The sequence below is a fragment of the Sorex fumeus genome, unplaced genomic scaffold (genome assembly GCF_029834395.1).
Source record: "Sorex fumeus unplaced genomic scaffold, SorFum_2.1 ptg000072l, whole genome shotgun sequence".
Taxonomy (NCBI): Eukaryota; Metazoa; Chordata; class Mammalia; order Eulipotyphla; family Soricidae; genus Sorex; species Sorex fumeus.
Genome location: NW_026606129.1, coordinates 11,791,595 through 11,907,533, shown reverse-complemented (window position 1 = coordinate 11,907,533; position 115,939 = coordinate 11,791,595). Strand labels below are relative to the sequence as shown.

The 115,939-nt window shown below is 61.8% G+C and overlaps 2 protein-coding genes across 4 annotated transcripts in view; both read left to right on the top strand.

Annotated features, from left to right (window-relative positions):
* Positions 1-3,163, top strand: part of HDAC11 (histone deacetylase 11) — a 12,013-nt gene extending 8,850 nt beyond the window's left edge. The window contains exons 7-10 of the mRNA XM_056129723.1: positions 649-711; positions 1,237-1,333; positions 2,667-2,845; positions 2,941-3,163. Of these exons, the coding sequence (XP_055985698.1) occupies positions 649-711; positions 1,237-1,333; positions 2,667-2,845; positions 2,941-3,156 (555 nt within the window). The 3' untranslated portion in view covers positions 3,157-3,163. The remainder of the gene's footprint in view (positions 1-648; positions 712-1,236; positions 1,334-2,666; positions 2,846-2,940) is intronic.
* Positions 3,164-41,290: 38,127 nt separating this feature from the next.
* Positions 41,291-100,601, top strand: FBLN2 (fibulin 2). Of its 3 annotated transcripts, none has more exons than XM_056129359.1 (18): positions 41,291-41,334; positions 63,744-65,055; positions 75,207-75,318; positions 77,375-77,504; positions 80,268-80,448; positions 81,426-81,644; positions 82,563-82,676; positions 82,774-82,875; positions 84,281-84,421; positions 88,630-88,764; positions 90,247-90,384; positions 93,800-93,943; positions 94,020-94,148; positions 94,520-94,645; positions 96,257-96,373; positions 96,764-96,892; positions 98,020-98,143; positions 99,862-100,601. In XM_056129359.1, the coding sequence occupies exons 2-18, from the start codon at positions 63,780-63,782 to the stop codon at positions 100,214-100,216; spliced, it is 3,672 nt and encodes a 1,223-aa protein (XP_055985334.1). In that variant the 5' UTR covers positions 41,291-41,334; positions 63,744-63,779; the 3' UTR covers positions 100,217-100,601. The 3 variants fall into 3 exon arrangements, with proteins under 3 accessions (XP_055985334.1, XP_055985333.1, XP_055985335.1); XM_056129358.1 differs by lacking the exon at positions 41,291-41,334 and adding an exon at positions 42,221-42,313; XM_056129360.1 differs by lacking the exons at positions 41,291-41,334; positions 84,281-84,421 and adding an exon at positions 42,221-42,313.
* Positions 100,602-115,939: the final 15,338 nt, after the last annotated feature.

Genomic DNA, 115,939 nt, shown 5'->3' with positions numbered 1-115,939 from the left:
CATCCACCAGGACCCCGTGCTCAGTGAGCAGGGAGGAGCCAAGGGTCTCATGCTGTAATAATGGGATGTGGTGGCACTGTAGTGCCTGCGGGGTGCCCGGTGTCACTTTTCCCTTCTCTGTGGCCGCCCTCTCTGATACCTGCTTGTCACAGAACAGGAAACTGAGGCCAGAGCTGGCACTGGCCCCTGCACAGGGGCCTCCAGTGCGCCCCCAAACTCCCTGCGGCTCGGGCGAGGCATCAGGGTGGGACGTGGTGCCTGGTGTCAGCCCCTGCAGAGAGTCAGGGGCTTGGCCAGGGGGAGTGCAGGGAAGACTGGCTTCCTGGAAGAGGAGGCATTAGGACATGGCCTTATAGCGGGGGCGGAGGTGGGGAAATGTGGAGCGGTGCCCACCCCACGCCCACATTCCCTCAGGAACCCCAGACTGAGCCTTGGTCTCTGATTGTCCCAGTAACCATGAAACCTCATCCTTCAAGGCCCCAGCTTGTACTGCCTCCTCCAGGGAGCCTTCCCTGACCAGCACCTCCTCTAGGTATTCACTGTCCACCTGGTGGCTTGAGTACCCTCAGGCCTGTGTGACCTCGTGCCTCCCAGTCCCCCAGGGGCCACTGGTCTGGGGATGCTCATATCTCCCCTCTCCTTGGGCAGTTCCTGTTTGAGCGTGTGGAGGGCATCTCCCGAGCCACCATTGTTGACCTCGATGCCCACCAGGTGAGTGTCCATGGGAGCCCGGGGTCAGGCAGAGCGAGGGTGCAGCTCCTGGCCCCAGGGACACCCTCTGGCCCAGCTGCCACCTCCTCACTCCTGGGAGCCTCAGGTGTCCAGCTCTGTCCCCTTCTGTCCCCCTCAGCCGGGTCTGCTCTCTGCTGCGTCACATCTGGGTTCACCCCCATCCCTCCCGGCCACCCCGCATCCATGGACACGCCCTCTGCCCCCGCCAGGGCAGCCGTGGGGTGCAGGGCTGTCCCCTCCTCGGAACTCAAGCCCCAGTGAAGGGGCAGCCCCTCCTACGGGGGTTGGGGGTTACTCCCTGAGGTCACATGACCCTGAGTGACCCCGAGTGACCCTCAGTGGCTCTCAGTGACCCTCAGTGACCCTGGTCAGGCAGTTTCCCAGCACATCCCTGGGTGCCCTGTGATGCGGGCCGGCCCCTGCCTGGCTCCTCCATGAGAGATGAGTAGAAAGGGCTGCAGGGTCCCGGGTGGGCCCCGGCCAGCACAGCTGCTCTGACCACAGGGCAACGGGCACGAGCGGGACTTCATGGGCGACAAGCGCGTGTACATCATGGACGTCTACAACCGCCACATCTACCCTGGGGACAGCTTCGCCAAGCGTAAGGCGGGCGCGGGCACTCTGGGGGCGGGCACAGGTGCTCTGGGGGTGGCATGCCTGCCCCGGCTCCTGGGAGGCACAGGGGTTGGGGGGTGGGGGCTGGGGGGGTCTCCGTGCTCAGAGTCCAGAGCCGTCTCTGCCACGCCATGCTAGGGGGTGCAGGGTCCCGACCCAAGTGGTTCCCGACCAAAACTGCTCCCTGGCTCTCGGCTCTCTGCCAGGGTGGGCGCTTTCCACTTTGGGGACCGTCCGTCACCCCTCGGGGAGGCAGCATGTGGCTTGCATGGTGGAGCCAGGTCTGGCAGTGCAGGGCTTCAGGTTCTGTCCACGGCACGGCCAGGTGTGCCCAGTGGGCCTTGCTGCAGCGCTGCCCAGGGGGAAACCAGAAAGGGGACAGAGATAAGATAGGTCAAGGCAGAGTCTGCCTTTCCCCACATGCCCCCCACCCCGCCCCAGGCTCCCTGGGGCACCATGCGCTCCCCTGAGCCCCGAAGCATCATCAGGGCTTCGAGGGGCCTCACACTCCAGAGCCTCGCCCTGCAGGGCCTGAGCAGCCCCTGTGGTTGGCACCTGCTGGCCAAGTATCACAGAAGTAGCCCCGGGGCCTCCTGACCCCCAGACCCTCACTTGTCCCCCTCCCTGTGTGACCTGCGCAGATAGGGACGCTGTGATGGGCACAGCCACCACTGCTGCTGCCCCCCTGGAACAGGAAAGGGCAGAATAGCAACATGACAGCGTGTGGGAAGCGGACCCCACTCCCGCAGGCCGGCATGGAATATGCAGAAGGCCCAGCTGCCCGCCAAAAAGGCAGAGATGTGTGGGAGGGGTGCAGGGGTAAGGGGCCCGCCGTGCAGGGAGGTGCGGGGGGAAGGGGTCAGCTTGCGTGAGGGGCCACCCGGGTCCCCCTCCAGCACCCCATGGTCCCAGGCATCGGGCTGAGACACAGGAGGCCTGCGATCATCGCCTGGCCCCAGGAGCACCACTTGGGTGTCCTGGAAATAAAAAAAAAAAGCAAAGGCAGGAACTCCGAGGAGTGGAGGGTGCAGACCTGCTGGTGGCATCAGGGTCCCACAGGCCGCCTGGCCCCTGGCAGGCTGGAAGCTGATGTGTCCGAGGGGCTTGCTGTGGGCCCGGGGCAAAGTGCTTCCTCCTCAGCCTCCTCCCCACCCCCTGCCCCCTGCCACCCTGGGGAGCTCCCGTCTGGCTCTGTGTTGGGGAGGGGAGAGTCAGGCCAGGGTCACGTGGGCCCGTCCCGCTGGGTTGCTGACCCGAAGTGGGCAGGGCGCCCGTCCCCCCAGCCTCTCTTTCCTGTCTGCCGGCCGCTGTCCCCTCAGAGGCCATCCAGAGGAAGGTGGAGCTGGAGTGGGGCACGGAGGACTCGGAGTACCTGAGGCGGGTGGAGAGGAACCTGCAGAGGGCGCTGCAGGAGTCCGCGCCCGACGTGGTGGTGTACAACGCGGGCACCGACGTCCTGGAGGGTGACCGACTCGGGGGGCTGGCCATCAGCCCGCAGGTGAGGCTTGAGGTAGGGGGCTGGGTGGGAGCCTGGGGTGGGGTCGGAGGAGCAGCAGGACTTCCGGACCCCCTGACCCCCCCCACCCCCCACAGGGTGTAGTGAAGCGGGATGAGCTGGTGTTCCGGGTGGTCCGCGGGCAGCAGGTGCCCATCCTTATGGTGACGTCAGGCGGGTACCAGAAGTGCACGGCCCGCATCATCGCTGACTCCATCCTCAACCTGCACAACCTGGGGCTCATCGGGCCCGAGTCCCAGAACCTGTCCTCGCAGAGCTCCGATACGCCTCTGCTGTCCCCCCAGACGCCCTGAGCCCGCCGGACTGGGACTGCTGGCACCTCCCTGGGCCCGGTGCCCCTGCCCGCTTCTCTCCCGCAGAGCGTGGGCCATGGGGGCGGCAGCCTGGGGAGCCCAGGGAGGGGGGCGCTCCCTGCCTGAGAGCCGCCCCCGAGGGCTGGTTCTGTCCCCTGTGCGGGATGCAAAGGCTCTTCCATCCCAGTCCAGGAAGCCCCTCAGGGAGCCCTGGGCCTGCTCAGGCCCCTCAGAGGGAGGGCAGACCCGGGTCCGAGCCGCAGGGAGGCCTGCGGGGTTCTGGCTCGCCCAGAACGTTGAGTGGAGGAAGCTCCTGGCTCCCTGGTCTTCAGGGAGACCCTCAAGGCCTGGCTTACAGGGCACACGGCCTGGGCAGCAGTGCTGCATTCTGGCCAGCAGGGGGAGCTCCGGGCCCGGATGGCCCCTCAGAAATAATGACTCTAGGGTCCGCAGGGGTTGGCCAGGGTCCCAGGTGGTGAGAAGGGAGGAAGGCCAGCAGTGGTCTCCCCTATTTAGGAAGAAGGTGGAGGGGGTCAGTGAGATGCCCCAGGGGCCCTCTGACCCCTGGGGAGAGGGCAGGGGAAGGCAGGCCAGTGGGGGGCGGTGGAGGAGAGGGGTGCCCAGAAGGACCCACCCACAGTGGGGCCAGGTGGGGTGCTCCGAGCAGAGACCCCCATCTTGACGAGGTTGGCAGCCCGGGGACGGGTGGCGCTGTCCACCCTGCCCCTGTCCATCTCATGTCCAGGTCCCCAGTGGTTCTGGCCTTCGACAGACCCAGACGGTGACCCTGTCATCAGCTCTGTTCTGAAGGGGACATTCCGGGACACTGTCAGGCTGGGCAGAGGGAGTGTCCACCCCTGATTGCCCAGAGGTGTTCCAGGACAGTGGCTGATGTGGTGGGACAGGTGGGCGTTACTCTGTGCTTCACTCTTGGACCATTCCCACAGGGGGGCGCTGTCCCCCAGGCTCCGGACAGTCGGGCTGGACAGGGGCTCTAGGAGCGCCCTGAGCTGGGCCCTGACCACACCTTAGACCCCGTCTCCGGGGCCCCATGAGCATCTGTGCAGTTCTGGTCAGTGCCACTGTCCTCGGAGAAGCTTCAGGCCCGCTTGAGGATGGGAGGAAATAAAAGTTTCTATCTGCACATCGTGAGCTCCGTGTCCTGGTGTTGGCACTGCCCCGCGGGCCCCCGACTCCCCTCAGCAGACCCCCAGGTCACTCCGTGACCATTCCTGTCCCCCAGCACTCCCAGGGGGCCACAGCTCCCAGCCCCTCCCACTGGCCGGGGTGGGGGCTCCTCTCCGAGGCAAGGGTCCCTGGGGGCCGGGGACCTGGAAGCAGGTCTGGGGGACAGTGGGGGTCCGGAGGGTGTGGTAAAGGGAGCACCAGGCTCTGTTCAGCTGTCCAGTGCTGCGCTGGGCCCAGTATGCAGGTGAGGGGCCGGGTCCTTCTGGGCGAGGCACAAGGCACTGGCACCCATGCAGTGAGGGGCCACGCGGGATCTGGGTGCATGCGCATTGTGACCACCTGTGAGCGCCCAAGGGTGCTGCAGCTCTGTGGCGTGTCCACAGGGTGGACAGTGGCAGCTGCAAGCAGGGCAGCTGTTGGAACTTGGGGCAGCAACAGGCTGGTGAGAGCACTTGGGGACCCCCTGCCTGGGGGGTGAGGTTCCGAGCCCCCGGGAGACCTAGGTCAGGAGCAGATATGTGACCCGGGGGTCTCTGAACTTGGGGGTCTCTGAATCTTTGGGGTTCTCTGATCCGGGGAGGGTCTCTGACCTGGGGAAGTCTCTGACCTGGGGGTCCCTAAATCAGGAATCTCTGACTCAGAGAGGGTCTCTGACCTGGGTGGAAGTCTCTGACCTGAGTGGGGGTGGGGTCTGACCTGGGAGGTCCCTAAACTGGGGGTCTCTGGGGGAGTCTGACCTGGGAGGTCTCTGACCTTGTGGGGGTCTCAGACTCAGGGGGGTCTCTGACCTGGGGGGTTCTCTGACCTGGGGGTCCCTAATCTGTGGATCTCTGACCTGGGGGGTTCTCTGACCCTGTGGGGGTCTCTGACTCGGGGTCTCTGACCTGGGGGCATTCTCTGACCTGGGGGTGTCTCTGACCTGAGTGGGGGGGTCTCTGACCTGGGGGTCTCTAACCTGGGGATGTCTCTGACCTGGGGGTCTCTGACCTGGGGGGTCTCTGACCTGGGGGGGTGTCTCTGACTCAGCCCAACCTCTGTCCGGTGAGCTGGTTCTGCCTACACCAGCTGTGGGCCTCCGGCCTGCAACAGGCTCCCTGGTGGGTGGGTGGGCGCTGGGCCTGGGGGCTGGACAGGTGTCTCGGGTGCTGCATGGGAGCCAGCGAAGGGGCCCAGCTGGCCGCCTCTGCTGCCCCCAGGCCCTGGCACCGAGGAAAGAGGACACCCCCCCCCCCCCAGCTCAGATGCTCAGAGGACACTGGAAACAGCTGTGCCAGCCCCACAGGGAGCACAGGCGAGGCCCCACCGGCGAGGTGAGGTGGACACGGTGGGGGCAGTGGCAGGATGGCCGTGACAGTAACTGTCCCGGGGGTGGCTCGAGGTGAGCACAGCACCCGCCAGCCCCTCCCCGACCACCCTGGGCTGCCTTTGCTCGTCTGGAAATGGGGTGCGAGTACCTCGCCGGGGTCTGACAAGCCGTCTACCTTCCGTTTGGCTTTGGAACCACACCTGGCGGGGCTCTGGGCTGACTCTGGGCTTGTGCTTAGGGATCACTCCGGGTGGGCTCGGGAGACCCTCTGGGGTGCTGGGGTGGAACCCAGGGCAGCTGTGTGCAGGGCCAGTGCCCTCCCCGCTGTCCTGTGGCTCTGGCCTTTTTCAGATGCTAACGTGGCCCCCAGCCAGCCCCGTGCGGGCCCTCCCTCCTGGGCGACCCTCTCATTGTAGCTCCCCCCTCAGGCGAAGTGACAGACCCGAGCCTTCAGGCAGCCCTGAGACCCCCCCCCAGCCAAGATGGGGAGGGCTCCAGCCTCACCCCACTCAGCCCACCCCAGCCTCCCGGAGGTCTCAGCGCAGGGTGATGAGCGGGTGAAGCAGCCTCACACCCACCTCTTGGGGGACTCCCACCCAGCACCCCTGGTCACACCTGCTGCTCTGAGATGGACAGGGGCAGCACACAGGCCTGGGAGTCCCCAGCCCTCCCTTGTACGGGTGGGAGCAGTCGAGCCTCAGTTTACCCACGTGTGAAATGGGCCCAGGCTTGAGCAGGTTTCATACTACAGAGCTTCCCAGAGTTCCCAGTGGCTCCTCAGATCCCACCCTCCAGAGTCTGGGAAACAGAATTCGGGACCCCCCTCCCCCCCTCAGGACTGGCCTGGGTTCCTGCTGGGCCCTGGGCAGGGCCACTGACTGTGTCTCCTCGCCTGCCGGACCCCAAGAGTTCTCAGGGCAGGACCCAAGCCCGCTGCCCCTCTGGACAATCAGGGGTCAAGTGTGGGCACCCCTTGGCACTCACTGCCTAGCACCCCTGCACAGGTCAGGAATCAGTTGCCCCGAGAGGGGCCTCGCTCAGCAGGGAGGGGTCCAGGGGCTTCTGGGGAGGTCGATAATTGCCAGTGGCTAGCTCCTGTCACATCGTTCAGTGGGTTCGTGGGGGGTGGGGGGCCTTACAGGAGCTGCTGAGGGCAGGGCCAAGCATAGCACCCCCCTCAAGGAAAGAGGGCCTCGGGGTCCGTCCTCGCCTGTGGGGGAATCAGGAGGGGGTAGGGGGTCAGGGGAGCATCTGGCCAGGCATTTGGGGGACTCCTTCCCACTTTCCAGCCCTGGTGGGAGATTCCCTGAGCTGGTCTGGGAGCACAGGGGATGGTGCTCCCGGGGGTGGGGTGAGGGGCGGCCCTGCGGGGGCCCCACCAGGCCCCACGCAGCTCCGGGACCCTCCGGGCCAGCGAGCTGTGGTGTTTAGTAACGGGCCCCAGCCAGGGTATGGAGTGTGGCTGGCTCTGTCTCGCCCGCTCTCTCCGGAGACCCCGGGGCCCATCTGGTCCTAGTTACCACGATGCTGTTGTCTCTTCAGACAAGGGAGCACTTTTATTTCCTTTCAGAGCTCAGGAATGTGCTTTAAACACGACTGGGCTGGAGCCGCGCCCAGCCCCCGCCCGTCAAACCCTGCAGCCTGTTAAAGGACCGTTGCTCCCCCCTGGGGCTCCCCCTGCACCCACGGACCCTGGGGGTACCCTGGACAGGGGAGGGGGCAAGGGGGGCTTTGGGGGTGCTGCCCCTCTGCAGCAGGACAAGGAGGCGGAGCTCTGAGAAGTGAACCTGGCGGGTGCTCAGAGAACCGTTGAATTCCAAGGCGCTTTGGCCGTGCCAGCAGCGGGCAGCAGACAGGGGTGGGGGTGGTTGATCACCCTTATTCACCCGGCACTCTGCACCCCCCAGGGTGTCCCCCGGCACATGATCAGACACACGCAGGAGCACTGCCTCTGAGCCCACCCGAGACGTGACGACCTGCCTGCGCTGCCTCTTATGGGGACGTGTGGCGCTCCCGGGGGCTGTAGCCTGGCCCCTTGGAGCTGCCTTCCCGCCCACCACAATCTGGGCTCCCGGCCGTGAGTGCTCCCAGATTCCAGCCCAGGCCAGAGCAGCCACGGCCTCTGTCCCCCTCTGCCCCGGCCAGCGTGGTCCAGCCTCCCCTCTCGTCCTGTGGCCCAGACTGTGGCCGTACTCCGTGGCCTCTGTGCGTGTCTACACGGGAAGCCTCCCGGAGCACATTCCTCTCTGCCTCCAGCCGAGCACTTTGTGAGGGCAGCTGTGAGTCTGGGTGTCAGTCAGTCACCCCCAGGGAAACGGTGTCTGCGGGGGTGATGGGTCCTCAGGGTGCGTCAGACACATCACTGTGATTCAGGGATGGAGGCTCAGGGCTTGTTACAGCAGCAGAGTCTGCCCCGTCCTGACATTCCACGTCCCCTTTCCTGTCTGGGGGCGGCTCAGTCACGCCTGGAGACTCTCCCTGCATCAGGGCCCTGGCCCAGACCCCGACACTGGAGCGGGAGTGGAAGGAACCTGTCCCAGGGGTGAGATCGCAGCTGTATTTTTGACGGCAAAGATGAAGCCTGTATGACTTGGAAGAGTGAGGTGGAGGGAGGAAGAGATCAGACAGGACGGAAACGGAGCCGGTGGCAAGACTGGGCCACCCTGAACAGCTGTTTGGGTTGTGCACTGCAGAAATCTCCTACCAGGTGCGGTTCCCGTCCTGAGCTCAGAGCTTTGCGGCTGCGTTGGGCCAGTCTTCCAGCAGAGGGCAGTAGAGTGTCCCAGGGAAGCAGCCCCTTCCTCTTGGCACAAAACTGCTCGCGGGACACCAAGCATCCAGGAGTGCGTCTCTGGTTTCCGGCCGGGAGTCCCCGGGCTCCCTGGGGTTGGATGGCGCTTGGCAGGGCTGTGCTTGCGACGAGACTTCCCTGTCGCTCGTGAGCTCAGGGCTGAGCTGTTGACAATCCCAGACTCCGTCACGTGCATCAAACATGCTCCCCGCTGTCCCGACCTCGCCTGAGACGCCAGAGACGCAGAAGGAGGAAGACACAAGAATCAGAAGCAGAGACGGAGCTAACGCGTCCCTGCGCGGCCCCCGGCTCCCCGGCTCCCTGCCCGCCCCTCCCCAGCCCTCCCCAGATTCCCCTGCCCTCCCTCCCCTCCCCTGCAGGAGGCCTGGTGGCCCTGGTGGTGGTGGGGGCTTAGGTGCTCAGCGCTGGTGCCGACTTGGGCTGACTCTCGTGTCTGTGCTCAGGGGTCCCTCCTGGCGGGCGGCGACCCTGCAGGTGGTGCCGGACCCCACAGGTCCAGCTGCATGTCACCAAGAACCTTAACTCCTGCAACATCTCTCCGGCCCTTTCTCGCCTTTGCGGATGTTTTCTGCTCTCATGTTGGGGGCCCGCCTGGTGGTGCTCAGGGCTGCTCCTGGCCGTGTGCTCAGTCAGGGCCCTGTGGTGCTGGAGCTTGAACCTGGGCCTCCCTCGTGTCCTGGCCATGCGCCCTACAGTCTTCCCGCACCCCCGCACCCCATCCCCCTCCCTTTCCTCTGTGGTGGTGGAGATGGGGGGTGCTTACACCAGTCGAGGTGCTGTGCACACCTGAGGCTGAGTGCTGAGGCTGCAGTGCTCCCGGGGCACTCACGGACCCCAGTTGTGAGGCTCACCCCGGTGCCGGGGACCCAAACAACTACGTGGCTGCATGTGGGCGGTGCCAGGGATCGAACCCAGGGCCTCCCGCCTGCAAGGCAAAGGCGCTACCATTGAGCTATCTCATTGACCCCAGTTCCATTTGTTCGTTTGGGGAGGACTCCCAACCAGTGCTCAGGGGCCTTCTGGGTGACTCTTGGCCAACTCAGTTGGACAGTTGAATGCTGGGTCTTGGCTGTGGTGCTCCTTATGCCCTGCGGTGCTGGGGGTCCCCAGTGATGCGTGAGGACCATGTGGTGCTGGGGGTCAAATTGGGGTCAGGTGCACTCAAGACATGTGCTCTAACCACTGCACTCTCTTCCTGGCCCACTTCCTTTACCCTGTGTGGCTCGATTATAATTGTTGCTTAAAAGAAGAGACCAGGGGCCAGAGCCATAATCCACTGGGTAGGATGCTTGCCTTCCACACAGCCAACCTGGGTTCAGTCCCTGGCATCCCATATGGTCCCCCGAGCCTGCCAGGAGTGATCCCTGAGCGCAGAGCCAGGAGTAAAGCCCTGAGTACAGCCAGGTGTGGCCCAAAAACAAACAAAAAAGACCAGAGGGGGCCAGAGAAATAGTACAGTGGGTAGGGCACTGCCCAATCTAGGTTCAATCCCTGGCATCCCATATGGTCCCCGACCCACGCCAGGAGTAATTCCTGAGCTCAGAGCCAGGAGTAAGCCCTGACCACCGCCGGGTGTGGCCCCAAAACAAACTTTAAAAAAGGAGTTAACAGACCAGAACGGCCTTGCTCGGCAGATGAATGATGGTCCCTGTCAGAGAGGGTGGGGTTGGCTGACACCCAGCCCCCCGCTGTCCCCTGGCTGGGCCCTGACCCCGCGCTGCCCTGACCCCAATGCCGCCGAGCCCCTGGGTGTGGACCTGCCTCTCTCTGGCTCAAGGACGAACGCACCCCACTTCGAGGGGAATGGGGGGCCCGCCCTGGGGGCCAGCACAGGGAGGGGCAGCTGCTCAGCCTCTGGGCGCTGCCCCCACGGGCCCACCCCACAGCAGGGCCTCAGTTTCCCGCTCTGTCCAACCGCTGTCCCAGGAGGCACCGCTTGTGTCCTGGCCGTTGGCATGGGGGCATCGCTTGTGCCCACCAGGAGCCTGCGGGCTCCCCACACACGGGATGGTTGCCCGCTCGCTGCTGCCTCTTTGCCAGGCTGTGGGGGGTGGCAGGAGGCGGCAGAGGCGGCTCCCTCAACCCACCTGGGCCCCGTGCCCGTGCCCAGCGCCCCCTGTCGCAGGCAGGGGGCCCCGGGCCAGTCCCACAATTGTTTTTCCACCTGGACCGTCCAAGAATCTGCTGGCAGCCAGGCTGGGGGCTGAGGGAGGGGCCGCAGGCATAGGGGGGCGTCTCCCCGTCCCTGCTCAGAGAGGAGCAGGGGATACTGCGGCTGGCACTGGTTGGGGTCTCCACATGCTTTGTTTTTTTTTTTTAAATTTATTTATTTATTTTAAATTATTTTTTATTAGTGAAACACCATGAGGTACAGTTGTAGACTTACAAATTTTTGTGCTTGGGTTTCGACTATACAATGATCGAGTATCCATCCCTCCACCAGTGCCCATCCTCCACCACCAATGATCACCACAGGTCCCAGCATCCCTCCCACCCCCCCCCCCCGTCCCCCCACCCCACCCTGCCTCTGTGGCAGGGCATTCCCTTTTGTTCTCTCCTTTTGGGTGCTGTGGTTTGCAAAAGAGGCATTGAGTGGCATTCATGTTCGGTCTATCGTCCACTTTCATCATGCTTCTCCCATCCTGGGAGGATCCTCCCAACACCCTTTATTTGGTGCTCCCTTCTCTGTCTGAGCTTAGTCACTCAGCTGGTCCACATGCTTTGGACCGGCTGAGTGACTAATGTCCTTGGGCCCTGGCCCTCACCTGGAAGTGGGAGTGACGTCAGCCCCTCTTCTCAGTGTGCCGTGGGGAGGGACTTAATGCCCAGACCTGGCCCCGAGCATGCGTCCCCAAGGTGAGTGTCACTTAGAGCTGTCACACCGGCTGGGAACACGTCGGTTTTGTGTTTGATTGGGGGAAGGGGCGTTCAGGGTCACACTTGGTTCTAGGTTTGGTCCAGGCCCTGTGCTCCGGAGTCCCTCCTGAGCAGGAGGGTCGGCCAGGGATCAAGCCTGGGTCAGCGCATGCGAGGTTCACCCCCTTACTGTCTCTCCAGTCCTTAATTTTTCAGGAGGGTGACTTGTAAGCTGTGCTCAGGGAACCCAGGGCCCTCTTGGGGGTCCTCAGGCACCTAGGCCTGATGGTTCCCTGCCTGGGCCCTAGGACGTGGGGTCCCCGGTGCTGGTTGGGAACCCCCAAGACCATCCCAGCAGTACTCAGGGGCCGTGTGGTATTGGGCTTCAAAATTGGGTTCTGTCCATGCAATGCATGTGCCCTAACCATTGAGCCATCCCTCTGGCCCCACAAGGCAGGTGAGTGATAGCATGTTTGCTCTGAAGTCCATGGCACTGACGCAGCTTTCCTACCTTGGTGCCTCAGTTTACCAAGTGTTCCAGTGAACCAGGAATGTGTGGGCACAGGGGAGCCCCAAGAGATGAAGGCACCCCTGTCTGGCTGCTCCTCTCCAGCCCGGGGGCGCCCTCCTAACCCCTGACCACGGGGAGCCCCTCCAGCTGCCTGGGCCACGAGCCGCCACCTCAGGCCACACTACCGAGACAGCCAGTCTCATTGGGTCTGTTTTGACAGCCCGAGAGTCCCAGGTCTGCATGGGGCGGGGCAGTCCAGCAGATGTTGGGTCCAGCAGAGCTGAGGTGTGGCCAGCAGGATCCCTGGGGCCCAGCTGTTGGGAACACGCTGTCCGGCCCGCCTGGCCGCCGCTGTCCTTGTTGTTTGGACAGCAGCACTGTGGCCGGCTCCTGGCCTGGGTATCTAGGGGAGGCAGTACCTTGAGGAACCTGCATCAGCCCTGACATCGGGTGCCCATCCTTCATCCCTCACCCTCAGGACTTGCTCAGCCCCTCTGACCCTGGTGGCATCTGGGCACAGGCTTCGCAGGTGGGCAGCTGACTCGGGGGTGTCTCCCAACTGAGCCCTCTTCTCACCCCAGGCCTCTGGCCGGGAGCCCCAGGAGGAGGAGGCAGTCCTGGGCTCCGGAAGGGACCAGGGGCAGAGCCTGTGGAGTCACTTGGAAGTTGGGGGACACGGGCATCATGGGCCTGGGGGAGCTTGGCAGTCAAGTGGGGTCTGGTAAAGGCCCACGGCCGTGAGCTGGACATGAGGGCAGCCATCTGGGTACAAGGGGAAACTGAGTCAGGGGTCCAACTGTGGAGCCTGAGGGGGCAGTGGCCTGGTGGTCCCTCAGGCCCAGTGCCCAGACTGCGGCCCCCTCCAGCCCTTCCTGCCTCTCTGCCAGCGGTGCCAGGCCCCAGGGAGGCAGAGGCGACTCTGGGCACTGGAGACAGGGTCCCTGTCCCGGCGCCCACCCTGCTTCCTCTGTGACCGTGGGCAAAGCCTTGTTTTTCCATTTCGCGGCCCTCACCTGCCCCAGCCGGGACGCCGAGCCAGCCAGGCCCGTGGGCAGCGCTCACGCCTCATCCCCTCCACCTCTTCTCTCCGTCCAGGGACCCGAGGGAGCTGGCACAGCTGTGTTTGCTCTGGCACTGGGGTCCCGAGCTGGCGTCCTGCAGGCCTGGCCCGGCTGCCTCTCCCTGCGGTGCCAGCCCAGGGATAGTCTCTGCCCACGGAGCCTGTCCCAGGAACATGCTTTAGACGGCGGCGGTGGGGGCAGAGCAGGGCCCAGCCAGGCCTTGCCGAGGGCTCCTGGGCCCATGATGCAGAGTGGGCGCTGCCAGCTGAGAGTCAGGATGGGAACAGGCGTGGGGAAGCAAAGCCCCCCCCAAAGGATTCTGGGAGCCTCGCTGATGCAGGGAGCTACCGGAGTAACGAGGAGGCCTGGGGGTGGGGCATCCAGACCCCGAGCAGGGACCCGCATCCAGGCCCGAGCTCCTTCCCCGGGGCGGGCAAGGGGAGCCAGGAAGACACAAGGGTCCGACTCTGGCCCTGCAGGGGACTCTGGAGGGTAAGATAGGAGCTCTTGTGTCATGGTCACCAACCCACGGCCACCTTGGAGCAGGCTGCTCCTTCCGGGGGCGGGGGAGATCCCAGACCCTTCCTAAGTGAACCCCAAGTCCCTTCCTCCTTTCGAGCTTGGGCTTCCTTCTCCGGAAATCTCCGGGGAGGGCAATGACCAGCTCCCATCCTCCGTGGGTTCAAGCGAAGGCCATGTGCCTCCCCGTCTCATCACCCAGGCTTGGGGGGCCTGGCCTAGGGGGCACCTCTCCTGCCCGCCCCCTGGGTGGGGCCCGACTGAGGGTCCTGCTTCCCTCAGCCTTCAGGAGTCCTTAGAATTCTTGGACACGTGATCACCCTTTGCACCCCCCAGCTTCTGATTGGCTGGGGGCGGGGGGGGGGGGTTCAAGGCAGCAGCAGGGGAACGATGCCTCCCCCCAAGACCCTCAGGCTCCCCAGAGTTCTGAGGTCCCACATGGAACGTAGTTACTGAAAGTCACCGAATAAATCTGTGTCCACGGCATTGGAGAGTGTCCTGGCCACGGCCCCTGTGGGACAGTGAGCTGAAGCCCGTGACTGACCATCCGGGTGTTGAAAAAGAGGCAGCTGAGCTTCCGTGGGTCGGGGCTGGGGTCTCAGAGGGGCTGGGGCTGCTGCCGGAAGCAGATGGGGTGCAGGGCGTTCATGGGGGCGGGGACACACGTGAGGCTCACGCAGATGTTCTCCAAGCGGGGGCCGCAGCCCCCAGGACTCGCTTAGAAGAGTCGGGAAGCCCAGGGACCCTTCGCAGCGATCCTGGATCAGCGTTCGCCCTTCGCCTTGCACGGATGCCGGACTCGGAGATGGAAGAGATGAGCCATGACGGTGCATGCGACCTGCACCCCCAGTTCCCAGGGTGGTGGGGGGCTCCGAACAGGGGTGACCGGGCGGGTGCCCTCTCCCGGCCCTTTGGACGGGGTGCTGAACCCTGTGTTTTTGATTGCTTTATTCTGGGGCCACCCTGGGCAGAGCTGAGGCTCACTCCTGGCTCTGAGCTCAGGGATCGCTCCTGGAGGGCTCAGGGGACCTTATGGGGTGCCGGGGATGGAACTCGGGTCAGTTGTGTGCAAGGCAAACACCTTACCTGCTGTACTGTCTCTTTGGCCTCCGGACCCTGGGTTTTGTTGGTTTGCTTGATTTTTGTTTTCTGAATCATAACTGGTAATACTCCTCCCCCTACTCCTTTTCTTTTCTTTCTCCTCTTTTCCTTTCTTTCTCTTCTTCTTCTTCTTCTTCTTCTTCTTCTTCTTCTTCTTCTTCTTCTTCTTCTTCTTCTTCTTCTTCTTCTTCTTCTCCTCCTTCTCCTCCTCCTCCTCCTGCTCCTCCTCCTCCTCTTCCTCCTCCTCCTCCTCTTCTTCATCCTCTTCCTCTTCTTCCTCCTCCTGCTCTTCCTCCTCCTCCTCTTCCTCTTCCTCCTCCTCCTCCTGCTCTTCCTCCTCCTCTTTCTCTTCCTCCTGCTCTTCTTCCTCCTCCTCTTCCTCTTCCTCCTCCTCCACCACCTCCTCCTCCTCCTCTTCTTCTTCTTCTTTTTCTTCTTCTTCTTCTTCTTCTTCTTCTTCTTCTTCTTCTTCATCTTCCTCTTCTTCCTCTTCTTCTTCTTCTTCTTCCTCCTCCTCCTCTTCCTCTTCCTCCTCCTCTTCCTCCTCCTCCTCCTCCTCTTCTCTCCTCTTCTCTCTCCTCTCCTCTCTTCTCTCTCCTCTCCTCCTCCTCTTCATCCTCCTCCTCCCTCTTCATCCTCCTCCTTCTCCTCCTCCTCTTCATCCTCCTCCTCCTCCTCTTCGTACTCCTCCTCCTCCTCCTCCTCTTCATCCTCCTCCTTCTCCTCCTCCTCCTCTTCATCCTCCTCCTCCTCCCTCTTCCTCCTCCTCCTCCTCCACCATGTCCTGGGGCTGTTCCTCCTGCATTCGAAGCTTGTGTGGCAGCCTGCTGAGCCAGCTCCCCAGCCCGGGACCCCTGAGAGCGTCTGTTGAAAGACCAACGGGAAACCAGTTACTCCGAACTGGGAATTTGGCAGCGTTCTCGAGAGCGTGCAGGGACTTCACTGGAACTTCAAGGGGGACGACTGATAGTTGAGCAGTGGGACAAGACTCACTTTCCTGTGAAAACGGGGATCTTAGGAAACCTACGTGGAGGCCAGGCAGGGCCGGAGCGTGTGACGGGAACTGCATGAGGTCAGCAAGCGGGTGCGGCCGCCCGATGATGAAATCTGCCGCCATCTGGAAGATCACTTCCCAGGGAGCCAGGCACATGGTTACAAAATCTTGCAGGGATAGAGTCATTCCGAGGACAAGATAGGGGGCCAGGCAGTGGTTCAAAGGACGGGAGCGCATGCATCGCATGTGGGGGGCCCAGATTCGATCCCCGGCCTGGTGGGGAACTGAGCCCCCAGTGCTGGGCCAGGAATAACATCCAGGCACTGCCAGCTATGGCCCAAACCTCCTGCCCCCGGCCCAAAAAGTCGCTTTCAAAGCACAAGCACCATCAATTCTTCTGCAACCAAGTACGAAAATGTTCCTCTGCACATTTTCAGATTCCTCACAGCAACCGAAGTTCAAGAAATTACCACTTGTTGAGTTTTTGTGTGACAGTGAAGAAAACAATTCACAGTGATCTGAGAAGACTGTTAAAATTCTCCTCCCTTCTCTGACAGCCTACGTGTGTGATGCCAGAGTTTCTTCACAGAGTCCAACCACAAACCCATGGCACGGAAAGCTAGACACACCCACCCATGAGAAAAACCCACCGCAGTCGATGAAACCAGATAATAGGGAGACCGCAGACAAGCAAAAACCTCAGCATTCTGCTCATCAATTTTTTTGTTTTGAAAATTGAGAGGCAAAAAAGTATAGTCAAAGTGACATCTGCACTTGTTTGTTCATTGCAGCACTCTTTACAATAGCCAGAATCTGGAAAAAAACTGAGTGCCCGAGAACAGATGACTGGTTAAAGAAACTTTGGTACATCTACACAATGGAGTACTATGTAGCTGTTAGAAAAGATGAAGTCATGAAATTTACATACAAGTGGTACTACATGGAAAGTATCATGTTAAGCGAAATGAGTCAGAAAGAGAGGGACAGACATAGAAAGATTGCATTCATCTGGGGAACATAAAGTAACAAAATAGGTGACTAACACCCAAAAGTGGCCGGGATTGGTACCAGGAATTTTGCTCCATGGCTTGGAGGCCAGCCACAAGTGCTAGGGGAAAAGGGAGCTCAGATAGAGAGGGGAGCACCAAATAAAGGCTGTTGGGAGGATCCTCTCATGATGGGAGAAGTATGCTGAAAGTAGACTATAGACCGAACATGATTGCCATTCAATGTCTCTTTTGCAAACCACAGCACCCAAAAGGAGAGAGAGAACAAAGGGAATGCCCGGCCACAGAGGCAAGGTGGGACGGGGGGATGGGGGGGTGGGAGGGATACTGGGATCCATGGTGATGGAAAATGAACACTGGTGGAGGGATGGGTACTCGATCATTGTATAACTGAAACCCAAACACAAAAATTTGTAAGTCTACAACTGTACCTCATGGTGTCTCACTAATAAAAATTTAAAAAAAAAAAGAAAGAAAATTGTCACTTAAAAAAAATTAAGTGATGGGCCCAGAGTGATAGGACAGCAGGTGGGCGTTTGCCTTGCACACAGATGACCCAGATTCAATCCCCGGCATCCCATATAGTCCCCAAGCACCGCCAGGAGTAATTCCTGAGTGTTGAGCCAGGAGTAACCCCTGAGCATCTCTGGGTGTGACCCAAAAAGAAAAAAAAATTAGGTTCCAACAGCCACCCCGTCATTCGTGAACAACTCCCACCACCAATGTCTATAGTTTCCTTCTCTCCTCACCCCTCACCTCTATGGCAGGCACTTTTCTTCGGTGTGTGTGTCTGTGTGTGTCTCTGTGTGTGTGTATATATATATATATATTACATAATAAATATTGCATATAATTGGAGCACTATATGACTGAAACCAATCACAAACAACTTTGTAATTGTGCATCTCACTGTGATTCAATTAAAAAATATAAAAATAATTGTAAAAGAATAAAGATTTTGTTTAAAAGATCTTGGGGGGAGCTGTGGAAGGGTGCTTGTTCTCCTCTTGGCCAACCCGGATTTGATTCCTGGCTCTCTGTACGTTTTCCTTGGGCACAGAGCCTGGAGCACTGCTGGGCATGGACCCCAAACCTAAATGCACTGGCTTTTGGGCCATACCTGGAGGTGCTCGGGAGCTAATTTCAATGCAGTGAGATCTGCCAAGAGATGACTCTTGGCAGAGTTTAGGGTTACCTACGGTGCCAGGGTGAACCCAGGGCTCTTGCATACAAAACATGTGCTCTAGATCCCCTGAACTGTCAGACAGACCTGGAGCAATATTTCATTGTTCTTTTTTTCAATTTTGGTTTCTAATCAGCCAAAATAGCTATTGATTTATTTATATTTTGAGGGTATTTGGGGCTACATCTGTGATATTAGGAAATAACTCCTGCTCCAGGCTCTGGGGTCATTTCTGGAGGTGCTTGGGGGACTGTATCATCCTGGGGGCCTGCCCAGAGCCAGTCATGCTTTAACCCCGGTACTATTGCACCAGTCCAACATCACTGTTTATCAAGGGCCTCGATGATGTTAAATAATGTTTAATTTCTGGGCCTCCCCAGCAGTGCTCAGAGGTCCCAGAGGTGCGCTCTGGCCCCCGGGCCGGACTCTTCAGTGCTCAGGCCTGGAGCTGCCGCCTGGGCTCAGAGATGCCCAAGAGTCTCCTCAGCGACACCTGGGAGCCACTTAGCGCCAGGGAGCGAACTCGGACCCGTGCCCTGGTCTGTTTCCCAGGTTCCTCTTAATAGTTTTTGTTTGTTTTTGGGCCACACCTGGTGGTGCTCAGGGATGACTCCTGGCTCTGTGCTCAAGGACCTCTCCTGGTGGGGCTCAGGAGACCCTGGGCGGTGCCAGGGATTCAAACCTGGGTCAGCACCGTGAACAGTAAGCACCCTGCCCACTGTACTACCTCTGGCCACAGCCCGGGAAATGCTTGAACAGATTGAAGGGCTGGAGTGTGAGCTGTTTTCTTTGCAATTGTTGGTTTTGGACCACACGGGGCTTTCTCCTGGCTCTGCACTCAGGAATTATTCCTGGCAGTGCTCAGGGGACCATTGGGGATGCCGGGGATCAAACCCAGGTCAGCCGTGTGCAAGGCAAGCACACTTCCCACTCTTTATCACTGCGTGCTCTCTTCTGGGGACGGGGGCACCCCCGTAGAGGTGGGATTTGAACCAGGTTGAGGTCCCAGCCACAATATAGGCTCCTTCACTTTTTTTTTCCATTTTATTGAATCCCCATGAGATAGTTACAAGCTTTCATGTTGGGTCACAATCACACAATGATCAAACACCCATCGCTCCAGCAGCGAACTTTCCCCACCACCCATATCCCTGGTATACCCCCCCTTACCCACCCTCCCCCTGCCTCCAGGGCAGACATGATTCCCCATAAACTCTCTCTACTTTTGGGCATTATGGCTTGCAATACAGACTCTGAGAGGTTGCCATGTTTGGTCCTTTATCCACTTTCTGCACACATCTCCCATCCCGACCGATTCCTCCAGCCATCTTTTTCTTAGTGACCCCTTCTCTATTCCAGCTGCCTTCTCCCCTTTGCTCACGAGGCTGCCTTCCAGCTAGGGAGCAATCTACCTGCCCCGTGTATCTACTATCCTTGGGTGTCAGCCTCATGCTCTGTTGTTCGATACTCCACAACTGAGTGCCGTCCTTCTATGTCTGTCCCTCCCTTTCTGACTCATTTCACTGAGCGTGATACTCTCCATGTCTATCCATTTATAAGCAAAGTTCATGACTTCATCTCTCCTGACAGCTGCATAGTATTCCACTGTGTAGATGTACCAAAGTTTCTTTAACCAGTCATCTCCTCTAGGGCACTTGGGTTGTTTCCAGAATTTGGCTACTGTGAACAGTGCTGCAATGAACATATAGGTACAGATGTCATTTCTATTGTTCTTTTTTGTATTCTCGGGATATATACCCAGAAGTGGTATTATGGGGTCATATTGAAGCTCAATTTCTAGTTTTTCAAGGACTGTTCATATAGTTTTCCAGAAAGGCTGGACTAGTGGGCATTCCCACCAACAGTTAGAGAGTGTCCCTTTTCCCCATATCCACGCCAGCACTGGTTGCTTTTTTTTTGTTCTTTTGAATGTGTGCCAGTCCCTGCGGTGTGAGATGATATCTCATTGTTGTTTTGATTTGCATCTCCCTGATGGCTAGCAATGTGGAGCATTTTTTCATGTTGAGCTCCTTCACTTTTGTGAGATCTCTCGGGCTCAGTACCTGCCAAGAATGTCAAGATTAGGACTGGAGTGTTTCCCTGCCATGCAGCCGACCCTAGTTCAAAGCCCAGCACCAAACACGGCCAGGAGTGGTCCCTGAGCACCGAGGTAAGAATAAGCCCTGAGCACTGCTGGGTGTGGTCCCAAACCAAAAAACAAACAAAGAAGCCCAACAACAACAAGAATAATAATACTTGGAGTCTAAACTATCGTAAAAATTAGAAATTTAAAAAATTGTGTACTTGGGGGCTGGAGAGATAGCATAATGGGTAGGGTGTTTGCCTTGCACACAGCCGACCCGGGTCCGATTCCCAGCATCACATATGGTCCCCTAAGCACCGCCAGGAGTAACTCCTGAGTGCAGAGCCAGGAGCAACCCCTGTGCATCGCTAGGCGTGACCCAAAAAGCAAATAAATAAATAAATAAATAAATAAAGTGTACTTGATGCCGAAGCGATAGCACAACGGGTAGGGCGTTTGCCTTACACGCAGCCGACCCGGGTTCGATCCCTGGCATCCCATATGATCCCCCCAAGCACCGCCAGGCATGATTCCTGAGTGCAGAGCCAGGAGTGACCCCTGAGCATCGCTGGGTGTGACCCAAAAGGCAAAATAAATAAATAAAAAATAAAAATAAAAAATTGTGTACTGCAGTCAGAGCAATATACTGCGGGTGTAGGGTGCTTGCCTTGCACGCAACCAACCCGGGTTCGATCTCCAGCATCTCATATGATTCCCTGAGCACCGCCAGGAGTGATTCCTGAGTGCAGAGCCAGTAGGAACCTCTGAGCATCACTGGGTGTAACCCAAAAAAGCAAGAAATTCTTTTAAAAAATGCCAAGAATGCAAAAGTGTAAGCTCACAGATAAAGCATGTGGCTGATGCAGCATTTGGGACCCACTTACACTGAAAGAACGGTTGTTTCTCACACGTCCGAGTTGACTGGGCGTTTTGATTCACATACGAACCTTGACGAGTCAAATAAAGCTTCTGGGAAAGACAGGCAGGAAACGCCACAAGGGAAAGGGATGGGGAGGGGTTGGGGGGGGCAGGGGGGTTGATCCTGCTCCGAGTAACCAGGGATGTGAGACATGGCAGGACAGGGAGGGGTTGCGGCCTCGGAGGGAGGCCCACGGGAGCCACACGATGGGAAGAACCTTGGGTGGGTTGCAGACTCCAAGGACGGAGGACACGCGGTCTCCTGTGTGACCGGCAGATCTGTTGGGTGGGGATAGAACATCTCTTTGTTTCAGAAATGAGGCTCAGGAACCGGCCCCCTTGCACGGACAGGACCACCCGTGTCTGAGCCCCCGAACACCTTCCTGGGTGCTGGACAAGGGAGGTCAGCCCACAGCCTGCGGCAGTGGGAGCTGGACCGGAAATCTAACTTCCGTCCCACTCACTGGCGGTGGGGTCCGGCTGCCGTGGAGGGGCTGGGGGCGAGGCACCCAAGAACAAGGGTCTTTTGTGAGGGAGGCCTTTGGGCCTGGACAGGGGGTCGGGGGCTGCTCTCGGCAGGACGGTCCCAGGGATGACCTCTCTGCCGGGTGTCCGGCTGCGTCTCTGCAGTGGTGGGAGCTCATGACCATCGGGGCTGGGAAAGTGAGACCGAACCCTGACAAGGGCCAGCATTGAGCCCATCCCCAGGCTGCCGCCTGGGGTGACCCTCAGCTGGAGGAGGCGGGGGATCGGGTGTCCAGTGGGTGGGCTGGGACCACAAGACAGAACCCCCGCCAGAAGGGGCGGCAGATGCAGCTAACGGGGCTGGAGGTGGTCCTTGCTGGGGGTAACCCCTGAGCCCTCGGCGTCAAAGTCACCCACACAGCCACTCCCAGCTGTCCCGCCGCTCACTGGCCCCAGCCCAGAAAATTCTACAGACTGTGCGGTGATCATATTGTCCTTGGTGTCCTCAGGAAGTGTTGGCCATCACTGTCCATGCTGAGCGCATTTCCAACACTCTACTCTGGCTGTTTGACGAGACCCCTTCTGCACGTGGGGCCCAGCCAGGGGTCACTTTTCAAACTCACAATTCACTCTCTAACCACCCCCTCCCTCCATTATTTCCATGTGAGCCTCCCCCAAAAGGGAAAAAATGGAACGTATGCTACGTAGAAGAATTAAAAAAAAAAAGGGTCAGGTACCCAGGAAAGGGCTGGAGTGATAGCACAGTGGGTAGGGCGTTTGCCTTGCACGCAGCCAACATGGCCGACCCGAGTTCGATTCCTCCGCCCCTCTCGGAGAGCCCGGCAAGCTACCGAGAGTTTCTCATCCGCACAGCAAAGCCCGGCAAGCTACCAAGAGTGTCTCGCCCTCACATCAGAGCCTGGCAAGCTCCCCGTGACGTATTCCATATGCCAAACACAGTAACAACAAAGTCTCAAAAAATGGAGACGTTACTGGACCCGCTCGAGCAAATCGATGAACAGCAGGAGGACAGTGACAGTGACCCAGGAAAAGCACTGCGCCCCACTTTTTTGTTTGTGTTTTTGCTTTTTGGGTCACACCTGGTGATGCTCAGGGCTTACTCCTGACTCTGCACTCAGGAGTTAGTCCTGGCGGTGCTCAGGGGACCATATGGGATGCTGGGGACTGAACCTGGGTTGGCTGCGTGCAAGGCAAACGCCCTCCCTGCTGTGCTATCGCTCCAGCCCTGCAGTTTGGGGTTTTAAGCTCTGGTGAGCACCATGTGGGCCCATGGGAGGAACACAGGCAACTTCTGTTCTCCGTCTTCCTGTGGTGGGCGCCTTCCCGGCTACCTCGAAGACAACGCCTGGACACTGCGGGTGCAATTGGTGGGCCTCAGGCCCCAACCTCGCTGCAGCCCTGCAGTTCATGAGATGAATTTACTCCAACACACGTAAGAGTCAGGCGCCCGGGACTGTCCCTGCTGCTTCTTCATCCTCATCCTCACCTCGCTCTCCCCTGCGGTGAGCTCACAGTCCTGGGTGCAGGCGGGAGGGAGAGGGACCCGCGGGTGACCGTGGCCGTCGCTCTGCAGGTGGGGGCGGTAGAGATCTGGGAGACCCGGGGTCCCGGCTCTCCCAAGGGGGTCCCCATGGGCTCCAGCCAGGGCTCCCTTATTTGTCCCCCGTCCCTGCAGGAAATCAGCCCACGCCAGCCCCCGGCTTTTGGAGAGAAGCAGCATTAGACCCTGACTGGGAAACTGCACTCCTGGGCGGATGGGGGTGCACAGTGGGCTTCTGTCTGGGCCGGGTCACGGGCCGGGTCACGGGGGTGACGACAGGGGTGCGGCCGTCCCGACCTGTGCCAGTGGCACCCGGCTCTGTCCTTTTGTGGCTACCCACCTCCTCCTGAGTCCCAGAGTCGAGGCAGGGGTCTGTGGTGCTGGCATGAACCCCAAATCACGGAACTCGCCTTCCTGAAGGCCGGAAGGAGGAAGCCGGCCAGGTGCCTGTGTAGGGGGGGCTGAATTTGTACTATGGGGTCCCGGATGGGGGCATCGCTTTACTCAGAAAAACGAGCCAAGCCGGAAGGGACAAGCACTGGGAGTCTGGCAGATTTCGGGCACAGAGAGGATGGGTGGGGATGGAGGGGGTGAGAGGGGGGCAGTTGATGGTTAAGGGGTGCTGGGTTCCAGCTTTGCGACAGAAAGAGGCTCTGGGGGCGGAAGGGGACGGTGGGTGCCCCCAACCTGAGTGGATGAGGGTCTCAGGGTTGGACTCTTGATGGCTCAGACAGGTGTGTCGACCTAAAGCTTAAAGGGGTCCCTCCTGGCTCTGCACTCGGCCCCGCGAGGGGTCCTTGTGAGGCGCCGGGAACACGGCCCGAGCCCAGGAACACAGGAAAAGCAAGTTGGGGTGAAGTGAGGCGGTGCACGTGCTCAGTTTGGAAGGTGCTGTCTCGTCTGATGTCTGCAGACGAGCAGTCTGTGTGTGTGTGTGTCTGTGTCTGTGTGTGTGTCTATCTGTCTATGTGTGTGTCTGTGTGTGTGTCTGTGTGTCTGTGTGTGTGTCTGTGTGTGTCTGTGTGTCTGTCTGTGTGTCTGTGTGTGTCTGTCTGTGTGTGTGTGTGTGTCTCTCTGTCTGTGCAGACTCCCGCACCTGCGCATGGCCAGGTTAGGAGGAGCGGAATGAGTGAAGGTGGGAAAACCACCAAGCCTGAGTCCAGCCGGGCGGAGCTGAGGGTGGCCTGGGCTGTTGTGTCTTTGCTTTTCTGTGTCACCCCGTGGGCCAGGCCAGTCTTCAATCCTCCTGCCTCCCGCGATTCAGTTTCTGGGCTCCCCGTCTGCCCCCCCGCCGTCCCCCATCCAGGTGGTGCTCACCAGGCCAGCCGTCACAGATGCTGGGGGAACCCCAGATGGAGGGAGGGCAGGGGTGGGGGCGGGGGAGTAGGCAGAGCTCCTGGCCCTGGCGGTGACATCCCACCTGGGGCCTGCAGGGGTGGTCAGTGATGTGTGTGGCTGGTGACTGCCAAAGGCCAGTGAAGTCTCCAGGGCGGGCGCAGAGGCAGGTGTGGCTGGCTGGTCCTGGGGGTGGGTCCTGAGGAGGGACCACAGCCTGACCCCTTCTTCGGGTCCCCACCCAGCCTCCGCCCTTCCTTCATAGCCCCCAACCCTGGTGCCTTCTCTGAGCAGTGAGATGCCCAGGCAGGACACAGGGGGACCTTCCCTCCCCTTCTCCCCCCTCCCCTCCTTCACCTTTCCTCCCCCTCCCTCCCCCTCCCTTTCTCTTCACTTCCTCCCTGCCTCTTCCCTCCCTTCCTCTCTCCTTCCCTCCTTCCCTTCCCTCCCTCCCCACCTCTCCCCTCCTCTTCTTCCCCCTCCCTCCCCCTCCCTCCCCCTCCCTCCCCCTCCCTTTCTCTTCCCTCCCTCCCCACCTCTCCCCATCCCTTCTCTCCCTTCCCTTCCCTTCCCTTCCCTTCCCTTCCCTTCCCTTCCCTTCCCTTCCCTTCCCTTCCCTTCCCTTCCCTCCCTTCCCACCTCTACCCTCCCTTCTCTTCCCTCCCCTCCCCTCTCTCCTCTTCCCTTCCCTGAAACCCATCCCTGCTGTGTGCTCCTCCCTCCTTCCCCCCCCCCCCCCCCCCCCGCCCTGGTTTGGACCTGGACTGTGACCCTGCAGTGCAGAAAGCTGTGACCCCTGTCCTCACTTCCAGCCACTCTGCTCTGCCTCTGGCCAGCAGGGGAGGTGCGGGAGGAGCCAAGGCTGTGTCTGGCTGGCTGCTGTCCGTGCTGTGGCCGGGTCCCTCCCTGTAGCCTGGGCTCCCTCCCTCCATCTCTTGGGAACCGTGGCAAAGGCAGCCCCCGGAAGCCTGGCTTCCCTCTGATCCTGGGCAGGCAGGGACTGTCCCCACGGACGTCTCTGTCTTGGCCGTGCTCTCTCCTGCTCTCTCAGCCCTAGGCTGGACACTGGCCGGTGGGGGGTGCAGGCAGGGACGCCCATCCTCCTCCCTCCCCACCCCCATTCCCTGCAGCCTCCTGGCCTCCTGGAGGTCTCCTCTTCCCCAGCTCCGCCCAACCTCCTGGCCTGCAGCCCCAGTGCCCAGACTGGGGGTGACCACTGGGATCCCGGGCGGAGTGGCTGGGGTCTGGGCCTCTGCTGACCTGGGCTGTTAGAATTCGGCTCTGACCCCAGCTGGGGTCCTGACCTCTGCTTCTGGCCAAAGCCAAAGTCTCTCCCAACAGTCTGGGTGTCCGGTGACAGGCCCCAGGCACAGGGTGACAGCCCCAAGCAGGTACTGGTGGTCTGGGGAACCGACCCCCATGTGGCTCTGACTTCCTGCCCCAGCTGTCCTTGTGTCGGGGTGGTTGGGAGCACAACAGAAGAGGGGGTGAGGGTAGTGGTGGAGTTTATTTGGGAGGGGACCCCAAAAATCCCAGGGTAGGGTGAGGCTGAGGCAGGAGGGGAGACAGTAAGGGGGCTCTGAGGAAACTCTGGCATTGAGGTCAGCAGGGCCGAGGGACCGTGTGATGCACCCCACAATCACCCAGAGAGACCCCAGGAAGTGGGAGGTGCCTGTCCCCAGCCACACCCTCTCAGGGGTGCTGAACTGGGAGGTGGCAGGGATCCCCTCACCCTGCCCCCCTCTCACTCCACCCCTGCGAGGTCAGTGAGCAAGAACCTTGGGGTGGGGTGCGTGGGACACCCCCCCCAGTCCCACCTCTGATTAGCAGCTCACGCCCCTATTGGCTGGGTCGGCTCAAACCAAACATTCGCATGAAACTGGGACCCGAACCAGGACACAGAATCCTGAGCTGGGGGTAATCCGGAGCAGCGGACAGATGGGGCTCTTGCTTCGCACGCGCGGATCCGGCGTTCCTGCACCCCATATGGTCCCCTAAGCCCTGCCGGGGTGAGCCCCGGACACCACCGCGTGTGGCCCAAACACAAAAGAAGAAAAAGACAAGAACCCAGAAACACAACCCAGAGAGTCCCCCAGCCCTGACCCTCATACACACCGCGACGGGAGCAGAACCAGGAAGCTCACATCTGCCGGGTGCCTGTGGCCGCCAGCCCCCAGGGTGGCGCGTGGGTGTGGGCTGTCTGCACCCTGCCCTCCGCGGGGAGCTGTGCCCACCAGGCTCGCAGCTGCCTCCTGGGTGCGGGGAGGTCGTCGGCGTGGCCAGGAGAGAGCCCCGGGCGGGCGTGGGGCGTGACGGGTCCACGGCACCCAACAGGCACCTGACCCTGTTCTGAACCGCGCCCCCGGGATGGGCAGCCCAGCTGCTGCCCGCGCTGTGACTCTCTCTGTGGTTCCAGACGTTTCCTTCTGCACTCTGACAGGGTGGGTGGGGGACACAGCCAGAGTCGCCTCCAAAGGCCCGTGGGGGGACGCAGATGCCCGGACGCGAGGCCTGAGCTGGCCGGGCTTCTCCTGGGAGCTGATGACCGCCCCTCTAACCTGCTGCGGGGAAGGGTCTGCACCCCCCTCTTCTGGGGCAGGTGAGGGAGGCCCTCGCGAGAGTCTGGGGTCCCCGGGGCGGTGTCGAGGCGCAAGTTGAGGGCCCACGGGTGCTGGCTGTCGGGGGACCGGGTGCCTGCGGGTGCTGGCTGTCAGGGGACTGGGCACCAGTGGGAGGGAGAAGGGAGCACAGAGGGAGCCCCGTTTCCTGTCCCCACCCCCCCAGCCCCCGGGAGACTCTGCCGAGGGGAGGTCCTGGCGGGGGCGGGGGGCGCCCTCCCAGCCTGTGGCATCTGGCGCGTGGGCGGGGCAGGACGTGGGGGGGTACTGGGATGCCGCCCGCCCCCGCCCTCCTCCCACGGGCTGGCATCTGGTTTTGTTCAGCTGGAGCCAGGCTGGGGGGCGAGGCGGGGAGGACGTTCCTCCCGAGCACGGGAACAAGGCCTCTTTGTCTGCCCTGCCCGCACCAGCGCCTGCCCCGGAACTGCAGGTCAGACCCCTACCCAGTCCGCCGGGCACTGCCCACAGCCGGAGGGTGGCTGGGGAAGGGGGAAACCGAGGCGGGGAGCACCGGAGACTCGTCTGGAGCGCTCGGTCTGTGTGCCCTGGGGCGCCAGGTGGAGCTCAGGGCCCTGACTCCCTATACAGTGCTCCCCACCCCACGTGTCCAGCACCAGACTCTCTGTCCAGTGCTCCTTCACCCCCAGTGCTTCCCAGCAGCTCTGGGGCCATCCCTGAGTCCCCCCGGGGCCTCCCCTGGGGCCAGGTTGGTGTAGACGCTTCTCCTGAGGAGCCCCGTGCAGCTCCTGCCCCCCTCCCTCCCTCTTCACTGTCTGGGGGGTTGGGATTCCCGGTTGCTTTGGGATTACAATTGGTGCAAGACAGTCCTGCCTTTGGCCTACAGGGTGTCAGCTGTCCAGAGACAAAGACTGAGTTACTTGTTGATAATTACGGTCCAGGCACCATGCCGTGAGACAGAGCACACGTCAGTCTGGGTGGGTGGGTATGGGGAGAACCTAGGAGGGCTCCCCGGAGGAAGTAATTTTTTTTTAACCTTAGACCCAGCTAGGCTTAGTGTCCGGTGCAGAGGGGCAGGGTGTTCCTGGCAGGGGAAGACATGAGAGTGTCAGAATGTGGATTGTATCGAGGATGGAGCTGACACTGGAGCCAACGCTCCAGAGCGCTGCCGGCCAGGGGCGGTCGGGCGGGCGCGGGCGTGTGCTTCCCTCCAGGTCCTCCGGGAGCCCAGGCCGGGCTTACAGGCAGGGAATCACGTGGCCGGCCACGCAGTTGGAAATTGCAAAGGCCAAGAAGAAAACAATGTTTCCTTGCGCCAGGAGCAGAAATGTCGCAAAGGAGAAAGCGCAGATGGTCCGGCCAGATGTCCGAGGCTCATCCTCCTTAGCCCTAGGAAGTGGACACTCACCCCCTTCACACCCACCCCAGGGGCCGAGGAGGGCGAGGGCTCGGGGGGGGGGGGCGCCCTGATCGCCAGCAGCCGGCTGTGTGCCGTTCCGAACAGCTTACCGAGGGGCTGGGGTGCTTGACCACGAGTGTGCCACGGAACCAACGAGCTTCCATGGCGACCCCCGGGAGGGCAACCACGAGGGATGACGGGCAGAGGACGACCGAGCAGATACTCACAGACCAGAATGTCTCAGCGCATGCATCATGGTGGAATATTTCACAGCCCAGAAAAGAGAATATTGCACACGCCCACTCCCCCCACCTCCCCACCCCCGTGCAGACAGAGCATCTGTGGACACCCGCTTCCTGGGACAATAGCAGCGGACCCCAGGAGAGGATCTCGGGGATCGAGAGTCCTGGCTGCCCACTCACGTCTCTCCTGGTGTTTACCCACGGCTGGAGTCAGCCTCTGGGCTGCCTAACATTCCCCCCTGCTAGTTCACATTTCTTCGATGGGTGTGACCTGCTTCTTTCATTATTAGTCACCGGCCTCGGCGATGTTCCTACCAGACCCAGAGCCCGCCACGGGCTGTGCCTGGCCCTCCAGCCCCTGGCAAGAGCAAGTCGATGTCCCCGCGATCCAGGAGTCTCTCGTCGGCTGGCCTGGCCAGCAACTGCCGCTCTCTGGGCATAAGTCGCCAATGACCCTGATGATCCCCTGGGGCTTGGGGACTTTATAGAAAACATCCTTGAAAACGCGAACCACTGGGGCCAGAGAGATGGCCCAGTGGGCTGCGCGCACGCTTTGCCTGGATGAGACCTGAGTCTGATCCCTGAGGCCTCATGGCTCCCTGAGCACTTCTGGGACCGAGCCCTGAGCACAGAGCTGGGAGTAGGCCCTGAGCATCGCCAGCCATGCCTCCCATTCCCCGCTATGATACCAGATAATGCATGTTCTCATCGGATGTGTTTCAGCCTCTGGGACTATTCATTTAAATCCCTCTCCAGCGGCTGGTGGCCGGTGTGCAGAAGGTGGTGTTTCTGATACCGCCTTCAGAAAGAGTGTGTGACGGGCCGAGCCAGTCAGCAGGGCCCGTTCTCCTGGCAACAGTGATGGGTCCCCTCTGATTACTAGGGACCTGAAGGCCAGGCCCTAGGGACTGTGGGTGGGGCTCAGGGATTGAGCACTTGCCTTGCCGGTGAGAGGCGCTGGGTTTGATTCCCAGCACCCCAAAACTAACTCTCCCACAGAAAAAATAAGCAAGAGGTTCATACATTTAAGCCAGGGGTTCATTTTGTCTAGACCTGAAGGGTTGTGGGCAGGAGCTGCCAGGGATTCGGGTCTCTGGAAATGGCAAAGAAGGGACCACGGGGGCAGGGGATGTTTGCTCTTTTTTTTTCTTTTTTTTTTTTTTACTTTTGGGGTCACGCCCAGCAATGCTCAGGGGTTACTCCTGGCTCTGCACTCAGGAGTTACTCCTGGCAGTGCTCAGGGGACCATATGGGATGCTGGGAATCGAACCCAGTTGGCTGCGTGCAAGACAAATGCCCTACCCGCTGTGCTATCACTCCAGCCCCTATTCTTGGTCACATTTAAGCACCTAGATCCAGCTGTGCTTGAAATCCACCCGCACTCCCAATTATTCATTATGGCATTCAATCATTCCCTTTTGGGGGATCAACCCTCTGGGAGACTTGTAGGGAAACTCCAGATGGACGCCTGTCCCCAAACCATCAGGGACGCCTCCCGAGCCAGAAACCAGGAGCCTCTGCTGCCTCTTTCTCTCCCTGGCTCCCCTCATCAACCTCCCTCCAGCCATCCCACCCCCACACCAGCCCCTTATCTGCATTCTGGGGGCGCCCTTCAAAGCCTCGAGAAGCACCGAATCCTTCCCATGGCTCACAGGGCCCGCGTGACACACAGATCTCTCTTCCGAGGACCCCCCAATCCCACTGCCTCCTCGCCAGCCCCCCACTAGCGACTTTCCTGGGTCCCCTCGTGTCTGCAAACACACCTGCCCCCATGGCTCACCTGCCCCGCAGAACCCCAAGACACGCTCTCCAGTCCCTGAGGAGAGAGGAGGTGGGGACCCTGCACCCTCGAGTGCCTCTGCACCCCACCTCCAGGGCACTGTCTCCGTGGGAGCTGCAGTTCCCAAACTCATCCAGGCAACTCTCTCCTCTGCAGAAACCAAATCCCACAGTGGCCCCGGAATGTCTCTGTGAACAGACAGAGACACCCCCAAGCCCCACCGCGGCACTGTTGGACACCCAAGGAGGCACCACTGGGTAAACACTGCTCTAGGCTCGTGAATCTTCTCTTCGTTTCCTTCCTGGGGACCCCCTCCGACCGTCACCCCCCCTCCACTCAATGCCCCCACCTATGTGATCTTCACCTGTGCCCCCCTGGAATATCCTGGGGGTCTACAGGGGACCATGTGACCCTCAGTGGGGCAATAACGCTTGGGAGTGTAGACCGTGCACTGGCCGGACCTCTGATGCCAGCGACACCCATGGCGCCTGTCTGCGCGCTGCCCTCCTGAGTGGGCGACCTGGACCTCGGTGTCCAGGGGATGGGCTGAGAACAGCCTTTGTTGCAGGCGGGGTGGCTCTGCCCAAGGTGCTCGGCTGGGCAGCAGTCCGTTGGTGCTGAGAACCATGGGGTCACTTCCAGATGGGCAGAGGGATGGACAGGACATCAGGGAATGGGGCCAAGAGCCCGCCCTGAGTGAGCGGACAGTGGTGAGAGCAGGTATTGGAGGATGGACACCCCGGCACTGGGCCTGCGCTACTCCTGGGCTGTGGGCGGCTATCTGGGGGGCTCCGGAGGGTGGGGTCCCCGTCTGGTTTACGGGGCCTTGGCGAGGAGGCACTTGGCAGAGGGGCCGCCTGCCCTCGCGGCCGTGTCCATCTGGGCAAGCCAGGAACAAGGGTGCGGGAGTTGGGACATGGACGGTCGTGCCCACCCCATACGTGGCCCCCACAGGGGATTGCCCTAGATAGTGCAGACCCCTAGAGCCTGTGGGAGGGGGGCATGGGGATGGGCGTGGGAACCAGCTCCCTCGGGTCAGTGACAGAGAAGGAACCGGAAGGCGGGAGGAACCAGGGGGCAGGGCCACGGCTGTGGAGGAGGCAGCTGTCACTTGCCCAGCCCCAGAGCTGCTGGGAACATCACTCCAGGGACTCCTTCCACACCTATGCCTGGTGTGCCTGTGCCCAGAGGGTCTGCGGGTGCCCAGAGCTGCTGGACTGAGGGCGTGGAGGGCGGTAGAACTGGCTGCCTCAGCCCAGCCTCAGTCTTCTCATCTGTACAATGGGAGCATTGGCAGGTTGAGGGCACCACACACGGCACCCGCGCAACCATCCTGTGCCGCTGCTTGTGTCCACACGTGCTGGGCTGCCAGGATGCTCTGGGGCCTTCCAGCTGCATCCAGGAGGTATTGGTTGGGGAGGGAGGAGGAGAGGGGACAGGGAGACTCAAGGACGGAGACACAGACAGAGCCAGAATCTCGGAACGTGGTTCCAGAAAGCTCCAGGCAGGAGGAAGGGGCCCCGGCTCTGGGACCCGGCCCTGCACCGGGAGAGCTCAGCCAGGGCACCCCCAGAGCCTGGGGCAGCTTTGATACTGGCCTTCTTGGCCGTGGCCCCAGAGCCCTCAGCACCCCGCAAAGGCCTGGGAGGGCCCCGCCAGGTGCTGCGGCCGGTTTGGAGCCGCTGAGGTTTGCTGTTCAAACAGAGACGTGTTTTCCTTCCCACATTCCTAGAAGGGAAGGCTTCCAAGAATTACTGAAAATTCCTGCCCCACGACAAGACAGCGCGCCGGAGGCCGGGGCTGCAGGGGCAGCCAGGGGCCAGGCGACAGTGGAGAGCCGTGCTGAATGAATGAAGGTAGGCAGATGAATGAATGAATGAATGAATGAATGAATGAAAACAGAGGCCGGCAGAGGCTACGGTCAGCTCCGTGGATCTGCCTGAGGGTGGGGAAAACCTTCCCAGCACACGGAGATATTCGACAGCAAATGAGACAAATTCCTTTATTTATTTTTTATTTTAACCCATAAGTTATCAAGTTGTGCAAACAAAAGACAAACAAACACTGTCCTCCCCTTGTTCATCAATTTGCTCGAGCGGGCCCAGTAACGTCTCCATTGGAGACTTTGTTGTTACTGTGTCTGGCATATCGAATACGTCACGGGGAGCTTGCCAGGCTCTGCCGTGCGGGCGAGATACTCTCGGTAACTTGCCGGGCTGTCCGAGAGGGGCGGAGGAATTGAACCCGGCTCGGCCTGGCTGGCTGCATGCAAGGCAAATGCCCAAGTTGTGCATCATACAGTTATCGCAGGTATTCAGTGTCCCAACTCCAAACCCACGCCCGGGCCCCGAATCCCCTCCTCCGACCCCAGGCTCCCACCCGCCTCCCCGTCTGCCCCTTCCAGGCAGAGATCAACTTAACTTCCTATTGCTTGTTACATACAAAGGCAAATGAAATTATAAAAAAAATAAAAATAGATCATCGTAAGCCAATCGGTGATCATCATTTCATTTCATTTTATTTTTAAAATTGAGTCGCTGTGGGAGACACAGTTGCAAAGTTGCTTCGGGTTTCAGTCATAGAATGTTCCAACACCCGTCCCTCCACCAGGGCACATTTCCCACCACCAGGGTCCCCAGTTTCCCTCCCACACCCTCCCCCCTGCAGTTTCTGATCATTATTAGCTCTCTTACTGGTGTGGCTAACAGCATGGTCTGAGGGCCTGGGGTGGGGGGCGATCTGGTTCTGGCAGCGCCCTCTGTGCTATTGTTCAGGTTCAACGGGGGGGCCCACCACACCCCACCACACCCCCGTCCCGGGCTTCGATGCAACTTTCCCACCAGTGTCTGCAAACGTGACAAAAGTCCCAAACCAAGGTGGACACAGAGGAGTCTGCAAGTCAATGCAGTGGACCAAGAGACAACTTGTCACAGAGGATTCTAAAAGGACCAGGAGAGACAGTTTTGGGGCGGGGGAGGGAGGCACTTGCCTGGCTTGTGGTCACCCCAGCGCCACCCCCAGCACCACATATGGGCCTTTGAGTACAGCCAGGAGGGACCCCTGGACACAGCCAGGCGTGGCTCCCAAACCCAAAGAAGAATTGCTAAACTGGTGGGGTGAGGGGGAGACCATGGGAATAAGGTGAAAGAGAGGAGGGTGGGGGAAGTGGGAGGAAGGAGGAAGGAACGTCTGGACAGAAGGTGAGGAATTGAGAGAGAGAGAAAGAGAAGAGAGAAAGAGAGAGAGAGAGAAAGGCAATGAGGGGGGAGGAGGGAGACAGCCGGGTGGGATGGAGCGTGCAGGAGTGCCAGGTTGGGTCCCTGGCACCCAGAGGTTCCCCCCCAGCACTCTCGGGTGGGGTCCAGGATTGTGTGAAAGTGAATTATTAAGCTGCAGTCAATAGCGAGAATGAAAACGATACGGGCGTAAACTTCGGGAAGAAACTCCGGAGGTGAGGGAGGTCTCCAAGTTGCCGGGAAATGAGGCAGGTGTGGGATTTGCACAACATCGGGGCCCAGAAGCGTCGGTCGCCATGTGTGCCCGCAGCCCAGAGGGTGACCGAGGTCCCCCGGGAAAGATTCAAGGGGGGGGCGGTTCTTCAGGTGAGGTTTTTTTTGTTTTGTTTTGCTTTTTGGGTCACACCTGGTGATGCTCAGGGGTTACTTCTGGATCATGCACTCAGGAGTCACCCCTGGCGGTGCTGGGGAGACCATATGGGATGCTGGAATTGAACCCGGGTCGGCTGTATGCAAGGCAAATGCCCTGCCTGCTGGGCTATCGCTCTAGTCCCCTTCAGATGAATTTTCTGAATGAAAAGAGTTGGAAAATGACCAGTGGCGGGTCAGACGGATGGTGATGGGGAACCGGATGCAGGCAGTGGGCCAGGAGACGAAACCAGACGAAGAGCGTGAGGCTACATTCGTGATGAAAAGGACTCGCGTCTCTTACATCAAGTGCCCAGCTGTGGGGCCAGAGCGATAGCACAGCGGGACTGGCCTTTGCCTTGCACGTGGCCAACCTGGGTTCGATCCCCGGCATCCCATATGGTTCCCTGAGTACCGCCAGGAGTAATTCCTGAGTGCAGAGTCAGGAGTCACCCCTGAGCATCGATGGATGTGACCCCCCCCAAAAAAAAGCTAAATAAATAAATAAATAAATAAAATGTCCAGCTGAGGGCCAGGGAGATGGCTCAGTGATGCGGCCCACAGCTCGTGTGTGTGTGTGTGTGTGTGTGTCCCCAAGTTTGATCCCCAGCACTGGAGGGTGTCGACCTAGTGGCCTCAGCACCACCAGCCCACGCTGGCCCAGTGTCCAAGAGAAGAACAACTGTCGAAAGCGTCTATTAGAACGTGACTGTGGGCAGGGCTGGTACGTGCAGACATTCACATGCAGACGCACACGTGGGCCCCAGACTGAGATGGCGGGAAGAGGCTTTGTGGGGCGCCCGGAGATGTCCTGGAGTCGGTGTTTTATCTGTATTTCTGAACTTCACTGAAATCAGAGTCCACCTCACCCGCTTCACAGATGGGAAGACCGAGGCTCATGGCCGTTGAGAGACTCTCCAGCTTCACCCACCTGGTCTCTGCTACTCTGGGAACCTCTCGGCTGAAGGGCATGACCTGTCCCTCTCTGGCCTGCTCTAGAGGGTCAGAGGTGCCAGGACCCCTCACATTCCTCTTCCGCCCTCGTGGGGCATTCCCAGTCTCTGCGCCCCCAAAAGCCCCCCCTTCTGCCCCCAGTCAGATCTGGCCTCAACAGCAAGGCCGGGCCCTGCCTTGTCCAGCCTGAGCGGGGGTGCCAGGAACTCGCTCCCGCCAGGCAGACGGCTGGGTGTGCTGAGTCACACACAGTGGGCCGGGGGTGGGGGCGGTGGGGGGGGTCTGGGGGGCCACTCCCAGACGGGAGGCGTCAGGCTGGGCAGCTTTCCTGGAAGCAGCAGACAGCTTGGGAAAGTCAGAGAAACCCCAGAACGGAAGGAAAACGCTAAGGCCTCCTCTCCCCACTCTCTCCCTGCCTGGGTCCTCCAGACCCAGCTTGACGGCTCCGAGAACTGGGAACCCCCCCCCCCACACACACACCTCACTTCCTTCCTTGCGAAAGGACCCCCAAAGCGTGCAGCCTGTGCAGGGGCCTGGCAGCTCTGGGCTGGGCCTGGCTGTGTGGTCACACCCCCGTTTCCTCGTCTGTGAAATGTGGTCATAAGAATGGGCACCTTTGGAAGGGGGGTTGAGGGTCAAATGAAGTGATCAATGTCAGATGCCTGTTGATTTTACTTTATTTGGGGGCCCCTAGGTGGTTTTCAGGGGACCCCTGCCCAGCAAGTTCTTGGCTAACTGGAGGTTCAGTGCAAAGACCCACGAACACAGGGCCAGAGATGACCCAGGCTGTCCACACGGTGCTCAAGTTGCCGTGGCAATGCTGGACACAGTGACCACATGGCACTGAGACTGGAACGGGGTCAGCTGCGTGCAGGTCACATACCCTGACCCCCAGACTATCTCCCCAGCCCCACACACTACTATTGAAATGCTTGGCACACAGTCTGATACACACCCGTGAGCTCAAGCTGCGTGTCCACCATCGACCTCCCCTCCCCGAAAGTCGGGCCCCCTTAGGGTGACCCCAACTGTTCTGGAAAGCTGAGTCCAGGGGCTGGGGCGTGGCTTAGGGATGAGATGTCTGCTGGTATGTGTCAGGCCTGGGGTCTGAGCCCCAGGACGACGGAAAGAAAACACGGGCCGGAGAAGCAGCACAGGGGGTGAAGGTTAGTGCAGGGGCTAGGGGCTTGCATGCATGCAGCTGACCCCGTACCCCACAGGGCCCCTGCACCCTGCATGGAGAGATCCCTGAGTACAGTGCCAGGAGTAGCCCTGAGCACCACTGAGTGTGGCCCCAAACCAGAGCAAAACCACACACACACACACACACACACACACACACACACACACACACACAGAGCCCGATCCTGCAGGAGCACACCGGGGTTCAGGACAGGCCTGGCGGCCCGGCAGGGCAGGCGCTGGGCTCGGCCGTAACGTGTTCAGTCGGTGAAATAATCGCCTCTTAACCAAGAGGCTCCGTGTGCGGCGCGAAGCCCGGCTCAGACGGGCCCCTGAAACTGAGAACTCCGAGGGCGGCTGGCCCCGGCCCAGCCCTGGCCCGGCCTCTGCTCTTCCCACCCTCCTCTGAGCCGTCCTCACCCGCAGAGGCGGCGGCAGCGGCCAGCCCTGGCTCACACCCGCACGGGACCCCTCTGTGTGCTGGCTTCCCAGAGGTGGGGAGACCCTCCCCTGCTCCCAGCCGGGCCCCCGCCCAGGCGGGGAAGATCCTGGCCCTGGAGACCGGGCAGTGGGGGACAGCTGCGGGTGGGACGGCCGTGAGCCCCAGAACTGTGAGGGGCAGAGCTGCAGGGGGCGCACCCCGAGCTCTGTGCCGACGGGTACCCTGCCCCTGTAGCCACTGGGTGATCGGGTTGGGAGGGGCAGAGCCAGGGCTCAGGTTTGGCTGCTTGAACTAGAGACCAGAGAGACCCGAGAAGCTGCTCATCCTTCACATGAGACTCTAGACCCCACGGGGCTCGGGGGCATCACCTGCTGGGGGGGGTGCCGGCCACCTCCTTCCAGACCACATCCCCCACCCAGGGGTCTCGCTCCTGCCTCCAGGAGGCAAACGGGGAAGCCCTTCCCCTTCGTGATTTTTTTTTCTTTTTGGGTCACATCCAGCAATGCACAGGGGTTACTCCTGGCTCTGCACTCAGGAGTTACTCCTGGCGGTGCTCGGGGGACCATATGGGATGCTGGGAATCAAACCCGTGTCGGCTGCGTGCAAGGCAAACGCCCTACCCGCTGTACTATCTCTCCAGCCCCCCCTTAGTGATTTTTATTATTTTATTTTATTATTATGTTTTTGTTTTGGGTTTTTTTTTTTTTTTGCTTTTTTGGGTCACACCCGGCGATGCTCAACGGTTACTCCTGGCTCTGCACTGAGGAATTACTTCTGGTGGTGCTTGGGGGACCCTTTGGGATGCTGGGTATCGAACCCAGGTTGGCCATATGCAAGGCAAACTCCTTCCCCGCCGTGCTATCGCTCTGGCCGGATTTTTATTATTTTAGTTTGGTTTTAGGTCAGACCTGGCAGTGCTCAGGGCTTATTCCTGGCTCTGTGCTCACGGTTCACTCCTGGCAGGATTCGGGGACAATAGCTGGTGCCAGGGACCTGCCTGCTGTCCCTTCCCAAGACTCCTTTCCTTTAAAGGGCACATGTCACGTGGCCCTCGCTCCTGGCACCGGCCCCCATGCCCCTGGGGTGGCTGCCTAGACCTGGGCGTTCCGATAGTTTCTTAAATGGGGGTGGGGATGGTTAGCCGTCTCTGCACTGTGTGGAACAGCATGCACTGAGGATGGAAGGGCAGGAGGTGCTTGGGGACTCACTCAGTGACCGGGGCTACTCCAGGCTCAGTGCTCAGGTTGCTCCTGGCAGTGCTCGGGGGAACATGCAGTGCCAGGGATCAAACCATAGGCTACAAGCCACGTGTCAGAGTCAGGACCCCGGCTGTGTCAGCGTCACACTGGGGCTAAGAGGAGAAAAAAAACAGGGTATAAGCACAGGGGTGTGGCGGCGGGACAGAGGGGTGGAGACGGGAGGCAGGTCGGTCCCGCGTGAGCTGGTCTGATCCGGGTGACAAGAGGTGCCCTTGGCTGAGCTCAGGCCAGCACTGCCCTCAGGCTGGGTGTGAGGGGCTCTCCTGGGGCAGGGGCTGAGGGCCAGAGGGAGTGCTGCGGGGGGGGGGGGGCGTTGGGAGGCATCCTGGGGCGGGGAGTGGGGGGGTGTCCTCCCTCAGCCTCAGCGACTCCCCGCCCCCGGGTGGGGGGGATGCAGGTAGAAGCAATCCCTCAAATTCTGGAAAATGTGGTCTGGGCGGTGCTGTGGAGGCCCCTGGGTGGGCCCCAGAGACCCCCTGAGTGTAGAGGGCCTCCAGCGCCGGCCCCGGCATCTCTGACCTTCTGTCCCCTATCTGTGGAAGCTTCCAGAATCTGGCTAGGCCCGAGCCTGTCTGTCCCCTGGGCACCTGGGGTGCCTCTGCCAGAGATGCTGGACAAGAAGGCCCGGAGGAGGCCCCTTCACTCCCTCTTCACTGTGTTCTTGGGGGGAAGAGCATCCCCTGGGGACAGCAGCAGCAGCAGAGGTTCCGGATGGGGCTGGGCCAGGGTTGGCGAGGGGCTCTGACGCCCCAGTCCACTCCAGGAGACCAGGTCCCCTGCTTGATCTAGTACCGATCTGCCAAACGGTTAAGGCCCGCGGGTTCCACTGGGCAATGAAGGCCAGGAGCAAAGGTTTTGCGGCGGCCCGGCCCCTCCCACAGTCCCGGGGGGGGGGGGGGGCTTCTCCTACAAGCCTGGGGAGCAGGCTTGCTTGCTTCTTTCAGGGGGCTGGCAATGCGCGGGACTGACTCCCGGCTCTGCACTCAGGGATCAGGCCTAGTGGGACTTTGGGGACCCGATGGGACGCCAGGGACGGAACCTGGGTTGGCCGTGTGCAAGGCCAGCCCGCTCCCCACTGCAGTCGGTCTCAGGCGCCCTCCCGGTCCCCCCAGAAACGTTTGTCTCTGCGAGGCTGCGAGGGCTCAGAAACCACCTAGTGAATGTCGCCAGGGGGCTGAGTCTGGTTAAACCGAAGCCACGGCAGTGACAGGCCCAGCTGCGTGTTGCCGTGTTCGCACTTCTCAGCCGGCAGAAGCGGCCCAGCGAACGTTCCAGGGCACCCCAGAGAGGGGCTCCCCCCCCATGATCCCTTCCTGGGCTCCGGGGGTGGGGGACGCACACAGGTGAGCCCCCCTGCCTGCCTGCCTGCCTGCCCTCCAGCCCGCCCGCCTGTCTGGCGCCTGGAGGCCAGCAGATGGACATCACCTCGCTGGACGCAGGGAGCTTTTCTGTTGGAACTTTATCAGCCTGCAACTTCCTCCGCCAAAGTCTGGGCCGGGGCCCCGGGCTCCAGATTCCTGGGGGGTGATGTGTGAGGTCCCTGATAACAGTCCCGCTGGGCTCCTACGGACGGCCGCTTGGCCGAGCTCCGGCTCAGATAACGGGGCTGAGTGAGCGTCTGCTTTATCTCCAGAAAGCGGGCCAGGCCTTGGGCTCGCGGGCGGCGGGGCGGGCTGGGGAACGAGGCCGGAAGTCCAAAAAATCACCATCTCTCCTCCTGGCCCGGCACCTGGGAGGGGGTGGGGATCAGACCCCCAGAGCCCCGAAGCACAGCCCCAGCAGCAACTCCAGCACCCCGGGGAGCCACTCCCGCACGGACACGGGAAGGATTCGGCCTGAGTCTCGCTCACGCTTTCGTTCATGCTCTGGGGTCTGCTGAGCACGGTCAGGCCGGGTCCATCTGGAGCACTTTCATCCTCTTCTCATCTCTGATCCCCCCCTTCCTTCTAGCACCCTTCACTGTCTTTATGGTGACAGGGGTGACCCTTGCACACTTGGGGTGAGGGTCTGGCACATCTGCTGTGGGGCTGGCGAGGGGGGCGTGTCACATGGTCCGTCATGGGACTCGTCCACTCCCCTGGGTGGCCGGTTGGGGGCTGTGGCCGCCAGGGTCTCCGGCTCACGTGTCCACCGGGGGTCCCACTTGCAGGTCGCGGGGCTCATGGGCCCTTTGGTTCTGGTGCTCTTAAGCTACTCCTGGCTCTGTGCTCAGAGGTCACTCCCGGAGGTGCTCAGGGAGCCTCTGTGAGGTGGGCAGCGTTGCGTAAGGCAAGTAGGCAAGTGGCTTAACTACTGTAGTTCTCGGCCTTCCCTTGCCCACCTGTAGCCCCAACCCCTCCCTCCAACCCCCACCCTGCAACTGCTTTAACATTTAAATTAAGCCTCCCTGCGTTAGGTTCACTTTATCATGGAGTCAGTCCAGGCCCAGAGAGGTAAAGTAACTTGATCCAGACCACACAGCTGGTAAACATGGAACTGTGTTTATGTTTTTGTTTTGGGACCACCCTCCAGGATTGTTTCTGCAAGTTCTCAGGGGACCACATGCAGTGCAGGGGATTGAACCAGGGTCCCCTGCCCGCTAAGCATGCACCCCAGCCTTCGGAGAGAGCTTGTGCGCGCTCTCTGTCTCTCTGTCTCTCTGTCTCTCTCTCTCTCTCGATGGAGAGTGGGCTATCCAGGTATGAGTACTCAAAGTATGAAAGGCATGAGTTGCTGCCAGTTTCTGCGTTGGGGTGTGGGTGGGTGAGGGTAGTAAAGCCTTGTAAGGTGCTAAGCCGGGTTTGATATTCCCCCCCCCCCCCCCCCCCCCCCCCCAGCACCACCAGGAGTGATCCCGGAGCACAGACCAGGAGTACCGGGAACAGAACAAAAAAATCAGAAAAGTGACCCTGGCTCCCTAGGCTCTCAGGAGAACTCGTAGGCTGTGGGGGGCGGGGGGGGGCGGGGGGGGGGGACGACTACACGACGTTTACTGTGGTTCCATTGTCCGGCTGAACACCGTCCGGGGCACCCTTTCCCTCGTCCCCAGGCCAAGCTTGATCAGTCACAGGGGTGGGCTGCGGGACCCCAAAGCCCCTGCCCAGGGCTGCTGGGCTGGCTTCTCTGGGGGGCACAGCACCCCTTACCCCGAAGGAAGGGAAGAGCTTGTTGTCCAGCTTGGGTGGGGGGCCCAGCGCGGGTGCTGGGCCAAGAGAGGGCAGGGACCAGGATGCCGGGCGGGATCTGGGCGCCGGCGGGGGTCTGGGCGCCCGCAGGGGTCCGGGCACGGGTAGGGGTGGGGCGCGGGCAGGGGTCCCGGAACGGGCTCCTGGCGCTGGGAGGGGTCCGGGAACGAGGTCCTGGCGCGGGGAGGGGTCCGGGAACCGGGTCCTGGAGCGGGGGAGGGGTCGGGGCGCGGGCAGGGGTTCGGGAACGGAGTCCGGGCGCGGGGAGGGGTCCGGGCGCTGGGAGGGGTCCGGGCGCGGGCAGGGGTCCGGGCGCCGAGAGGGGACGGGGCGCGGGCAGGGGGTCCGGGCGCGGGCAGGGGTCCGGGCGCCGAGAGGGGACGGGGCGCGGGCAGGGGTCCGGGCGGGGGCCCGCGAGCCGCGGGCGGGCTGGCGGCGGGCTGGGCCTGGGTTCGCGGGGCTCGACCGAGACCCCGCCCCGGGGCGGAGGCAGTGGAGGGGGCCGGGGCCGGGGCCGGGTTGGGGGCGCCCCTCCCCGCGCCTCCGCCCCGCCCCGCGCCGCGCACCGCCGGGGGCGGCCGGGCTGGACGCGCCGACGGTCGGACGGACGCGCGGACGGACGCGGAGCGCAGCGCGGTGAGTGCGGGGCCCCGGCCGCCCCGGGGTGCCCCTGCCGGGCCGGCGCCGCCCTCGCTGGGCCCCGGGGCGCTCGGACGCCCCGACGGGGCGGCGGCCCTGGGCAGCGCCCGCGCGCCGCGGGTGTCCACGCCCCCGGCCCCCCGCGGCCCCGCTGCGCCCGTCCCGGCTGCGGGAGGCCACCGAGCGCCCCGCACGGCGCCCGCCGGGGACCCCACCCCGGGCCGGCAGGGAGCGGGGCCGCGGCCCGTCCCCCATCCGCCCACCGAGGCCCTCCGCGGCCGCGCGACCCCCACCCGCACCCCGCGGCGCCCCGGGGTCCCCAGCCCCAGCCTCGGGGCGCTTGGGCTGGCAGCCACCCCACCCCACCTCCTTGTCCTCAGCATCCCCCCAGTCCCGCCTGCGCACCCCCACCCACCATCCCCCCAGCCTCAGCCCCCGCCCCCATCGCGCGAGTGGGGGGCGCCTCGCTCCCATCCCTTGCACGCTCATGATTCTGGCACATGTGCTGCTTCCACGCCCCTCCCCCCTCAGACACTTGTCTGTGAGCCGGGGTGCCCACCGAAGCGTGTCCAGCCGAGCGGGTCACCTGTGGCGCCCTCGCTGCACTGGGCCTCCAAGCCCCAGTGACCTGCAAGCCCCCAGCGCCCCTCCTGCCCTGGTGAGGCCTGAATCTATTTGCTCCAAGAAGTCGGGGTGCAGCCTCCCCCATCCCCCCCACATTTCATCACCCCTCCACAGCCGCTCTGGCAAAGGGGGGTGCCCGCCTCTCTGTGGTCACACGTTCTAGCCCAGTCTCAGCTGGTGACAGCTGTGGGCTGGGCTGGGCTGGGCAGGCTGTTGGGAGCCAGAGCAGGGACTGCCACAGGCCCCAGGACAACAGACGTGGCCTCTGCGCGGTCCCCAGAGCTGCTTGCGTGGGGTCCTTCCAGGGCCAGCCAGGGAAGGCCTGGCCAGGAGTGGGTGTCCAAGGATAAAGGTAGGGGCTCTGCCTCCCTCCCTGTGCATATGGGGGTGGACAGTCCAGCCAGGAGGAAGGGAGGCCCAGGAACCATTGCCTGGGGTGGGTGACTGGGCCAGGCCAGTGTGAGGGGTGGTGGGATCCAGGGTCTCCTGGGGCACAGACCCACCAGCCCCTACCCGCCCTGCCCCCCCACCTCCACCCCCACTACCCCGCAGGGGGTGTCGGGCCCCTGCCGTGTAGCTGTGATGTTGGGGTTGAAGAAGCTGCCAGCATCTGCGCACGGGAGAGGTTCACAGACAGCCCAGGGTTCTGTCCTCTCCCAAAGAACCGCACATGGGGTAGCCCAGGACCCCTCCTAACGGCCACTGGCTGCCGCCTGCCAGGGGACAGGAGAGTCACTGCTCCACACTCCCCACCTAGCCAGCTTGCCCACTCTCGGCTCCTTCCAGGCCCGTGAGGCCTCGGCTGGCCGCCCTGCTCTGGGCATGGGCTGAGCTGCAGAATTGCCGGCTTCACCGTGACCAGGCTGGTCACCTGCACCCACCCCCTGGTCGCACTCGCTACCATGTATGCTCGGGGCTGGGGGGCAGCTGGCCTGCTCTCCACAGTGGGTGGGGTGGGGGGACGGGCAGGAAGTAGGGATGTCAGAGCCAGATTCGTGGCCCAGCGCCGTGGACTGGCCTCCCACCCCTCCTGCTCACGGGGGAAACAGTGCCCGTGTCTCTGGGCCAGATGGGACCCAACCCGCTTCATTCAACCTTCAACCGAGCTATTTGTCCATCTGTCACCGAAACCCTGAGCTGGAGGATGTGACGTCAGGGGCGCCCTGAGCCACGGAAGGCCGGTCACGGCGCCCAGACCAAGCCGTGGCCTTTGCAGGGACCCAGGAGTGAGACTCGGGGGATGCTGTCATGCGCTCGGGTCACTCGGCGGTGGTGGCCAGCTCTGCTCCTGAGGGTGACCGGGACTGTGGCCCCTGGTGCAGATGGCAAGAGTCCCCATCTTTGCAGGCTGCAGAGTGGGGAGGCTGACACCGGGGGTCTCTGGGATGGTGGACTCCGTGTTGGCCTGCCCGCGGGGCCTGGCTGTGTATGCCGCCTTCACCTCGGCCCTGCAAGCAGGGACTCAGGCAGAGACAGGGGGCCCCCATGCCCCGGCCCGCACTTCCTTGGGTGGCCGCTCTGTGGGTGGCATTGGGGTGGGACTGTCCTTCACTGTCCCCCGGCTACTTCCTGTGACTCTGTTTAGGCTCTTCATTGTTGTTCGTTTGGGGGCCACACCCAGTGATGCTCAGGGCTGCCTCTCGGCTCTGCACTCAGCGATTATTCGTGACGGGGCTTGGGGAAGCCCTTTGGGGTCCCAGAGGAATTGAACCTGGGGTCACCTGCAAGGCGAGTGTCCCGCCACCTGCTGCGTGCTGTGTCTCTGGCCCTGGTTTGTGCTTCTGTTGTGTGTGTGTGTGTGTGTGTGTGTGTAGCCAAGTGTCCTGTAAGGTGTGGCCCCGGACCCCGGAGGAAGCAGAATGGATGAGTCCAACCCTCTCGGTGCTTCGAAGCCTCTCAGCCTCTGCCTCTGGCAGCCTGCAGGACTTCCTTCCTGTGGAGTGCTGCGGGCCTCAGTCTTCCCCTCTCCATAGTGGGTGCTCTCTGGTGCTTTCCCCCTGAGCCTTGGTCCTGCCATGGAGGAGGGTGTTGGGGTGTCCTGGGCCTCCCCGGAGGCTGTTTGGAAGAAGCTCCTGGGGAGCCCCCACCCCAGTTCCTGTCTAGGCCGGGAGGCGCTGTGCTGTGCCGACCAGCCTCATTCTGCCAGACAGTTGCTGGGATACACGCGGGGTCTCCCGGGCTGGCCTTCCTGGAGGGGGCCCGGTGAGGAGCGGACAGTGGGCGTGGACACTGCCCTTCCTGCCCTGCAGTCTCTGTGCTGGAGCGTGACCCCATGCCTGCAGCTCTGCAGAGACCCCTGTGGCCCGGGGCCGGAGAGGCCGAGGGGCAGGCCAGGGGAGGACAGGGAGTTTGGAAGTGGCCGAAAAGCCTCCGTCCAGGAAACGTGGGCTCTGAGCCCTGTGGTCAGCGCCCTCCCAGCAGCACGCTCAGGGGGATGGGTGGGGGCAGAAATGCCTGCTGCCCGGTCGCTGTGAGGCTGCCCCCTGCCAGGCCCCACGCAGGGGGGTGACCGCCCGTGAAAGCCCCGGGCTGGCATGGTGGGGGACATGAGGAGCCCGTGGCAGTGGGCGCTGGGCTGGTGCTCTGGGGAGCACGTGGCCGGGAAACGGGGTCTGTGGTTAGCCTTGCCTGGCCCTTCCAGGGAGCCCAGCCAGGCCCCGTGTGGCACGGCCCGTGGGCTCCATCATGTGTAGTGGAAATGGACATTGGCGTTGGTGTGGCTAACACGCTCTGCGGGAGCTGGCACTGGCCCCCAGCAGTGGCCTGGGGCTCCCCTCCACCGTTTCCCAGCTCCTGACTTCCGGCCAGGGTGGGCACCGTGGCGGCCAGCGGCAGCTGGGCAGCTCGTGGCTGTGGAGAGGCTCGGCCTGGCCTCAGACACGCGGGACCATCCTGTTGGCACCCCTGGCTGCGACCCCGCAGGGCGATCCCGAGTTTCCACTGTGGTCACGATGGGCACCACAAGGTCCTTCTGTGCCGGGCTTGGCAAGCGGACACAAGCAGGGACCCGCCCACCTGCCTCTCCGCACCCGCTTCCTGCGGGCGTTCCCCGCTGGACCGACCTAGCTCTTCCTGGGGGCTTGCTGTGACTGTGACACCGTTAGTCCAGCCCTCTGTCCAGGCATTGGGGCACAGCTCCAGATCCCCACCCTGGGCCTGCTGCCCACAGCTCAGCTTCCTTTCAGGCCAGTGAGCCTGAGCCTCAGTTTTCCCATCTGTAAAATAGACACCCTCCAGTCGCCGGAAGGATGCAGCAGACCCACCCTTTCTCACCTGCAGCATCCTTGGAAGAGTTTTGCATTTTCTGGCTTATGATGCTATTAGGAATGGCTCCTGGTGGACATACCCCGAGCACCCGTGACCCATCTCTGACCCCCAAGGACCCCCTCCACTCCCCCCACACGGGTGTGTGTGTCAGTTCCCGCTGGGCTGCCTTCGCAGCTTCACTGCTACTCACTGCCTGGTCCCGTTCAGGAGAACTCACTGCCTCTGTCGCTTTCGTTTGGTTCCGTTCCGGGGTCATGCCTAGCCGGGTATCCTGGCGGGGCTCGGGGGACTCTATGGGATGCCTGGGATCGGACCCAGGTCGGCCGCGTGCCAGGCAGGCGCCCTCCCCCTCTGTCCAGTGGCTCTGGCCCCTGGGTCTGTCCCTGTCCTTCAGACAGGCCCCACACAGCACGGTCCCCTCTGGCTCCATCCACGTTGCTGCAGATCGTCCCTTATTGGCCGCCAGGCCCAGAGCTGGGGGGGGGGGGTCGCCTACCCCTCCCCTGAGGGGGACACACGCCCCCTTCCTGATCTGGGCTGAGCCTGCAGAGCAGAGGGAGGCTGGCCGGGCCAGGAGCAGGGAGAGGCAGCTGGGGGTCAGTGCTGGAGGTGGGTGATGAGGACGGAGGGGGCCGGGACTGACTGTGAGTTTCGGGGGTCCCCTGATTGCTGGGGGCTGCCGGGTGCCCTGGTCCCCCTCGCCCTCCTAGCCAGGTGGGGGCAGTTGGGGTCCGACCGCTGGGCTTGCAGGTGGGGCTGTGGGGACTTCTGGGTGGAAGTGGAGTGGGAGGGAAGGAGGGGCTGGGTGGGGCTGGGATTTGGCCTGAGGACTGATGTGCCCCTCTGTGATTTCTGTGCCCCTCCAGAGTCCCCTCTCCCCAGAGGTGGGGTGTGGAAGGCAGGGGACGGTGGGCCCAGAAAGCGCCACTTCTGGGGGGCATCTGAGCCCCCAGAGGCAAGGGGGGCCCATCTTAGGTCAGAGGTGGACTCCAGGAGCACTGGGCAGAGCGCTGGGGGCTCCCTCTCCGAGAGGGCCGGAGACCTGGTGGGGCACAGCTGGGGGAGGCACCAGGGGTCAGGGGTCTCCCGGCACACATCAGGCACCCAGCAGTGAGAAACCTCTGGGATGGGCTCCCCGCACCCTCCCATGGCCAGCAGACACTGTGAGCTGGGCTGCCCACCGAGGCATGTCCAGCTGAGCCGGTCACCTGTGGTGCCCTCGCTGCACTGGGCCTCCACTGACCTGCAAGCAGGCAGCTCTGAAACGCTCCGCTCACAGCTCTCCTGGCGGAGGGCACACAGCCCGGGGGTCATCAGGGATGGCTTCCTGGAGGGGGTGACACAGATTTGAAGATAATGGGATGACAGTATGGGGTGGGGGGCGGTGTGGGTCCCTTGGAGAGGCGACTTGGGGGGGAGGTAGAGGGGCAGCTGGGCTGATGCCCTGGACCTGCCTCTAGCGGCCATCACATCCTGCCCTTAGGGACCACGGGTGTGTTTCTGAATAGGGGTGGATGGGCCAGACCTGTGGGGGGGAGGGTCTGTCTGGTCACCCAGGTGTGGGGGTGGGCCGAGAGGGGGCAAGACAGCAGTCAGGAGGCCTGTCGGGGAAACTGAGGCTGGGCGGCAGCATCACAGCGCAAAGGAGGCAGAGAAGCCCTGCCCAGACAGTCCCGCCCGTTGCAGGTCACTGCTCGGTCACTCCAGGGTCCCGCAGAGCTGGGCCACACGTCTCTTTGCATCATTGTCCCTGTGGATGGAAACGGGCGGCTGGGGGACAGGGCGGCTGGGGGGACGGGGCAGCGTGGGGCGGGTCCTTTGTGCCCTGCCCTGTGGGCAGTGGTGATCTGCGCTGCAGCTGCAGTGACCTCACCCAGGGCTCTGCTGGGAGCAGATGCAGTTTCCCGCTGTGTCTGCCAGCCACTTTCCCCAGCCCCCAAGTTGACGGCGTGGAGGCAGTGATGGGGTCCTGAGGCCGGGTGGGGGACTGATGAGCACCACGCGTGTGCATATACGTGTGCATGCGTGTAGGTGTGTGGAGAGGTCCGTGAGCCAGGTGTGCTTGTGCGTGTGTGTGCGTGTGGGTGCTCACGTGTATCTCAGTGTATATGTGCATGTGTGCACATGTGTGTGTGCATGTTTGTGCATATGTGTGCAAGTGTGTGTGTGTGTGTGTCGAAGGGTTAGTGAGCAGTGTGTGTGCATGCCTGTGTGTGTGGGTGCATGCATGTATTCATGGGTGTACGTGTGTGTGTGTGCGTGTGCGTGTGTGCTTGGGTGTCAGGCAGACCATTGGCCTCAGGCCATCTCCCAGTGGGGGGCCCTATTGTTTGCACAGTCCTGGCGGGGGGGGCCTGGGGGGCCTGAAGCACGGGAGAAGCGTGTTGCATACATGGGGACAGGGGGTGTGGCCACCTCAGCTGCTTGTCCCTGGCCCAACCCTCGGCGTCAGGGTCTCACACTGCCCCTCTGGGGCCACGGAGCCCCTGGGCAGGGGGGGCCCAGGTCCTGCTCAGCGTCTGTGCCCTGCCGCCCCCCACCCCAGGGAGCAAGCCTGTGGCTGCAGGGGTGAGGGGAAGCCAGCCAGGCCCCCCCGGGCAGCTCAGAGGACAGGCTTCCTGACAGTGCCCAGAGCAGGAAGCCTCCGGCCCCACGCCCCCCAGGCCCCCTCCCTCTGCCTGGGGGTGCCAGCTCTGGGGGTTGCGGTGAGCCTATGAGGGCTGGTGGCCTGGCTGCCCTCGGCCGTGGCTCTGCTCTGCTCCCCGTGTTTCCATGGCGTCAGTGACTTGCGGGGGCCCCTGGCAGCTGCCGGTGCCTGATTACGGGTTCCTGGCTTTGTGCCCACGCGAGCGGGGTGGGTGCCCACCTGGGGCTGGCCCGTGGGCCTGGCTGACTTCCTGACTGATAAGGTGGCGCTGGGCCGCCCGCCCTGTTCCTGTGCGTCCCGCCATCTCTCCCTGCCCCCCGGCGCTGCCCGCAGTCGGGACATTCCTCGTCGGGTTTGTTCCAACAGACTCAATCGCCTTATTTATCGGGGCGCTGGGGTGGGTCCAGGCCTCCTATCTGCCAGGCGCGCCCGATCCCACGAGCCAGATTCCCTGCCCCGTGAACTGCTTTTCAAAGGGGACCTTTGATCACGGTCGCGGGGAGAAACCGAGGTCTGTCCCGAGCCCAGCCCTGACCAGAGAGTCTCATCCCCGCCACCCTCTGCCCCCCGATCCCCGGTTAGAAAGGAAGGTTCTGGGGGGGCAGGGACGGATGCGGGTCCTCACGGCAGCTCCCTGGACGGTTCCTGGGACACGAGTGGTCAGAAGGGAATTTGGCGGGGACGGCTACTCACCACTGTGCCCGACCCTTCTTCCGGCCCCGAGCCTCTCCTCCCATCCCAGCTGGCCCCCTAAGGGCTCCCCAGGCTGGTCACGGCCCCTGCCAAGCTCTGGACCCCTTCTTAGGGTGCCCTAGGAGGGGGTGCGTGGCTTAAGCGCTGGTGAGGCGGGGTTCCGCATCCTGGGGTCTGTGCCAGAGCCCTGACCAGTGTCCGTGAAGGAGGTGGTCACTGAAGGCTGTCTCTGTGCGAAGAGCCTCGTAAACTATCGGGCCCTGTGCCCGGGCCCCACTGGGGGGCAGACCACACGGGGTCTGCAGCGGTCTCAGATGTGAAGTGCTCCAGCGAGATGTTGCTGAGAGGCCGGAGGGTGTGGAGGTGACCGCACATGACTGTCCCTCCTGTCCCTGAGATGCCCTGCCCCTTGGGGCATGCATGTCCGCCTCTGGGTGCCTGAACTGGAGGCGACCCTCCTTGCCTCCAGGATTCCGAGATTTTGGGGCCCACCCACAGCTGGGGGAGCCCCCCCACCCCGATCGGTTTCTTCCCTCCTCGCTGTCCCCCCCGCCCCACCCCATGTGCCTTCTTTGTGTCTGGGGGACCCTCGGGAGAAGCAGAGTTCTCGTATTGTTGGGATCTCAGGAAGCTGCAGTGAGGGTCTCCCGCGCCCTCCCCCCTTCTTTGGCCTCTCCTCTCCCTTGGGAGTGGGATTGATTCTCAGAGTGACGTCAAGGTGACCCCCACCTCCCCCATCCCCCCGCCGCCAGCCCCCCAGCTCCCTCCGACCACCCTCTTCATCCTCTGCTAGTTTCAGTTCAGGCTCCCAGCGACCAGCTCTGATGGGTCCAATGTGGGTCAGATGGCCACGTGGGGCCCCGTGGGGAGTGGCCAGCGTCACCTTGGCCGGGCGTTGTCAGAATGACTGACCGGGCCTTCTAACCCCGCACGCTGGAGTTCCCCAAGACAAGTCAGCCACGACATATGTTTCTGTATCCTCATAGCTGTTCGGACTGTTTCTGTGACAGGCCTTAGGAAACCACGAAGGTCACAGAACCAACACGGATGGGGTTGGCTGCAGGTGTGGCTGCATCCAGGGGCTTGGCAGACACCCCGTGTCTGCGTCTGTCCCATGGTCGTCTTTGCAGGCTGGCTCTGCCCTGTGGCCTCAGGGAGCCGCAGTCCTGGGGCCACGGAGCCCCTACTTTCTGGCGACCGTGGGTGGTTTTTGTGTGACGGGGTTCTGTGACACTCCTGACTGCGGGGACGGAGGCATCTCCCTGGTCAGCCGTGGCCTGTGTCACCGCGTGGGGAGGTTTCCCAGAGGAAAACTGGAATTCCCTAATCCGGATGGGGGCTGAGAAGCCCCCAGAGGCTGCCCGGCTTCTCCTTGACGCAAGCCACCTGCTCGCATTCTTCTGCGTCTCACGCCCATTGCCCCCAGCAGAGACCTGAGTGTGTTCCCGCAAGGGTGGCCGCGGCTCTTGCCCGGCCCTGACCCAGGCGCCACCGGGGCTCCGTGCCTAGTCTGCGGATTTGTGCTAAAGACTCGGGAGGCTCCGGGTCCAGAAGGCTGGGTGGTCAGAAGAGGGTAGCTGAAGCGCCAAGAGGAGGTTTCCCAGGGAGGGCATGAGGAGCAGGGTTTCGAGGGATGAAGAGGAGTCGGCCAAGGGAAGAAGAGTGGGCGTGGCACGGGGGAGCCCAGCCGTGGGCAGACGCGTGAGGACCTGGGAGGGAGGCGGAGTCGCTGGAGCCAAGAGCCGCTAATGGGGAACACGTGCCGGCGTCGGCCGCCTGCCAGCGAGTGCCGGGCCTTCCTGGCCTCCAGGCCTGGTGGTGGTGCCCGGCCCCCTGGGGTCTGCTCACGGGTGACTCTGCCCCCTGCACCGGCAGCTGACGGCCAAGGGTACAGGAGACGGACCACTCCGCCGCGGCCCAAGCCGGGCCCACTGTTCACTGCACACTGGCCGCCCCGTTGGCAGCCCCCGGAAATTCCTCAGTTTCAGGCCGTGCCAACCCACGGGGCCCTGGCACAGCAGTGGCCCAGGGAGCGGCTTTCTCCAGTCCCCCCACGCAGGGCCCCTCCCTCCTGCCAGACGCTCGGCGGCTCCGGGACCAGCCCCACGTCTGCCTCACCTGGGTCTGCTTTCCATCCCTGTCCGTCCGTCCGTCTGTCTGTCTACCCTCCCCCCCTCCCCCCTGGCGCTCGGCACGGCTACTCTCTCTCTCTCTCTCTCTCTCTCTCTCTCTCCTTCTCCCTCTCTTCCTCCCCTTCTCTCTCCCTCTCTCTCTCCCTTTCTCTCTTTCTCCCTCCCTACCTCCCTATCTCCTCTCTCTCCTCCCTCCCTCTCTCCCTCTCTCTCTTTCTCTCTTTCTACCTCCTTCTCTCCCTCTCTCACCCCTCCCTTTCTCTCCCTCCTCCCTACCTCCCACTCTCTCCCTTTCTCTCTTTCTCCCTCTCTCCTCTCTCTCCTCCCTCTCTCCCTCTCTCTCTCCCTTTCTCTCTTTCTCCCTCCCTACCTCCCTCTTTCCCTCTCTCTCCCTCTCTCTCTCCTTTTCCCTCTCTCCTTCTCTCTCTCCCTCTCTCTCTCCCTCTCCCTCTCCCTCTCTCCTTCTCTCTCTCTCTCTCTCTCTCTCTCTCTCTCTCTCTCTCTCTCTCTCTCTCTCTCTCTCTCTCTCTCTCTCTCCCTCTGCCTGTGCCTAGTCCTAGAACTCAGCTGACAGAGTTCTGGAGTGCGGGGTCCAAGGCTCTGGGTGCTGGTGGCGAGCAGGGGCCTTTGCCCCGTTGGTTATTGCAGGATCTCAGCAGGATCCCAGACTCGGTCACACCCCTGCCAGGGGACGCAGGCACAGGTGTCCCCCAGGGAGTCCTCGGTGTTGGTGCCACTCGTCACCCCCTCTCTGCCCTGCCGTGGGCACAGTCCAGGTTGAGGGACGGTAGCAGATGCGTCAGGGCAGGGGTCAGCTCCAGAGGGGACGGGCACCTTCTGTGCTTGGGGGCAAGGCGGCGGCAGGATAAACAACTTTTCTGCTGGGGTTGGGGGGGATAGGGACTAGAGCTGGCAGAGCAGAGCACGCCCATCGGAGGTCTGAGCACAGAGGTGGCAGGGCCCTCTGTGGGCCTGATGATGGAGGGGACCTCGCCTCCTGTAACTTATACACACCTCACACACACACACACACACACACACACACACACACACCTCACCTCACATACTTCACACGCTCACACACCTCACCTCACCCAACTCACACACCTCACCTCACACACCTCACCCGCTCACACAGGTCACCCGCTCACACACCTCACCTCACTCTCACACACCTCACCTCACACACCTCACATGCTCACACACCTCACCTCACACACTTCACCCACTCACACACCTCACACGCTCACACACCTCACCTCATACACCTCACCCGCTCACACACCTCACACGCTCACACACCTCACCTCACATACACACACCTCACCTCACACACCTCACATGCTCACATACCTCACCTCACACATCTCACCTCATACACCTCACACGCACACATACCTCACTTCACACACCTCACACGCTCACACACCTCACCTCACACACCTCACCCGCTCACACACCTCACCCGCTCACACACCTCACACGCTCACACACCTCACCTCACACACTTCACCCGCTCACACACCTCACACGCTCACACACCTCACCTCACACACTTCACCCACTCACACACCTCACCTCACACACCTCACATGCTCACACACCTCACCTCACACATCTCACCTCACACACCTCACACGCACACACACAATTCACACACCTCACCCGCTCACACTCCTCACATGCTTACACACCTCACCTCATATACCTCACGTGCTCACACACCTCAACTCACACACCTGTATCCAGATCACACACCTCACCTCACACAACTCGTGCACACACCTCACACCTCACATACCTCATACCTCACACGCACACACCTTAAATCTCACACCTCATTTGTACACACACCTCACACACCTCATATACACCTCATATGCGCACACACCTCACCTCACACACCTCATACCTCACACGCACACCCACCTCACCTCACACACCTCATAAGCACCTCACATGCACACACATCTCACCTCACACTCCTCATACACACCTCACACCTCAACTCACACACTGCACCTCACACACCTAATACACACCTCACACACCTCACGCACACCTCACACATACACACACCTACCTCACAAAACTTGCACACCCACCCACCTTACCTCACACACCTCACAAGCACACACACACACCTCACCTTATAAACCTCACCTCACACACACAGTTCACATACATACCTCACACACAACTCCACCCCTCATCTCACACATACCTGGGCCAAAAGAAGAAAGATTTTCTGAGGCCACAGTTGGGTGAAACCTAATCCAGGCTTCTCTGAGAGAGGGGGGTCCTCCTTTCCCCCCAGAGTAGTTTGTCTCTGTTCACTTTTTCAGCAGAGGCGGGTCCCCTAGTGTCTGGACTCAGCTCCAGAAAAGTGGGAGGTGTCAGGTCTCATCTCCCATGACCCGCCACCAAGCCCAAATTCACCTGTGCTCCTGAGGGAGACCCCAAGGCTCCCAGTGGCCAGATTATTCTGGGAGGGGAAGAGCATCTGCTAGGTAGGGGTACCCTTCCCGGGGAACCTAGTTGACCATCCTCCCTCTTTTTTTTTACAATCTGGGGTTCGAATCCAAGGACTCGCTTCGAAGGCCCATGATCTGCCACTAGGGCCAGGAAGTGCTCCCCCCCCCCCCCCCCCCCGCCACAGCTCTCAGTCATGCTGTGGTGTCTTTGACGTCCCCTGCCGGGTCCTGCACAAGTTCCCACAGGTCATGTGCGCTGAGTCTCTTTCTCGGGGCCTCTGGCCTGGCCCTGTCAGCCCTGACACAGGCCTTATGGCCCAGGATGTGAGCTCAGAGGTGTGGTGTGCTCCGGGGCCACCAGGGTTTATCCCCAGCATCTCTCAGGAACCACCGGACTGTACCTGGAGACGCTTCAGGGCCCAGGCGTTGCCTGGGACTGAACTGGCGTCTTCAAACATTCCAGGCCTGCCCTCCGCGCCTCGGCGCGTCTCCCTCGCTCTCGCCCCGAGTTTTAAATATTGAACTGTCCTCACATTCCCGAGGTAAGCCTACTGGGGTTCCGTGGATTATTATCCCTGGAACTGCCTCTGGATTCAATTTTCTGTTTTATTTAGGGCTTGGCAGTTGGATTTGTAAATGAAGCCGGCCCGCTCTTGGCTCGCCGGGCCTCGTTGGCGTCTGCTTTTGATATCAGGGTTCCTCCAGCCTCCTGGGCAAGAGGAGGGGTCCTTTTCTTTCCTTGGCCTCGCGGGGCTTTGTTCGCGTCGGGCCCACTGCCGTGGGTGCTGTGCACGCTTCGTGCCCGGTTTGCTGCGGACCCAGCCCACTGCCCCTCTCTGAGCCGGCAGAGGAAACGCAGGAGCTGGAGGCTCTGGTCGGCTCTGGCCAGAGGCCCGTTTGCTGGCTTGGGGCAGGCCGGCCCATCTCACTGCAGGGCCCATACTCTCCTCCTGCTCCCTGCAGCCCAGCAGTGGTCTGACGGGCCGGTCCATTGTTCTCCATTTTCCTGGGCAGTGATGGTCAAGATCACCCTCCTCGCTGGACTGGCCACCTCTCCACGGGCCAGTCTGCCGTCCATGTGTCTCCTCGTCTGCTGATCTATTTTCTACCCAACCCTTGCCGTTCTCTAGCCATGAACTCCCTTGCCAAGACACACCGCCATCAGCCCGTTTTCCTCTCTGCCCGGCCTCCGTCGGCTCCCTGTCTCTTCAGGGCTCCCCCTGCCCCCACCGCCCACCCACGACGTTTCTTGGTCGGCTGCTCCTCATTATGCGGCCTCGCTCCTCTCTGCCCAGGCCCCACTTAGCCGTGTGCCCACCAGTGGCATGGGATCCCACTCTCCCTGGCCTTCTCTCTGCCTTTCCATCCACTTGCCGATCTGCTAAATCCACTTTCTCATCTGTGTATCCTGAATCTGCTGTCTGTCCATCCTTCTCCCATCCGTCTATCCGCCCATCCGCCTACCCATCCATATCCACTTATCTGTCATCTATATCCATCCGTCTATCCATCCATCTATCCATATCCATCCACCCATCTGTTCATCTCTTCATCCAGCCATCCATATTCATCCATCCAGTCTCTCCATCTATCCACCCATCCATCATTCCATTCATTCATCCATCCATCATCCGTTTATCCATCCGTCCATCCATTCATCCATCATTCCATCTATCCATCACCCATTCGTCCAGCCAGCCAGCCATCATTCCATTCATCTATCCATCTGTCCATCTATTCATCCATCATCCGTCCGTCCATCCATTCATCCATCCATCATCCCATTAATCCATCCATCCATCCACTTATCCGTCCATCGTTATCCATTTTTCCGGTCTGGAGTGATAGCACAGTGGTAAAGCATTTGTCTTGTAAGTGGCCGTTCCAACCGAGCCAGGTTCGATTCTTCCGCCCCTCTCGGAGAGCCCAGCAAGCTACCGAGAGTATCTTGTCTGCACAGCAAAGCCTGCAAGCTCCCTGTGCCGTATTCCATATGCCAAACACAGTAACAGCAAGTCTCATAATGGAGACATTACTGGGCCCACTCAAGCAAATCGATGAACAACGGGAAGACAGTGCAGTGCAGTGCTATCCATTTTCCCTCCATTTCCACGCATTCATTCATCCTCTCACCCACTCATAAATCCATCTACTCTCAGCCCACCCACCCGTCCATCCACTCCATCACCCACACATCCACACACCAATCTTGGGACCTGACCTTAGAGTGGGGAGTAGGATTTGTGGGCAGGGACTGAGGAGGGAGGGCACCCTGGGTGGGGACAGCGTTGTGAGCGAGCTGGCGGATTGGAGCTTGAGGCTTTGGGGTCAGCAAGAACGAGGAGTGTAGCGGGCAGCAGAGGGAGCGGATTCTGGAAAGATGGGCGGAGGGGGTGGGGGAAGGCGGGGCCTGCATGGTCAGAGGCTCTGTTTGTTTGTGAGGCCACACCCGAGGGTGCTCAGGGGTTCCTCCTGGCTCTGCACGCTGGAATCACTCTTGGCAGTGCTCAGGGGACCCTATGGGGGATGTCGAGGATCGAACCCTGGTCGGCCGCATCCAAGGCAGGTGCCCTCCCTGCTGTGCTACTGCTCCAGCCTGGTCAAAGGCTTTGTCTGCCTCCCTAGGAGTTTCAACTTATCCAACCAGTGAGTCTCTGGTGACACTGTGAGCCCCTTAAAATTGTTATTTTAAGGGGCTCAGCTTTTCCTCAGGTATGTTTTGCAACAGCTTTTCCTCAGGTATGTTTAAAGACTCTGTTGCAAGTGGCAGAAAACCCGGTCCTTGTTAGCTTAAGCAAAATGGGTTTAAGTCATCGCAGAGGTCAACTTTTCATTTAGCGTCAGGCACGCCTGGGTCCAGGTGCTCAAAACCATCACTGTTCCTGTCTCTCGCCTTCCTTCCCTTCATCGTCGTTCTTTCTTTGAGTTCGCTTCCGCCTCAGTCTCTACCTGAGGACAAGATGTGGTCTGGCACCTTCGGCGTTAACTCCTCTCATGAACCACAGCACCAAGAGGCCTTTTGCCCAGATCTAGTCTGACCAGGGTCTCGAGGGCTCCCACTGGCCCCGAGTTCGTTCCTGAGTGAGGCGTTGCTTCGAGAAGAGTGAGACGCTGCCTGAGTGTGCGGCCCTGAGCACACAGTGGGACCACAGCTCAGGCCCTCGGAGCACTTCTCATGAGCCCCTCTTCTCTAGAGAGGGGTGGCTCAGCCGCGCCTCCCCGGTTCTCCTGGAGTCGGTGGGAATAGCCAGCCCCGAGCCGGGAAGCGAGCGGTGGAAGACAGGCGCTAGTAAGCGGGTGGAGATCAGGGCGCGGTTGATCTGGGCGCGGGCTGGGGCGTCCAGGTGGGGGAGCGCTGAGCTCAGCCTTGGCTGCCGGCAGCCCCATTTCTCACTGCTCCGCCCTGGCCCCGTTTCCTCTTTCCGGAGCAGCGGCTCGAGGAGAAGGAAAAGATCAGCTGTCGCCGGTGCCAAAGGCAACATTTGCTTTTCTCAGAGGCTGATTAGCAGTCGCGGACATTCATCTCGCTCGTGTTTCACCTGCCCACGTGGCTAATGAGATTAGCCGTGATGGACACGGGTCAGCCGACCTGGGGTGGGAGGGAGAAGCTCTTTGTCTCCTTCCCCGCCCCTGCTTAGGGAGGAGACGGGAGAGAGGCCTTTCGGCCCCTCTGGGAAGATGAGTTTCCCTGCGGCTCGCATGAGCTCACCCCACCGAAATCCGGGGGGTGGGGGGGAGCGAGCATGTGAGGTCACGGGGCGCTGGCACCCCCTCTGCTGCCACCTACGTCTGTGTGCAGCCCAGACTCTGCACCCAGCCGCTCCACGCCCCCGTCCACCTTGGGGACCCCGACTGTCCCGTCTGCACGCCTGGTCTCCCCTGGCTACCCCAGCCTGCACCTGCTCTCTCAGGCCCCCCGACACACACACACGTGCGCGCGCACACACACACGCACACATACATGCACACTCACATAACATACACACACGCACGTGCACACACGCACACACACATACACACGTGCACACATGCACACATGCACACACGCGCGCGAACACATGCACACATACGCACATACACGCACACACACGCACTCACATGCACACCCACACACACATGCACGTGCACACATGCACACACATACACGCACACACATGCACGTGCACACACACATGCACGCACACACATATACGCACATACATGCACACACGCATACACACATGCACACATGCGCACACATGCACACATGCATACACATACACACGCGCGCGCACACGCATGCGCGCGCACACACACACACAGCCCTGGGGCCCCCTCCTCCATGGCCACACTTGGCTGCTCGCACCGGATTCCATGGACCAGGAGGAGGAGGAGGGGAGGGAAACAGCGCGTGCAGCCGGAAGCCGCGCGTGATTGCTCGTTGTCTTTCTGGCTAATTGGCGGCAACTTTTCCGTCCTGCCCCTCCCTCCTGCCGCTCTGGCCAGCACCTCCCTGGCCCCCATTTCCTTCTCCCTGGATGGCCGGCGTGGATGCCTGGGCTCGGAGGGTGGAGAAGCCCAGAGCGAGGAGTGTCTCAGGGTGAGTGCCCCCTTGGACAGACCCTCGGGGGCCCGCCCGAGGCCGTGAACAAACCAGCCTCTACTTCTCCTCCCAGGTACCCGCCTTGTCTGTTATCTTTATTTTTTAATTTTTAAAAATTTTTAAATTTTTATTATTTATTTATTTATTTTTTGCTTTTTGGGTCACACCCGGCGATGCACAGGGGTTACTCCTGGCTCTGCACTCAGGAGTTCCTCTGGTGGTACTCAGGGGATCATATGGATACTGGGAATCGAACCCGGGTCGGCCACGTGCAAGGCAAACGCCCTACCAGCTGTGCTATCGCTCCAGCCCCTGTTATCATTTTTTGCTTTTTGAACCACACCCAACAGTGCTCAGGGTTTACTCCTGGCTCTGTGCTCAGGGATCATCCTGATGGGGCTCCGGACACCATACGGGATTCTGGGAATTGAACCCGGGTTGGCCGCGTGCCAGGCAAGTGCCCTCCTCACGACACTGTCTCTGCGGCCTGCACCCCCGCCTGTCAGGGGGGAAGCCTTCTGGCGTGGCCTCCCGCTCTGCCTTGCGCGTGTGGCCTTCCTGTTTTCAGTAGTCCGTACCTGCGGATCTTCCTGCAGGCCCACTGGGAACAGCGGCCCCCAGCTTGGCTGGGCTTCCTGGGGTGCAGCTCAGGACCGAGGGAGGGCTGATCTGTCTCTTGAAACATTCTTTTTTGCTGGGATTGTGTGGGTGGGGCTCAAGCCGTGTACTCCTGCCTCCCCGAACTCCTCCAGCTCCCCCCAAGCTGAGTCTGGCACCCCAGCTTCACATCTTACTCCCCATCTCCCCTCTTCAGCTGTGCCCTTCCTGTTCTCTGCTCTCCTCTCTGCCCTGTGCATGTCAGCCAAGTGTGCCAGTCCGCAACCTGCCACAGGACATTTGCACATGATGCCCTCGGGGTGCCACCCCCCCACTTTCTGGCATGCCCACCACATTTCTTACACTCCGCAGAGGAAAGGACACCCCCTGCCCCACCCTGGGTGAGACCAGCTCTGATCACTCCTGCCAGTCTTCATGCTGCCTAGAGCACTTTCTGTGTATTGGCGTCTGGCCCTCTCCTCCGTGACGTTGGCCACATGAGGCCTGTTCGTGGTCAGCCTTGTTTGTGGTCAGTCTTGTTCGTGCCCCGTCGTGCCTCGGGTAGGACAAGCAGCAGTAGGTGACCCTTGAATCGCCCTCAACAGAAGGAATGTGCCCTGGCCAGGCGACCCAGATCGTCCCTGCACCTGGTTGGGACCCCGAAGGGCACCTACCAGGTTTTCCCGCTGTCCCCACGCAGGCTGTAGATTGACCAGGACTTGTTGGGTCATTTAGTTCTCGAGTCTGGGAATGCTCAAGAAAACTGCTGTTTTGGGGCTGGAGTGATAGCACAGTGGGGAGGGCGTTTGCCTTGCATGTGGCCGACCCAGGTTCGATTCCCGGCATCCCATAGGGTCCCCCGAGCACCGCCAGGAGAGATTCCTGAGTGCATGAACCAGGATTCACCCCTGTGCATCACCGGGCGAGACCCAGAAAGCAAACAAAAAAAATACTGTGGTCAAAGTTCGCGATAATAGTCTGCTCAGACCCTCCCCGCCACCACACACATACAAAACAAGAAGCAACTCACCAGACCATCCTGAACTGGAATGTTCTAGGTGGTGGGGGAGGCCTGGAGCCCGAGTGGGCCCAAATGACCCCCTCCCTGGAGCCCATAAACTGAGAGCCTCCCACCCCCGTCAGCTCTGCCCAGTCCGCAGGGTGAGCTCGACCCTGGCCCAGCGCCGCCCGCCCTTGTGTGCCAAGAACACGTTTATTTTCCCTGAGGAACTCGACCGTTTCCTCTCATCTGGCCGGGGAAACGCCGGCCACCTGCTCATTTCCCTTTCGGCCTGGGCCCAGCCCGGGAGCTGCTTTCGCTTCCTCTCCCGTCCCCGCGGGGAGCTGCTGATTCTTCACTTTGGGCTGTGCGGGCACATTTGTGTCTCAGCATCGTTTGGGGGCCCAGGATGCACCCCACAAAACCGGCCATCGTGACCACGTGTGGCCACGTAGCTCAGTGGCCTCAGATGCATTCACCGCGTGGCAGAGACGGCACACGGGCCTCTCCAGAGTGAGTCTGTGTTCCAGACTCGGAGACATCAATGCCCCATCCACCCTCCACCCCGGCCCCTGCTCCACCTGCTCTGGACTTGGTCCCCCGACAGACCTCTGTGGGTTCCCCTGGTCCCACAGCGTCTCTGGGCTCCGGCGGCCACTGGCCGACGTCCTGCCCGTCTCTGTGGGAGCTTGCCCACCGCGGTTTTTTCTTTGCTTCTCCTGTTCTCCCTGATGCCCGTGAGGGCTGGTGCAGGGCTGGGTTCAGGCGGACGTCGTGGCTGTGAATGTAGGGGCTAAATATGCTTTTACTACCGCGGCTGGAGCGACAGCACAGCGGGTAGGGCGTTTGCCTTGCACGCGCCCGACCCGGGTTCGATTCCTGTGCCCCTCTCGGAGAGCCCAGCAAGCTACTGAGAGTATCCTACCGGCCGGCAGATCCTGTCAAGCTCCCTGTGGTGTAATCGATATGCCAAAAGCAGTAACAAGTCTCACAATGGAGACGTTACTGGTGCCCACTCGAGCAAATTGATGAATAACGGGAGGACAGTGCTACTTTCTTTTCTTTTCTTTTCTTTTTTTTTTTTTTTAAGGAGTGGGAGGCAAACCTGGTGGTGCTCAGGGCTTCCCCTCGCCTCTGTGTTCAGGGACCACTTCTGTCACTGCCTGAGGGAACGTGAGTAGTACCAGGGGTCAAACCTAGAAGATCAGTGACATGCCCGGCCAGTACCCCACCTGCTCCGGAGTTGCTCTCTCCTGCAGTGCCCACCGACCTCTGGGCCGGGGAGTCCTGACTGCACAGTGGGTGGGGAGCGTAGTTTGGGGTCCGTGTCCAGACGTAGCCACCCCCGGCTCCGCCCACACACCCACTGCCCTCATCCTCCTCCTGCTCCAGGAGTTGGATGCTGACGATTTGCACCTGTGCCCCTCTCCAGCCTCCCGACAGACCTCTGTCAGGCCAAGTGGCAGCCCACAGCAGGTACCCGAACGCTCTCTGAGTCCAGGTGGGGCCCGGCCTGGGGACCACCAGGAAGGTACTGCTGGCAGAGGTGCTGGCAGGGCTGAGCCGTGTCCGCTGTGGATGCAGGCTCCGATAAAGCCGTCCTAGCGCGGAACACAGACACTCTGAGATAGGGAAACGGTTTTCCGGCACCCCTGGACGCTTGCTTCTTATCTGGGGATGCCCGGTAAAAGTGCCAGGTTCCCCCGGGCTAATGGGCACCCTCACGCGCCCTCCCATTTTTAAAAAAATTTTTATTAGTGGAACACCAAAAGGTACAGTTGTGGACTTACACATTTTTGTGCTTGGGTTTCAGTTATACAACGATCGAGTACCCATCCCTCCACCAGTGGCCATTTCCCACCACCACGGGACCCAGTATCCCTCTCCCCCACCCCCCTCATCCCACCCTGCCTCTGTGGCAGGGCATTCCCCTCTGTTCTTTCTCTCCTGTTGGGTGTTGTGGTTTGCAAAAGAGGCATTGAGTGGCAATCATGTTTGGTCTATGGTCTACTCTCAGCATGCTTCTCCCATCCTGGGAGAATCCTCCCAACACCCTTTACTTGGTGCTCCCTTCTCTATCTGAGCTGCCTTTTCCCCCAGCACCTGTGGCTGGCCTCCAAGCCATGGGCTCTCCCATTTTTCACCACTGCCTGTCACCTGTCCCCCTCCCCCAACCCCGCTTTCTCGGTTTCTGCACAGCCAGCCGCCAACACCGGGGTGCCCCGTCGTGCAGAGCCCAGGTTGGACCTCGGCGCAGAGCCCTGCCCAGCTGCCCTTGCCCGTGCCCAGTCCATGCCTCCCTCCGCAAGCCCTTGGCACCTGAGTCCCACCTCCGGGATGGGGCGCTCTCTGCACCCCGTTCCTCGCAGGGCTGTCTCCGCCATATACAGGCCCCCTTTTCTCCGAGAAGCCGGGCTTAGCCGACATGGGCCACACCCCTGCGCTTCCTGACCCTGTTTCTGTCCTTTTATGCCTTCATTCTGCCCAGCACTGCCTGGACGTCAGCACTCTGGGCCCAGGACTGGCCGCCCCCCTGGGGACGCGCCGTGGGGTCGGACTGTTGGACGGGGGCCCTGAATTTCCTCGAGGCTCCTTGGCACGGAGCCGCCCGTTGGCCCGGGCTCCCTGTCCAGCACCCAGCCCCGTTTCCTGCGGGCCTGGCACTCAGCCCGTATCCCTCTGTGACCCCCGGCCCGGCGCTGGGCTTTGTCCAGTTCGGCCGTGCTTACTGGCCTCTGCACAGCCAGCCAGCGGTGGGCAGTGCCCAGTGGCCACAGAGAGCAGCTGTTGCTCTGTCCTGCGCCGTCTCTCCTGTTCCTCGGAGACCTGGCAGACGGGCCGTCACCCCTGCTGAGACCGAGAACCACAGCGACCTCGCAGGCTAGGGGAGGCACGCGGGCCTTTCTTTTCCTGCTTTGGTTTGGGGCCACCCATGGCGGTGCTCAGGGATCACTCCTGGTGTGGTTGGGGGGCCATCTGGGGTGCCGAGGATTGAACCCTGGTTGTCTGTGTTCAAGGCACCGGGATGGGCTGCCAGCTTAACGGCGTTTCAGTGGGAGCTGGGGACAGGGGACAGGTGGGGGTGGAGGACAGGAAGAGGAGCCGCTTGGCGTGGGGAGGACTGGGCAGCCCCCAGGCCCTGCCCGGTGCCACTGGGAAACGGGCACACGGTGTGTTGGGGCTGATGGTGCCCACACCCGCTCCCCTGGCATTGCAGAGAAAGGGCAGAGGTGACGCTGGGAAGGGCAGGACGAGTGTGCGCCTGCGTGTGCCGGGGGGGTTTGGGGGGACTGCACCCTCGCAGAGGCAGCCGAGGAGATCGGCAGGACCTGCTGCACCCTCAGAAGCACGTTCGTTGGAGGGATATTGGCTAGCCGGCACCTGGGGGCTGTGTGGGCGCTCGGGGCTGCGGGCCTCTGCTGGGCCTCCTCTGGCAGCCTGCGCCATGGACGATTGGCTGTCGTTGAGCTGCAGCTTTTGGGGGCAGTAGGGGTGGGGGATCCATGCGTTTGGGGGAGCCAGGCCACCACCGTGGCTGTGGAGGGCGAGGGGCCAGTCTGGAGAGGGCGCAGCCCCGGACGGGACACATGGCGTGATAGCTGGGATCAGCCACACCCTGCCCTGGACCCTGCTGGCCACTGCGTGGGGGGGGGGGGGGTGGGCGTGATGTCTGAGCAGCAGGGAGTGTCTTGTTGTGACCTGGAGGCAGGGGACATCCCGGCAGGCTTGGGGACCAAGAGGCTCCAGCCCCGTAGTCTGTCTGTCTTCTAGCCTGTGAGGATGAGGGCGTGTGGCTGAACCTGTGTGTGTGTACGTGTGTATGTGTGTATGCGCATGTATGTGCATATGTTATGTGTATGTGCATGTGTGTGCATGTGTGTATGTACATGGGGGTGTGCATGTGTGTATGTGCATGTGTTCTGTGCATGTGTGTGTATGGGGATGTGTGTGCATGTGTTATGTGTGAGTGTAAGAGTGTGTATGTGTGCATGTGTGTATGCGTATGTGTGTGTGCGTATGTGTACATGGAGATTTGTGTGCGTGTGCGTGCATGTGCGTGTGTGCATGTATGCGCATGTGTTTGCATGTGTATGTGCATGTGTTATGCGTGTGTGTGGTTCGTGTGTTGTGTGTATGTGCATGTGTGTGCGTGAGTATATATGGGGATGTGTGTGCATGTGCAAGTGTTATGTGTGTATGTGCGTGTGGGGGTGTGTGTGTATGTGTGTGTGCATGCTGGGCCAGGCGGGACAGATGCCCCCGTGTACCGGGAGCTGGAATACATGTGTGTTCATGAGGATGGCTGAGGCCGTGTGGAGCGCGTGTCCATGCGTGTGCGGGCGTGTGCTCGGGGGGAATGTGCTGACCCGTGTCCTCTCGCTCTCACCAGGGCCACGCGGGACCGGACCCTGTTCACGGCTGCTGCATGACCATGGCGCTGTCCTGGGGCTCCTGGCTGGCCCTGGCCCTGGCGCTGGGCCCCGGCCGTGTGCTGGCGCAGGGGCAGGACTGCACGGGCGTGGAGTGCCCGCCGCTGGAGCACTGCATCGAGGAGGCGCTGGAGCCGGGCGCCTGCTGCTCCACGTGTGTGCAGCAGGGCTGCGTGTGCGAGGGCTACCAGTACTACGACTGCCTGCGGGGCGGCTTCGCGCGCGGCCAGGTGCCCGCCGGCCAGTCCTACTTCGTGGACTTCGGCAGCACCGAGTGCTCGTGCCCGCCGGGCGGCGGGAAGATCAGCTGCCAGTTCATGCTGTGCCCGGAGCTGCCGCCCAACTGCATCGAGCCTGTGGTGGCGGCCGACAGCTGCCCGCAGTGCCGGCAGCTGGGCTGCGAGCACGCGGGCTGGAAGTACGCCGCCGGCCACACCGTGCACCTGCCGCCCTGCCAGGCCTGCCACTGCCCCGACGGCGGCGGGGACCTCATCTGCTACCAGCTGCCCGGCTGCCAGGGCGGCCCCCAGCCCGGGGCCCCCGTCTCCGCCGGGAACTTCTCGGAGCCCGAGGAGGAGGAGGAGGAGGGCGACCCTGAGCGGCACTACGAAGACCCCTACAGCTACGACCAGGAAGTGGCTCTGGGGGGCGAGCTGCAGGAGGGCACGGTGGGCCCCGAGACCCTGGAGGGCGGGCACCCCGGGCCCTCCGCCATCCAGGCCACCGCCCGCCCGGCCCTGCTCCTCCGGCCCACGGTGGCCGCGGCCCTCGGTCTCCCGGCCCCCGTGCAGGTGAAAGCCCGGAGAGTGCCGGAGGACAGCCCGGAGGAGGCGGAGGAGCAGAGGGAGGACAGCCCCGTGTCAGAGCCACCGGCCACAGGGGCCCCCCGGGGTCTCCCCCCGCTGCCCACGGAGGCCCCCGCAGCCCCAGCCCTGCCCACCTGGGGGGTCCCAGCAGAGGCCAGGGAGGGCCCCGAGGAGAACTTCATCCCCGATGCCCAGGCCACCGCCCGCAGCACCAGGCCGAGGGTCACCGAGCCCACACCGGGCCCCAGCGCCACCAGCCTACCCCCCGCCCGGACCACGCTCAGCCCCCCCGGCACCTCCGCCAAGCCCAGCACCCCCGCCGCCCCCACCACCGCGCCCCGAGAGCCAGCACGGGCCCCGCCCGCCCAGGAAGTGCCCCCGAAGCTGCCGGTGCTGCCTCATTCTCTGCCAGAGGAGGACACGGAGCCCAACTCTGTCCACTCGGTGCCCAGTGGCCACATGGACGGTGAGACCCTTCCCTGCCCCCTTCTGTTCCAGAGTGTCCACTCCCCACCCCTCCAGGAGGGGTCCAACAGTGAGCGGGCCCCGAGGGGCTCTGTGGAGCCAGGAGTGGACAGGCAAGACCCCAGGCCTCAGGCGGGAGACCTTGAGGGAAAAATGCCCAGGGTGTATCCAGGAAGGCTCCCTGGAGGAGGAGGATTGTAGGAGCGCTGGGATTTCTGGTGTTTACAGTCACCCACCTCCCCACTTCCCACAGCCACACGGCCTTGGGCTGACGTCCAGCTCACCCAGGCCCCCGTTCCCATCTGTCAAGCTCCCGACCCCTTCCTGGTATTGTCTGTGTGCGGGGTCTGTCTGTACTCAAGCAGTGGGGAGTGGAAACGGGAGGGCCTTCCCCCGAGGCCAGTGGCTCAGCTTCAGTCCACTTGGTGGACAGGGCGCAGGACTCACCCACGGAGCGCCCCAGGCCCCCTTTTGTGGTGACTTGATCCCCCAGCAGCTGGAGGACAGATGTGTGAGCAGTGGCCCCAGGTCCTGGGCTTTGGGGTCTCCCAGGCCCGCAGGAGCAGGAACCCAGGCAGGCAGGGCCACCGTGAGGGTTCGTGTGGCCTGCCAAGGCCTTTGTTCTCGGGAGCCCGTAGCTCAGGCCTCTGGCCTGGAACCCTGCAATGGAAAGTCTGAGGGCCCCGGGGTGTGGCCTTGGGGGTCCGGGCAGTGGCCTTCATCCGGCCTGAGCTGTCTTGGCAGAGGGCCCAGAACGTGCGAAACCCGGGACGGCCAGGGGTGAGGGGGGGGCGCTGGCAGGGCCCAGCGGGCGCCCCGCTTCCTGTGCTGGCAGGCCAGGAGTTCACGCGCCATTCAGTGGCCAGGAGTCTGGCCAATAGATAAGGGGTCAGCCTCACCCCGCCTTCCTCCCGCTCACCCTGTGACCCCGGCCCCTGGCCCCTGTGCCTCAGGTAAGGGGCGTCTCATCAAGCCCGTTTACCCTGGATGACCCTCCCTGTTCAGGGGGTTGGGGTGGGCTGTGGAGGGTTCTAGAAGCACTTCTCATCGGGTGGGGCCCCGGGGCCCAGCACTCAAGGGCGTGGGGGGTGGGGGTGCTTGGCTCCTGCAGTCTCTGGGGGGGTCTGACGGGGGCGGAGCATCAGGGAGTGGACAAGCCCAGGACAGACTTGGGTGACCGTTGCCTGCTGCACCAGAGGGTGGGCTGCAGGACGCCTGATGGTTTGGGGGCCCAGGTTGAATGTCTGGAGCCGGGGGGGGGGTCGGTGAGGGCTGAGTGGGGGAGGGGAGGCAAGGCCCCTGTGGGGGTAGTCAGGCAAACCCCACCCGGGTTGTGGGGATGAGGCGGGTAGGTGAGACAGGAATTGACCCCCAGTCCTGTTGCCATGGCAGCTGGGGGCCCTGGAGCTGGGGCCTGGCCGTGGCCCTGGCCGGCTGGGGCGGGGGGTCCTGTCTCAGCTGGGCCGGGCTGCGGGCGGCCTCTGAGCGCGTCCAGATGTGGCCTAATGGATGCCACATGCCTGGAGAGGCAGCGTGACGCCGGCCGTCACAGGGTGGGGCGACGCGAGGGCCGTGGACGGAGCCGGGACCACCCTCCTAGGGGAGGACCCCCTCCCCCCCGGGGACAGGACTGTCCTCGGAAAGCTGGAGGCGGCCCCCCTCCTTGGGAAGGCTCTGCCCACCACCCCCGGCCATCCCAGAGAAGGGGCAGGAACCACGGCCCCTTCCTCGGGCCTCTCGAAGCCGGATCTGAGCACCGGTTCCCGGAGGCCGCCGCGCTGGTGAACAGAGAAGCTTTTTACAGCCCATGTGACCCCGCGCTGGCAGTGATGCTGGAGGGGGGCTTGGGGGGGGGGGCAACCACCATGCATACATGCTGATTTCTCTCTGCAGCCTGCACCGCCCCATGGGGGACGCTGCGGCCAGTGGACGGTCCTGCAGGCCACGTGGGCCTCAGAGCGCCGGGGCCACTCATTGTCCCATCTCTCCCGGCCGGCCCAGACGCCTGCCCCGCGCTCAGAGGGTCCCGAGGCTGTGAATGCACAGAGAGCCCCCGGCCTACGTGGCCTGGCTCCCTGCTTCACTGCGGGGTGGGGGTGTCTCTGCTTCCTCTTGTTCTTGGACCGTACGGCCCCCCACGGCGTGGACATTCGTTTTCAGACGCACGCCTCCGCCGAGGGCGCTGCTCTGCCTTTCCACTGTCCACGGCTGGTCCTCGCCCCTGGGTGCTGTGGGCGTGCGTTTCCCTTTCCTTCGGGAGCAGTTGGGGAGGAGAGGCGCCATGTTCCCTGGGGGTCCGGTGCATGACCGGCTTCCTGCCCAGGCCCTCCCCCCACCGCCCGGCCAGGTCCCGCTCCCTGCCACCCTCGGGTCTGTCTTGGTGAGCTCAGCCGCAGTCCGGTGGACATAACGTGGCCTTTCACGCCTGGCTTGACGTGCAACTCCCCGAGGACGCGGACATCAGTCACCTTCTCACAGGTTTGACTTTGAGAAAAAAATAGACAGCGAAGGGGGACAGCCAACCGCGAGGCAGTTAGGAAATGAGCGTCCATCACCCTGAGGGGTCAGCACTTGCAGGCCGCTTCCCCCGAATCCCGCCCTGGCCTGTGTGGGCTGTGCCAGGTCACGGGTGTGGGAGCCGCAGACGGGCTGGGCTGCCCTGGGCACCTGGCCGGTCCATGGGGACGTGGAGGGGGCTTACCTGTCACTCTTGCTGGGCGGTGGCGGGTGGCCGCAGTCCCGTCTTCCAGGTTTACCTTCATTATGGGACAGGCCATCGATGGCCACAATCACAGGCAGACACACACAGCGAGTTCCTGTGGCTGTTCACTCAGCCCGCACCAAGCCTGGCGGATGCCAGTCGAGGTCACATGAGTGGGTGTCTCTGGCCCCTTGGCTCCCCACCACACCCAGAGGGGGGGTCTCAGTGGGGCGTGGGGGCGTGCACCTCCTCCTGGCGGGGGAACTCGGCTTTTCCAGGCCCTGCAGGGGTGACTGAGCTTCTGGTTCTGCCGGCCATGGGGGTCCCAACACCCAGATGCAGGAAGATATTGCGGGCCTGGGAAGAAGCCCTGTCTGGTCTGTTTGAGATGTAGCGTCTCGGGGCTGTGGGCAAGAGGTCAGGAAGCCACTAGGGTCTCTGGGAATTGGGACGTCAGGCCTCTGCCTGGCCCGCGGCTGCCCGTGTGGGGTTGCAGGGCACCCTCGGTCCTGCCACAGTGCTCCTGCCCACCCAGGACTCAGCAGTGGCTGCTCCCAAGCACTGGGCATCTCCAGGCTATTGTCAGCCCCGGCATTCGGCTCCTGGGGCCCCTGCTGGATGCTGCGTCCATCCATCGGTCCGTGCGCTCCTTCCTGTTTTCATCCAGGGGAAACGGTAGGATGGTCAGTTTTTCATGGGCTGTTTGAATTTCTGTGTTTTTCCCCCGACCATTTACTTTTAATTTACATTTGGGGTCTGGGGAGGCCACAGCTGGCGGGGTTTCCGCTTCCCCCAGGGCTGTGCTCTGGGGTCTATCCTGGCAGTGCCTGGGGGGTCGGATGGGATGCCAGGCCTGAACGTGTACCCCATCCCTGCCCTGTTGCTCTGGCGGCTTTATTTACATTTCTCTTACGGCAAGAGAGAATGGCCCTGAGATGCAGCCACAGGAAGCTGTGTGATACCAGCGCAGCTAAACCCTCTCAGCACACAGGAAGAGAACCAGGCCTCTGCGGATTCAGTTGTAACAGGCACTGCCTGGTGTGTTTGAAGGCGTTTGCTTTGTGCTTCTTGGCTGATCTGCGTCCGCTCCCCAGCACCCCAGAGGGGCCCGCCAGGAGTGACCCCTGAGCACAGCAGGGTTTGGCCTAAAAACCCCAACCAAACTCCAAGCAGACATCAAAAACGCTTTTCCCCTTGGCGCCTTCCAACTCGGGTTTGAGCATTTGTGGGAGGAGCAGGTTGGCAGTGGCCACGGGTCATGCTGGCTGTCCTTGTCACTGCTGGATCCGTGGCCGTGGCTCCTCCTGGGCCCTGACTGACACTGCCCGCACCCCAGTCGGGGGGTCTCTCCTTCCGTCTCTGTCCCCTCCAGGTGCTGAGCCTGGTAACTGCAGTGCACATCCCAGAATTGGGGTGCCGGGTCCTTGCATTGCTGGTGGGCAAAGGTCACACTGCCGGGACAGGGAGTCGGGGCCGCTCCCCTGGGGTACCCCTTGCCGTGCTGGGGAGTGTTGCTGGAGTCGGCACCAGGCCTTTCTCCACCTGACCGGAAGCAGCTGTTCCTGGAGAGGTGCACACCACGGAGTGGCCGTGTCACCTGACCCCCACCCCCAGCCCGTTCCTCCCAAAGTCTGAAGCTGAGCTCTGGGACCTCATGCCGCACAGGCCCTTCCTGTCCCCTGGTCTCCCAGGGCTGCAGGGGACCTCAGGCAGCTGGGACAGAGGGGGCTGCCGTCAGGGGCTGGGGGCAGGGACTCAGGTCTGTAGTCATCTTACTTATTTGAGAGATGATGTGTGTGTGTTCATGTGTGTGAGCGCACACGTGTGTGCATGTGCGTACACATGTGTGTGCATGTGTGTGTACACATGTGCACACGTGTGTGTGCGTGTGTGTGTGCATGGGAATGCTGGCATCTCCTGAGTGTTAGAACTTGATAATACCAAGTTACGAGTCTCTCCCACACTCAGCACCAGGGTCTGTCCCTGGAGGCTGCCTGACCAGGCCTGTTTCCTCTGGGCCATTGTGCTATAAAGCTTTGTGGGCCTCTTTGTAAAGTGATATCTAATCAGGTTTACGATTCTATTCTATCTCCTGCTTTCCTTCCTCTGCCAAGTTTGCAGGCATGTGGGTGCAGATTCCGGAGAGCCTTTCCATTGGCATGAAAGGAGATTCCCTTTAAAGCGGTTCCCTTTGTATTTTTATCAGACACGCTGTTTTTTTTTTTCTTTTTGGGTCACACTCAGCGATGCACAGGGGTTACTCCTGGCTCTGTACTCAGGAGTTACTCCTGGCGGTGCTCAGGGGAACCATAGGGGATGCTGGGAATCGAACCCGGGTTGGCCGCCTGCAAGGCAAACGCCCTCCCCGCTGTGCTGTCTCGCCAGCCCCCACGCTGTGTTATTTATAAGGTGATAAGGTCTAAGATGCAGGGGGGAAGGCACACAGGTCTAACCAGCTCAGCGGATTTTCACGTGTGTGCACGTGTATGTGTGTGTGCCTTTTGTGTGTGTGTCTGTGTGTGCGTGTGTGTGTGTTTGTCTCTTTGTGTGTATGCAGTAGCTCCACCCCATCCGAGGTCGAAAACACTTCATACAGCCTGGAATTCTTCTCAGACGGCCCCACCCTCCCTCCCCCTCTGAAATCACCGTCTGGTTTTGTCACCGTCCGTCTGGTTTGTCACCGTCCATGTCTGACCCAGTCCGAGATTCGTGTCACGGAACTGCACCCTGGGACTGAGCTTGCCTGGCATCTTCAGGGCAAGCCTGCAGTTCCAGCCGCACCCGTGTCGCGGCTTTGTGTGCACGAGGCACTCGGCTGTTCCATGGCCGGAGCGATGCATCGGGTCTGTGCTGGCGTGGAGGGGCTGGGCTGTCTGCAGCTGGGGGCGGAGAACAGTCAGGGCTGCTGGAGACGGACCCGGAGGGGACCCGGAGGGAAGCCACTCCCCGTGTCCTGTGGGTTCGTGGGAGCGGGAACTGCCCGGGTGGCCTTAGAAGGCCATGCCCTTGCCCAGCCCTGGGCCCCCTGTGCCTTCCGGTGGCCCCTTCTCGGGCAGCCAACCCGTGGGGTCATGCCAGCACCTTTAATTCGTTGCCGCTCCCGTATCCTCCCATGTGGCCGCCTGCTGGTCTGAGTCACTGATTCCTCCAGGGGGTCCTGGGCGCTCACGTTCCTTACGATGTGCCTTGTCGGGTGACAGAAATCTGATCAGGGGGTGTTCTGAGGACCCAGACCCAGATGTGAAAGGGGCCGGTGGGGCTGAGATGAAAACGGGGACCCGGCACCCTCCAGGCAGAGGCTCCACCAAGGGGCCCTTCATGGTCCCCAGGACATCCCCGCCCCTGTGGTATGTCCTCATCACGATGGCCGCACAGAGTAGTATGGGCACCATCACCCCCATTTTAATGAGGTGCCAAGGGTTCTGGCAGAGAGACGCTTTGTCCTACAGATCTTGAGCTTCCTGGAGTGGCTGAGTGCGGTCCCTGCGTCCCAGACCTGGTCCCTTGCCCGCTTTCTCCTGCGTTGGTTCACACTCGCTTTGTTTCTGTGTCTGGAGCGAATGGGAGGCCCGTGTTTGTTCTGTGTTTGCGGGGTCTGTTAAGTGGGCCCTGGCTCAGGTGTCTTGGGGCAGGTGGCATTTCTGACCGCTCCCCTGTGCCTTTGTTCGCCCCCTCCCCCCCGCCCCTTCACATCACCACCGTTCTTTGGAGCTTTAGAGATGCTTTGTCTTTGCAGTATCGGTTTCCAGCAATGTCTTCCTTTCCTTCATTGCCTGGGCTGTTTCGGGTCTTTTGCATTTTCATAGAAATTCAGACTCCGTGGTTGTTCTCTGTTGTCGTTGTCTTTGAAATGCCTGCAAGTGGGTCGAGCACCAGCACCGAGGGAGGGGCTTTAGCCTCGCATGTGGCGGGTAGGTCCCGTCCGCAGCCCCTGATCCATGTGTCCCCTGAGCTTCACGAGGAGTGAGCCCTGAGCGCAGAGCCAGGGTAAGCCCTGCCTGCATCCTGACCAGGTTGTGGCCTCCAAACAGACAAACAGAAACCAACCCCCAGAGTCCTGCAGGATTTGGGAACCGTCCCTGGCTATCCCGGGGTCTGGGGACACTTGGCAGACCAGGCAGGATTAGAACTGTCCCCTGCAGCTGGAGAGAGAGAAGATGCAGTGGGCACGGCCTGGGCGGAGGGCAGCTGGCGGCTGTGCCCAGGCAGGGAGCACCCCAACAGGAGCCTACAGGGCAGGGACGAGGGAACAGGGCTGGCTGAGAGGGCAGTGGGGGTGGGCGGTCTTGGGGGGGGCATCTCACGGGGTGAACTCGAGGCCTCCTGCTGTTTCTCATTTCTCCCTGCCTGTAATCCTGGAAGCCGGCTAAGACCCCCTTCTTGTGTGTCCACTTAGCCGTCAGTTGTGACAACACCCCGGGGGGCCTGGGCCTGCAGGTAGCCCCCTCCCCAGAGTCCAGCGGGTGGGCGTGGGGGGCTGACAGCATTCCCCAAACTGTTTACTCAGGCTGACAAACATCCTGTCCAAACAGGGTCCCAGTGTCCGGCGTCTGAGCTGGGGCAGGGGGCTGTGTGTGTGGCAGGGGTGGGACTGCAGATTCCAGAGACTCAGCCCTGTAGGGGTGGTCTGGGGGTCGTGACCTCCGGCCCTGCTTTAGGGCTCCATTATCCTTGGTCAGATTCCCCCCGTCTGGAACTCGGCTGTGGAATTATTTGCAGAGGCGGAGGGACCGGTCAGAATCCGTGGGGGGCGGAGGTGCGCCCTCTGCTCCTTCCTGCCCTGCCCACGAAGATTGCTTCTCCGAGCAGTTTCCGGGGTCTCCTTCCCAGTGCCTCCCCCCACGCCCCCCGCGCCCACGCAGGCCCAGGGACGCTCAGCCGTGGCGTTGAAGGCTCTTGGGCACCTCCACCGCCAGCCAGTGCCCACGCGCGCCTTGGACGCGGCTGTATGGCCAAGGGCTTGCCCAGTGGCCCCAGTCCTGCCCCCCCGGGGAGCTGGGTGTCCCGGGCAGAGCACGCTCTCCGCCAGCCCAGGGTCCTTGTTAGTGGCGGCGACCTTTTTGCTGTTGCTGTTCTTCTCGTTGGTTTTTGAGCCATACCCGGTGATGCTCAGGGCTTTTTCCTGGCTCAGTGCTCAGGGGTCACTCCTGGGGGGGCTCAGGGGACCCGATGGGGTGTTGGGGATCGAACCCGGATCAGCTGCGTCAAGGAAAGCGCCCTCCCCGCCGTTCTATTTATTGTGGCTGAAACTCCCAGAACCAGAAGCCCCAACGACTTTCTCCCTGTGCCAGCTCAGGGATGGAGGTTTGCATGGTTGTGTCCCTCACCCCGGCCCTCTGGCTCCCCTCACGCAGCCCCCCTGCTGCTCGAACGCCAGCCCCCCTGCGCACCCCCCATCCGTGGAGGTGGAGGCAGAGAGTGTTTCCTCTCTCGGTGTCTGGGCGCGTGTGAAAAGCCTCTTTGTTGTTAGCCTTGAGTTGTCCGTTTTTGGGGGGGAGTTTAGTTTCAGGGTCACACTCGATTCTGGGGGGCTACTCCTGGCTGCCACCAGGGAACCGAGCGCTGCCGGGAACCGGCCCCTGCCTGCAGCCTGTCCTCGCCCCGGGAGCCGCCCCTCGGCCCTGGGTGTCAGCTCGAATGGGACCTCCTGCACCTCGGTCCTCTCACCAGCCCCGTGCTGGGCCTGGGCTCCCACACACTGTTTTTGGCCTCATGCAGGGGCTGACACAAGCGTGCTCCCCCAGCATTGGGTTGACACAGTGACAGTGGACAGCATGTGCTGCCCGGACGTAGCTGGGGCAATGGGCATTGAGCTGGGCTGGAGGGGGCGGTGCATGGAGGTGTTCGGAGACTGGCTGGCCAGGGATAAGTCCATCTGGGCACTGCCCAAGAGCTGGATAGCATAGAGGCAGGCCCTCTCGATCTGGTGCAGCAGGTGGCAGGGAAGGGCAGCATGGAACTGTGGCAGTGGGAGCTGGGGCCGGGCTCTGAGGGGAAGACCCATTGTCAGTGGTAATGGGCACTGGATTCCCAGGAAACTCCCAAGATGATGGCTGGCCAGGGTGAGGGTAGTGACGTTGGGTGAGGGCACTCCTTTAGAACTGCCCCAGGAAGGGTGAGCCCTGGAGAGCACGGCAGTGCGGCCAGCCTGAGGCCAGGGGCAAGGTACCAGGCAGCAGGGAGAGCATGTGCAAAGGTCCTGGGGCAGGACTGAGTCCAGGGCGGTGGGAGCGGTAGTTTCAGGAATGGAAGGAGTAAGGGAGTGGGAGCCGGGGTGGGAAGGCGAGTGGGGGCCACAGTGTGTTGATCTGGGGGCCCGTGGGCAGAGGCCAGAGCAGCTGGTTGGTGTTTGCCGATGGCTGTTCTGGCACCATCTGGAAGCGGGCTGGAGGCCACAGCGGGGAGTTGGGGCATGTAGAGTGATGTGGTGGGTGTGGAAGGAGCTGGGGGAGGCCCTGGGCAGGGCAGGGGTGACCTGAGGAGGGAGGAGCAGCCGGCAGCTGATGTTGGGGGGTCCCTCCCTGATGCAAACGGGCTCGGGATGGGTGGTTTGGGGGGCATTAGGTCTGGCTGTTCGGGACGCCGGGACTCGGCCGTGGGCAGGGACGCGGGTACAGGATGGAGCCGGGACCCTCAGCAGGGCTGGGAAGGCGCCCAGAAACCTAAAGCAAACCAGAGACAGGCAGGCCAGGCCGCCAGGGGCGCTGAGGGGGGCGTGGGAAAGAGACGCTGCCGGGCCTCTGTGCCCGTCCCCGTCCGGCCAGCTCCAAGTGGGTGGCCCTCGCCACCCCAGGGGTCACAGCCCCCGGGCGGCTCTGTCTGCAGGGGAGGGAGGGCGGGAGAGAATGGTGGGCGGGCAGCCAGGCCCCACGGACCTGGCGGCCGATCAAGGCTGGGCCGGAAGAGGCCGGGGGTGTTGGAAAACTGACCCCGGCGGGTGCGTGCGGGGCTACAGATGTGGGGCGGCACCCCCGCCCCTCTGAGCCCCCACTCAGCACGCCCCCTTGCTCTGCAGGACCCCTGCTCTCCAGGACTCAGATCTGCCGGGTTCTTGGGCCCTGAGAGCCCATCTGGAGCGAGTCGGCCCGGTCATGGGGTGTCGGAGCCCGGCACGGCAGATGAGGGTCCCGGGAGAGCGAGGGAGGGTTCGGAGGTGAAGCCGGGGTAGGGACAGAGCCGGAGCGCTGAGTGCGGGGAACACGCCTGTGCCGCCCGGGGTTCTGTCCTGCCCTGGGCACCGGGCTGGGTCGGGCCCAGTGAGCCTGGCCCCGGGGCTCGGGATGAGGCTGGCCCGCAGTGTCGTCTCCTTGGACGCAGGGTCTGGACCTGGGGGCCCGCTGACCGCCCTGCTCCCGCACCCACTCGCACTCAGGGGCCTGCAGGGGTGGGCTCCTGCCCGGGGCTCAGCCTGCTGGCGCGTGTCCCCGTGGTGATGCCATCGCTTCCCGCAGTCTCCACCAAGGACCTGATCGAGACATGCTGCGCGGCCGGACAGCAGTGGGCCATCGACAACGACGAGTGCATGGGGATGCCAGACGGCGGCGCCGAGGGGGACATCTGCAGGTAGGGTGGGCTCCAGCGGCTCGGCCTGGATGCGGACTCTCTGGGGTGGGTGGGAACAGAGCCGGGTCATTTACAGGTGGGGACCGTGAGGCCATCTGCAGTGGGAGCACCATGCCCCAGCGTGGGAGCATCAGGTCTCATGGTGGGAGCACCAGGCTTCATGGTGGGGAGCACCAGGTCCCATGGTGGGAGCATTGGACCCCATAGTGGGAGCACCAGGCCCCATGGTGGGAGCATTGGACCCCATAGTGGGTGCACCAGGCCCCATGGGGGAGCACCAGATCCCATGGGGGGGCACCAGGCCCCTTGGTGGGAACACCAGGCCTCATGGTGGGAGCACCAGGCCTCAATGGTGGGGAGCATCAGGCCCCTTGGTGGGAACACCAGGCCTCATGGTGGGAACACCAGGCCTCATGGTGGGGAGCACCAGGCCCCATGGTGGGAGCACCAGGCTCCTTGGTGGGAGCATCAGGCCCCATGGTGTGGAGCACCAGGCCCTGCAGTGGGGGCACCGGGCCCCTTGGTGGGAACACCAGGCCCCACGGTGGGAGCATTGGACCCCATAGTGGGAGCACCAGGCCCCATGGTGGGAGCATTGGACCCCATAGTGGGAGCACCAGGCCCCATGGGGGAGCACCAGACCCCATGGGGGAGCACCAGGCCCCTTGGTGGGAACACCAGGCCTCATGGTGGGAGCACCAGGCCTCAATGGTGGGGAGCACCAGGCCCCTTGGTGGGAACACCAGGCCTCATGGTGGGAACACCAGGCCTCATGGTGGGGAGCACCAGGCCCCATGGTGGGAGCATTGGACCCCATAGTGGGAGCACCAGGCCCCATGGTGGGAGCATTGGACCCCATAGTGGGTGCACCAGGCCCCATGGGGGAGCACCAGATCCCATGGGGGGGCACCAGGCCCCTTGGTGGGAACACCAGGCCTCATGGTGGGAGCACCAGGCCTCAATGGTGGGGAGCATCAGGCCCCTTGGTGGGAACACCAGGCCTCATGGTGGGGAGCACCAGGCCCTGCAGTGGGGGCACCGGGCCCCTTGGTGGGAACACCAGGCCCCTTGGTGGGAGTATCACACCCCATGGTGGAGAGCATCAGGTCCCATAGTGGGAGCACCCGGCCCTGTGGCATCTCCCAGAGTTTAGGAACCATCCACCCTAGGAGCCTAAGGTGACCCCCCCCATGAAGCAGCCTCCAAACTTTTCCTTTTCTGTGGCCACACCCACTGATGCTCAGGTGCTCAGAGGTCACTCCTGGTGGGCTCAGGGGGCTACATGGGGTACCGTGTGCAAGGCAGCCTCCAGCTCACTGTCCTGTCGTGCTCAGCCTGGGGGGACCCTCGTCCTCTCCCCACTTTGTTCCCTGGCGCCCCCATACCTGGCCTCCCCGCCACGGCTTCCCTCTGTTGTTCCCCTGACCGGCGCAGACCCTCACCCCTCCCTCACCCCTTCCTCTCAGCTCTTTTTAAGACAAGGAGCTGAGGTTCAGCGCAGAGGCGTCCCCCGACTCGGGCAGTTTCCAGGGAGCCTGGCAGGGGTGGGCCTCCGCCGGCAGTCCTGCCCCCCCACGCCTCCTTTAGGACACCCTCCTGTGGTTTTTCTCTCCCTCCCTCAAGCCTTCCCGCCCCCACGGAGACCCCAGTGTTGGGTGAGCTGCTGCGTGCTTGCTTCCCTCTGGAGACGGGGGACTCACTCCACATAGACAGCAGTGTCCCCCAAGGGGTCCTCAAGGGCTGTTGGATCCTTCACCCCCGCCCAGATCCCCACCTTCCTGGGCTCAAGCTGCCCGTGTGCTGTTCCTCCCTCGGCCACTGGGGGCAGCACTGAGCCTCCCTCCTTCGGGTTGGGACCAGGGTCTCCTGGGCCTCCTGGCTCTGGGGGCTGACCAGGGTCAGGCCTGGGAGCATATCCTGAGCGCTCAGGGCCCAGGCCTGAATCTCTGGGATCAACTGAGAGACGAAACCATCAGGGGCCTCCCTCTGAGCCTCAGCGTCCCCTCTGCACCCGCGGGACGACCCGGCGCAGGACTGAGGCATCATTCTCGTGCAGGACCGCCCAGATGCAGTGCTGTGTGTCCTACCTGAAGGAGAAGAGCTGCGTGGCTGGCGTCATGGGCGCCCGGGAAGGCGAGGCCTGCGGGGCTGAGGACAACGACACCTGCGGCGTGTCCCTGTACCAGGCGAGCGGGGAGCGAGGGAGGGGTGCGGTGGGGAGTGAGATGCGAACCAGCCCTGCTTTCCCGGGGCTCTCGCTCTCCAGGCAGGGGTACCAACCTACAGCCAGGGAGCCCTCAGTGGCTGTGTTATTGGGGGGTCTTGGAGGTCTTGGTGCCAAAGAGTGGGGCTGATGGGTGAGGAGGACCAGAGGGGTCAGGCCCGGAGGCTGCCTCCCTGAGAAGCAGATTGTGCCACAGAGCCTGGCGGGGGACAAGGAGCGGAGCCCAGTGGGCGCGGCATGTGTAAAGGGCCTGAGGTCAGTGTGTGCTTGGAGAGAGGGAGCTACCCAGCAATCACTGTGACTGGAGTGGGGCGGCTAGGACTGAGAGGGGTGGGCATAGACAGACCGTTGTGGGTGGGGTGGTCACTGAGGGGCTCTTCTTTCCATAGGGATGATGCCAGAAAGGGGCAGGATGGAGAGACGGGGCTCTTTAGACAGGGTGGGGACTCCCAAGGTCAGTGGTTCTGGCATGGGGCAGCTACTGGAGTCTCTGACTCTGCCCGGAAGTCAGTAGCTCATGCCCCGGGGACCTGCCCCTTCACGCTGAGGGGACTGGGCCCTGGGAGAGGTTCCGTGGGGTGCTGAGCTCACACGGGTGTCAACTTGGCTCAGAGACTCAGGACATGCTGGCTTCTCCTGCGTCTGCGGGGCAGTGGGCCACAGACAGGGGTGGGAGGCGCTGTCCTGTTGCCTTGTCCCGGTGGGAGGGGTCGCCTTCTCTGCAGCCCCTCTCCAGGGGGCCCAGTATGCAGGGTGCCCTGCCTTGACCATTGCAGTGTCCAGTTGGGTGCCATGAGCCCTTAGGCCCCACTGCACCTCTCCCCAAATCTCCCCAAGCAGAGCTGGAGCCCCGAGAGGGCTCCCACCCACACCCCGTCGGCCCCAGTCACCTCCTGGCTCTGGGATCTGATTCCGGTGCCACAGAGAGGTGGGGACCCCCAGCTCGGACCCTTGTCCCCTCTGACCTCAGTGCCCCTCCCCACTCGGCCTCCCCTAGCGGGGCTGAACGGTCTCTGTGTTGTAAGGAGGAACCATAGTTCTGGAATGTGTAGTCACCTCTCCGTGTGCCCTTGCACAGGGGGTGAGAAGAACCCTTCCCCTGAGTCCGGCCTCCCGCCTACGCGCTATTGGCCAGGACCCAGTCACGTGGCCACTCCTAGCCACAAGGGAGGCTGGGAAATGTGGTTTTTGTCCGAGGAGGCCACAGTTCGCTAAGAATCGGGAAGAAGGATTCAGGGACTCGGGGGAGGGTCGGGAAGGGTTTGGGGGAAGGTGGGGAGGGGTGGGGAACCTGATGGCACTAGCCATCCTGGCTGTGATGGGACCTTCTGCAGACAGCACCGTCTGAGAGAGCCAGGTATTGATCTGGGTTCTGTTGAGGGCGTTTTTTCCCCCTGAGCACAAATGATTTTTGGGCAAAGGGCTCTGGCGACCAGGAGGTTTGGAATCCCGGGTGGGGGTCTGCTGGGCTGAAGGCCAGCTCTCTTCTCTGCGCCTCAACTTCTCCGTCTGCCCCGTGGGGACAGCACTGGGTGGGGCTTCCCTTGGTGGGCGACATCCTGCTGGGTCTGTGCCTGGCTCAGCCTGGGGGTGGGGGGGGTGGCTCACAGCTTGGCCCATCAAGTCCAGGTCCTGCTCGTCCCGGCTGAGGGCGGTGATGTGTCTGCCTCTGGCCATGGGCTCCATGGGCACCCGTGACTGGGGAGGCCTCAGATGCCCCCGTTCTGCATGGACCTTTATTCTCCAGATGGGAGAAGGCGTGTGCGTGGCCTTCGGAGGCCTTTCTCCGACCTGGCACCGTGTCGCTCTGTCTCTTCCTGTTGACTCAGGTCCAGATCATGGCCAGCAGTCACAAAGGTGGAAACAGGGCCGGGAAGTCCAGTGGGCTGAGCACGTGCATAGCATGGGGCGGGGAGGGGGGGAGGGAGCAGGGGCGGCAGGGGCTGGTTCCTTCCCTGATGCCACAGTTCCTTCTCTGCAGGCACTGCCAGAGCCCCTGAGCCCTGCTGGATGTGGCCCCCAAAACAAACCAAACAGAGGCTGAAAATAGACTGTTTTGATAGGAGGATATGAATTGTCCCAGCGGAAGCCGATACCAGGGAAGAGTAAATAATTGGAGTTGTTACTGTAGTCTGCCAGGGAAGAGTAAATACTTGGAGTTGTTACTGTAATCTACTATACTAGTATAAACAAAACATTCTATTTTGGAGCACGGATGGAGCTCCACTGTATCTGCAGATACAGTGTGCCTTTCTGCTTTGTTAGCTTTAGTTTGTAATGTTTTCCCATTACCTCCTGGCCTAAGATGACTGCTGGAGCTCCAGCCATCACATCCGTTCTGAAAAGGGAGCGATGAGCGTGAACAGTATCCGAACAAAGCCCAAGCCCAGTTACTACTTAAAAAAGCTCCATCCAGGGATTCTCTGTCAGGGGCCCTGGAAAGTCTGTCTCTCCATGGTGCCGAGAGCCCTGGTGTGAGCTAGTAAGAATGGGGCTTTATGGATAGGACCTGCAGCTGCTGAGAAGTCACTGACTCTACAAATCCGCCTCTGTGCGTTCCCCAGCTGAGGGGAGGGGAGGCTGTCTCTGGAACCCACAGGCGGCAGGAGCAACCAGAGACGGGTGGTTCCGTCCTGTTGGCCAGCCTGTCCCCGTGTGGCCCCGGGCTGCCACCCGGGGGCCCCGTGTGAGACCCAGGCTTGGCCTGACCCGCCTCTCCCCGCAGCAATGCTGTGAGTGCTGCGGCCTGGGCCTCCGCGTGCGGGCCGAGGGCCACTCCTGCGAGTCCAACCCCAACCTGGGCTACCCCTGCAACTACGTCATGCTCTCGTGCTGCGAGGGCGAGGAGGACCCGCTCATCGTGCCTGAGGCCCGCCAGCCCGAGCCCCGCGCTGCGCCCCAGAGAGGTGGGTGCCCCCCACCCACTTTCTCCACGCGCTTCTCCCGGGGTGGCCCGGGCGGACTCTGCCTGGGGTCGGGCCGGTGATGCCAATGTCCTGTGCTCCATGGCGATGCCAATGTCCTGTGCCCCGCCCTCTCCACCCAGCTGCCCTCACACCCTGCCCGTCGCGCCACTTACAGACGCACGGCTCCGTCCCGCCCTGCTGCCCAGCCTCTGTCCATCCCCACCCACTCACCTCCCCACTCGGCCTTTGCCCCGTGTCCTCTGTTTACCCGTTATCAGCTGCTCACCCACCACCACACACACACACCCTCCTCCACCCTCCCCTCCTCCTCCGTCTACCCCTCCACCCCTCCCTCCAATCATCCCTCCATTCCTTCCTCCCTCCACCCCTCCTCCCTCTCTCCTTCCTCTGTCCCTCCCTCCATCCCTCCCTCTTTCCATCCCTCCATCCCTTCCTCCATCCCTCCCTCCATCCCTCCATTCCTCCCTCCATCCCTCCCTCCATACCTCCTTCCATCCTTCTTCCCTCCCTTCCTCTGTCCCTTCCTCCATCTCTATCCCTCCCTCCACTCCTCCCTCCATCCCTCCCTCCATTCCTGCCTCCATCCCTTTCTCCATCCCTCCCTCCATCCCTCCATTCCTCCCTCCATCCCTCCATCCCTTCCTCCATCCATCCCTCCCTCCCTTCCTCCATTCCTCCATCCCTTCTTCCATCCCTTCCTCCCTCCATCCCTCCCTCCTTTCATCCCTCCATCCCTCTCTCTATCCCTCCCTCCATCTCTCCCTTCCTTCCTCCCTTCCTCCCTCCCCACCCCTCTCTCCATCCCTCCCTCCATTCCTCCCTCCCTCCCTCCCTCCCTCCCTTCCTCCCTCCCCCACCCCTTCCTCCTTCCCTCCACCCACCGCAGCCCGCTCCTGCCCCCCTCCCATTTGCCCCCATCCCCCGCACTCCAGCCAAGTGCCCTGACCCCTCTGCAGTTTCAGAGGCGGACGCGGCGGACGCGGCGAGCCAGGAGGCGCTGACCCTGGGCGCGGAGACGGAGCTGCCCAACAGCCTGCCCGGGGACGACCAGGACGAGTGCCTGCTGCTGCCCGGGGAGCTGTGCCAGCACCTCTGCATCAACACCGTGGGCTCCTTCCGCTGCGCCTGCTTCCCCGGCTTCTCGCTGCAGGACGACGGCCGCACCTGCCGGCCCGGTGAGGGGGCGCCCCCGGCAGCCGCGCCCACAGCCCCGGCAGCATCCCAGGGCCAGACCCTGGTGGCCGGAGGGCCCTCATCCAGCAGTGCCCCTCCTTGCCGCCCCCCGGGATCGATTTGTTCTCTCTCTCTCTCTCTCTCTCTCTCTCTCTTTTGCTTTTTGGGTCACACCCGGCGATGCTCAGGGTTACTCCTGGCTCATGCACTCAAGAGTTACTCCTGGAAGTGCTCAGGGGACCATATGGGATGCTGGGAATTGAACCTGGGTCGACCGCGTGCAAGGCAAACGCCCTACCCGCTGTGCTATCTCACTATCTCTCCAGCCTCTCTCTCTCTCTCTCTCTCTCTCTCTTTTAATTTTGTATTTTATTGAATCACCGTGAGAAAGTTCCAAGCTTTCGTGTTTGGTTACAATCACACACACAACGATCAAACGCCCATCCAGTGCATCCATCAAACACCAGTGCTCATTCCCCACCACCAATGTCCCCAGTATATCCCCCCTTTCCCACCCTCCTCCTGCCTCCATGGCAATTTCCCCCATACTCTCTATCTACTTTTGGGAATTATGGTTCGCAATGCAGAGACTGGGAGGTTATCACATTTGGTCCTTTATCTACCTTCAGCACGCATCTCCCGTCCCGGCCGATACCTCCAACCTTGATTTTCTCGGTGATCCCTTCTCTAGCCCAGCTGCCTTCTGCTCACAAGGCAGGCTGCCAACTATCCAGCAGTCTTTCCGGCCCTTGTCTCTACGGTCGTTGGGTGTCAATCTCATGTTCTGTTCTTTCATACTCCACAAATGAGTACAGTCCTTCTCTAGGATTGATTCACTTTCAGTGTAGAAACATCCTCTGCCCTGCTACCCCTCTCGGCTCCCGAGCCTCAGTTTCCCCTGCCGTCTGCTGTGCCCACAGAGGGGAACCGCCCCGAGCCCCGAGCTGCAGAGGAGCCCGCAGTGAGGCCTGACCCTGCGCAGGGGCTGCCCAATACCATCCCGTTGCCCGAGCCGAAGCCCAACACCTGCAAAGGTAACGGCCCCATCCGGGCGGGGTGCGGCCTCTCTGGGGTGGGTTGGACCCTGTGAGGGTACTGAGCAGGTGGGCCCGGATCTCTGTTTCCTCACAGACAACGGGCCGTGCAAGCAGGTGTGCAGTGTCGTGGGGGACCGAGTCATGTGCTCCTGCTTCCCCGGCTATGCCATCATGGCCGACGGTGTGTCCTGCGAGGGTGAGTGTTCGCGCCCCCCCTTGGGGCAGAGACCCCCCAGTCCATGTGGAACAGGCTCCGCTGCTGCTACCCCCGCAGGAGCTGTCACCATCCCTGGGGGTTCCGGGTGCTCCCATCTCCCAAACGCCCCTGGAGTGGGCGACTGTGTGGACTCTGCATCCCCACGCCCCCCAGAGGTGCAGGCGGGTCCATCTGGGTGAGGCCCCCGGAGGCGTCCTTCCAGCAAGTGCCAGTGCCTGGCTGTGTGACCACGTTGTCCCCATTCAAGCTGTGGCTATAGAAAGGAAAAAGAGGATGCGGGGCCCGGAAGTGGCGGCCCCTCCTGCTGGCCCCGCTGGGAGGGGCGGGACTGGGGTGTGGGAGCCCCCCGCCCTACCAGCCGAGGAGGGCACAGTGGGTGCTGGTGGTGGCTGTGCCCCCAAGCTTCCCCCCAACTTGGGCCTTCATGCCTGGGACCCTCTCCCGGCACCTGGGGCTTGTCTCAGATGCGTGCGAACCTTCCCCTGAGAAATGGGGGACACTGGACCCGGCACCTGCCAGTGAGGGGCACCCCGAGAACGGCCCCGGAGGCCGTGAGTCTGGACCTCCTGCTGCTGAAGGCAGGACAGACCCGGCCCTGGACACCTTGGAAGTGGCTCTGCAGAGGGTTTGTGACTTTGCTGTGGGGGGCAGATTCCCCAGTCAGCCAGGAGCCCAACCTGCAGTCCCCGCCAGGAGACTCTTCTGACAGGGGTGAAGACCCCCTGCGTCCGTCCCCACACAGCGGCGCAGGCCCAGGGAGGGCATTGGGGTGGCTTGGCCCACCCAGATGCTGCAGAATCGTCCTGCGCAGGAGGGGGTCTCTGTCCTGGGTGGTCCTTTTTGGCTAGCCGGGCCCAGGGCTGCTGTCAGGCTCTTCCTGGGCCCCCATCCTCCTCTGCAAAACCCCCAAAGGCCAAGTGCCTGCAGGCACCAGGCTCACAGCTGAAAATGGGGGAGGGGGAGTGAGGGGGGGGGCAGCCTGACCCAGCAGGAAGCACTCCAGTATGTCACCGGTGGGGAAAGCACCAGAGGTTTAATAAACAAATGGTCCAGCTTGGAGGTTTTTCTTAAAGCTTCATACAGGCTGCCCCTGGTGGGGGCCATACGCCTCGGCTCCCTGCCTGCCCCACACCCCCCTGGCTGGCCCCTGGACCCTTGAGCAGGGCCCTCTTGGGCTCCTGGGTGGCCCAGCAGGTCGGGATGTCTCCAGAACATAGTGGAGAGAATGACTTTGGGGTCTGCCCCGCTGGGTGGCCGTGGGCCGCCCAGGATCCACCACCCAGGGAAGTGGGCGCCAGCCTGAGCCCTGCACCCTGGGTCCACAGCGGGTCCCCTGCCCAGACTCTAACGGCCCTTCTGTTTTCCCTCCCGCGGCTGGCCCTAGACCGGGACGAGTGTCTGATGGGCACTCACGGGTGCAGCCGGCGACAGTTCTGTGTGAACAGCCTGGGATCCTATTACTGTGTCAACCACACAGTGCTGTGTGCCGAGGGCTTTATCCTCAACAGGCACAGGAAGTGCGTGGGTAAGCCAGCGCCCTGCGCCCCCCACGGCCCGCAGCCCGCTCCCGCCACGCCCGCCACCAGCGGCCACATGCTAAAGGGCCTGCCCTTTGCATCTGAGCCCCCAGCACCCAGCCCCCCGTGCTCCGTGTGCCCCGTCCGTGTCCTGGTGTCCTGTCCTGCTTTCCACCAGCGCCGCCGGCAGCCGCTTTCCCTGGGGACGTGCCTTGGGGTCTGCAACTCGGAGTGACCCAGTACAGGCCCGCCACTCACTGAGATCCGGCGGGGCGGCTGGATTCGGGTGGGCTGTGGGTCCCAGGGACCGACTCCTTCCCTCTGAGTTAGCTCATCTGTACCCAGGGGTTGGCCCTCCTTGAAGATGACCCGCCAACAGGATGTAGCCCAGAGCCTGGAAGCAGTGGCAGTAGCCACTGAAACCCACAAGGAGTGGATGGAGTTGGGGAGGGTGGGGTCGCAGCTTATTTGCAGAATGTTGCTGAGAAGAGGGTGTCTCTGGGAGCCTGGGTCCTCAGCTGTAACACCTGGGCCAGGATCCTCACTTGTAATACCTGGGCCGGGCCCCTTACCTGTAACACCTGGGCCAGAACCCTCACCTGTAACATCTGAGCTGGGCCCTCACCTGTTACATCTGGTCTGGGCCCTCAGCTGTAATATCTGGACCGGACCCTTACCTGTAACACCTGGACAGGGGCTTTCCCCTGTAACATCTGGACTGGGCCCTCACCTGTAACATCTGGGCTGGTCCCTCACCTGTTACATCTGGTCTGGGCCCTCACCTGCAACATTTGGGCTGGGCCCGCACCTGTAACATTTTGACTGGGCCCTTACCTGTAACATCTGGGCTGGGCCCGCACCTGTAACATCTGGGTCGGACCCTTACCTGTAACACCTGGGAAGGAACCCTCACCTGTAACACCTGGGCAGGGTCTCTCACCTGTATCATCTGGGCTGGGCCCTCACCTGTAACATCTAGACTGGGTCCTCACCTGTAACATCTGGGCTGGGCCCTCACCTGTAACATCTGGACTAGGTCCTCACTTGTAATATCTGGGCCAGGACCCTCACCTGTAACATCTGGGCTGGGCCCTCACCTGCAGCATTTGGGCTGAGCCCTCACCTGTAACACCTGGGCAGGGGCTCTCACCTGTATCATCTGGGCTGGACCCTCACCTGTAACATCTGGACTGGGTCCTCACCTGCAGCATTTGGGCTGAGCCCTCACCTGTAACACCTGGGCAGGGGCTCTCACCTGTAACATCTGGACTGGGCCCTCCCCTGTAACATCTGGACTGGGTCCTCACTTGTAATATCTGCGCCAGGACCCTCACCTGTAACATCTGGGCTGGGTCCTCGCCTGGAACATCTGGGTCCCGGGAACGGGCTGACCCTCCTCCGCAGCCCCCTGCCTGCAGGGGATGAGGCCCGCACTGGCCCTGGTTCCTGCCTCTCGGGACTCCAGGCTGGTTCTGCGAGCAGCAAGGCTGCCCCCGTCATGGCTGGGGGGCGGGGGGGGGGGCTGGTTCTGACGCCTTCATGGATAAAACATTGTTGCTCCTGAACCGAGAGAACTCTAGAGGTGAAGGGCCGGGACAGGCTGGGGACCCGGGCTGCGGGGCCGGGTGAGGCAAGGGCACCCAGCTCCGTGGGCCCTGACCCGCGCCTGGAGAGGAGAAGGTGTTCGCCCTGGTCCCCAGGGAAGTCAGGAAGGCCCCAGGGGAGGAAGGACTAGTAGAGGGGAAGGCACGGTGGGCGCAGTGTGACCGGGCATGCGGTCCCGTCTGTGCCAGGCCAACACGCCCCTCCCTCGCCCCTGCCTCTGGGCCCGGGGTCCCCAGCGTTGGGGTGAGCGGCTGCCGCCGCCATGTTTGCCCCAGGCCTGCCGCCGAGGCACAACATGGTCCTGCCACGCCTGCAGCTCACCTGCCTGGGTCGTGTCTGTGTGTGTCGGGGGGGTGTGGGTCGTGCTGGGGCTGCCACAACCCCTCGCCAGGCGCCCTGCCTGCTTGCCTCGCCGGGACATGTCCACGCCTCCCCGTGGCCTGGAGAAACGCTGTTGGGCCGGACGTTGGGGCCTGGGGCCCACCGAGCTCAGCATGTTCAATTCAGCAGAATTTATGAGTCGCCCTGGACCTCCCGGCCTCCGCTGCCCACCGTGCGCACGGCCCCGTGTCTCACTGCTCCTCCTTTTCCTGTCGCTGTTGGGGCTCTGGCCCCGCACTCACACTGGGGGGAAGGGTCTTGCAACGTCTCCTTTGTCAGCTGCAGGCACCCTAGCCGACCCTGGCTGGTGAGACCCGGGGACTGAGCCCCGGGTGAAGGCCGCAGACCACCAGGCTTCAAGCAGCATGCTGCTGCTCTCCCCTAGAATGCCTTAGGCCACCCCCTATACTTCAGAGAGCCCCTCTGAGCCCCTATCAGAGATGGCAGATCCTGAGGGCACCCGCCTTGCAAGGTCACTCTGGGGGTGAGGCGAAGGGGGGACTTGAGTGTCAGGACAATGGTTCACAGCATGTTCCTTCTCCAGAGGCAGCTTGCAGGGCTAATAGTGAGCTCCCCATCCGTAGAGGTATGCAAGTTATGGGGTGGCAGCAGTGGGCTGAGCCAAGTCCAGCAGCCCTCTGATCAGCCTGGATCTTGTTTCTTTGTGTGTCCTGCCTTTTAAGGATTGTGTGCCCCCTGGGAGCCAGATTGCAGATGGGCAAGGCTGTTAGGAGAGGGAGAGCACCTGGAATGCCCCCTGCAGTCCTGAGGAATGGGGGTGCTCTGCGCTCTGTGCACCTTGTGGGACATAAGGCCCATCCAGCTGCGCTGGGAGTTGATAGTGCAGGATGAGGGAATGGGGGTCCCGAGAGCCTCGGTGTGGCTGGTCCTTACGCCACGGCCCCTCCAGACTGTGGCCCCTTAAGGGTCCCGGGAGCACCCCTCAGTCGGACCCTTCACCTCCTTGGAAGCCGCCAATTTCCCTTCCACCCACCCTTGGGGTCATCAACCTGACCCGGTCCACCTGTGAGTGTCGGGTCACCTCTTTCTCCCCTCCATCTCCTTGCTCGCACCCCTTCACTGCCACCACCCCTGAGAAGTGAATCCGGGCCCAGAGTGGGCAGCACTGCCCTGTCACCTCCTCGCTGCCTGTCCCCAAACTGGCCATTCCAGGCCTGGGTGGGGTGGGGTGTGATGGGGACCATTGGAGAGGGAGGGATGCACCTCCCCCTCCCGGCCACCAGGGGGCGCTTGAGGGTACTTCCACCCTCCCAGGTGCCACCCCCTCTATTTCCCTGTGTTCCCTAGGCTGTCTGTCCTCTTGCCCTCCCCTAGGTGACCTCAGCATCCAACTGCCCTGGATTACTCAGACCCTCCCTTAACCTTGGAGACAGGTCTCGGCTGCCTCTTAAGCCTCAAACTCAAGGTGGTCACGTGTGTCCCCATGTTCTCTGAACATGCCCCTCTAAACTGTCCCTGGGGATTGTCCCCTCTGTCCTCTGACGCGTTCCCATCCCGGGGCTCCCTGCCCCTCCCCTGTGGCTCCCTTTGCCCCTGTCCACATCGCTGCTCCTGCCTGGACAGGGTCCCAGCACCCAACCTCTCTCTACCTCCCCAGATGGCCATTTGTGTCCAGTGGCATCTGTCCTGGTCACCGCCTTGGGTTCTCCCATTACCAAATCAGTACTCTTCCTTTTGTGCTAGGAACCTGCCATGCTCCCCCCTCCCGTGTCTGCACTGACTCTCGCGGCTCCGAAATGGGTCCTAGGATGTGCCCAGTGATCCCCTCCTCAGACCCCGGCTTCCACTGTCCCCTCTGCCCGGAACATCCGCTCAGCTGCGCCTGTCACTGCCTCACGCTCCCCAGTGTCTCCTGAGCTCCTTTCCGACTCCCGGTGGAAACGAGGCCTGGCTGTCTCCATCACCTGCCTCGCAGCAAGCAGCTCACAACTGTTTCCCGTTGGCCGTGTGTGAGGGTCTGCCGGGTCTCTTGCACGCGCGTGCTCCGGACAGGATGCCAGGCGTTTCTGTGCCGTTCTCCTGGCCGGGAGCGTGCCTGCTGGCAGGTGGCAGGCGCTCATAAATCTTGGTTGAATGAATGATGCATAGCAGAGGCGCACCCCTGTGCCCGCGGCCTGGGACACAGCTCCAGGGAAAGGCTGGCGCGGCCCTGGCCGTGCAGGGGCCTCCAGGAGCGCCGTGCAGCCTCTCGGCCTCGCTCTCCCCACAGACATCAACGAGTGCGTGACTTCCCAGCACACGTGCAGCCGGGGCGAGCACTGCGTGAACACCGTAGGCTCCTTCCGTTGCTTCAAGACGCTCACCTGCGAGCCGGGATTCTCCCTCCAGGACGGGGAGTGCGCAGGTGAGACGGGACAGATGGAGGCCCCGCCCACTCCGCCCTAGCCTGCCGCTGGCCCCACCCACTCCAATCTGCCCTCCCACGCCCCGCCCCATCCTCCATAAGCTCCGCCCATGAACCCGCCCTCCCACATGCTCCGCCCACTATGTGCCCCACCCTCTCCCCCCCTTGGTATGCTCGGCCCTTCTAGTGCCCCGCCCATGCCTCATCCTCCGTAAGCTCCGCCCATGTCCTCGTCCTTCCGTAGGCCACGCCCTCCCACAGGCCCCGCCCTCCATAGGCCGGGGCCACACAAGCAGATGGGGGTCAGGGAGCTCCTTTATGTGGGGGGTCCAGAGGCCCCCCCAAGGAGGTGACCCTGGGAGGCGTTCCAGGCCAAGGGAGACAGTGCGAGGGGGTGGGGGTGGGGGCAGGAGTGCTGTACAAAGTGCAGTATCTGGTAGAGGAGGAGATGAAGGGGTGGGGAAGGGCCCCTGGACCCAGACGCGGAGGGGCGGGCGGTCTCTGAACTGAAGCATTCTTTTTTTTTTTTTTTTTTTTTTTGCTTTTTGGGTCACACCTGGCACTGCACAGGGGTTACTCCTGGCTCTGCACTCAGGAGTTACTCCTGGCGGTGCTCAGGGGACCATATGGGATGCTGAGAATCGAACCCAGGTCGGCCGCGTGCAAGGCAAACGCCCTACCCCCTGTGCTATCTCTCCAGCCCCTGAAGCATTCTTTAAACTCAAGTGTCCAGAGAGTGCTGCTGCCCGGGAGCAGAAACCACAGAAACGCCCGCTTGCCCTGCTCTGGGGAGTGCAGGGCCCCCCATCCGTGGGAGCTGATTAACACCCCCGGACCCCCAGCCCAGGGGAGTGAGCTGGGAGGGGAGCAGGCCATCCCCGGACACGGGGAGAGGAACCGCCCTTCAGGATGTGCCCACTCACGGCTCCAGCACTGACTGATCGAGTGCGTGGAGGGGCTGTGACCCCACATCCCATCCCCCCCGGGGCCTGGACCCTGCCCAGGGTCTCCCAGAGGCTGTGGACACTGAGATGCCTGCTGTGGCCGGCTACTCCTGTATCACCTGTGTGCTCATACCTTAGTTTCCCTCTCTGTAAGAAGAGACGTGTGCAGACTTGCTGAGATGCTGGTCACCTGTCCTTGGTGGCTGGGCTCTTGTTCCCATTTCTGCCTACCTAGCAGTATAGTACCGGCCAAGGAGCAGGCCACCAACCCTGCCTGGTCGCATCCTCATGCTCTGGGACTGTGACCTGGGTGTGCCTCAGTTTCCCCACGTACTATGGGACCCCCCAGGGCTGTGAGAGAGCACCCCAGGAGAGTCATGGCTCCTCTTCATGCTTGCACTGGAGCGGGGTGATGCTGTTGGAGTAGGGACAGCGACACAGTCCCTCCATGATACAGAAGTGCCTCTAACCACCGAGGCCCTGGTGTGTCCTGGTGGGTATGTCCCCCACCACCCTGACCTTCTGCTCTGTGTGGCAGATGTCGACGAATGCAAGCTGGGCACACACAACTGCCAGGCAGGCTTCGAGTGCCAGAACACGGAGGGCTCCTTCTACTGCCAGGCGCGCCAGCGCTGCATGGACGGCTTCCTGCAGGACCCTGAGGGCAACTGTGTGGGTGAGTGGGGGTCTCGGCACCGTGGGAGGAGACAGGCGGGGGGCGGGGGGGTTGGGCACTGGTCCAGACCACCCGCAGTTCCATGGCTCTTACCTCCGTGCCTGTCCTGGGCCCGTTTGTGGCCCACGAAGGGTGTTGGACTCTACCAGACCTTTAAAGTCCAGCTGGCAGTAAAGAATATTTATTATTTATTGAATCACCGTGAGAACAGTCACAAAGTCTTTCAGTTCAAGTCTCGGTCGGTGATACAATGATCAAACACCCGTTTCTTCACCAGTGCACATTTTCCACCACCAAGAACCCCAGTATACCCCCCTCCCACCCACCCACCCACGCCTGTGTGGCAGATATCCACTTTACTCTCTCTCTCGCTCTACATTGATCACATTTCAATATTACGACAAAAGGCCCAACATTATTATTTGGAATCTTCCCCCCAATATTCAGACCTGCCAAAAAGACATCATTAGATCATTTGTTTTCTGTTGCTGATTATGAAGAGCATATGATGTCGTGTGGCCACAATAGCGGCCACGTGGATTTGGATTTCTGATATTTTAGCAATTAGCCTAGAGGGATTACTGCCAAAAGCCCCTGGGTTCTGAGATTGGTTTGTGTGCCTCTGGGATCATGGTCGTTCAGGAGCCGGAGAAGGCGTTTGGGGGTGGCAACCCGGGGCATTGTCATGGGTGGGAGCAGGGTAAAGAATATATTTTGGGGGCCTGAGAGATAGTTCCGCAGGAAGGCACTTGCTTGCCTTGCATGTGACAGACCTAAGTTCGATCCCCAGCATCCCATATGGGAGTGATCCCGGAGCTCAGAGCCTCACATAAATTAGCCCAGGCATGCCCCCCCCCAAAAAAAAAAAAAAACCCAAACTGTATTTCATATCCAGACCTAGTATATAAAAACATGCACATCCAGCACACACATGAAGCACCTCTGGGGAAACGGCCTCTGGGGAGAAAGGGGGCTCAAAGCTGCTTTTGACAGACAACTGGCCCCAGGTTGAGATCCTGTGTTCTCCTCGCCTTTCTTCCACACATTCTGAAAAGTTCCTGGCCAGCTTCCCAGAGGCTGCCTGCCGTTTCCTGCCCAGATGGTGGGTACCAGTGCCCCCTGCAGGGGGAAGGACAAACTGCACTTACCATACACATTTGTCATGGAAATAGCTTGCAGCCTTGGGGGAATGCAGGGTTCAGGGGTTCAGGGTTCAGGCAGGTGTGCACTCATCCAGAGCGGTTGCAGGGAGCACAGCACCACCCCCTGCCTCTCCTGAGGGTGCCAGCTTGCTTGCCTTGGGGCCTTCCAGCCGGGGCCTGGGGCTCCCCAGCAGGCAGCTCCGAGGTTGATTTCCTCTGTGTGGGGGGCATTTCCAGCATACCTGTGTGCACCCACTTCCGGCTGTGGGAGATGCCAGCAGGCACATCCCTTGCACAAGGGTGCCCCAGGAAAGGATCGGACTGCGTGGGGGCACAGGCTTTAAAAGGGGACCCTCAGCTGCGACCGATGGAGGTGGATGGAATTCTGCTGAGTGGCATTAGCCAGAAGGACCAATAGAGGCGACCCCACTTCTCTTTTTATTTTATTAGTGAATCACTGTGAGATGCAGTTACAGACTTACAAACTTTCGTGCTTGTGTTTCAGTCATACAATGATCGAGTACCCATCCCTCCACCAGTGCCATTTCCCACCACCAATGGTTCCAGCATCCCTCCCACCCTCCCACCACCCCCACCAGGTCCCCTCCACCCTACTACCCCGCCTCTGTGGCAAGGCATTCCCTCTCTCTCTCTCTCTCTCTCTCTCTCTCTCTCTCTCTCTGTTGTGGTTTGCAATAGAGATATTAAGTGGCCGTCATGTTTGGTCTTTAGTCCACTTTTGGCCCGCATCTCCCATCCCGAGCGAGGCAACCCCACTTCTCTGTGGTAGAGAGTCACTGTATGAGGAAATTCAGGGTAGTAAAGGGGGTTGTCTAGATCACTCCGGACTCCAGAGTACGAGGGGTCCGAGAAAGAAAAAAATCAAGGAGGAAAAAAAAAAGAAGATGAGAAAGAAGATGAGAAATGGGAGGAATAGGGGACCAGGGGCCTCGAATATACTAGTAGTGTCGTGTAGTTATCCAAAGCACACTAAAAATAGGAGCTCCAAACTGCAGTCACCAAACTTTAAAGGGTGCCCATCAAGGTGGCAGTGGGGTGGGGTGCGGGAGGGAACGTGGGGACAGAGGTGAAGGGAAATGGACACGGGTGGTAGGATTGGTGCTGGAGCATGATATGCCTAAAACCCAACTACCGATAACTTTTTAAATCATGTTTTTTTTTAATTAAATGCACATGTACATGTCCTCCCGTTATTCATCGATTTGCTCGAGTGGGCCCAGTAACGTCTCTGTTGTGAGACTTGTTGTTACTGTGTTTGGCATATTGAATACGCCATAGGGAGCTTGCCAGGCTTTGCTGTGTGGGCGAGATCCTCTCGGTAGCTTGCTGGGCTCTCTGAGAGGGGCAGAGGAATCGAACCCGGGTCGGCCAGGTCAACTGCATGCAAAGCAAACACCCTATCCGGTGTGCCATCGCTCAGCCCTTTAAATTAAATAAAAGGTGTTTCTTTTTAAAGGGGGCAGTATGTGAGGGGACAGAGCAATAGTGTGACTGATAGGCCACTTGCCTTACATGTGGCGAACCTGGGTTTGATCCCCGACTCCCTGAGCTCCACCAGGAGTGATCCCTGACACAGAGCCAGGAGGAAGTCCTGGGCACCACGGGGTGTGTCCCAAAAGCCAAAAATAAATTAGTAAAATAAAAAGGGGGATTCAGAGGGGCCTAGGGCAGGGGTCAGAGGGCACCTGTGTTGCATGCAGAAGACCCTGAGTGTGAGCTCCAGTGCCCCAGAGGTTGGGAGCACCATTGCCCTGGTGTTCCCGAAGGTGCTCCTTAAGCTTCTCTGTGCCCAGTACTGAACCCCAGCCGCGAGGATTGCCTGCAGCAGGCTTCTCACCCCCACCAGCACTGCATGAGAGCCCCCTAAACACAACACTTCTCTTCCTAGAGTGGTCAGAAAGGGCCCCCCAGGGCAGGGGCCAGCGTTGGGTGGGGACCGGAGGAGGTGAGGGAATCAGCCGTCTTAGTTCATATTAGGGTCCCATGTGGGCCCACAGCATCCTGTCCTGGGGGGAGCAGAGGGCAGTATGTGGAGGAGGGGCACGGGGCTGGACTTGCTGCAGGCGCCCTGGACTCAGCCCTGACCCCCAGGGGAGCCGCCTCCAGCTGCACCCTGGGTCTGTGGCTGAAAGGGACGCAGGTACGTGGGCTCTGGGACCGGTGGCCAGCCGGGCTGAGCCTGCACCCCAAGATGGGGATCTAGGAGGTCCCCGTTCTGCTCTCCATCATACCCCACCCCCACCCCTCTGCAGATATCAACGAGTGCACGTCGCTGACGGAACCCTGCCGGCCCGGCTTCAGCTGCGTCAACACGGTGGGCTCCTACACATGCCAGAGGAACCCGCTGCTCTGTACCCGCGGCTACCACGCCAACCAGGAAGGCGACAAGTGTGTGGGTAAGCCCTGGCCCTGCTGGGCTCCCAGCCGCGGACGGGCAGGGACGGGGCCCCTGCTCACCTGTGCCCTCCCCAGATGTGAACGAGTGTGAGACGGGGGTGCACCAGTGCGGCGAGACCCAGGTGTGCCACAACCTCCCTGGCTCCTACCGCTGTGACTGCAAGCCTGGCTTCCAGCGTGATGCCTTCGGCCGCAGCTGCATCGGTAGGTGGGGGTGGGTGGCCAGACCCCCGGCTGACCCGAGCCGCAGGCTTCCTCCCCTGCAACCTCCTCTTCTCGGAGCTCCTCCCTCTGGCTCTGCTCTCCAGAGGCCCTCCGTGCCCTTCACTGCCTCCTGCAGTCCCGGCAGCCGGGCTCGCTCCCTGCCCTGCCCCCTGCCTGTCTGTCCCGTCCTCTGTCCCTCCATGCCTGCAGACCCCTCCCACCTGCTTTCTTCCCACTCCCCTCCTCGTGCCTCTCCAACTTCCTTGCCTGTGGATTTCTGGGTCCCAGCCCAGGGGGTCGGAGGCCCTGGTGGCTGGGGAGGGGGGAGAGGGAGCCGAGCCCCTGCCACCTTGGAGCTGTGCCGCCCGCAGACATTAATGAGTGCTGGACGTCGCCGGGCCGTGTGTGCCAGCACACGTGCGAGAACACCGTGGGCTCCTACCGCTGCTCCTGCGCCGCGGGCTTCAAGCTGGCCGAGGACGGCAAGCACTGTGAAGGTACCGCCCCACCCGCACCGGGCCGGCCAGGCCCCGCCCACAAGCCCCGCCCGGCCCCGCCCCAGCAAGACCCGCCCACAACGTCTCCCTGCCAGGCCCCGCCCCCAGCGCCCCACCGTGCCAGGCCCCGCCCAGACTATTCATTCTAGCAGGCCCCGCCCCCAGCGCCCCACCATGCCAGGCCCCGCCCAAACTATTCATTCTAGCAGGCCCCGCCCCAAACGCTCCACCCTGCCAATCCCCACCCCCCCAAGGCCCCGCCCCAACGCCCTAGCCTGCCAGGCCCCGCCCCAACAAGCCCCGCCCACAACGTCTCCCTGCTAGGCCCCGCCCCCAGTGCCCCACCGTGCCAGGCCCCGCCCAGACTATTCATTCTAGCAGGCCCTGCCCCAAACGCTCCACCCTGCCAATCCCCACCCCCCAAGGCCCCGCCCCAACGCCCTAGCCTGCCAGGCCCCGCCCCAACAAGCCCCGCCCACAACGTTCCACTGTGCCAGGCCCCGCCCAAATTATCCTAGCAGGCCCCGCCCCAAGCGCTCCACCCTGCCAATCCCCGCCCCTTAAGGCCCCGCTCCGCCCCAAACTTATTCTACCAGGCCCCGCCCCAAAGGCCCCGCTCAGCGCTCCGCCCTTCCAGGCCCCGCCCCAAACTACTTGTCGTACCAGGCCCCGCCCCTCACTCTCTTTCTGCCCCGTTTTCACATCTGCACCCCTTCCTCTCCACCCTGCTCCCCTATCCTAACCTCACCTTACTTTCTGTGCCTCCCCACCCCTCCCACACTGTTGGGGTGCCAGAAGCCACGAGTGGAGCAGACAGGCAGGCAGGCAGGCACGCGTACACGCGAAGCACACATGCATACACACATAAACACGCATGAATACACTCGCACATGTGCACGCAATGCATGCACTCCGTCACGAGTGTTGTGCCCGTGCTGAGGGCCTGGGAATGGAGCCCTGGGTCTCTCCCATCTGGGCTCTGCTCTTCCTCGCTGGCCTCCTCGCTGGCCCTCGAGAGACGCCCCCCCCAGCCCACCTTTTCCCTGCCTGCTTCCCGGGCGGCCCCGGGCCCCCGAGCTGCAGCCCCTGGACATCTCCGCATTGCTGTCTCTGTCCCATCCCCACACCTGTCGCCACGTCGCGCTGGCTATTTCACTCTGACTTCCTCGTGGGCATGCGCGTGGGTGCCGAGCGTGGAGGCCCGTCCTGGGCTCTGCTCCGTGTCCTGCCGCAACGCAGCCTGGCCTGCCTGGTGAGGCGCTCAGCGTCCAGGTGGCGCTCCCTCCACGCTGTCGTTCTCTCCTCCCCCACATGCCCTCAGTCCACACCATGCCCAGTAGCTCCTGCCGCGGGGGCGGTGCGTGTGCCCAGGCACGGTGGGCACCACAGCCTCTCCCGGGGCAGCTCCACACGAGCACCTAGATGCCCGTCCGAGCCAATGGACAGCACCTGGCCACCACCTCCAGGCACCAGGCCAGGACCCGCATTGCCTCCCCTGGCCGGGTCATGGCCCTTTTCTGGGACCCCCCAGTGGCCTCGGGGGAGGCTGGTGTTGCAGGACCCAGTTCTGGGTGGTTGGGCGCCCACCGTGACCGCGGCTCTGCCCTGCAGACGTGAACGAGTGTGAGAGCCAGCGCTGCAGCCAGGAGTGCGCCAACATCTACGGCTCCTACCAGTGCTACTGCCGCCAGGGCTACCAGCTGGCCGATGACGGCCACTCCTGCAAAGGTGCCTCGCGACCCCAGGGCCCCTGTGCATGAGGCGGGACCCCCGGGAACAGACTTGGTTAGCATCGGATCCGAGCGAGGGTCCGACCTGGCACTCCCAGGCCACAGGTCTTGGAGAAAGACCCCCAACTCGGAATGAAGCTGCACCTCCGCAGACCACAGAGGTTAGGGGGTCCCACCTGCAAGGTGGCGCCTGATTGCCCTCTGGCTAAGGGCAGCTGTCATGTAGGCAGCCTGAGGGGTGAGCACTTGAACAGGAGTCCAGCCCCATGGCTCTGGGCAACTCTGTGCCCTCGCTCCCCTCTTTTACCCTCTGTAAGAAGGGGCCCTCAGCCCCAGGGCTATGACGGGGGCTGTGTGAGTGCGGGGGGCTCAGAACCTCTCTCCACAGACATCGACGAGTGTGCCCAGGGTGCTGGCATCCTCTGTACCTTCCGCTGTGTGAACGTGCCAGGGAGCTACCAGTGTGCATGCCCAGAGCAGGGCTACACCATGATGGCCAACGGCAGGTCTTGCAAGGGTAAGCACAGGCCAGGGTGCAAGCACAAAGTAAGGGTTGCCGTCTTGGCCATATAAACTGAGATCTAAACCTTGGGGATGGAGGTGATTGTGTGCTGTCCTTCTCAGCGGGGACAAAAATGTTTTTGTTTTTGGGGGGGGGGGAAGGAATTTGGCCACATCAGGCAGTGCTCAGGGTTGCTGGCTCAGTACTTTGCCCCCCAAGTCTGTGGCTCTCCAGGGCCCGGTTGCCGGAGAGGTTTATCCCAGCCCTGCCTGCAGCAGCAAGATGCGGCGAGCAAAGTGTGCAGGACTCGCTGGGCCTCAGGGAAGCTCCAGCAGCTACAGAGGCTTCCAGATCTTTCCCCACCCTACCACGCTGGGACGAGGTCTCCGGGGGACTCGGGGTGGGAACTCTGCTATGTCTGTCCCCCATCTCCCTGGAAAGTGGAAGAAGTGTCAGGATACAGTTCCCTCTCCTCAGCTTTCTTTCAAAGAAGGGGATGCAGTGACGCATTTGGGGATTGAGACTCAGCCTGTGTCTCCTGCAGTAAACTGCAGAGAACGGTGGGGCGACAGCGCCGGGTGCATGGAGATGCCCACGAGCCACACGGTGGTTGGGTCGGGATGTGTCTCCTCCATGCCCACGGGCACAGGTCGTCGGTCCAGCCCTGCTGTGCTCGCCCCAGGGTAACCCGGAAGCCCACGCACCCTTCCCCTGAGTCACTGCAGCAGCCGGCATGAGTGGCCCTCAGAGAGGGGACGCTAGTCTGCCCTGGGGGTCTCTCCTGGGGGCTCGGCCCGTCCATGCTGGCATCCCTGCCTTTGTTTTCTGCATGTGGGAATTGTGGGCGCGCTTTGGCATCTCAAGGACCCTTGGCCATGGGCATCTGACATCAGCGCTGCAGGAGAGGGGGCAGGACGGGGGGTCCTTTGAGTCTAGGGGCTGCTCCAACCCCCCTGAGCTTGCCGGGGTCCTTGCTGGTCCGTCTGCCCAGCTCCCCGGGTCAGGCCAGCGCTGACCACTCTCTGTGAGATGTGAGAGTGTGGGGCATGGGTGGGCCCTGAGGCTGCGGGCTGCGTTCCTGCTGTCGGGACGAGGCTCTCCAGCTGTGGGGGTCCCACCCCCTTCCCCCTCTCCCCACCCAGACCTGGACGAGTGTGCGCTGGGAACCCACAACTGCTCTGAGGCCGAGACCTGCCACAACATCCAGGGCAGCTTCCGGTGTCTGCGCCTCGAGTGTCCCCCCAACTACATGCGCGTCTCAGAAGCGTAAGTGTCCACCCGCCCGCCCGCCTGGGTGCCTCGAGGGGCCCCGCAGCCAAGCCACGCCAGGCAACCACAGCTGGAAGGAGCCTGTCTGTCGTCGGTGTCGCTCACACCCACCCGCACAGACATGGTCACACACCAGCACCAACACACACACTGTCCCGCTTCCACACTCGCACACTCGCACACTCGGTCACACTAACACATTTTCTCACTCTCACCCAGTGACACACACACCCCTCTTCATAGTCACACACACACACTGCGCACTCACACACCCATACCCGCTCACACATTCACACGCTCAGCTACACATTACACACACGCACTCACACTTCCTGTACACTCAATCCCCCTCACAGTCACACTCAGACACTCGGTCACGCGCACACATACTCTGACTCTTGCATCCACACACTCTTCTGCACTCACACACATTCACACTCTTACGTACTTGCATATCTTCACACACTTTCACGCTCACACACTCGTATTCAGTCTTCCATTTTTCTTTTGGGGTCACACCCGGCGATGCTCAGGGGTTACTCCTGGCTCTGCACTCAGGAATTACTCCGGACAGTGCTCAGGGGACCATATGAGATGCTGGGAATCGAACCCGGGTCAACCGCGGGCAAGGCAAACAAAGGCCCTACCTGCCATGCTATCACTCCAGCCCCCATCCACAATGTTCTTACACACATTCACACACGTGCTTGTGGGACACGCGGTGTCTGGCACAGGCCGGGTGGTGGGCCTGAGATCACCAGCCTGGGCACAGCGTTTCCTGGGCAGTGGCTGCCCTGGGGGTCACCTGGGGGCTGCTCACGCTTAGGAACAGTGAACAGAGATATCCAGAATCTCACAAGAGACCCCCAGGAGCCGAGCCCCGTGGGGCCTCTTGGCGTCTCACAGCCCTGCTTTTACAAACACGCTTCTTTTCAAGGACTTATATAGGTTCCTCTATAAATTCGTTTCCCAGTTTTTTTTTTTCTTTTCGGGTCACACCTGGCGATGCACAGGGATTACTCCTGGCTCTGCACTCAGGAGTTACTCCTGGTGGTGGTCGGGGGACCATATGGGATGCTGGGAATCGAACCCAGGTCGGCCGCGTGCAAGGCAAACACCCTACCCGCTGTGCTCTCTCTCCAGCCCCTTCATTTCCCACTTTATAACTTTAATTGCAGAACGGGTTGGAGCGATAGCACAGCAGTAGGGCGTTTGCCTTGCGCGTGCCCATCCTGGCCAACCCAGGTTCGATTCCTCCGCCCCTCTCAGAGAGCCCGGCAAGCTACCGAGAGTATCTCGCCGCACGGCAAAGCCTGGCAAGCTCCCCGTGACATACTCAATATGCCAAACACAGTAACAACAAGTCTCACGATGGAGACATTACTGGGCCCGCTCGAGCAAATCGATGAACAACGGGAGGACAGTGACAGTGAATTGCAGAACAGTCTGCCATTAGAGAAACAGCCCCCCAGTAAACGTGTACGGAGCGTTCGGGCCCTCCTGCAGGGCAGTCCCGGGGCCACTCTGCTCTTTGGGTGCACGGCACCTCGGGTCGCTGCCGATGGTGCAGGGGACAGGGGCGTGCAGTGCTCTGGGAACTTGCCCCGCCTGCCCCACAACACCCACCTGGCGGACCAGGAATCAGAGGGGAGGGGAGTGGGCCCCCCCCCCGCCCCGGCCCCGCCCACCGAGCCCGCCCCTCCGTCCCGCCGCAGGAAGTGCGAGCGCACCACCTGCCACGACTTCGCCGAGTGCCAGAACGCGCCCGCGCGCATCACCTTCTACCAGCTCAACTTCCAGACGGGCCTGCTGGTGCCCGCGCAGATCTTCCGCATCAGCCCGGTGCCCGTGTTCGCGGGGGACACCATCGTGCTGACCATCACCAAGGGCAACGAGGAGGGCTACTTCGGCACGCGGCGGCTCAACGCCTACACGGGCGTGGTGCACCTGCAGCGCGCGGTGCGCCAGCCGCGGGACTTCGCCCTGGACGTGGAGATGAGGCTGTGGCGCCAGGGCTCGGTCACCACCTTCCTGGCCAAGATGCACATCTTCTTCACGGCCTACGCCTAGGGACCCCGGGACCCCGGGACCCCGCCCCGGACCCGCCCTCTCTGCAAATTAACTTAATTCCCCCGACCCACACCCCGCGGGGGGCGTGGCCGCCTGGAGGACAGCGCCCAGGTCGTGGCCGGTGACCCCCGAACTCAGGCGGCGGGGTGCCCGGACCCGAGCCGGAGACCACGCTGGGGCTCTCGCAAGGCCTCTGCGAGACCCGGCCCCCAGGTTTTGCATTTCGTTTCAGGTTCCACTGGGATTGCTTTACGTTAAGGGGGGGAAGAAGTCACTTCAAGTGGTTTTTTTGTGTTTTAATCATAAAAGTAGTATTCGTGCATTCCGGAAAAGCCCAAATAGTACAGAAGGGTTGTAAAGTACCTTAAAAAAGAAAAAAAAAGTGAAGCGTCTGAGTCTGGTGTCTGGCTGTCGCCCCCACCGAATGCAGCTTGGGGTGTTTTTATTTCGTGTTGGTGGGGGGGCAGGACTGACTCCTGGCTCCTCACTCGGGAATCCCTCATGGGGTGCCGGGGATTGAACCCGAGCCACCCGCGTGCAAGGCGAGTGCTGTCCCCGCCCTGCTATCCTTCCGGACCCCAGGTCTACGGCCAGGGTGGGAGGGTCCCAGAGGCGCATGCAGCAACGTGATAAAACCGAGCGGGCGGCGCCCCCTGCTGGTGAAGGGACGCAACAACTCGTGGCAGCAGCCCGAGCTGGTCAGTTTGTACTGCGTGTGGGTGGTCAAAGGGGTCTATGGGGACAGTAAAAAACGGGGTGCCGCCTGATGTGGAGGAACTGGTATCACACAACTCCAGAAGTGCTGCCCTCCAGGACCCGGGACCCCAAGGGCAAGAGGCACACACTGGGACAAGTCCCCAACGACGTTTGATGTCACGACTCCCCGTGTTAGGGCAGGATGAACCCAAACTTCCCATGACAGGCGTGACCACCCCCGTACCCCCCGGAGCTGTTAGCATGGTCTCGGGGCTGCCGCCCCCAGCCCTGCCCTTCCTGTGGCCAAGGCCACTCCCTTGTCACCGGCCTCACTGCGCCTGTTCCTTCTTGTCCTCTGGCTTTCAGAAGACCGAGCTTCCTTGCGCTCTGAACACCTGACAGGCAGGGGACATAGAAATGGTCAGTTGGGGCCACCGGGGGGAAGGGACACTTGGCTTCTTCCCCTCGTCTGTGCTCAAGGGCAGGACACACCCACTTATACATGTCGGAGTGTGGGGAGACCATAGAGTACCCCCTGCTCCCTCCCCAGGCAGGCGTGTGCCTGCACACACATGCATACATGCACACACATATATACACATGACACAGAGACACGTGCACACACGAACACACATGCACACGCACATGCACAAAGATGCACACACACATTCATGAACACATGAACACACATGCATACGCGCACACGTGTGCACACACATACACGTGCACACATGCATACACGCACCTGTGAATATATGAGCACACATGCATGTGTGCACACACGTGTGCACACACACATACGCATGCACAGATATGCACACATGCAGGCACACATGAACACATGCATACGCGCACACGTGTGCACGCATACACACGCATACACATGCACACACATGCGCGCGCGCACACATGTGCACACATGTGCTTGGCCTCCAGCTGCTAGAGCTGGGCCATCTGGGGCATCCCTCTCGTGGGGTGCCTGAGTTGCAGTGGTTCTAGTAGGTCCTTTGCCTGCCGGGTTTGGCAAAGCTGCAGTTTGAAGAGAGAGTCCCACCAAATTGGCTAGACTCACTTTGGGGTTCCTGGGACCCCCTTACTGCACCGCAGCTGGCTCCCGACTGGCAGGACAGGGCTGGGCCTCATCGTTCGTATGCCACAAGGCTCCAAGGGGTACGGAACTGCCTGTGGGCCCACTGGAGGGGTCCAGACAGCAGGGGTGAGGTGAGGGTGAGCTTGCGCCCCGTGATGCTGGTGGGGCCAGGGGTGTCCTTGGAGGCCTGTCCCAGGCACCGGCTGGCAGACCCTTCGTGCCCAGCGCCCCCTGCGGGTCAGTACTGCGGAGAGCCTGGGGGAAACCCATCTCCTGAGGACAAGAGGGGGCAGCCTCTGTCCCGGGGCTGAGCAAGACCTGGACTAGCATCACCTGTGTGTGCCCTTGGCCAGGACATGAGCTAATAAAGATCCACCACTCAGTGCCAGCTGTTTCCATGGGAACTGCCCCTCCATGCCCGTTCTGCCTGTGCCCACACATCTGGTCACTGGGGTCCGCACCAGCTCCTCCACGGCTAGAGAGGAAACCAGACTTCGCTCACCGTGAGCACCTCAGCCCAGAGCTAGAGTCCCCGGCCAGGCCTGGCGAGGTGCAGGTGTCCAGGGACCTCGCCTCGCCCTGTCGGGGTCCGGGTCCCGGGGCTGGAGGCAGAACCGGCCTCACTCCAGGCCTCTCCCGAGACGTCAGGCGGCTCCAGGACCAGCGACCAGAAGCCCCAGGAACTGCTGCTTCCCTCAGGCCCCTCGGCCTCCCGCCTGAACCCCGTGTCCCGCCTTGGGGGCCCGTGAGGCTGGGCCTTAGGGGTTCATGTGGGCTGGACCCTGCAGCCCGTTGTGGGAGGGAGGGCAGCTTGGGTCGCTCCTGTTGTGCTGGGGTCAGCGGTGTTTGTCCCTGACACCTGCCCTCAGCAGCCTCAGCCCATGGGGGACAGCAGTGCCTGCAGCTCGGACCCTGGTGCCGTCTCTGACTCCGGCTGGGCCTGCCATCCTGGTCCTTCTTCCGTATCGGGACAAGTCAAGCACTGCCCTTCCTCTGTCGAGCCTCGGGCCACGGGAACTGGGTCCACCGGTTGCCAGTTGCAGGTACCTCTGGCCCGCATTGGACCCTGCACTCGGTGGGGCACAGTTTGTGGTGGGGTGTCAAGGGCCCCACTCACACACACAGACACATGACACATACACTGACATACATACAAACAACACACAGAAACACATAACATACACACAGTGACGCATGCATTCCCACACCCAGACACACACAGAGACACACTTACACATCTATATTAATACACAATGAGATTTGGAGACGACCGCTGGACTAGAGCCATCACCGACTGGATTCCACAGGACGTCAAGAGATCATGTGGCTGCCCACCTACGAAATGGTCAGACTTTTTCGTCAAGACCCTGAACAATTGGTTTGAGGCTCTTCGTGTTCCTAGAACGAGCAGCCACCATTGGGCTACACTAGCACGAGACAGGGATGAATGGAGACGTTACTGGCACCGGCTCGAGCAAATCGATGAGCAACGGGATGTCAAGTGATCAAGTGATTAACACATACACTGAGACATGCATGACGACACATGTCCCAGTATGCACACGCTGACACACATATGCACTGACATACACACCCTGAGACTTACTGGTGTACACTCACAAGCACAGACACACACTGACACGCACACACATGCACACACTAGTACATGCTGACATACACACTCACATAAGCACATACAGACAAATACTAACTCATATGGACACACATACTGACATACACATGCACACACTGACATGCACACACACATACTGGCACTGACATACGTATTCACACCTGCTCACACTGGCACACACTAAGAGACATGGACATACACACTGACATAATCATGCATGCATATGCATATACTAACATACAGTGACACAGGCTAACATACACAACATGGACACACACAAACACAGACGCACATACTAACAGACACGGACACACAAAGTGATACATACACTCATACACACACCCACACCCACACCCACACACAGATATACCCCCAAACACAGACACCTCCCCCCACACACACGGACGGACACACACACACACACACACACACACACACACTCCCCAGGGCAGCTTGGGTGTGCAGGTGAGAGTCAGGGCTGGCCTCTTTGCAGACCCTCTTCCAGGCGCTGCTCTCGGCCTTATCTGTGGGGCAATGGTGCCCCCTGGTGGTGGCATTTTAGCCTTGTGGCTCTTGGTCCACTACAGAAGCTGGTGGATGGACCCCCGCAGAAAGATGGTCCTGGTGACAAGGGGACCCGGGAACGGTCAGGGGTGGGGTTGGGGGCACTCAGTCCACTGCCTTGTGGCAGGAGAGACGCAGAGAGGACCCTTAAGTTGGAGGTCTGGGGGAGCCCCTCGGGGCAGGAATGGACACTGAGCGAGCCCGGTGCCCCCTCAGGACCCTGAGTGCCTTCCAGGTGGGTCAGGACCCGTCACCTCACCCATCCTGCCTGTCCTGTCCAGCGAGGTGGGGCCCTGCCTCCCAGGCCCTCCCCTTTGCCCTCTCTAAGCTGGAAGGAGGCTCTGGTTCTGCAGGAGGGACACAGGCTCAGAGAGAGCCCGGGGGTGTGCCGGGTGACAGTGAGACTCCAACCAGACACGTGTGGAGCGAGATTCCTCTGCGGGGGCTTCATCGGGGTCTGATCAACAACACAGCGGAGAGGGCGTTTGCCTTGCACCCGGCTGACCAGGTCTAGTCCCCGGCCCCCCGTGTGGTCCCCTGAGCACTGCCAGGAGTGATTCCCGAGTGCAGAGCCAGGAGTAACCCCAGAGCATCTCCGGGTGACCCCAAAACAAACGAGAGTGAGCAGGTGCCAGCACACATGGGCGGGGAGATGAGCCCCCAAGAGATGCAGAGACAAAGGATACTCCCCCCAAATACCAGGAGCGCTCAGAGACCAGAGACGACGGAGCGAAACCATCAGCAGAGACGTTTGTCCACAGCAGGGAGGCTGCGGGGCAGAGGCCCCAGGCCCTGGGGGAACGCACAGGGGGCCAGGAGGTGGCCATGGGGGTTGACACACAGCTGTGTGTCAGGCACAGCGCCCTGTAGCCAGTGGCCAGGGACAGGGCAGTTGGCAGCTCCCAGCTCATGCACAGGTACTGACCATTCCGAGTGAGCACGTTCCTGGTTACTGCAAAGGGACCGGAAGTCACGGCCACATATTCTGCTTGATGCTCCAAGAGTGGACACACAGCCCCACACTCAGCACCCGGACAATGTCCCCCCCCCCCAAGGCCGCTGTGGGGACGTCTGGTGGGGCTGCTGACCATAAGGCGATTGTGCGTGTGTGGGGAGCCTTTTAAGGAGCCTTCCGCCGAGGGCCCACGTTGCTCTGAACCCCAACCCACTCTGAAGAAGCAGGTCACCAAATGGTGAAGCAAAACCAGCATGGACGGGTGTTTGGGCGGTCACTGCAATGATGAGGGGGACACTTGAGGGCTATGAATTGACATCAGGGAAGACTTCCTGGTGGAGGTGTTGCTGCCCATTGCCAGGTGTCACTGGTGGGCATGCATGAGCACCCCCAGCGTCAGGTATTCTGAGGTGCACAAACAGAGGAAAGGAGCAGGAGGCCGGCAAGTCTCCCCTCTGGGTGCGAGAGTCCTCGCGAAGCCCCAGGGCAGAAGGCCTGCAGGGACCCGGCTGTGGGGCTTGGTGGGACCCCCCAGTCTATGTGGGCTCTGGGTGTGCAGACTCACATTCCGGCGGTGGGGCGTGCACAGCGCCACCTGGTGGTCTCCCAGGGCCGTGCGCCGCAGCCGGGTCTGGGCTGAGCCGTCTGGCAAAGGCGGCTGGGTGGGAGAGGGGCCGAGTCCCAGGGCAGGACCCGGGCGGGGGAGGGGGGAGCCCCTGAGCCCCTGGCAGAGGTGTGCGAAGGCCGAGTCCCGCTTGGCACCACGCCCGCCGTGGCCACGTCGCGTTTCCTTTCATCACGAGAGCAGGCGGCCAGCCCCAGGGGACGCGGCTTACACTCATGCCACTTTTCAGATTTCTCAAAGTATCGTTTATGCTCCTTCAAGTTACCTGGGGGGGGGTGGGAAGGGGGGGGCCCACCCCAGGCCGCGGAGTCATGTGCCGAGAAGGAAGGACGCGCCGAGCCGCAGCCCGGCTTCTGATGACTATCATTTCAACCTGATTGGCACTTAAAGACCTAAGACTCCCGACGGCCAAGGTCACACACGCACACACGGGTCGTTGCTGGCGCACAGACAGGATTGTCTCATGCACACACATGAGAGCCTCTCCGAGTCATACACACACGGACACGCATACACGGACACAGATATGTATGTGCTCACAAACATGAACATATATGTGGCCGTGTGTACATGCCTGCACACACAGGGTCACCTTCAAGCCCATATATGTGGGTGGTGGACATACATGTGCATATAGGGGACACGCATGATATGCGTGCATGTATACACACGTAATGTGCATGCACATGTACACACACATGCATGAACACGGTCGTCGGGAACCATCAGGGCCCAGGTGAGGGCACCAGGAGGCCGTGGACCTCGACCTTCTCATGGGATTTGCCTCCTGCGAGTGTCCCAGGACCAGCGGGTCCCCGGGGCTGTGCTGGCATTTCTGTCCCCCGAGTGTGCCTGAGGTCGGTGGCGGCGGGCCAGGGCCGGTCTCTCTGCTGTGGACGGGGCAGTTGGGGGTGTGTGGGAAGGGTCTGAGGGGCGCTGCCCCACTGTCACGCCAGTGTGCTCGGGGAAGGCCTGGCCGGGCCACCCAGTGATGGGGGGATCTGGTCTGGGGCCACTGCAAGGGGAGAGAAGGTGCTGGGGACTCACCCAGCAGAGGGGTGGTGAGCTTGGTCCCCTCCGGGGGTGCCACAGACTCTCCATGCCCCAAACTCAAGCCCAAGACATGGCCCAGCCCTCTGGGCCCTGCCCCTCCAGCCTTGTGTCCCATCACTCCATGTCCATCCCTGCACCTCTGCTGCCCTGGCCACTAGCCCTTCCCTCCAAGCCCTCCTGTCTGCCCATTCTGTTCCTGTGCCTGGCGTGTCAGTGAACTCCTACTCATACTGCAAGGCCCCACTCCGATGGCCCCCTCTGGAGCTGCCCTCACCCCCGCTCTGGGTCCCCCTATCTGCTTTCACACACTCCTGAAGGGTGGCTGCAGGGGCACTGACACAAATAAACACAGCTGGCACCTGCAGCACCTCACACCAGAGACGAATTAGTTGGCACTGAATAATGTTTGAGTGAACAGGCAGAAGTGTTCACCCCTCCTCCCACTCGCCCGCCTGCTCCTCCCCGAAGCACCCGGTTCATCCCTCTCTGAGATTCCAGTGGTGGGCGTGGGGCTTTTCTGCCATGCTAGCCCAGGGGCCACTGCACTTGCTCTCTCTTTCTCTCAGTCTCTCTCTCCCTCCCTCTCTGTCTCTGTCTCTGTCTCTATCTCTGTCTCTCCCTCCCTCTCTATGTTTCTGTCTCTGTCTGTCTGTCTGTCTCTCTCTCTCTCTCTCTCTCTGTCTAAAAGGTCAGCGCTGGGCCAGGCTTCATCCTCTACTTGGCCCATTTATCAGGTCGGAAGCTCAAGGCTGGTCCAGCCCGGCTGTGGCCAAGGTTGATGCGCTGGTCACTCTGACCTGCGACACAGCCAGGAAGGGTGGGGACAGGAAGGGGCCGTGGTCAGCTGCTGCAGGATTTCTGCCCCCAAGTCCCCGACCCGGGGCCTGTGCCAAGCCTCCATGCGGCAGGCAGGGGGCTGCGGGGGGCACGCGGAGACCCCTGACCTCCCTGCAGTCAGCCTCAGCACCGCATGGGCCTGACAGAACCTCCTGGAAGGAACAAGGAAGGGGCAGGCTTGGACATCAGAGGGCGACTCCCCCTGCATCTCAGTTCCCTCGGATGGAAATGGCACAATTGCTCCCTCGACAGTGCTCACACCTCCACGGGGCCGGGGACCCCTTTCCGGCTGGCTTTACTGGTGACACCCACCCCCATTTTAATCCCAGGCCGGCACCCACACCTTCCTGTCTGTGCCCACAGGCCTCCCTCGGCAGTGCTCAGAGCCAGTGAGAAGGGCAGGTGCTAGGGCCTGGCCGGCCGTGACCGCAGGGACGGGGCCCCCAGACTCAGGAAGCTGGAGCTGCCCCATGCTGCTCTCTTGAACCCCTGCCTCCAAGCAGCTGGGCTGTGGGACCCACAGAACATTCCAGAACCTATCCCTTCCCGGCCTCTAACCCTTCGCGTCCTCCCTCCAAGTCCAGCCTTGCAGAGTGGGGCGCCCTCAGCCCCCCGGACCCCTCAGAAGCTGGCACCCCTCTATCCCATCACAGCATCTCAGGGTACCCCCGCGTCCTGGTGCTTATATCACTGTCACATCTCCCCAAACGCCCTGACGTAGCCTGAGACACCCCAGTTCCATCCCAGACACCCTCTCCCGCAGCGCCCCCAGGCTCCTGCCCTCCCTCCCCTCTGTCCTGCCTCAGTTCGCCCCATCTGTCATTCTGTCTCAGACTCTCTGTTTTCCATTCTCGACTCCCAGAGATTCTCACTGTGTTCGTTTGTGTGATCACTGCCTTGGGGGGCCCCCAGTGGGGTGACAGGTGGGAGAAGCATGGGGTCTGTGGCTGCTGGGAGCCAACGCTCTGTAGTCCTCAGTTTCCCCACCTGTCCCCACGTCTCCCTCTGGGGGTCTGCTCATGTGATGTGGGAAATTCCAGGCATCCTTTGTTCTGGGTGAGGGTTGCCATGGAAACAGAAGCACCAGGCACTCTTCTTTGTCCCCCTCCCTCATGGCCCCCGGGGGGCTCAATCTGGCCCAATTCCCATCGCTCCAGTCCCCACCCCCCTTCACTCCACTGCTTCCTAAGGCTGATGCTGAGGGGGGCGGGGAGCTGGGGAGGAAGGGGGGCCCTGGCTCTCACCCCAGGGCCTGTCCCCTACCCACTGGGACTTTGGGGGGCTCCCAGCCCATCTCCGGAACCCGGTATTCCCACATACACAAGTCTGGCCAACCCACCTCCCTGCACGGGATCCTGAGGGGGGTGACCGCGGGCCACCTCAGCCTCCTCCCTCTGCCCAGCTTGTCCCCATGACTGGAAAGCTGGAAGACGCGGCTGAGCCCCCTTCCAGGGCGCCCCCCGCCAGAGCCTCAGAGGGTCCCCAGCCCCCCCCTCACGGGCCAGGGGTGCGGTTCTTCCGCCCGGCCGCGTGCCCTGGGACAGGAAGCCCATCCCAGCAGGTGGGGAGGCTCCGGCTGCTTCCCGCGGGCTGCCCGGTGCCCGCCCTGGCGCCTCTGTCCCCACGGGCCGGCCAGAGGCGAGACCCGCGCTGCTCCCCGCCGCGCCCGGGCGCCTCAGCCCTTCCGGCACCACCTGCCCATCCCGGGTACCACCTGCCTGGCCCTCCCTGATGGGCGTCCGAGGTTGTGCCGGCGCCGCACGCGACGCTGCCACCAGGGGGCGCCGTGGCGCCGTGGACGAGAGTGGCCAGTGGGCCGGGCAGGGGCTGTCTTCAGCCGCTGTCCAAGACTGGCAGCCTGCGGACTCCCCACCCCTGGCCATTACCACCCCCGCCGCCCTGTGAGCAGCAGGGACGTGGGCTCCCCACGCTCCACCCCAACCCAGCCAGCTGGCACTGTCAGGAGGGTGTCGGGAGAGGGACCTCGGGGTCTCCGGGGGCGGGGGTGCCCGAGATCTCTGGCACAAACTCTTGCCCTGGAGGAAGAATGTCCGTTAGGGAGAGAACCCCCGTGGCCGCGGTTCCCTCAGCCCCTTGCACCCTCCCAGGGGTCACTTCCCAGCGCTGGGACTGCGGCTGCCCCGTTCACAGCTTCATGCCTCAGTTTCCTCCCCTGGGAGGTCGCCCGGTCTTGGAGGCGTTGGCAGACCGGTCTCTGTGAGTTTCCCCCAGCAGAGACACCCCTGGGGCTGGAGCTGACAGCCCCCTCTAACCCTGCCAAGGCCCCTCCAAGCACAAGAGGGCAGTGACTGTGGCTGTTGGGCCCCAGCAGAAGGGTGAGGGGGGGGCAGCTCCGGAGCCCCCAACCTGAGCACAGTTCCCCCCCCCCCCCCCCCCCGAGCAGCCCTTTCCCTCAGGAGCATTCTGTACAGAGCAGATGAAAATGTTTATGGAATGAATGGAGCAGCTGGGGATCCATTACCAAGGGTCTATGCTTGCTGGAAGGGAGGTTGTCCAGTCCAGCTTTGCTCCTTGCTGAGCTCCCTGGCTCTTGTGCTCAGCCCCAGCGCCTTCACTGGGCTTGGAGAAGGGCAGTGAGCCCTGGACACTCACCCTGGAAGGAGGGGGTGATTCCACCCCAAGATGGGGTGGGGGCCAGGGGGTCCTCCCTGGGAGGAGGTGTGATTCCTCCTGGGAACGGAGGTGTCAGGAGCCCAGCAGGCTTATCCGGGGGGCCGAGGGCTGGGGTGTTAGGTAGGCAGCTGTGGGGGGCACCCCACGTCACGCAGCCCCCAACAATGAGGGGTGGGGGTGGGGGAGGGGCTGTTGGTGTTTGTCAGGAACTTTCACGCTGCTGCTTGCTTGGAAGTTCGTGCTGAGCCCTGGCCCTTCGCCGGACACGGGGGTCGAGGGGCTGGGGGTGTCCGTTAGACCGAGACGTCAGCTCCTGGAACTGCAAACGCAGAGGCCGGAAGGAGGGACCCGCCGGCATGGCTGGGAGCAAGATGTGAGAGGAGGACAGTGTCACCCGCATGCCCTGAGCCCTCCTTGGTGGGACCAGTCCAGCTGTACTTCCTCACCCGTGCCACTCCAAAGGGCTGCACCGATTCAACTGACCACAAGGGGGCAGCAGAGGGAGAGGTGCCGGGGCTCGGGGGTCCGGGCTCAGGGGCTCTCAGTAACTCCTCTTTCCTCACCAGCAAAATCCTTATTAAAACCTGCTTCTCCCGGGGCTGGAGCGATAGCACAGCGGGGAGGGCGTTTACCTTGCACACGGCCGAGCTGGGTTCAATCCCTGGCATCCCATAGGGTCCCCCGAGCACCGCCAGAAGTAATTCCTGAGTGCAGAGCCAGGAGTAACCCCTGAGCATCGCTGGGTGTGACCACCACCCAAAAAAAACCCTGCTTCTCTGCTCTCCATGGGAGTGATTGCGATGGTGTGTGTCTCAGCTTGTTCTCTGTGTGACCCTGGGCTGCTGTCTGACCCTCTCTGAGCCTGCCTCTCCAGCTGTCAGCTGAGCACCAGTAGGGCTGAGACAGGAGTCTGGGGCATTGCAGATGTCACGCCCGGCACTCTCTGTGGGGACCATTAACAGACACAGCGGCACTGAAGGCCGGGGGTGTGGAGGAGGGAGCGCGCCCCAGGACCTTGCAAAGATGAGGGTTTGCCCCACTGGCTCATGTGCCAGTCCCTTGGACAGAGGGTGAAGCCATAGGCTTGGCAACCTGGCAGGGCCCCTGGGGTCGCCGTGGGGGTGAAATAGAGCCCGGACTGTCCAGTCCTGGTCACACTGGCCCCATGCGTCGGCAAGACCCCTGTCCTGGGTGCCAGACCCTTCATTCTCTGGACCACTCAGCGACTCTCAGGTGCACTCCTTGTCACACCCTCTCTGACCCAGACGGCGAGTGTCCTGACCCCCCCCCAACACACACACACACACACACACACCCTCCCCCCTCACGATTCTGGAGGAAGTTGCTGCTGGCCAATCACAGCAAAGTTCTGCAAATCACAGGCACCATCCCAGCGAGCCAGCCATGGGAGTCCCAGAAGCCAACTGGCCCCCCTGACGGTGCGGGATTCTGGTCCTCTGTAGGACAGGGCACCCAGGGGCCCAGGGAGGTCCCTGCAGGCCTGGGGGGAGGTGAGGAGGAGAGGGGCAGGGATGGGGGGCGCCGGGAGGGTGGTGAACGCTCCCGCTCCGGCCCTCTCTCCGCGTCCTTGCGAAAACCCACAGTCCTCCTGGAATAATTCCTTCGAAACCTCGAATACCTCCAGCGTCTCCCCGGGTATTTTTCTTGTGGTTAAGGTGGTATTTACAGTGAAAACAGCCATTGAAGCAAATCGCAAAAGTAATGTCAGTGTTTCCACTTTTGACAAAAATGGGGAGGCAGGTGGTTTCTTGTCTGTGATAAGCGCATCTGCTTCTGCAATAATTACTATTTGAGATAATTATGAAAAAGAATTTAAATACTTAAGGCACGCACAGGGGCCGGGACAACTTTCGCCTTATTCATAATTTCTCCTGCAAGTCGGAGGCTTGTCGTGACGGCGGCCGCGGGCGGGCAGGGCGCAGGGAGGCGGCGGGCAGCGAGGCTGGGCTCCGGCGAAGATGAGGGTCTGGGGTCGGGTGCAGCTGGGGAGCCCCTGGGGGGGGAGTCTCCATCTTTCATTCCCTTCTCTGTAAGATGGGGTGCATGGAGCAGTTCTGACCTCCCGTCTCTGCATTGGCAGTGGACACTGACCGTGTTTGAAAGCGCCTGGAGCTCCATCCAGGGTCACGTGTTCACCTCATCCCTGACTCCTGCCTGGGCTTCGGAGATGCTGGGACCAGCTTCCAGCTCAGTTTCCCTCCGAGATGGAGCCCCAGCAGAGATGCAAAAGGAAGTCCTTCCTGTCTCACGTCCTTGCTGTCCTCTCAGCGTCTTCCTAAGATGCAGAATTCAGAGTTCTGGGGCAGGCAGGGAACCAGTGAGCCATGCCAGCATGCCAGGGTTAGGGCTGGGCACCGGGGCATTCCGGGTCTGTGGAGCCCAGATTTCCTACCAGAACCGAGCAGGCCCAGGATGGCCAGTCAGGGGAGAGACCGGCTACTAGCTGGGGTCACTGCCGAAGGAACTGGCCTTGGGCTGGAGGAGCTGGGGGACATGTGATCTGAAGACGAGGGTTGCTTTGCACCCAGGTATCCAGATCTCTGCGGTGCCAGGCACAAGGAGGCAAATAATGGGCTGGCAACGTGCAGGAGACCCCCTAAGGGGAGACCATTGGCCAGGGCCAAGTGATGCCCTGGGCGGAGGCTGGTGGCAGTGTGTATGTCCAGGTGACCGATACTTCCACTGTAGCTGGGACGGGGTGAGCTTGGGGTCCTATGATTCATAAAATAAACCAAACACCAAACAGAGGAATGACCCCAGGGGTGGGGGATCACAGGAAGTCACGAGGTGGGTGGCTGGGCTCTGAGCACCCGCACCCAGACTTTCTCACACATCCACACCTGCTCCAGGCTTCCTTGCCTACCAGTCCCCATAGTCAGATGGACAGACGGTCAATCTGAGCATCCATGGGCAACGCGACTTGAAATATCTCTCACGTTTGAGCGTAAAAGGACAGGCGGGACAGGCATGGCATGGGAAGCAGCTTCTCTGTAGCCCCTGGCCCCGCTGAACTCTGGAGGGAGACGGTCCTGGAGGTCCAAAAACGGTTGCCAGAGCTCCAGCCATCACACCTGAGTTCCAAGCAGATGAATGAAGGAAGGAGGGGAGAAGCCTGGGGGCAGCATGGGGGGTCACAGAAGGCTCCTGAAAGTTGGCGCTGGCCTCTCTGACATCCTGCAGCTCGGAGCTCCTCGCAGGCTTGCTCCTGGCTGCAGGAGAAGCTCAGGAATGACGTGCTGGGGGTGGTGCTATTGCTCCAGGGGCCTGGGTTCCATCCCCGCATCCCACCTGGTCCCCGTGAGCACTGCCAGGAGTAATTCCCGAGTGCAGAGCCAGAAGAAAGCCGGGTGTAAGTAAGCCATCAAAAACAAATACAAGGGGCTAGAGCAATAGCACAGTGGGTAGGGCGTTTGCCTTGCACGTGGCCGATCCGGGTTCGATTCCCAGCATCCTGTATGGTCCCCTGAGCACCGCCAGGGGTAATTTCTGAGCGCAGAGCCAGGAGGAACCCCTGTGCATCGCCAGGTGTGACCCAAAATGGAATAAAATAAAATAACCCTTAAAAAAAAACCTCAGGGAAAGAAAAAAAGAGCAAAGTGCTCCTTCTGGGTTCCCAGCTGCATAGTCAGAGCGAGGTTGGGGGTCTTGGTGGTCTTGGGGCCACCAACGTTCTGTCTCAGAACGTTCTGGAGAGGGCGGACTGGCCGTTGCTTCTATGAGGTCCTGCAGGTGTGGACACGGCCCCCTGCCCTCCCGAGCCCTTCCAGCGCTGGACACGGGGCGGGACACGGGAGGAAGATGCCAAAAGGCCGTGGCTGTGGGCGCGCGGGGGGCTTGTCTGCACACGCGTGCGAGCGCGCCCCCTCCCCGCGCCCCTCTCCGGGCCTGGGGCTGCGGGGGGCGGGGCGGGGGGGCGGGCGCCCAGGAATGCGCCTGCTCCTTTGAAGGCGGCCCTGTGCAGCCTGCAGCGGGGGATGGGGGCAGGGGCGCCGGGAGCTGAAGCAGCCCCCCAAGTCCCCGGATCGCGGGGCCCAGAGCCGCCTCTGGTCGGGCTGGGGGTCTCGGGGGTCCCGGCGAAGAGTTTGGCTCTTCCGCCGGGCGCGCAGAGCCCGGGGAGGGCGGGGCGGGAGAGGCCTGACCTGACCCGGGTTTGGGGGGGCGCCCCTGGAGGCAGGCTCGGGAGGAAGGAGGTGACGCCCGCAGCTCGGGGCTAAGCGCTTCCCCGCGCGCCCCTCTCTGCTCCTCGTCCTGGAGGGCCACCAGGCTCTAGCGCGGAGCTGCCCCTTCCAGCCAGTTCCCAGGCGGGAGGACCCAGAGCCGCAGAGCGCTGTCCAGGGTCCTGCGACCAGGCGGACACGGGGGTGGACGGTCCCGCACCGGTCCTGGTGCTGGGAGGTAACTCGACCCCCACCAGCCCGAGTGCAAGGTCCCGGGCCAGGGCCGGCCTGCGGGTCCGGCTGTGTCTAGGCCGGCCAGCGAGTCCGGCTGTGCCCAGGGCGGGCCAGCGAGAACACTTGTGCTCCATATCTCTCCTGCCACTTGAGAGCCGCTTTGAAGCTGTCCAGGTGACCTGCGACTCTGACTTTCTGTCTCTCTGTCCCAGAAGGGGCCTGGGTCGGGTCTATCCACACCATGATAGTCGTTTTTTGTTTAAATTTGCTCTGTTTTGGACTCAGGGCTTACTCCTGGCCCTGTGCTCAGGGGTCACTCCTGGTGGGCTCCAGGGGGCCATGGGAGGGGTGGGGATGGAGCAAGGGTCAGCACCTGTAAAGCAACGGCCCTACCTGATTACTACAACTCCCGCCCTGATGGGAGCACTTTATAACTGTTCCAGGATAATATCACACACACACACACACACACACACACACACACACACACATGCAGACACACTGACACACTGACACACACACACTCTCTCACACACACTCTAACACACACACAAACACACACACTTTGTTTAAATTCTGTGATGGCGACAGAGCCATAGCACAGCAGGGAGAGCGTTTGCCTTGCATGTGGCCGACCCGGGCTCTATCCCCGGCATCCCATATGGTCCCCTGAGCACCACCAGGAGGGATTCCTGAGTGCAGAGTCAGGAGTAACCCCTGAGCATTGCCAGGTGTGATCCACAAAGAACAAAGTCCATGTTGCTTTCTAGCTGGCTGGCTGTGATGTTCCTGATTCTCCTCTTGGCCGGGCTGAGGCGATGCCCATCACCTCAGCAGCTTCTTCCCCTGAGCAGGGGAGAGAGAAAGCTCTGGGGTTAGGCCGAGGGCCCCGTGGGAGCAGGCAGTGACCGTGGGCTCTCAGGGCCATCCCGGGGAAACTGCCCTTCATGGTGTGACCTTCAGGGTGGCCGGGCTGGTGGGAGCCGGGAGCAGGGCAAGGAGGCCCCAGAATCGGAACAAGGGGACCCTGGCCAGTGAGGTCCTGAGAGCAGATCCCTCGCCTTAGCCAACTTCGGGCCCCGGGTCAGCCCCAGCTGTGGCCTAATGGCCCTCACACACGGCCAAGTCTCCTGGTGGCCCTCACGCACGGTTGAGTCTCCTGGTGGCCCTCACTCATGGCCGAGTCTCCTGGCCCCTCCCACAGCTGAGCACCACCAGGACTGA

Excerpts from the sequence above, each read along its gene's own strand:
- FBLN2 (XM_056129359.1), top strand. The coding sequence starts at position 63,780 with ATGACCATGGCGCTGTCCTGGGGCTCCTGGCTGGCCCTGGCCCTGGCG. Across the intron at positions 80,449-81,425 it reads CCGCGCTGCGCCCCAGAGAG|TTTCAGAGGCGGACGCGGCG; the intron begins GTGGGTGCCCCC and ends ACCCCTCTGCAG. Across the intron at positions 94,149-94,519 it reads CTTCGGCCGCAGCTGCATCG|ACATTAATGAGTGCTGGACG; the intron begins GTAGGTGGGGGT and ends TGCCGCCCGCAG.